The sequence below is a fragment of the Botryllus schlosseri genome, chromosome 4 (genome assembly GCF_051294905.1).
Source record: "Botryllus schlosseri isolate E-star chromosome 4, Bs_hap1, whole genome shotgun sequence".
Taxonomy (NCBI): domain Eukaryota; kingdom Metazoa; phylum Chordata; class Ascidiacea; order Stolidobranchia; family Styelidae; genus Botryllus; species Botryllus schlosseri.
In genome coordinates, this window is record NC_137239.1 from 29,628,055 (window position 1) to 29,772,233 (window position 144,179).

General features: G+C 40.6%; 7 protein-coding genes and 2 long non-coding RNA genes across 11 annotated transcripts in view; 5 read left to right on the forward strand and 4 right to left on the reverse strand.

Moving 5' to 3' along the window:
* Nucleotides 1–20,373: 20,373 nt before the first annotated feature.
* LOC145437773 (uncharacterized) lies at nucleotides 20,374–22,214 on the forward strand. 2 transcript variants are annotated; one of them, XM_080315070.1, is made up of 5 exons: nucleotides 20,374–20,895; nucleotides 21,179–21,250; nucleotides 21,418–21,494; nucleotides 21,578–21,666; nucleotides 21,897–22,214. In XM_080315070.1, exons 1-5 carry the CDS (start codon nucleotides 20,523–20,525, stop codon nucleotides 21,961–21,963), a joined length of 678 nt encoding a protein of 225 aa, XP_080171196.1. In that variant the 5' UTR covers nucleotides 20,374–20,522; the 3' UTR covers nucleotides 21,964–22,214. The 2 variants fall into 2 exon arrangements, with proteins under 2 accessions (XP_080171196.1, XP_080171197.1); XM_080315071.1 differs by lacking the exon at nucleotides 21,179–21,250.
* Nucleotides 22,215–24,605: 2,391 nt separating this feature from the next.
* Nucleotides 24,606–25,644, forward strand: LOC145437774 (uncharacterized). The gene is made up of 2 exons (XR_013914734.1): nucleotides 24,606–25,172; nucleotides 25,237–25,644. It is a non-coding gene; the product is annotated as an uncharacterized LOC145437774 (long non-coding RNA).
* Nucleotides 25,645–43,733: 18,089 nt separating this feature from the next.
* LOC145437775 (protein disulfide-isomerase A3-like) lies at nucleotides 43,734–57,420 on the forward strand. Its single transcript, XM_080315072.1, has 11 exons — nucleotides 43,734–43,925; nucleotides 45,206–45,287; nucleotides 47,534–47,651; nucleotides 48,176–48,280; nucleotides 49,070–49,196; nucleotides 50,593–50,703; nucleotides 50,763–50,885; nucleotides 52,117–52,287; nucleotides 52,769–52,997; nucleotides 53,703–53,840; nucleotides 56,838–57,420. Exons 1-11 carry the CDS (start codon nucleotides 43,795–43,797, stop codon nucleotides 56,913–56,915), a joined length of 1,413 nt encoding a protein of 470 aa, XP_080171198.1. The 5' UTR covers nucleotides 43,734–43,794; the 3' UTR covers nucleotides 56,916–57,420.
* A 4,760-nt stretch (nucleotides 57,421–62,180) lies between these two features.
* On the forward strand, nucleotides 62,181–116,010 carry LOC145437780 (ficolin-2-like). Its single transcript, XM_080315076.1, has 6 exons — nucleotides 62,181–62,314; nucleotides 98,020–98,078; nucleotides 99,309–99,395; nucleotides 99,559–99,655; nucleotides 109,832–109,931; nucleotides 114,794–116,010. The coding sequence occupies exons 1-6, from the start codon at nucleotides 62,254–62,256 to the stop codon at nucleotides 115,170–115,172; spliced, it is 783 nt and encodes a 260-aa protein (XP_080171202.1). The 5' UTR covers nucleotides 62,181–62,253; the 3' UTR covers nucleotides 115,173–116,010.
* On the reverse strand, nucleotides 66,889–73,145 carry LOC145437776 (uncharacterized). Of its 2 annotated transcripts, none has more exons than XM_080315074.1 (8): nucleotides 72,831–73,145; nucleotides 71,491–71,696; nucleotides 70,735–70,903; nucleotides 69,941–70,097; nucleotides 69,223–69,322; nucleotides 68,816–69,163; nucleotides 67,268–67,358; nucleotides 66,889–67,203 (listed from the first exon to the last, which is right to left on the reverse strand). In XM_080315074.1, the coding sequence occupies exons 1-8, from the start codon at nucleotides 72,976–72,978 to the stop codon at nucleotides 67,127–67,129; spliced, it is 1,296 nt and encodes a 431-aa protein (XP_080171200.1). In that variant the 5' UTR covers nucleotides 72,979–73,145; the 3' UTR covers nucleotides 66,889–67,126. The 2 variants fall into 2 exon arrangements, with proteins under 2 accessions (XP_080171200.1, XP_080171199.1); XM_080315073.1 differs by having other exon boundaries at nucleotides 68,702–69,163.
* On the forward strand, nucleotides 69,983–70,904 carry LOC145437777 (uncharacterized). Its single transcript, XR_013914735.1, has 2 exons — nucleotides 69,983–70,122; nucleotides 70,444–70,904. It is a non-coding gene; the product is annotated as an uncharacterized LOC145437777 (long non-coding RNA).
* LOC145437779 (uncharacterized) lies at nucleotides 79,449–90,542 on the reverse strand. Its single transcript, XM_080315075.1, has 8 exons — nucleotides 90,359–90,542; nucleotides 88,411–88,616; nucleotides 87,138–87,291; nucleotides 86,161–86,302; nucleotides 85,630–85,750; nucleotides 82,460–82,591; nucleotides 79,657–79,759; nucleotides 79,449–79,584 (listed from the first exon to the last, which is right to left on the reverse strand). Exons 1-8 carry the CDS (start codon nucleotides 90,402–90,404, stop codon nucleotides 79,505–79,507), a joined length of 984 nt encoding a protein of 327 aa, XP_080171201.1. The 5' UTR covers nucleotides 90,405–90,542; the 3' UTR covers nucleotides 79,449–79,504.
* Nucleotides 116,011–132,292: 16,282 nt separating the features above from the next.
* On the reverse strand, nucleotides 132,293–139,805 carry LOC145437781 (uncharacterized). The gene is made up of 5 exons (XM_080315077.1): nucleotides 138,867–139,805; nucleotides 138,655–138,809; nucleotides 135,306–135,392; nucleotides 134,454–134,676; nucleotides 132,293–132,454 (listed from the first exon to the last, which is right to left on the reverse strand). The coding sequence occupies exons 1-5, from the start codon at nucleotides 138,913–138,915 to the stop codon at nucleotides 132,381–132,383; spliced, it is 588 nt and encodes a 195-aa protein (XP_080171203.1). The 5' UTR covers nucleotides 138,916–139,805; the 3' UTR covers nucleotides 132,293–132,380.
* Nucleotides 139,806–143,673: 3,868 nt separating this feature from the next.
* The window catches only part of LOC145437783 (uncharacterized), a 2,964-nt gene continuing 2,458 nt past the window's right edge, over nucleotides 143,674–144,179 (reverse strand). Inside the window, exons 4-5 of the mRNA XM_080315080.1 lie at nucleotides 144,164–144,179; nucleotides 143,674–143,839 (exon numbers count right to left, since the gene is read on the reverse strand). The exon at nucleotides 144,164–144,179 is cut by the window's right edge and continues 219 nt beyond it. Coding sequence (XP_080171206.1) covers nucleotides 143,766–143,839; nucleotides 144,164–144,179 — 90 coding nt within the window. The 3' untranslated portion in view covers nucleotides 143,674–143,765. The remainder of the gene's footprint in view (nucleotides 143,840–144,163) is intronic.

A 144,179-nucleotide genomic window follows, 5' to 3' on the forward strand; every position in this document is an offset into this window, starting at 1 on the left:
TATGCTTTGGGACAAGCCTCGACTCCTGTACGTGGTTAAAAGTGGAGCACTTGTCTATAATAGAAATATCGGCGTCTTTAATCTGAGAGCTATACGTGTAATTTTGCGAAAGACGTTGGCCAGGTGATGATACTCGCGCAATTTCTCTGAAAAGTAGAGATGAAATTCGACTCGAACTAGACAGTAAAATTGGCTAAAACTCGGTTCGATTATGCTTTGGGACAAGCCTCGACTCCTGAACGTGGTTAAAAGTGGAGCACTTGTCTATGATAGAAATATCGGCGTCTTTAATCCGAGAGCTATACGTGTAATTTTGCGAAAGACGTTGGCCAGGTGATGATACTCGCGCAATTTATCTGAAAAGTAGAGATGAAATTCGACTCGAACTAGACGGTAAAATTGGCTAAAACTCGGTTCGATTATGCTTTGGGACAAGCCTCGACTCCTGAACGTGGTTAAAAGTGGAGCACTTTTCTATGATAGAAATATCGGCGTCTTTAATCCGAGAGCTATACGTGTAATTTTGCGAAAGACGTTGGCCAGGTGATTATACTCGCGCAATTTCTCTGAAAAGTAGAGATGAAATTCGACTCGAACTAGACGGTAGAATTGGCTAAAACTCGGTTCGATTATGCTTTGGGACAAGCCTCGACTCCTGAACGTGGTTAAAAGTGGAGCACTTGTCTATGATAGAAATATCGGCGTCTTTAATCCGAGAGCTATACGTGTAATTTTGCGAAAGACGTTGGTCAGGTGATGATACTCGCGCAATTTCTCTGAACAGTAGAGATGAAATTCGACTCGAACTAGACGGTAGAATTGGCTAAAACTCGGTTCGATTATGCTTTGGGACAAGCCTCGACTCCTGAACGTGGTTAAAAGTGGAGCACTTGTCTATGATAGAAATATCGGCGTCTTTAATCCGAGAGCTATACGTGTAATTTTGCGAAAGACGTTGGTCAGGTGATGATACTCGCGCAATTTCTCTGAAAAGTAGAGATGAAATTCGACTCGAACTAGACGGTAGAATTGGCTAAAACTAGGTTCGATTATGCTTTCGGACAAGATTCGACTCCTGTACGTGGTTAAAAGTGGAGCACTTTTATATAATAGAAATATCGGCGTCTCTAATCCGAGAGCTATACGTGTAATTTTGCGAAAGACGTTGGCCAGGTGATGATACTCGCGCTATTTCTCTGAAAAGTAGAGATGAAATTCGACTCGAACTAGACGGTAGAATTGGCGAAAACTCGGTTCGATTATGCTTTGGGACAAGCCTCGACTCCTGCACGTGGTTGAAAGTGGAGCACTTGTCTATAATAGAAATATCGGCGTCTTTAATCCGAGAGCTATATGTGTACTTTTGCGAAAGACGTTGGCCAGGTAATGATACTCGCGCAATTTCTCTGAAAAGTAGAGATGAAATTCGACTCGAACTAGACGGTCGAATTGGCTAAAACTAGGTTCGATTATGCTTTGGGACAAGACTCGACTCCTGTACGTGGTTAAAAGTGGAGCACTTGTCTATAATAAAAATATCGGCGTCTTTAATCCAAGAGCTATACGTGTAATTTTGCGAAAGACATGGGCCAGGTGATAATCGCACGGATTCTTTTGAAACTACACTCTAATTTCAACCGGAACAAGACGGTAGAATTCGATGAAACTTAGTTCGAACATGATTCAGGACAAGCTTCGACTCGTGTACGTGTCTACGTTTTGATGCCGTATCGATAATTTAAATGGTGACATCTTAAATCAGACGGCCATGTGCTAATTTTCGACAAACATTGGCGGAGTGATGATACTCGCGCAATTTCTCTGAAAAGTAGAGATGAAATTCGACTCGAACTAGAAGGTAGAATTGGCTAAAACTCGGTTCGATTATGCTTTGGGACAAGACTCGACTCCTGTACGTGGTTAAAAATGGAGCACTTGTCTATAATAGAAATATCGGCGTCTTTAATCCGAGAGCTATACGTGTAATTTTGCGAAAGACGTTGGCCAGGTGATAATCACACGGATTCTTTTGAAACTACACTCTAATTTCAACCGGAACAAGACGGTAGAATTCTATGAAACTTAGTTCGAACATGATTCAGGACAAGCTTCGACTCGTGTACGTGTCTACGTTTTGATGCCGAATCGATAATTTAAATGGTGACATCTTAAATCAGACGGCCATGTGCTAATTTTCGACAAACATTGGCGGAGTGATGATACTCGCGCAATTTCTCTGAAAAGTAGAGATGAAATTCGACTCGAACTAGACGGTAGAATTGGCTAAAACTCGGTTCGATTATGCTTTGAGACAAGCTTCGACTCCTGAACGTGGTTAAAAGTGGAGCACTTGTCTATGATAGAAATATCGGCGTCTTTAATCCGAGAGCTATACGTGTAACTTTGCGAAAGACGTTGGCCAGGTGATGATACTCGCGCAATTTCTCTGAAAAGTAGAGATGAAATTCGACTCGAACTAGACGTTAGAATTGGCTAAAACTCGGTTCGGTTATGCTTTGGGACAAGCCTCGACTCCTGAACGTGGTTAAAAGTGGAGCACTTGTCTATGATAGAAATATCGGCGTCTTTAATCCGAGAGCTATACGTGTAATTTTGCGAAAGACGTTGGCCAGGTGATGATACTCGCGCAATTTATCTGAAAAGTAGAGATGAAATTCGACTCGAACTAGACGGTAAAATTAGCTAAAACTCGGTTCGATCATGCTTTGGGACAAGCCTCGATTCCTGAACGTGGTTAAAAGTGGAGCACTTGTCTATGATAGAAATATCGGCGTCTTTAATCCGAGAGCTATACGTGTAATTTTGCGAAAGACGTTGGCCAGGTGATGATACTCGCGCAATTTCTCTGAAAAGTAGAGATGAAATTCGACTCGAACTAGACGGTAGAATTGGCTAAAACTCGGTTCGATTATGCTTTGGGACAAGCCTCGACTCCTGAACGTGGTTAAAAGTGGAGCACTTGTCTATGATAGAAATATCGGCGTCATTAATCCGAGAGCTATACGTGTAATTTTGCGAAAGACGTTGGTCAGGTGATTATACTCGCGCAATTTCTCTGAACAGTAGAGATGAAATTCGACTCGAACTAGACGGTAGAATTGGCTAAAACTCGGTTCGATTATGCTTTGGGACAAGCCTCGACTCCTGAACGTGGTTAAAAGTGGAGCACTTGTCTATGATAGAAATATCGGCGTCTTTAATCCGAGAGCTATACGTGTAATTTTGCGAAAGACGTTGGTCAGGTGATGATACTCGCGCAATTTCTCTGAAAAGTAGAGATGAAATTCGACTCGAACTAGACGGTAGAATTGGCTAAAACTAGGTTCGATTATGCTTTCGGACAAGATTCGACTCCTGTACGTGGTTAAAAGTGGAGCACTTTTATATAATAGAAATATCGGCGTCTCTAATCCGAGAGCTATACGTGTAATTTTGCGAAAGACGTTGGCCAGGTGATGATACTCGCGCTATTTCTCTGAAAAGTAGAGATGAAATTCGACTCGAACTAGACAGTAGAATTGGCGAAAACTCGGTTCGATTATGCTTTGGGACAAGCCTCGACTCCTGCACGTGGTTGAAAGTGGAGCACTTGTCTATAATAGAAATATCGGCGTCTTTAATCCGAGAGCTATACGTGTACTTTTGCGAAAGACGTTGGCCAGGTAATGATACTCGCGCAATTTCTCTGAAAAGTAGAGATGAAATTCGACTCGAACTAGACGGTCGAATTGGCTAAAACTAGGTTCGATTATGCTTTGGGACAAGACTCGACTCCTGTACGTGGTTAAAAGTGGAGCACTTGTCTATAATAAAAATATCGGCGTCTTTAATCCAAGAGCTATACGTGTAATTTTGCGAAAGACATGGGCCAGGTGATAATCGCACGGATTCTTTTGAAACTACACTCTAATTTCAACCGGAACAAGACGATAGAATTCGATGAAACTTAGTTCGAACATGATTCAGGACAAGCTTCGACTCGTGTACGTGTCTACGTTTTGATGCCGTATCGATAATTTAAATGGTGACATCTTAAATCAGACGGCCATGTGCTAATTTTCGACAAACATTGGCGGAGTGATGATACTCGCGCAATTTCTCTGAAAAGTAGAGATGAAATTCGACTCGAACTAGAAGGTAGAATTGGCTAAAACTCGGTTCGATTATGCTTTGGGACAAGACTCGACTCCTGTACGTGGTTAAAAATGGAGCACTTGTCTATAATAAAAATATCGGCGTCTTTAATCCAAGAGCTATACGTGTAATTTTGCGAAAGACATGGGCCAGGTGATAATCGCACGGATTCTTTTGAAACTACACTCTAATTTCAACCGGAACAAGACGATAGAATTCGATGAAACTTAGTTCGAACATGATTCAGGACAAGCTTCGACTCGTGTACGTGTCTACGTTTTGATGCCGTATCGATAATTTAAATGGTGACATCTTAAATCAGACGGCCATGTGCTAATTTTCGACAAACATTGGCGGAGTGATGATACTCGCGCAATTTCTCTGAAAAGTAGAGATGAAATTCGACTCGAACTAGACGGTAGAATTGGCTAAAACTCGGTTCGATTATGCTTTGGGACAAGACTCGACTCCTGAACGTGGTTGAAAGTGGAGCACTTGTCTATGATAGAAATATCGGCGTCTTTAATCCGAGAGCTATACGTGTAACTTTGCGAAAGACGTTGGCCAGGTGATGATACTCGCGCAATTTCTCTGAAAAGTAGATATGAAATTCGACTTGAACTAGACGTTAGAATTGGCTAAAACTAGGTTCGATTATGCTTTGGGACAAGACTCGACTCCTGTACGTGGTTAAAAGTGGAGCACTTGTATATAATAGAAATATAGGCGTCTTTAATCCGAGAGCTATACGTGTGATTTTGCGAAAGACGTTGGCCAGGTGTTGATACTCGCGCAATTTCTCTGAAAAGTAGAGATCAAATTCGACTCGAACTAGACAGTAGAATTGGCTAAAACTCGGTTCGATTATGCTTTGGGACAAGCCTCGACTCCTGTACGTGGTTAAAAGTGGAGCACTTGTCTATAATAGAAATATCGGCGTCTTTAATCCGAGAGGTATACGTGTAATTTTGCGAAAGACGTTGGCCAGGTAATGATACTCGCGCAATCTCTCTGAAAAGTAGAGATGAAATTCGACTCGCACTAGACGGTAGAATTGGCTAAAACTCGGTTAGATTATGCTTTGGGACAAGCCTCGAATCCTGTACGTGGTTAAAAGTGGAGCACTTGTCTATAATAGAAATATCGGCGTCTTTAATCCGAGAGCTATACGTGTAATTTTGCGAAAGACGTTGGCCAGGTGATGATACTTGCGCAATTTCTCTGAAAAGTAGAGATGAAATTCGACTCGAACTAGACGGTAGAATTGGCTAAAACTCGGTTCGATTATGCTTTAGGACAAGCCTCGACTCCTGAACGTGGTTAAAAGTGGAGCACTTGTCTATGATAGAAATATCGGCGTCTTTAATCCGAGAGCTATACGTGTAATTTTGCGAAAGACGTTGGTCAGGTGATGATACTCGCGCAATTTCTCTGAAAAGTAGAGATGAAATTCGACTCGAACTAGACGGTAGAATTGGCTAAAACTAGGCTCGATTATGCTTTCGGACACGACTCGACTCCTGTACGTGGTTAAAAGTGGAGCACTTGTATATAATAGAAATATCGGCGTCTTTAATCCGAGAGCTATACGTGTAATTTTGCGAAAGACGTTGGCCAGGTGATGATACTCGCGCTATTTCTCTGAAAAGTAGAGATGAAATTCGACTCGAACTAGACGGTAGAATTGGCGAAAATTCGGTTCGATTATGCTTTTGGACAAGCCTCGACTCCTGCACGTGGTTAAAAGTGGAGCACTTGTCTATAATAGAAATATCGGCGTCTTTAATACGAGAGCTATACGTGTAATTTTGCGAAAGACGTTGGCCAGGTGATGATACTCGCGCAATTTCTCAGAAAAGTAGAGATGAAATTCGTCTCGAACTAGACGGTAAAATTGGCTAAAACTCGGTTCGATTATGCTTTGGGACAAGCCTCGACTCCTGAACGTGGTTAAAAGTGGAGCACTTGTCTATGATAGAAATATCGGCGTCTTTAATCCGAGAGCTATACGTGTAATTTTGCGAAAGACGTTGGCCAGGTGATGATACTCGCGCAATTTATCTGAAAAGTAGAGATGAAATTCGACTCGAACTAGACGGTAAAATTGGCTAAAACTCGGTTCGATTATGCTTTAGGACAAGCCTCGACTCCTGAACGTGGTTAAAAGTGGAGCACTTGTCTATGATAGAAATATCGGCGTCTTTAATCCGAGAGCTATACGTGTAATTTTGCGAAAGACGTTGGCCAGGTGATGATACTCGCGCAATTTCTCTGAAAAGTAGAGATGAAATTCGACGCGAACTAGACGGTAGAATTGGCCAAAACTCGGTTGGATTATGCTTTGGGACAAGCCTCGACTCCTGAACGTGGTTAAAAGTGGAGCACTTGTCTATGATAGAAATATCGGCGTCTTTAATCCGAGAGCTATACGTGTAATTTTGCGAAAGACGTTGGTCAGGTGATGATACTCGCGCAATTTCTCTGAACAGTAGAGATGAAATTCGACTCGAACTAGACGGTAGAATTGGCTAAAACTCGGTTCGATTATGCTTTGGGACAAGCCTCGACTCCTGAACGTGGTTAAAAGTGGAGCACTTGTCTATGATAGAAATATCGGCGTCTTTAATCCGAGAGCTATACGTGTAATTTTGCGAAAGACGTTGGTCAGGTGATGATACTCGCGCAATTTCTCTGAAAAGTAGAGATGAAATTCGACTCGAACTAGACGGTAGAATTGGCTAAAACTAGGTTCGATTATGCTTTGGGACAAGCCTCGACTCCTGCACGTGGTTAAAAGTGGAGCACTTTTATATAATAGAAATATTGGCGTCTCTAATCCGAGAGCTATACGTGTAATTTTGCGAAAGACGTTGGCCAGGTGATGATACTCGCGCTATTTCTCTGAAAAGTAGAGATGAAATTCGACTCGAACTAGACGGTAGAATTGGCGAAAACTCGGTTCGATTATGCTTTGGGACAAGCCTCGACTCCTGCACGTGGTTGAAAGTGGAGCACTTGTCTATAATAGAAATATCGGCGTCTTTAATCCGAGAGCTATATGTGTACTTTTGCGAAAGACGTTGGCCAGGTAATGATACTCGCGCAATTTCTTTGAAAAGTAGAGATGAAATTCGACTCGAACTATACGGTCGAATTGGCTAAAACTAGGTTCGATTATGCTTTGGGACAAGACTCGACTCCTGTACGTGGTTAAAAGTGGAGCACTTGTCTATAATAAAAATATCGGCGTCTTTAATCCAAGAGCTATACGTGTAATTTTGCGAAAGACATGGGCCAGGTGATAATCACACGGATTCTTTTGAAACTACACTCTAATTTCAACCGGAACAAGACGGTAGAATTCTATGAAACTTAGTTCGAACATGATTCAGGACAAGCTTCGACTCGTGTACGTGTCTACGTTTTGATGCCGAATCGATAATTTAAATGGTGACATCTTAAATCAGACGGCCATGTGCTAATTTTCGACAAACATTGGCGGAGTGATGATACTCGCGCAATTTCTCTGAAAAGTAGAGATGAAATTCGACTCGAACTAGACGGTAGAATTGGCTAAAACTCGGTTCGATTATGCTTTGAGACAAGCTTCGACTCCTGAACGTGGTTAAAAGTGGAGCACTTGTCTATGATAGAAATATCGGCGTCTTTAATCCGAGAGCTATACGTGTAACTTTGCGAAAGACGTTGGCCAGGTGATGATACTCGCGCAATTTCTCTGAAAAGTAGAGATGAAATTCGACTCGAACTAGACGTTAGAATTGGCTAAAACTCGGTTCGGTTATGCTTTGGGACAAGCCTCGACTCCTGAACGTGGTTAAAAGTGGAGCACTTATATATGATAGAAATATCGGCGTCTTTAATCCGAGAGCTATACGTGTAATTTTGCGAAAGACGTTGGCCAGGTGATGATACTCGCGCAATTTCTCTGAAAAGTAGAGATGAAATTCGACTCGAACTAGACGGTAGAATTGGCTAAAACTCGGTTCGATTATGCTTTGGGACAAGCCTCGACTCATGTACGTGGTTAAAAGTGGAGCACTTGTCTATAATAGAAATATCGGCGTCTTTAATCCGAGAGCTATACGTGTAATTTTGCGAAAGACGTTGGCCAGGTGATGATACTCGCGCAATTTCTCTGATAAGTAGAGATGAAATTCGACTCGAACTAGACGGTAGAATTGGCTAAAACTAGGTTCGATTATGCTTTGCGACAAGACTCGACTCCTGTACGTGGTTAAAAGTGGAGCACTTGTCTATAATAGAAATATCGGCGTCTTTAATCCGAGAGCTATACGTGTAATTTTGCTAAAGACGTTTGCCAGGTGATGATACTCGCGCAATTTCTCTGAAAAGTAGAGATGAAATTCGACTCGAACTAGACGGTAGAATTGGCTAAAACTCGGTTCGATTATGCTTTGGGACAAGCCTCGACTCCTGTACGTGGTTAAAAGTGGAGCACTTGTCTATGATAGAAATATCGGCGTCTTTAATCCGAGAGCTATACGTGTAATTTTGCGAAAGACGTTGGCCAGGTGATGATACTCGCGCAATTTATCTGAAAAGTAGAGATGAAATTCGACTCGAACTAGACGGTAAAATATGCTAAAACTCGGTTCGATTATGCTTTGGGACAAGCCTCGATTCCTGAACGTGGTTAAAAGTGGAGCACTTGTCTATGATAGAAATATCGGCGTCTTTAATCAGAGAGCTATACGTGTAATTTTGCGAAAGACGTTGGCCAGGTGATGATACTCGCGCAATTTCTCTGAAAAGTAGAGATGAAATTCGACTCGAACTAGACGGTAGAATTGGCTAAAACTCGGTTCGATTATGCTTTGGGACAAGCCTCGACTCCTGAACGTGGTTAAAAGTGGAGCACTTGTCTATGATAGAAATATCGGCGTCTTTAATCCGAGAGCTATACGTGTAATTTTGCGAAAGACGTTGGTCAGGTGATGATACTCGCGCAATTTCTCTGAACAGTAGAGATGAAATTCGACTCGAACTAGACGGTAGAATTGGCTAAAACTCGGTTCGATTATGCTTTGGGACAAGCCTCGACTCCTGAACGCGGTTAAAAGTGGAGCACTTGTCTATGATAGAAATATCGGCGTCTTTAATCCGAGAGATATACGTGTAATTTTGCGAAAGACGTTGGTCAGGTGATGATACTCGCGCAATTTCTCTGAAAAGTAGAGATGAAATTCGACTCGAACTAGACGGTAGAATTGGCTAAAACTAGGTTCGATTATGCTTTCGGACAAGATTCGACTCCTGTACGTGGTTAAAAGTGGAGCACTTTTATATAATAGAAATATCGGCGTCTCTAATCCGAGAGCTATACGTGTACTTTTGCGAAAGACGTTGGCCAGGTAATGATACTCGCGCAATTTCTCTGAAAAGTAGAGATGAAATTCGACTCGAACTAGACGGTCGAATTGGCTAAAACTAGGTTCGATTATGCTTTGGGACAAGACTCGACTCCTGTACGTGGTTAAAAGTGGAGCACTTGTCTATAATAAAAATATCGGCGTCTTTAATCCAAGAGCTATACGTGTAATTTTGCGAAAGACATGGGCCAGGTGATAATCGCACGGATTCTTTTGAAACTACACTCTAATTTCAACCGGAACAAGACGATAGAATTCGATGAAACTTAGTTCGAACATGATTCAGGACAAGCTTCGACTCGTGTACGTGTCTACGTTTTGATGCTGTATCGATAATTTAAATGGTGACATCTTAAATCAGACGGCCATGTGCTAATTTTCGACAAACATTGGCGGAGTGATGATACTCGCGCAATTTCTCTGAAAAGTAGAGATGAAATTCGACTCGAACTAGAAGGTAGAATTGGCTAAAACTCGGTTCGATTATGCTTTGGGACAAGACTCGACTCCTGTACGTGGTTAAAAATGGAGCACTTGTCTATAATAGAAATATCGGCGTCTTTAATCCGAGAGCTATACGTGTAATTTTGCGAAAGACGTTGGCCAGGTGATAATCGCACGGATTCTTTTGAAACTACACTCTAATTTCAACCGGAACAAGACGGTAGAATTCTATGAAACTTAGTTCGAACATGATTCAGGACAAGCTTCGACTCGTGTACGTGTCTACGTTTTGATGCCGAATCGATAATTTAAATGGTGACACCTTAAATCAGACGGCCATGTGCTAATTTTCGACAAACATTGGCGGAGTGATGATACTCGCGCAATTTCTCTGAAAAGTAGAGATGAAATTCGACTCGAACTAGACGGTAGAATTGGCTAAAACTCGGTTCGATTATGCTTTGGGACAAGACTCGACTCCTGAACGTGGTTGAAAGTGGAGCACTTGTCTATGATAGAAATATCGGCGTCTTTAATCCGAGAGCTATACGTGTAATTTTGCGAAAGACGTTGGTCAGGTGATGATACTCGCGCAATTTCTCTGAAAAGTAGAGATGAAATTCGACTCGAACTAGACGGTAGAATTGGCTAAAACTAGGTTCGATTATGCTTTCGGACAAGATTCGACTCCTGTACGTGGTTAAAAGTGGAGCACTTTTATATAATAGAAATATCGGCGTCTCTAATCCGAGAGCTATACGTGTAATTTTGCGAAAGACGTTGGCCAGGTGATGATACTCGCGCTATTTCTCTGAAAAGTAGAGATGAAATTCGACTCGAACTAGACGGTAGAATTGGCTAAAACTCGGTTCGATTATGCTTTGGGACAAGCCTCGACTCATGTACGTGGTTAAAAGTGGAGCACTTGTCTATAATAGAAATATCGGCGTCTTTAATCCGAGAGCTATACGTGTAATTTTGCGAAAGACGTTGGCCAGGTGATGATACTCGCGCAATTTCTCTGATAAGTAGAGATGAAATTCGACTCGAACTAGACGGTAGAATTGGCTAAAACTAGGTTCGATTATGCTTTGCGACAAGACTCGACTCCTGTACGTGGTTAAAAGTGGAGCACTTGTCTATAATAGAAATATCGGCGTCTTTAATCCGAGAGCTATACGTGTAATTTTGCTAAAGACGTTTGCCAGGTGATGATACTCGCGCAATTTCTCTGAAAAGTAGAGATGAAATTCGACTCGAACTAGACGGTAGAATTGGCTAAAACTCGGTTCGATTATGCTTTGGGACAAGCCTCGACTCCTGTACGTGGTTAAAAGTGGAGCACTTGTCTATGATAGAAATATCGGCGTCTTTAATCCGAGAGCTATACGTGTAATTTTGCGAAAGACGTTGGCCAGGTGATGATACTCGCGCAATTTATCTGAAAAGTAGAGATGAAATTCGACTCGAACTAGACGGTAAAATATGCTAAAACTCGGTTCGATTATGCTTTGGGACAAGCCTCGATTCCTGAACGTGGTTAAAAGTGGAGCACTTGTCTATGATAGAAATATCGGCGTCTTTAATCCGAGAGCTATACGTGTAATTTTGCGAAAGACGTTGGCCAGGTGATGATACTCGCGCAATTTCTCTGAAAAGTAGAGATGAAATTCGACTCGAACTAGACGGTAGAATTGGCTAAAACTCGGTTCGATTATGCTTTGGGACAAGCCTCGACTCCTGAACGTGGTTAAAAGTGGAGCACTTGTCTATGATAGAAATATCGGCGTCTTTAATCCGAGAGCTATACGTGTAATTTTGCGAAAGACGTTGGTCAGGTGATGATACTCGCGCAATTTCTCTGAACAGTAGAGATGAAATTCGACTCGAACTAGACGGTAGAATTGGCTAAAACTCGGTTCGATTATGCTTTGGGACAAGCCTCGACTCCTGAACGTGGTTAAAAGTGGAGCACTTGTCTATGATAGAAATATCGGCGTCTTTAATCCGAGAGCTATACGTGTAATTTTGCGAAAGACGATGGTCAGGTGATGATACTCGCGCAATTTCTCTGAAAAGTAGAGATGAAATTCGACTCGAACTAGACGGTAGAATTGGCTAAAACTAGGCTCGATTATGCTTTCGGACAAGACTCGACTCCTGTACGTGGTTAAAAGTGGAGCACTTGTATATAATAGAAATATCGGCGTCTTTAATCCGAGAGCTATACGTGTAATTTTGCGAAAGACGTTGGCCAGGTGATGATACTCGCGCTATTTCTCTGAAAAGTAGAGATGAAATTCGACTCGAACTAGACGGTAGAATTGGCGAAAACTCGGTTCGATTATGCTTTTGGACAAGCCTCGACTCCTGCACGTGGTTAAAAGTGGAGCACTTGTCTATAATAGAAATATCGGCGTCTTTAATACGAGAGCTATACGTGTAATTTTGCGAAAGACGTTGGCCAGGTGATGATACTCGCGCAATTTCTCTGAAAAGTAGAGATGAAATTCGACTCGAACTAGACGGTAGAATTGGCTAAAACTCGATTCGATTATGCTTTGGGACAAGACTCGGCTCCTGTACGTGGTTAAAAGTTGAGCACTTGTCTATAATAGAAATATCGGCGTCTTTAATCCGAGAGCTATACGTGTAATTTTGCGAAAGACGTTGGCCAGGTGATAATCGCACGGATTCTTTCGAAACTACACTCTAATTTTAACCGGAACAAGACGGTAGAATTCGATGAAACTTAGTTCGAACATGATTCAGGACAAGCTTCGACTCGTGTACGTGTCTACGTTTTGATGCCGTATCGATAATTTAAATGGTGACATCTCAAATCAGATGGCCATGTGCTAATTTTCGACAAACATTGGCGGAGTGATGATACTCGCGCAATTTCTCTGAAAAGTAGAGATGAAATTCGACTCGAACTAGACGGTAGAATTGGCTAAAACTCGGTTCGATTATGCTTTGGGACAAGACTCGACTCCTGTACGTGGTTAAAAGTGGAGCACTTGTCTATAATAGAAATATCGGCGTCTTTAATCCGAGAGCTATACGTGTAATTTTGCGAAAGACGTTGGCCAGGTGATAATCGCACGGATTCTTTTGAAACTACACTCTAATTTCAACCGGAACAAGACGGTAGAATTCGATGAAACTTAGTTCGAACATGATTCAGGACAAGCTTCGACTCGTGTACGTGTCTACGTTTTGATGCCGTATCGATAATTTAAATGGTGACATCTTAAATCAGACGGCCATGTGCTAATTTTCGACAAACATTGGCGGAGTGATGATACTCGCGCAATTTCTCTGAAAAGTAGAGATGAAATTCGACTCGAACTAGAAGGTAGAATTGGCTAAAACTCGGTTCGATTATGCTTTGGGACAAAACTCGACTCCTGTACGTGGTTAAAAATGGAGCACTTGTCTATAATAGAAATATCGGCGTCTTTAATCCGAGAGCTATACGTGTAATTTTGCGAAAGACGTTGGCCAGGTGATAATCGCACGGATTCTTTTGAAACTACACTCTAATTTCAACCGGAACAAGACGGTAGAATTCTATGAAACTTAGTTCGAACATGATTCAGGACAAGCTTCGACTCGTGTACGTGTCTACGTTTTGATGCCGAATCGATAATTTAAATGGTGACATCTTAAATCAGACGGCCATGTGCTAATTTTCGACAAACATTGGCGGAGTGATGATACTCGCGCAATTTCTCTGAAAAGTAGAGATGAAATTCGACTCGAACTAGACGGTAGAATTGGCTAAAACTCGGTTCGATTATGCTTTGGGACAAGACTCGACTCCTGAACGTGGTTGAAAGTGGAGCACTTGTCTATGATAGAAATATCGGCGTCTTTAATCCGAGAGCTATACGTGTAACTTTGCGAAAGACGTTGGCCAGGTGATGATACTCGCGCAATTTCTCTGAAAAGTAGAGATGAAATTCGACTCGAACTAGACGTTAGAATTGGCTAAAACTAGGTTCGATTATGCTTTGGGACAAGACTCGACTCCTGTACGTGGTTGAAAGTGGAGCACTTGTATATAATAGAAATATAGGCGTCTTTAATCCGAGAGCTATACGTGTGATTTTGCGAAAGACGTTGGCCAGGTGTTGATACTCGCGCAATTTCTCTGAAAAGTAGAGATCAAATTCGACTCGAACTAGACGGTAGAATTGGCTAAAACTCGGTTCGATTATGCTTTGGGACAAGCCTCGACTCCTGTACGTGGTTAAAAGTGGAGCACTTGTCTATAATAGAAATATCGGCGTCTTTAATCCGAGAGGTATACGTGTAATTTTGCGAAAGACGTTGGCCAGGTGATGATACTCGCGCAATCTCTCTGAAAAGTAGAGATGAAATTCAACTCGAACTAGACGGTAAAATTGGCTAAAACTCGGTTCGATTATGCTTTGGGACAAGCCTCGAATCCTGTATGTGGTTAAAAATGGAGCACTTGTCTATAATAGAAATATCGGCGTCTTTAATCCGAGAGCTATACGTGTAATTTTGCGAAAGACGTTGGCCAGGTGATGATACTTGCGCAATTTCTCTGAAAAGTAGAGATGAAATTCGACTCGAACTAGACGGTAGAATTGGCTAAAACTCGATTCGAATATGCTTTGGGACAAGACTCGACTCCTGTACGTGGTTAAAGGTTGAGCACTTGTCTATAATAGAAATATCGGCGTCTTTAATCCGAGAGCTATACGTGTAATTTTGCGAAAGACGTTGGCCAGGTGATAATCGCACGGATTCTTTCGAAACTACACTCTAATTTCAACCGGAACAAGACGGTAGAATTCGATGAAACTTAGTTCGAACATGATTCAGGACAAGCTTCGACTCGTGTACGTGTCTACGTTTTGATGCCGTATCGATAATTTAAATGGTGACATCTCAAATCAGATGGCCATGTGCTAATTTTCGACAAACATTGGCGGAGTGATGATACTCGCGCAATTTCTCTGAAAAGTAGAGATGAAATTCGACTCGAACTAGACGGTAGAATTGGCTAAAACTCGGTTCGATTATGCTTTGGGACAAGACTCGACTCCTGTACGTGGTTAAAAGTGGAGCACTTGTCTATAATAGAAATATCGGCGTCTTTAATCCGAGAGCTATACGTGTAATTTTGCGAAAGACGTTGGCCAGGTGATAATCGCACGGATTCTTTTGAAACTACACTCTAATTTCAACCGGAACAAGACGGTAAATTCGATGAAACTTAGTTCGAACATGATTCAGGACAAGCTTCGACTCGTGTACGTGTCTACGTTTTGATGCCGTATCGATAATTTAAATGGTGACATCTTAAATCAGACGGCCATGTGCTAATTTTCGACAAACATTGGCGGAGTGATGATACTCGCGCAATTTCTCTGAAAAGTAGAGATGAAATTCGACTCGAACTAGACGTTAGAATTATCTAAAACTCGGTTCGATTATGCTTTGGGACAAGCCTCGACTCCTGTACGAGGTTAAAAGTGGAGCACTTGTCTATAATAGAAATATCGGCGTCTTTAATCCGAGAGCTATACGTGTAATTTTGCGAAAGACATTGGCCAGGTGATGATACTCGCGCAATTTCTCTGAAAAGTAGAGATGAAATTCGACTCGAACTAGACGGTAGAATTGGCTAAAACTCGGTTCGATTATACTTTGGGACAAGCATCGACTCCTGTACGTGGTTAAAAGTGGAGCACTTGTCTATAATAGAAATATCGGCGTCTTTAATCCGAGAGCTATACGTGTAATTTTGCGAAAGACGTTGGCCAGGTGATGATACTCGCGCAATTTCTCTGAAAAGTAGAGATGAAATTCGACTCGAACTAGACGGTAGAATTGGCTAAAACTAGGTTCGATTATGCTTTGGGACAAGAATCGACTCCTGTATGTGGTTAAAAGTGGAGCACTTGTATATAATAAAAATATCGGCGTCTTTAATCCGAGAGCTATACGTGTAATTTTGCGAAAGACGTTGGCCAGGTGATGATACTCTCGCAATTTCTCTGAAAAGTAGTGATGAAATTTGACTCGAACTAGACGGTAGAATTGGCTAAAATTCGGTTCGATTATGCTTTGGGACAAGCCTCTACTCCAGTACGTGGTTAGAAGTGGAGCACTTGTCTATAATAGAAATATCGGCGTCTTTAATCCGAGAGCTATACGTTTAATTTTGCGAAAGACGTTGGCCAGGTGATGATACTCGCGCAATTTCTCTGAAAAGTAGAGATGAAATTCGACTCGAACTAGACGGTAGAATTGGCTAAAACTAGGTTCGAATATGCTTTGGGACAAGACTCGACTCCTGTACGTGGTTAAAAGTGGAGCACTTGTCTATAATAGAAATATCGGCGTCTTTAATCCGAGAGCTATACGTGTAATTTTGCGAAAGACGTTGGCCAGGTGATGATACTCTCGCTATTTCTCTGAAAAGTAGAGATGAAATTCGACTCGAACTAGACGGTAGAATTGGCTAAAACTAGGTTCGATTATGGTTTGGGATAAGACTCGACTCCTGTACGTGGTTAAAAGTGGAGCACTTGTCTATAATAGAAATATCGGCGTCTTTAATCCGAGAGCTATAAGTGTAATTTTGCGAAAGACGTTGGCCAGGTGATGATACTCGCGCAATTTCTCTGAAAAGTAGAGATGAAATTCGACTCGAACTAGACGGTAGAATTGGCTAAAACTAGGTTCGATTATGCTTTGGGACAAGAATCGACTCCTGTATGTGGTTAAAAGTGGAGCACTTGTATATAATAGAAATATCGGCGTCTTTAATCCGAGAGCTATACGTGTAATTTTGCGAAAGACGTTGGCCAGGTGATGATACTCGCGCAATTTCTCTGAAAAGTAGAGATGAAATTCGACTCGAACTAGACGGTAAAATTGGCTAAAACTCGGTTCGGTTATGCTTTGGGACAAGCCACGACTCCTGAACGTGGTTAAAAGTGGAGCACTTGTATATGATAGAAATATCGGCGTCTTTAATCCGAGAGCTATACGTGTAATTTTGCGAAAGACGTTGGCAAGGTGATGATACTCGCGCAATTTCTCTGAACAGTAGAGATGAAATTCGACTCGAACTAGACGGTAGAATTGGCTAAAACTCGGTTCGATTATGCTTTGGGACAAGCCTCGACTCCTGAACGTGGTTAAAAGTGGAGCACTTTTATATAATAGAAATATCGGCGTCTTTAATCCGAGAGCTATACGTGTAATTTTGCGAAAGACGTTGGTCAGGTGATGATACTCGCGCAATTTCTCTGAAAAGTAGAGATTAAATTCGACTCGAACTAGACGGTAGAATTGGCTAAAACTAGGTTCGATTATGCTTTGGGACAAGACTCGACTCCTGTACGTGGTTAAAAGTGGAGCACTTTTATATAATAGAAATATCGGCGTCTTTAATCCGAGAGCTATACGTGTAATTTTGCATAGGAATGTATTCAGGCCACGAATTGTCAGGTGCTTCGTGTTTATTCTGCTGTAACACCCTAGAATGGATAGGGTACGTATCAGCTATACTCCTTGAAGGTTCACACTTTCATTACTTTCGTTTTTTTGTGTGTAATTACCTATACTTTAATTTGCGCTCTTTACTCCTGAACTATCTTATGATTTTATTCTCCTCTTCGTAATATAGTATTAAGAAATGACTCCAAAACAAAAAAAGTCGCAACTACTCCTTCGGGTCGTAAGCATTACCGGTATTTGCTACAGAAAAGGAGAGGCTAATACGCCCTACCTACATCTTTACCACCCCTGACGACGTGAGATGCTATGGTAGAGTTGCTTTGGACTGGTTGTAGAAGTCATCAGAGATTTACCTATGCTAGATGTCAATCCTGTACAAAGCACATAGAATGATATCGTCAGAATTACGCAGAAATCCGTTGTTAACGTAGCCATATTTCGGATACAGTATATTATCGTTTTCGGGCTGTAAACGTTCGCAAGTGTCATGGAGATGCGCAAGGATTCAAATATGTTGGGTGTCTTTGATTCATGAACTATGTAAACTCCTTGCGTCAAAATGATCGACATTGTAGCCGTTATTTGGTAGTCAACTATGATTTTATGACACAAAATTCGACATTGCAGGATATTGACTGCGTGATATTTATTGCAGCATTAAGTTAGGTGTGGATAGTATACTATAGTTGTATTGTAGCGGTAGTTGGTAATCATTGCAGCATTTTGATGATTGATATCGATTGCAATATATATAGGATACTGCTATTTTTAAGCCTAAGAGACAGTGACTGCCAGTGCCAGTACGTTGATGTGTTATGAATTCATGCAATGAGCTACATACCATATATATATTAAATATCCTAAGCTATTGTATGACTTCTCAGTTAAACAATTCAAAATATTTAAACCTCTACACCTATATTACAAGTTATTGATCATTCTGTCATGCTGCCAAGTGCCACTACCCGAAGGAAAATGATCATCAGCTCCAATTGAGGGTGAAACAAACTGTCCCGGGGCCTGGATTACTTGATTGATTGCCTGGATTGGATTACTTCACTCTATGGCACAGTGCAAATATCTTGAGTTTCAAGACATATGGCTATACCACATGCATACGGATTGATGATCTGATGGATTATCCCAAGAGAGCCGAACATAGGCAACTAAGAAATTGATGATGCCTTCGTCAAGAATTCAGCCTGGATCCAATTATTATCACCACATAAAATTTGGTCATGCGGTGGGAGGCAGCGTGGTTTCATGCCAACAGAAAATGTCAGCAGATGATCTGACCACTGACTAAATGTCCTGAACTTCTTTCCCGATGTTGATGTCTGCTTAGAAAATGATATTTCATTTGTGTACAGCAAGACAAGCGCTTTTCCGTGGATGCTATGAATATGCCTTGACAAGTGGCTATGGAGGTAGAGGAAAATACATTGGCATAACAGTCTCGGCAGTTATTGAACTTGATAAGGTTAACATCCATTTTTCTTCAACTATTTCTTATGCTCTGGGTATCGAATGCACAAAAATTAATAAATCGATCTTCTTTGCAAGTTTATTTGTAAATTCAATGAATCAAAGAATATCATATGTTCATAATATTACGGAGTCAATGCGAAAGAAACAATGTTAGTCGTCTTTAGAGGAGTTTTCTGAGTTGGTTGAGCCAATACACAGAGGGGGTCAGCAACGAAGTACTATTTTACCTGAGTACTAGCGTCATTATGAGTTTAGGCTACTTCCACTTCTACTTGACACTTTTTAGGTAGTACTTTTTTGTCAGGTTTGGGATTTTGTCAACTAGAAAGTAGCTTTGGCGCATGATTGCATCCCCTTCAAGCGTGAGGTTGTCATAACAACTGGGCAAAATAGCCCCAGTACCACGGTAACTAAATTAATTTTTGAAAATTGCACTTATTTGTGGTGTCATCACCCTTTTGCGTTGATCAAGAAGATGCAACATGCAATGTTTACAGTTGTCACATGGCATCAATTTCTAAAACTAAGTGACCCTCAACCAAATCTAATTCATGTAACGAATTTCTTGACCGCTTTTCAGAAATTCATTTCTACTTCCACTTGAAGTACTTTGGACATGTCCTGGAAGTAATTAGTGCTACTTGTACTGGAGTATAAATTAAGGCATTACTTTCACTCGGTTCCCAACAATGACCACGTCTGGGTATAGGATGACCGATCTTGTCACTGCGTTTGAGCTGCTCTAAGAGTTATATGATAGTTACTTCCCTTAGTTCGCTAAATATCGCACATATGTGACATCAACTATTTATCAAAATAGAGTGTGATTTGCCAAATCCACTTCAATCGCAGTTGCGAAGTAGTGGTAATAAAATTGGCATTGTATAAGGCAACAATAAAGTGCAGTGATTTGCTTAGTCTTGACGGCAGGTTCTCCCAAAAGATACTTCCGATGTGTTCAGCGACATTTGTTTTATAGCAGCACGCCAGCACCCAAACCAGCAGACAGTATATCCTGATCCTTGTGGGTCCCGGCTGCTTCAGCCATATCTTCCATCCAAAATCAGGCTCCACAGCAGACAAATAGTACTGCTTGAACTAACAAATACTCTTACAAGAATATATGCCAATTGCTTTACTTCAAATGCATAAATTTAAGTACATATGATCAGAGTTGAGTACCGTAATACGACTACGGCTGCGTTCATCGTTTGTTTTGATACCTATTGTGAAACCAGTCGTCAAAACCAACCCGTTCACATAGCATGAAGTTCTCGAACCAGTACGAAATTTTGGCGTTCACACTCGAGTGATTTTGATATCTTGGCCTCAGAACATGAGCGTTCATACTTGAGCGTGGTTACGAAGACTGGCCGTTTTGCGGGCTCGTTATCGCGCTATTTAACGCGACGTTACATCTGCGGTGGACGGTATTTTGGCGTTGGTGCGAGATCCGTCAAACCTGCTCTCCAACCTGGTTTGGGCGTGCGCTGACTATCCAGTATCTTTACAGAGTAGATGGAGGGTAATGTAATGCGTAGCCGTGGCATTTTGTGGAGACCGCAGGAAGTTGTAAAACTGGTGCAGGAGTGGAAGACTGAGAGAATTCAGGCCATGACACTCGTCGGAAAACCGAATAAAGAAATATTCACCATAATTTCGAATAGTTTGAACAAGCTGGGAATGGAGAGATCTCCAGATTGCTGCCTAAAAAAGTTACAGGCCCTTAAGCGGGAATTCAGAAAGTATAAAGACAAAGTTAACAGCAGCGGTGAAGCAGGCGACCTTTATCCTCCCGCGTCTATTGCTGATGTATATGAAGATTTGAATGAAACCATTGGGAAAGACCCACTGACTATACCATCGCTGATAACCTCGGATAATCTAGATGGTAAGTTTTTTTTACAAGTGATGCAGTTGAACAAAGATGGATCAGATATGTTATTGCAATGGCAGAAGTGTAAGGAGTTTGCTCTAAAAACAACACCGCTCTCATTTTTACAACTGTGACAAAGATGTGGTAAAAAGTGTGTAACACACACATAGTATGTCAAGTCACACAGTATGTCACAGATATGACATTTTCCTTATAGAAGCCTTTAGATTGAGACAAACCAGCAAGCAGTCATATTATTTTATATTCCTTCAATTTCAAACCTAATATGTTGTTTCAGATTCTTATGCGAGTACTAGTTCGAGCAGCAGTGAAGTGAAGACAAGAAGAAAGAGGAAGTTAGATGCTTCAAGTAAATATAGACCGTCTGATTGATACATAGTGACACTCTTATCTATAGGCAGCGGTATATAGTTATATGCAGTCATGGTTTTATGTGAAGCTTGTGTTATCATGATGTAATCACTAATCAGCTAACTTTCTTGCCATTAGTCTTGTGAACAGTGTCATTTTATGCAGGTGAATCAATACAGACAATGATCGAGAATGCTGAAGACAGACAAGACAAGAGGTTTAAACAGTGGATGCAGTTTCAGGTGAGTCATTCATCAAAAGACTTGTCATGAGCTGCCACGATACTTCCCATGATGAGTATGTAACAAACTTTGAAAATTTTCAGGCAGAAGAAAATGAGAAAGAGAGGAAGCACGATGTTGAGATGTTACGAAGCTTACTTGGCATTGAAAGTCGAGCTGAAAGCTATTCAATGTAAGTTGTCAGTGACTATAAACACTAACTTCCTCCGATACCCTATGCAGCTTTTGAACTATTCGTATGTAAATGATAGTGACAGGCAATCAAAGTTGTAGAAAATTTCACCTCAATGCTAGCAGTCACAAAGGGTTATTATTATTTCCAGTAATTGCGTTACCAGCTCTCCGAACAGATGAATGTTTTCTTTGCTGTGGATTTGCCAAATCTATAATTGTTTGTTGCAGCAGCAGACAAGAAAATGAAGAAGAGGCTTCAACTCCTGCCGTGCATGTAGTGATCGAAAGTGAATAAGCATCTCATCTCTGAAGTCTTCGTTACCGTATATGGCATGGGCATAGGCTTAAATTGACTCGTGACGTTACTGGACTCACCTACAATAACTGTTTTGAATCAGTCTTTCTAGGTCAATGAGCTCAAATGTGTAGAGACATCTGCTTGTGATTATGGCTATTTGACTAGCCCTATTGCAATCTCTGGTCTTGCTTATGTCTGGTATGATAAAGTCCTATTCAGCCATTGACGAAAGTGTTTCATCGTTCATTTATTAGGATAAACTGCTTTTAGCAGGAAGCTGTATGCGCGTCAGCCGTGTCAAGTCCAATCAAAACAAGGCATCTTTGAGCGTGTCACGTACACGAATGCCAGACTCCAGATCACTTTCAATGCTGGTAGCTTCGATATCGTCATCCACTACGTCTGTAGGTGGCAACTCTGCGTAGTCCATGTTCTCTTCACAGAAGTTGTGCAATGTGATGCATGATGCTATCTGCAACCGAGCATTCTCGGGCAAAGCATCACACCTCTTCAACAAACAGCGCCAACGGTGCTTCAACCGTCCAAATGCCTGCTCCACTACTCGTCTTGCAGAACATAACTTCTAAAAATATACTTGAGCTTATAGCCTAGTGTTACATAACAACATATCAGGCTTGTATTTACCTTGTTGAAATATTCCTCAGAGGGGCTACTGGGGTTGCTGTAAACTTTCATCACCCATGGGCGCAAAGGATAGGCGCTGTCAGCAACTATATAGTAGGGGATATTAACATCATTCAGAAAGAGGTCACTCTGTTTCAAAAAAAGATGATCAGTCCTGCGCAGTGCGCAGGGCTCTTGGTAGCTCAAGGTTAAAGGACCTACTGGTGGAAATAAATTGCCGTGATCTCCTTTGATGCAAATGGGCGAGTTCAAGAACATTCTAGCGTCATGCACCTTACCTGGATGTGTGATAAAATCAAATTGTATGATAAAATTGAAGAGTCAAATTGTATGATAAAATTGATGAGTCAAATTATATAGCTAAATGTTCCTTTTGCACAGGCTAGGCTTCAGAAATAATTACTAGGACTTACCGGGCCATCCTATGACAACATCCAAGAATCTGAAAGTTAGGACTTGGCATAAACGGACAAGTGAACAAACTAAACATTATCAAGTTATTTTTCACCTCCCCTTGGAGTCTGTTACAGCTTGAATGTTGATTGAATATCTACCCTTGCGATTGAAATAGTCAGGTCCATTGACTGTCGGTTTGGGGATGCTTATGTGGCAGCCGTCTACGGCACCAACGCAATTTGGAATGCCCTTGTCAATACAGAATGCCATGGAGGTAGCTCTAGGGTGGGCAGGTATCCTCACAAAATCTTTCATCATATGATTTACAATGGTAACACACACATCCATGGTTATCTGTTGTAAACAAAACATAGTTGAACTATTGACTACCGTACTCCCGATGCAAAGATTAAATCATATTTACGTTGAAAACTGTGGACTTTCCAAGACCGAAGTATTCACCAACACTGCGGTAACTCATGTCACTACCGAGACGACATAGGGCGATGGCAACACGACAAGACACTGACACCGGTTTCTTGAAATTGGTTTGCTTTTTTGACAAGCTTTCGCGTAGGTGCTCAACTAGTACGTTGAATGTGTCTCTGAAATGTGAAGTTATGTAGGCACAGAACAAGTCCCTTGGAATATTACTGTTGACTAATTCATCTTTATTGGATACCTTATCGTACACCATAGGTATATATGTGCTTTTTGATGATAAAATATATTCACTTTCTCAGACGCAAATGGCGTTTGTAATCAGCCTCTTCCCATAAATCGAGAGCTCTCTCCCAATAGCCACAGTTGGGCTTCGGTCGTTCTCGGCGAAGCGACATATTATTTTTCATTGCAGCTAGGCAAGTTCCATTGTTCATGACCATATCTTCGCTGCGAACAATTGATCGCATCCTTCTTCGTGATTTTTTACGAAAAATTGAATACAAGTATATTTTCTTACGACGACTCATAATCATAAACACTGTAACCTGTAAGTACATTATGCTCTGATTCATTGCTTCGTAGCAATCATGAAGAGGTTCCTTACGCATACATTGATCAACAAACAAACGTGAGCAGACCACTTATCAGGTTCGCACAACTGCGCTGGGCTATACCATATAGGCACTTTCCTTCATTAATAGAATTCATTCTTCCAATACTGTGATATGAACGGGGAAGCTTCACGCCAAACGGCGTCAAACTTTTCTCCTCAAAACCAGTGCGTTCATTTACCCGCCAATTGTGACGTCGATGTCCAAACCAATGCGTTCACCGTCACGTTGCGAAGTTGGCTTGCGTTCACATTGCTGGTTTTCGTACCAGGTTTTCACAATCACTCGTGGCGAAACCACACCATGAACGCAGCCGTTACCGATGGATTTCTGCGTAATTCTGACGATATCATTCTAAATGCTTTGTACAGGATTGACATCTAGCATAGGTGAATCTCTGATGACTTCTACAACAAATTTCCGAAACGTTTACAACCAGAAATCAACAGTACACTATGCGAGATTTAGCACTGAAGCAGGTGCGCGAGAAAGTAGCTTGCTAACCAATTTGTTGTTGCTATGCGTATCTAGTCACGTGATCGAAGTCCTGCAAAAGGCCTTGCGAATACAGTTAGACTCAATCAGGTAAATTAGGCGTTTATTTCATTTTCAGTAGGGGCCAGGGGGTACGCTACCAAGCAAGATATCGTGTGACAATTAAACACGCGAAGCGTGAAGAAAAATTTCGCTACTATTTTAGTTTATTGTAATATACGACGATTTACTGAAAATGTGACCCGACCCTGGATCTGCCAATGCGTCGGAACTGATATTTTAGTCATCAACATCCCAAGTGTCGCAACCAGAATTGTAATTTTTGGTTGGCATTGCATTGCAAGTCCACAATCTGAGCAATTCATTTTCGATAATATTATAGGAAATTACCTCGCGGGTCACGCAAAACCCTCTCGCGGGCCACATTTGCCCCGCGGGTTGGCCACCCCTGATATAGACCACTGAGCTATATAAACACTGGAGTGCGCAACTTACCGTGACGGCGGAGAAAATTGAAAAACAACTCTGGCTACCTACTTGCGCACTGGTGCTTATGGTGAACTACTGGGATTTTCCGTGTTTTTACGCTTTTCGAGGGGTTTTCGTCAGGAATAAGTATGTTTTATCACAAAACTAGCACAGACCATATTAATTAACTATAGTATACTCTTTCTAATAGGTATGTCAGCCTTAATGACGCCATGGATTGCATTTGCGACTTCCGTATCCATTGATGGATCTAAAACGGCGAAGACTCGTGTGTAACTTCAACGGATACTGCATTGGAACGACATTCCGACGCGAATATTGCAACGATTAGCTTCTGACTACATCAAACTCAACGTGAAGCAGTCTTGAGTAGCAGTGATGCTAATCGCCTTCGGTGATGTTTGCTTGCGAGTGCCGGAACACATCAAGTTTGCTCTCGATGTCTCAAAGAAGTTATCTAAACCTAAACTGCTTCTGCCCTGTCCATGATTTTGCCATGGTTATTAAACTGTAATTGCACTATGACTATACGGTTCTATGCACCAGAAATATATATACGGTTCTATGCACCAGAAATATATCAACGAGATCATTGTGATATACGGTATTTTTATTTTAGCGATGCACATAGAAAGAGTATGGTTCAACTGGGCAATTCATAAATAGTTTTCAACGTTGCCGGAAATATGCCAGTCTTTTGTGACACCGAAATAAAGAAGGATAATTAGTTTCTTGCAGATTGAGATGACCAAATAGGCTTGTCATTGAATACGGTACACTGTAAAACCAAAATATCAGAAACAGAACAACAAAACTAATCCATGTAATTGCTTGAGTGTCAGGAATGCTGAACACTTGCATGTAAAACAGAACTAGCCAAGAAAGAAACATGTTGACATTGATGCTACTGAAATAATTCCTGGTGGAGTTGATATAGTTGCCGATTGTCAACATTGAAATCTTTTGGGTGAAATCTGGCTTTAGGGTTGTATCGGAAGACACACTGGGTATACGAGGTTTTAAGATTTTTATGGTAGAACTATTAAAATATATGGAACTAGTTCTGTACAATAGCATTTTCTTTTAGCGATTTTTAGCTAGATGTATGTATGTATAATTAATAGGGCTGACCAAATTGAAACTTGACCAAATTTCGACCTAACGTATGCAAATTAGGTGTTTTCCCACATAATGTTAAAATTGTACCACTCAATCTTCATTTCCGGCTGGAACTGACTGTCCTAACGACGCAGTTTGGCCTGAAAAAAACGTTTTTGGCTTAGAAACAGGCAACTTTTTACATGAAAAAAACAATATTTTAACGAAATCTGGCCCTATGAAGAATTCCAGAGGTTACAATACGTATTATGGTAGAAATAATTAAAAGATGTTGTAGTACAACGAGAGATACTTCCCTACATTCTTGGGTAGAAAGTGCATGTCCTTACTAAGAAGCTTGCCAAAGACGTTTAACAGCAGCAGTTGTTGGCTGACAACACTCAAGTTGTGCGTACACTGCTGGTGACTCACCGTGTTGCTTTATTCTGACAATGTTGTCTACATCAGTGGTTCTCAACCTTTTTTGCCTCGCGGACCGGTCAAATTTCAAAAAATGTCTGGCGGACCGGTGAACTGTCAAAATTGAAATGAAGCCAAAATGTAAAGTATGCAACCGTTTCTGGCAATTATATGATGCTAGGGAGTGACATTTGGAGGGTTTTGATTGTATTTAATAATATTCATGATGGCATCCATGTGATTTTATGGTAGTGAGTCTGCCAAGTCGAGGTAAAATTGCCTTGTCCAGATAAATGTGCTACCGCTGAGAGTCGTTTACAGTCTTTCATGCCAAAGGCCGTGGGTTTAAACGGCCACGCCAACTCAATACCGACCGACAATATCAAGAGAAGAAGCGTATCGGAGTCGACCCAAGCACCTTTTCATGCTACCTTGCTCATTGCCCACTGCCACTAGACGCAGGCTACTACGGGAACTGCGAATACAGTGCGTGCCGCAAGAAAACACATTACAGCAGCTGCACCGGCCATCCGCATATCCGGATCGAAAATGCACTTCGTAAGCCCACCCCAAAAAACGTTGATCTAGGGGCCCTCTCGCAGGGCGATAAGCCAAACTTCCGGGGGGTTCGCCCCAAGACCCTACACTTGGGCGGATGTTTTCAACTTTACTTGTGATCACATCCATTCTACTCAGCGTAAGCAGAGAGTTTACCTAGCTTATCGCGACAATGGCGACAATTTTCGATCATTCAAGACTGAAGCGCTCTTCTCGCGGTCGAATTTTAGGCCCGAATTTCGGAGTCCGATATGTTAACCTAAACTTCATTATGTGTGGATATGTCGTGGTGCGGCAATGGCTGACGCCAAAATGCCTATAAATCATGCGTATTTCTCGGAGAAAGGCACCTAAAAAGCAAGACATTTAGGGACACTAAATCGTGCCAAGCGCGAAAAGACATTTAAAAATGTTGGAAAAAGTTTCAAATAAAACGCTATGATTTATATTCATTTCCGAAATAATTTTGCCGAACGACCAGTTGCAGTTTCTCAAACTGGCATCCACCTTTCGGTGTTAGTCTCTATTCCGCGGCTCTTTCTTGCTCATTCCATTGTTTCAGAGCTCTTTCCATTCTTTGGACTTTGGAGCAGATCCTTTAATATTTTGAGGGCTTCCAATTTTCTCTCTTGATGTCTCTAATCCATTCGTTCTTTAGAGCATCATTGCTTCCAAGGGAAACTGAACACATACCATAGTAATAATCAGGTGTTCTTAAGCATTCCTTCAGCTGCAAACTAATGCATAATACAATCGTCTGTTCATGTATCTGTAAATAGAAAATTTTTCAAAGTGTCAAGCTGGCCGACAAGATAGCGTAATGGTTAAGCGTCCGGCTTCTTGATCGGTAGGTCGTGGGTTCGATTCCCGGCCGGGTCAGACCAAAGACCTGATTAGTAACACTGGTATCCATGGCTTCCCTGCTTGGCGGTCATGCATTACTGGGATAGCATGGAGGGGTGGTGCATGACTTAGAAAGCCGTAAAGGCTATATCTGCACTTCCTTGTCCAGCGGCATATGCACATCATGCACTCATGGTATGCATATGCGCAGATCGTGTGTATGTGTATCATGAGTCGGTGTATATGCCGCAAAAAACATCAAGGACAAAAATAAACTACGTCCTTTCCTTCCTTCAAGCAAAGTGTTAGATGAAAAATTTTCTCCCTTATAAATGCTAAAATTTCACAGATATAAAGTAAGTAGATATCGCCGCTTACACTGCATTTCCTCATCCTCGCTATAACTCCTCACAAACTCGATACTGCCTTCAAACGTTTTGTACAGCCATAAGCTTATACCTTATAAGTTACAAGCACAGCACACCTGACCGACTGATTCCCCCCCTAGACATTATCTTGGAATCACCTGTACATGGATGTGAAATGCATATGGATGAAAAATTTAAAAGGATCACCCAGTGATCAGTGATATTAGTTCAGAGTTGTGGATCTTACTTCTATAGCTAACTCCTGTTCTGCCATCTGAGTTATCTCCTGTTTCTATCGTACTTCTTATTCTATTCCCAGAATTCCCGATGTTATAATCTGTAAGTTATAGGAATAAATGGTTTAGTATAAACGCAATATCAAAAGATGGACGGCTGATAACTAACAGTACCTGATTATTAGTCCGTTTTATGAAGGTACAATGCGTAAACCCGTAAGCGCCAAGGTAAAATTTCCGACGACTAAGTAGCCAAGGAGACAAAATGGCTACGCTTCAATTGTCTCCGCTGGAGACAACATTGGGAATACGAGATGCGCACCGCTTGATATAGACAGACCCATTCGATAATTTCAGAGCCGGAGCTGGAGCCGGAGCAGTGGTAATAATGCGGCTCCGGAGCTGGAGCCGGAGCCACTGTATGATTGAATAACGCTCCGGAGCCGGAGCTTGAGCAGTTTAAATTTACGGCTGCTCCAAAGCCCTGATGACAACATTTCTGTTCAAGCCGATAACAAATCTTTTTCAATCGCTTTCGCGCGCCGAAGCGTCATCAAAATAAGATAAGCGAAGACGCGACGTAAAGAGAATCGCACAAGGTGTACGAGACGAAACGCGTAAAATATTATGGAAAACACCGATCGAGTCTTCGTATTGAACCACAAACAGCGGGCAATCAGGTCCAAGTTTTACATGCCCCGATATTTTCTCTCGTAACTAGACTGAATCGCCTTCAGACGAAGAACTATATCCCGACTATTGCTCTGATAGAAATTCACCATCATCACTCCATAAATAATTTGATCTTTTCAAAAACACCACAACATTGCGATACAATGACGAGATATAGGAGTCGACGCGGCTTGGGGTAGGCCAAGTATAGCCGGTTTGCCATAGGGCCGAGTGTTTTCAGGTTGGCGACGCGCGGCAAAGTTGCGGCAGTTATGTCGCCCACGTTAAAGTATAGGCGAGCTCGAAAATTTTCAAAGTCCAAACTCCCCTTTGAAATGCATGAGCCACGTTAAAAGTGTTAGAAGTGTTTAGGAATATTGATTGTGTTGTGTCGTCATAATGCCGCTGTTGATAATCCCAAATATGAAGTCGTTTTTGATTCGGATGGTATTCGCATTTTTGATAGAGATGCAGGGCTCAATGTTGTTACTGGCAGTGTCGTGGACAATTTGTATATGCTGGATTTTCGCCCTTGTAACGAAAAAGAAATACGCGAGCCTCTGTCACGCCCCATCGAGAAGGAGCATTATTCTCCTAAGAGTGATAATAATGCCAACAAAGTTAACTGTTTTCGTGGTTCTGGAAACGGAATTGATAAACCATGTGTTGTGGCCAGTAAAGTCGGTGATGTAGGGTCTGTCAATGACTCTCAAATCCCGCGTGGCTCAGAAGGAGTGCCTTCCAAATTATCCACGGCTGGCATGGATTGTAATACTTGTGATATAGCGGATGATTTGCCGCTGGATACTGTTGAGGAATTTGTGAAAGACAATGTTACTGAAAATTGTCTGGCTGGAGCCGTTTCAGCTGAGTTGTGGCATCGTCGTCTTGGCCACATTGGACATGATAATTTACAAAAGATGGCGAATAACAAAATGGTCAACGGTATGGAGTATAATGGTCCGTTGAAGCTTGATTTTTGTGAACCTTGTATAATGGGGAAGTCTACGAAGTTGCCCTTTCCCAAACGTTCAGAGCGACGGGCAACGCGTGTGTTGTAGTTGATCCACTCTGATGTCTGTCGACCAATTGCTCCCGAGTCCCTTGGTGGCTCGAAATATTTCCTTACATTCACGGATGATTACAGTCGCGTGAGTTGGGTGATTCCCCTTGAGAGAAAAGCCGACGTGTTTGCAGCAAAGTCACTCAACTATGACAAGTCGTCCGAACGTATTTTCATGGAGCGAGAAATGTTGCACAACTTGATGTTTTGTAGTATGGCGCCTTGCGGCGAACGTCGTTGTAGGTTGGATTATTTGGAGTTCGCGGCGCAAATATGGCTGGATGTGCTGTTAAAGGTCAATAAAATGACGCATGACGGAAGGATAGCTCAAGAAAGAAGCCAAATAGTGTCTGACAGAGACTGTCCTGTTCTATTTCGCTTCCCAAGAAATCCAATCCTCAACGTCGCCACTTCAGAAGAAGTGTGATCAAAGGTACAGTACCGTAGTATTAGTAGTAAGTCTACTGTAGTACATGTAGTGTTCGTAAAACGTCAAATATAGATACCTTTAGCTTTCACATACGGTACACAATGAGATGTGGACTGTTAATTTCTCAAAACTAATATGGTGTGAAGTTAAATTGATACAGTCCATTATTGTTATGAGTATATACCAATTGAGTAATAAAAATACTGAAATACAAATTTGAAGTGTCTCAGGTGACCATCAGCTTTGATCATTGCCTAGTGATATGACACGTTCATGGTTCATCCTCAGTGTCTTTATATTATCATAATCATGGGTTATATTTTATGCAGCATATGATTTCACTGGAAGAATTCCACCAATGGAGAGAAGACTTTAGAGTCTTGAAATTATTTTTCGCTTGCTAACAAACCGGTCAAGGTGGTTCATGTTGTTTCGGATGACTCTTCGTGCGGATGTGGAAAGCGGCTGGCTGGTAAGATTCCATTGTATACTGCTGAAGAGTACCATTGCTTAGCATTGTATAATACCGTTTACAGATAGGAATGAAATACCATCTGCTGATAATCTAAGATCAGCCTTGAGTTACCCGTCAAGCATATTCAACCATCCGTCACTAATCACGATACCATATGATGTTGCGAGAACAGCTGCACAGTGCACAGGTAAGACATTGTTTGATGCTGCACAACCTTTTACTCATTGGAAACCTTATCCCTCGGTCATGGAACAGTGTCGGGGGTTCTCACAAACCCTGAATTTCTTAAAGTGGCAATATCATTTTCATCGTATTGTTGTGCTTTGTCATTATCAGTGACCTTGAGCATTTTTCAAATGATTACATCTGTCAATAAATGAAATTTCCAATAATAGCCTACATGGAAACCAGTTGAAGCCGGCATTTGACTATCGAGCATGCTTTGTAATGTAGCCATAAGCAGTTGCTGTTGTCTGCAAAACGCATCCTTGATTTTCTCTTGTTTGGGCAGTCCACAAAGGGTGCGCTCGCAAATTTATTTAGTTTGGTACGAGATCAATTTTAGTGTATTTATTCATTTAGTATGTTATATTTTTATTCAGGTCTGCATGCGGGAAATTATGCAACATCAACGGAATTCGTCGCTTCTTGTGAAAATGATGACGGTACCTCAATTCCATATTCCATGCGAACCCCAAATTGATGACTCGGAATATGAATGCATGGAATCGCTCTCAGAAGTATCTTATACTATCTGGCCCTGGTGGGTTGGACAATTCACCAATCGTTCATTTTTTTCGTGGTGCACTGGTTGATGTTCGTGCAGCCAGCCCACTATGAACCGGTCCTATACCAATACCGAGAAAACCATTGCCGAGAATGCTATTACCGAGAATGGACATTACCGGCAGTCGTCAAGCATGTCCAAGTCTACATGTAAGCTGTTTCTACTGAATGAATACAATTCAGCCTGCAGGACTGCGATATGATATGTCGACATTTTTATTGCTAGTCCTTTTTATGTTATCTTTCCCTGGATTGTATATGCCTCTTATTTACATGCTCTTGGTCAAGGTGCGGGACCAAGAGCATGTAAAATCATTTAGACACTGTTCAATTGTTTTCCTTATATTGCCATCTTGAGGTGTTTTGATCTGATGGAAATTTCAATAAATGGCTGGGACTACCTATATTTCGTGTCATCCAAATACATGGATCAATCACAGAAAGCACCCGTAAATTTGTTGTCAGATTTAGAGTTGTTAAAGAGAAACGAAGAATCGTACGAGGGAGAAACAAGTATGCTTGGAAATGTGCTGCAAGGTCAGGTATAAGACGAAAAATAATAAAATACTTATTTTTACATCTGAGGACTTTTGAGGATAAGGTTTCTACATGTTAGTTCTCATCTATTGCATAAAAGTTGCTGCAGACATGTGTTTAGAAGCGGAGGCTAGTCAGAAATCCCGGTGTGAAGGGTGGTAGTTGTCTGCTTGCAGGTTGGTTGTCTAGTCAGTGAGTACTCCAGTTCCATTGGGCAATGATACCAGGTCATGGAATTCTTGCGGCTATGGTGGACTGTAAAACTCGACGGTCATGACCAGCAATAATCCTGCATCCCGACTAGTAATATTTTCGGTCTACGCCAAGATTGATATTGCAGCATATATACGGTATATTTCGTTTGAAGGTCATCCATTTATAAATATTTCGTTTTAATGTCGTTGAAATACATACTGCAATCCTTGAAATCACAGACAGCCAAATAATTCTCGAGAAATAACCGTTAAAAGTCGAAATATAAGGTCGGCAAGCACGGATTCCCATTACCGCAGGTTAGCGCCGACGGACTTTTGTGCAACATTTTGCGCTCCAGTACTCTCATAACATTGCGCTTATTAGTCGGACGACTTGTCATAGTTGAGTGACTTTGGTTTGCAGAGTTGCGAGCGTTCGTGCTACATCAAGAAAATTTTTGGAAACAACGTGTTGGATGTATTCGTACTGACAATGGTGGCGAATATATCAGTAATGAATGTGAATCCTGGCTTAAAGAGAGAGGAATACGGCATGAGAAAACTGTGAGGGCTTGTCCTCCGCAAAATGGCGTTGCTGAACGTCTGAATAGAGTACTCTGTGAAAGAGCTGCTGCTATGATTCATGGATCGCAGGTACCACCGCATCTGTGGCCTGAAGCGATTATGACCGCTAATTATTTGAGGAACAGAAGTAGTACTGTTGCTTTAGATTGTAAAACACCGTTTGAAGTCTATCACGGCACCAAACCTAGCGTGAAGCATCTGCGGGTGTTTGGGTGCAAAGCTTATGCGTTTTTGCCGAAGAGTGAGAGAAGAGGCAAGCTTGCTGCTAAAGCTGAAATATGTACATTTCTGGGATATGGCCTGTTAACGAAAGGTTATCGTTTATGGAGTGATGAAAGGCAAGAAGTAATAATACGACGTCATGTTCGTTTCGACGAAACACGATTTGGTCAAGAAGGAGAAGTGGCTGAATCTCAGCCTGAAATCCCTGCATCGCGTTTCATCTATCCTGTAATGGATGACGATCAGGAAATACGTGATGATGGGAGAAGTGGTAACGAAGAAGAAATTGTAGAATTGAGGAGATCTACACGTTTGAATGCTGGTAAACCACACCCGAGACTTACATACGATGAAAGTTTCCAACAGACTGAAGAACAAGTTGAAGATGATCCTTCAGTCTCATTATTGTCGCGCGCGATACCAGCTACTGATGTGCTCTTGGCAGAGCCAAGAGGCCTGAAAGATGCTTTGAACTCTGAGCATTCTGATTTATGGATGGAAGCGGCACGAGAAGAAATGAAATCAATGCATGATTTGAAAGTGTGGGAGTTGGTCAAAGCTCCTGCTGATGCAAAGATACTTGGATGTAAGTGGGTACTGAAATATAAGTATGATGAGAATGGGCAAGTGAACCGTGCAAAAGCACGTCTTGTTGCACTTGGAAACAGTCAAAAATATGGAAGAGATTATGAACAAAAGTTCGCACCTGTGGTGCATGCAAGCTCATTTTGTGCTTTCATTGCTTTAGCGAATGAGAAGAGTTTGCAAATTCATCAGATGGATGTTAAAACTGCTTTTCTCCATGGGAAACTAAACGAAACAGTGTATATGAAACAGCCTGAAGGATTTGTAGTAAAAGGGAAGGAGAGCATGGTGTGTTTGCTGAAGAAATCAATTTATGGGTTAAAGCAATCACCGCGTTGTTGGAACCAAGTTCTTCATGAAAAATTGACTGGAATGAGATTTGAACAAACTGTATCCGACCCATGTATATATATTGGAACACGATATGGGGAAAATATTTATTTGGCGGTGTACGTCGATGATATTTTAATTGCTGGAAAATCTGAGAATGCGATAGCTCAAACAAAATCCTTGTTTCAAAAAGAATTCAGTTTGAAAGATATGGGAAAGCTGCATTTTTTTTTGGGAATGCGTGTGAAACAAGGAGATGATTACATATGGATTGGGCAAGATAGTTACGCTCAGTCGGTGCTTGAAAGATTCAGAATGTCTGACTGTCGACCGGCATCTACTCCAATGGATCCTGGTGCAAAACTAGAAAAGTCGAAGTCAACTGATACAAAGTTTGATGGATCTACTTATCAAGCAGCAGTTGGAAGTCTGCTTTATCTAGCACTTTATACCAGACCCGACATTGCGTTTGTTGTGGCGAAACTGGGTCAATATAGCAGTGATCCGACTGTGTACCATTGGCAGATGATGAAGCACTTGTTACGATACATTCGTGGAACTGTTGATTATGGGATACTTTACAATCGTGAGCCGAATACAATTATGGCTTACGCAGATGCTGATTTTGGTGGAGATCGAGATGACAGAAAGTCAATGTCTGGATATGTAATAATGAAAAACAATGGTCCTATTGCATGGAGATCGAAAAAACAAACTGTAACGGCACAGTCTACTGCTGAAGCCGAATTCATTGCGTTGAATCTTGTCGCTCGAGAAACTGCATGGTTTCGTCAGTTGCATGACGAAATGGGGAGAAAAATTGATGGACCAATCACAATATATGAAGATAATCAAAGTGCTATTGCTATGTGCAAGAATCCTGTCAATCACCAAGCTAACAAGCACATTGCAATAAAATTTGGTTACATCAAAGAAGAACTTGATGGTGATAGAATTGAAATTCGTTATGTACCAAGTGATGATCAATTGGCCGATATTTTGACAAAGCCTTTACGTCGACAACCTTTCTGTTACTTGAGAGATAATATTGGTGTTACTCAAATGCCAGCGTGATGAACAGTTAAAAATGTCCCAAGAGAAGGAGTGTTGAAAATGATAATTTTATAATGCTTGAGACATTGTTAGACTGTTGTAAATAATGTTCACTGTACTAGTGTTTGAAGTGTTTAGGAATATTGATTGTGTTGTGTCGTCATAATGCCGCGTATAATATCGGGCCAGTGTGCTTACCTCGTGGGACAAGTTTTAAGAAAGTTCGAGACGTCGCTCGCTGTTTGAACAGGTACGCTGTAAAATACTCTGCTGTGTGTTGGACTGGTGTGTGAATAAGAATCTCAAGCCGCAGGTAGATCGGAGAAGGTTCCTAGTTTTTTCATCAAAAAGGTCTGCTCCCGCCAGGCGGGTCGAAAGGCCGCCGTGCTCCAGCATAGTTATTAGCGTCATTAGCTTATAGCTTCATTAGCTTTTCATTATCTTTTCATTAGCTTACTTTTTCATTAGCTTTCCATTAGCTTTTCATTAGCTTAGTTTTTCATTAGCTAAATTAGCTTTTCATTAGCTTACTTTTCAATAGCTTACTTTTTCATTAGCTTAATTAGCTTTTCATTAGCTTTTCATTAGCTCAATTAGCTTTTCATTAGCTTAATTAGCTTTTCATTAGCTTAATTAGCTGCATTAGCTTTTCATTAGCTTGCATGTACAATGTACATTCAGCACCGTAACTGCCGCACCCCTAACCCCCCAATTGGGGGGGCCCGAGCTCGAAGAGGGCCCAAAATTATTTCGTGAATTAGCATAAATCATAGAGTCTTTTTTGAAAATTTATGCAATTTTTTCAAATTTTTTTCGCGCTGCGCGCGAATTCAAGTATCCATTTATCTTTATTATTGGGTATTAGGCCATTACCACGCCACGACCCACCAAGACATACAATCAAGTTTTAGGCCATATAGCATTCGACTCCAAGAAGTGTTCCAGAACGATCGGCAGCGAGAAAACCTTGGCCGAAAAGGTCTATGCCCTTATGCTGACCGAAGACTTCGTTATATATAAAAAATACATATAAGTTTAATCTTTGTAATCTGAACCTCACAAGACAAATACCATCCCGCTGGGAAAAATTTTAAGCCAGTGAAGAAACACCAATTTGAAATCGTGTGCGTCTCTTAGATTAGAAGCCTACGTTTGGGCGATTCTATATTTTTTGATATAGCAGACTGGAAGTCACGAAATAACATCATGCAACGAAGTCATATCAACGGGTCCGCCCGCCCGAAGATGTTTAATTATTATTTACGGGCCCTCCCGTTTTCTAGACACTTCACTCAGCTCTACCGTTAAATCTAATTACGTGAGTAGAGAGGACAATAAATTGATAGCATAATATATATGCAATCGCCGATCTGATTGACCGATTTTATCATAAATTATCGAAAATTTTCGCGCTTCGCGCTGGCTCACGATACAGTACAGATGATTTCGTGACAAACGCGAACACCGTGATGGAGGGGTCGTTTCATCACCCTATGGGAGCCCAAGACCCACGTTTTTGGGGGCCTGACGAGGTGCTGTTTCGTTCCTGCCAACGGGTATATGCCCGAAGATGTTTAATTATTATTGAGTGGTCCTACCTTTTCAAACACACCTCACTCAGCTCTACCGGCAAATCTGATTACGCGAGCAGAGATAAGAAAAAAATTGATAACAATACATATGCAATTCCCGATCATACTGACCGATTCAATCATGAATTTTAGAAATTTTCCGCGCTTCGCGCGCATAGCCGACAAAGGCTGATTCACTAAACAAACTCCCAACCAAAATGATAAATAGCAGTAAGGCGGATATAGCCGGAGGGGGGTCTGGGGGGCGAAGCCCCCCAGAAGTTCGGTCTATAACCCTATGGGGGGCCCAAGACCAAAGTTTTGGGGGGGGCCTGACGAAGTGCTGTTACGGCCCTGTGTACATTGTACAAAATAAAGGCACCCCCGCTGAGTCGGTTGAGAACGACTGGAGCAGTACCCGTAGGCTACTTGAAATCGAATCCAGACTAGCGTTATATACCTACATTTCATGTTTATATTTCAGGAAACCGGCACGTATTTAAACTAGGTGAAAATGAAAGCTCTATCAGTAGGCTACATAATACTGCTTTTCTAATGTGCACGTGGTCTTACTTGTTCAGCGTCACAACTTATGAAGCGAGGAATGCTCACAATTTAACTTGCCCAGCTCACTATCAAAACGATTACATATATACAAGGTGTATTGGGTCATTCTAGAATTGCATGAAAGTATTTCTGGATATTTCAACTGTCGTAGCCTATTCGCGGGCTGAATCCCACAGTGTTGTGTATCACTTGAGCTGCGACAAACATGATCAATTGGCCATGTAAACTCGAAAGGATTAACAGCACTTCGGCTAGCCGTCCCACGACGTCACTCCAAGATGACTTTACCTTGTAAATGGGCTTATTGTTCGATCATTGATCAACATTCATTTTTCAGCAACTTCAGCATCGGTCCCCGGCTCCGACAATTACAGACTGCATGTATCCGGATACTCCGGGAACGCGACCGACGACGGTCTCGCACATCACAACAACCATCACAACAGCCCATTCTCAACGAATGACGCGGATCACGACGACATGTCATACGATTACGCTTCTGACCGCGAAGGAGGCTGGTGGTATTACCATAGCCTTTATAAGGGCTATGGTATTACAGCGTCGGCTGCGGCCGCAGCAATCTGGACGGGAAGTTCCACAAATCAGGCTGGAAGGGATTTTGGTGGCATCGCTACCCCAACCTCCTGCGCTTCTCGGAGATGAAGTTTCGAAAAAGATTGTGAAAAGAAGCATAAAACATACGAGAAAAACTCAATGGAATGAAATTTTGCAGATATTCAGAACTTTGGTCATCTCAACCGTGTCAAACAACCATCTCAACCGTCAAAAGATATCTTTTAGACCAGTGGTTCCCAAACGGTGGGGAATTCAATGGTTTCTGGTGGGGAATAGACGCATTTGTTCAAAACTATATACAGGACGGTCTACATATTCACGGAGACACATACGCAATTACCTTTACCAGTTAACTGCTCTGGAATGTATATATCGAAAATTACATTGCGTTTGTTGTTTTCAAAACCTCATTTTTAACTATGGATGGCCGATGATGGCGTCACAAACGCATTCAGCACGACTAGTTTGACGTGAAATAACGCTTTCGCGATGGGAAGCGAGTGGCGCAGTTGGTTAAGCGCCAGCGTCACGACACCAATGGCTGTGGTTCGAATCCCGGTTCGAACTATCTTCTATGTGTCGGAGGTTTATCTGGGCTCCTCATCGCTAACCTCACTGCAATAGCAGTGTCTCGAAAAGCCCAGTATGATGGTGAGCCGCGCCAGTAAGAAGTCGGCAGTAAAGAACAAGTCCGGGCGCATGAAAGAGAGAGAGACCGAAGTTGAGAGCGCGCGAGTGTGGAAGTCGTCCGAAAAGAATATCAAAAAGCAAAGAACCTGAACATTACTGATATCATTGTCGTGGTGTACATGACCTTAATAGGCGATAAACACCACTGTTGTATGTGCCAAATAAACCAAACCAAACGCTTTCGCGATATTTTGAGCTTTACTGGTATCGGTTCAAAATACGTTTTATGTTGCAGTTATAGGCGATTGTCTTGCGTACTGGTGTGGTTGTGTGTCTTGTGTAGTCAAACCAGCAAATAGGTGCCCTGGGATGACAAAAGTGAAGGGTAGTGGGGAACAAGACCGTAACTGCCGCACCCCAAACCCACCGATTGGGGGGGGGGCGAGCCCAAAAGAGCCAAAATCATTTCGTGAATTAACATAAATTAAAGTAATTTTTTAAAGTTGTGCCACGTTTTCAAATTTTTTTCACGCTGGGTGCGCTATTTAATATTATCGAATATATGATTATTAGGTACCCTTCACCCACGAAAATACGTAGAATTTATAGAAATGGAGACTTCGACGTCAGTCATTACTGCGCCACGACGCACCAAGGCATATGAAGTTATAGGCCATGAAACATGCAACTCCGAAAAGTGTGCCAGAACGATCAGCAGCGAGAAGACCTTGGCCGAGAAGGAATGCCCTTGTGGTAACCCAAAACTTCGATATATATACAATATACATATATGTTTATTTGGCTAAATGGCTGGCTCCGAATGTTCCTGTCCTGGCGATCTGAACCCCACAGGACAAATGTCATCCCGTAGGGAAAACTTATTTTCCAGTAAAGCAATACCAATTTTATATCGTGTGTGCCTTTTAGTTTTGTCGATTTCTATATCTTTTGACATAGCAGATATAGGAGGTCACGAAATAGCATAATGTATCGAAGTAAGTATACCAACGGGTCCTCCCGAAGATGTTCAATTCTTATTTAGGGGTCCTAACTTTTCCAACACACCTCACTCAGCTCTACCGGTAAGTCTGATTACGTGAGCAGAGAGGGGATAAAAATTGATAGCAAAATATATGCAATTTCCGATCATATTGGCCGGTTCAAACACGAATTATATAAATTTTTCGCGCTTCGCGCGTTTTGTCGAACTAATGCGACGCACTAAACATTAGACCTAGTGTACCTGATAAGTTGCAGGAAAAATCGTACAGGCTCAACGGGGTTCTGGGCGCCCTAGACCTATACGTTTTTTTGCTGGGTTTGACAAAGTGCTGTTACGGTCATGATGGGGTTTGAAGGCTCGGAATAAATAAGAAGTGGGGAATGAAGACAAAAAGGTTGGTAACCACTGTTTTAGACTCATCTCGCGACATGACCAGATCTTTTCAATATATCGGCGGAATTCGTTACATTTGAATGTCATTAAAATATTTTACACGACCGACCATAATTTGTGTCGATGTATTTACTTGATCGTGAATCCAAACCAGACGAAAATCATTAAATCGGATTTGTTTTCAAATCTAAATGTATTGTCAAATTGCCCGTCTCTGTCTTCCATACTTCAAATTGACATCCAAATCCATACTGTCCAAATGAAAACCCGGACCAAATCCCGTTTTTCCAAAGCGAAATGCAGTTCTTATCACTACATATAGGAGGCTTATTCCTTTGCCCGAATATTTGAGCAGGACGATCCGTAATAAAATCAAATTAAAACGCCGGGCAGACGTTACTCTTCCAAGCGAACTGAATGACCTCAAAATTTATCCGCCTCGGATATATGATTAATCCGTGAAATCGGGTTATGACTGGTGTGATATCGAGATGAGTTCATACGACGGAATTAAAGTGGTAAACCGGTCACATTACAGCATGGGAAAGTGCATAAGCTCCCGTCACCAATTGAGCAAATTGACATCGACCGAGTAACGGACATTTTGAAGATTGCTTGCCACAATAGTCATTCTATTTCCAAGTGCGGACCACGGTTTGGGGAATTGGATTTAAATGTTGCAGTGTTGGGATCAACCGACTCTTTGTTTATTTATTATAGTTGTGCTCACCGTAAATACTATTTTATTCAAATCCAAATTTTTCGACGGCAATAACTCCGCTTCCACTGGTTGGAATTGAACCAAATTTGGTGAGCATCGTTTCTATAGACAGCCTAACACTTTCATGGAGTGAACAGAAAATTTTCAAATTTTTTATTATTTATTTTTATATCATAAATAGAAACTTACTTCTCCTGTAGCAAAGCGGTTACTGGCTGGAATTGAACCAAATTTTGTGTGTAGGCTTAAATTAGGTAACCTAACAATTTTATTAAGTAGCCAGTACGATTTGAGAAAAAAAGTCATTTTTGAAGAGCCCTAATGTACGTACATAGGGTTTCGGTAATCTCACCATCGGGATTCAAACATTCAAGTCGAAATACAAGCAAATTCTGCTGAATGAATACTAGTCAGCTCTCACAATTTACCGGACCACGACCTGAGATATCGATCTCGCTTTCCGTCACTTGCCACCTGATTTTATCGCTTGTCATTTTATATTATCTTCTTTTACTTTCATTCAGTTCCACTGCGGTCGTCGCTCCGAAAATTTCAGTGACTTTTTTTAAATATCGGAATCAAAAGTGCACAAGTAGCCTACAACACACGCGCATTCACGTCGCCCAAATATCATATGATCGACCGAAAAGATCATCGCTACGTCAAATATGCCGGACCTGATGTCTGGAACTGTACAATATCTCGCCGGCTATCCAACAGTCGACGAGCATGTCCACATTCAAATCGAAATACAAGCAATTACACCTAAATGAAAACTAGTCCATCCTCAAGATAACCGGACCACGACTGCGTGACCTATCGATCTCGCCTTCCATGACATGCCACCCCATTTCGTCGCTTGCTTTTTTCTATAGCCTGCTATCTTCGTTTACTTTTCATTCAGTGTGCATGCCTCCTCTTTACATCGCCTTAAGGCTAACTGATTCCATAGACTACTCCAAGTCACTTCGACACCTTCCTATCTTTCATTGTATCGCATTTTTGTGGTGTATTGAACTGATAAAATTGCTTATAAACCAATGATGATGCCTCCTCTTTACATCGCCTAGGCCCTTGTGGGTGTTTGATCTCAAAGACTACTCCTAGTCGTTTCGACATCTTCCTATCTTTCATTGTATTGTAGTCTTTTGATGTTTAGAAGTGATGAAATTTTATGAATAAACTTGAAATTGAACTGAACCTTTCGACGGCTTTACAGTTGTCCTTATAGCCTACGTGAGGCCGCAGGTTGACCCCCCCTGGCCTAGGGTGCTTCCAGCTCCTTTGGGAGGATTTGTCCTCTTATGTTAAATTTGTCAAATTTCCAGTAATAATGAATGATACTTCATCCTTTGTGACTTGAACAGCTTTTCGTAGGTACAGAGCTATATACAATTGAATAGTATTGAATAGTATATTCATATTGAAATGAACCCGAATATTTTCGGCTGACACTCGTCAGGGGTAATCGATTACCCGACGATTACCCCTGACGAGTGTCAGCCGAAAATATTCGGGCTCATTTCAATATGAATATACTATTCAATTGTATATTGAAGTTATGTACCTCCAAGAAGCTCTTCAAATTGAATAGTATATTCATATTGAAATGAACCCGAATATTTTCGGCTAACACTGACACTGATTACCCCTGACGAGTGTCAGCCGAAAATATTCGGAATCATTTCAATACGAACATACTATTCTTTTGTGACTTGTAAAATATGTCTTCTTTTTAGGATCTAAAAACATGGTTGCCGAACGCTTGTTTCTAGCAAGATTTGATCGGAACCATTATCAGCTTTCTTACCATCTTATCACAGTAATTAATTGCTAAATCAATAAAATCTTATCTCCATCTCCACATGATTACTTCCAAGGGCTAATCGGAGGAGGAAACACATCAACAATTCAAACTTCCCATCTTACGGATGACCGCCTTCCGTATCTCAACCAATGAGATCGCAGAACGACTGCTGACGAGTCCTAAATCACACGTTGCGTTGCTGTGATTGCTCGGATCGCCGCTTGCTGCAAATTCAGTAGCGCTTTGTAAGCTGCGTTAGTGGGGTCTTTGCTTCGATCTGACTGAGCTGCCAACTGAAATTAGGGTTATGGGATGGGTGTCCCGATATTTTAAAATTCAGGTCTGGTATGAACTTGGGAAATTCTGCAATCCTTCTGCATTGGTTTTAATGGTACCATAACTATAATCACAATGCGATGTAATGAACACAGGACCATTATCCACCTCAAAGGGCAGACTTGGACAGCTTCGTAATTATTTAGTTATATGATTAGTATAAAATGCCGGTAATCTAATTACAATCCTATTTGTGAAATCTTCCTTGCTCCTGATTTCATTTGAATTTTGATCCAATTTCTGTTTTTGTTTTCTTCTGTAAAAGCTAGAAGAACGGAGAACCCTATTATGGCAAATGAGCCAATCTCGGTGTACAGACATTTGCTTTTCTCGTGCTTATGAGTATGAATTCTGATTTGATATGAACTGTACTTGGTGTTTCTTGCCTATTTGTCAGAGTATAGAATTAGTGTTTTGACAGCGTTTTACGTGCAATTTTCAATTACGTATTTTATGCTAGAAGGCCTTCTGTGACGCCAGTTTAATGTGGAAAACGACTATACTCTTTGCAATCTTTCCAAGTCGGAATTGGAATCGGATTTACTATTTTTAGGTACCATTCTGAATTCTAATCTCATCTGCAAAAGCTTGACATTAGTTAGTCGCTTAGTCCAAGTGTGAGTGTTGCCCAAAAATTTATTCCCATGTCGTTTTCAGATTTAATAAATTAATTACATTAGGTATAAATCATGAAGTTGTTTGTTGTTTGTTTCTTATTTGCCGTTGCAAGCGCGAGTGATGTTGTTGAACTGACCGACTCTGATTTTGAAACTAGAATCGGCGAATTCAGCACTGCTTTGGTCGAATTTTTTGCTCCATGGTAAGTGCTAGTGTGTCTTATCGGGTTATCGTTATAATGCTACTCGCACATTTGAACATCTTTACAGCGTTTATAATCATTGCTTGCAAGGAATTGATTTGTTTTGACACGAGATATAATTATGTCGAAATGCCAGTATACCCGGTAGGCCTATGTAATTTTGAGAAGCCTCTTGGAGGTACAGAACCTCATTATACATTTGAATAATATTTTCATATTGAAATAAATCCGAATATTTTCGGCTGACACTTGTCAGATGTAATCCTAATCATAAGCAACTAATAGAAAATTGGAAAGAACGTATCAACAGTCGTAGATCACCCATGACGTCGAAGGCATGAAATTTCGAACAATCAAAGCGAAGAAATATAAAGCTCGATGTGGTCTTGTAAAGTAAACATTCTTCCATCACAATCACTCGGCAGGAACTGATTTAGGTCCATATTATTATACTTTATTATCCTCAGTTATCCCCATGAACATGTCAAAGTTTATGGCATTCATAATTGGTATGGTATGGTTAGGGTATTGTGGGAGGTGGGAGCATTCATTAGTCCTCTGATACTCCAACAATGAACCTGAACCAATTATGAATACCATACATTTTGACATGTCCATGGGGAACCCTGATTAATGGCGGTGATGCCTTTGTGGATGAAAAGTAGACTAGACCCTAAATTAGTTTTGATACTTGATAACCTATTTGGGCGGAATACAGCATATTAATTTATCATGACACTAGAACTGCAGTAACTGCTCAACTACACTACAAAAAAAAATCAGACAAATTTGGTCTCAATGTCTCAAATCGATTTTTTACAAAAAAAAAGTCTTAAAGACCAATTAGACTTAAAGACCAATTAGTCTTACCAAGAACTGTATGTCTCAAAAGTAAGCCAGAAATTGATCGAAAATAGTAGCAGTGCCTTGAGGGCATCCTTTTCAGTGTTAGGGGTCTGAGCGGAGGAGGGGAAGGATGAGAGAGACCAGAAATTGCAGTGTTGAGTTGATCCTGTACTAAGTTTACAAGGTATTCACTAGATATAGTTATCAAGGTACATGCCACTTACTACTCACATGTACTATTCAGATCAATATATATATGGTTGTCTGAGTCGAAAATAGCATTTATGGTGAGTGGGTAAAATGAGACCATCAGTGAGACTGAAATTGTTGAAAATGAGACCAAATCATCCTCATTTCTTAAATTTGAGACCAAATTTGTCTAATTTTTTTTTGTAGTGTAGGTCTATTGTGTGAAAATCTATTTCCATGTTCAGGTGCGGCCATTGCAAGCGTCTTGCTCCAGAATATGAGAAAGCAGCCACGCAATTAAGAGATTCTGAAATTACTCTTGTAAAGGTATGTGTCAAAGCATTTTAATAGTGAAAGTAGCAACTGTTTACTGTATTCTGGGATTGAATAATGTATTAATGTTGAAATGAACCTGAATATTTTCGGTTAACACTTGTCGGGGGTAATTGTCAGTGACTATATAGCAGAGAATTGGAAAGAACATTGTAAATCAACAATTGTGTCACCAAATATGGCATGAAATGTCAAATAATCGTACTGGAACATAACTGCCAGGGCTGTATTGATTTGAGTCATGAAACACTTCAAGTCGTGATTATTTAGTGACTCAACTCGAGTAATTTCCAGAAATACGAGAAATGACGTGACTCTACTCAAGTCAATCTGTGTGTTGAATCGACTTCTACTTGAGTCATTGCCGATGACTCAACCATGGCATATGACTCGAAACTGGGATGGGCATTTCATTGTTACTTCGAAAAATAGTTGAGTTACCACGTTATTGGTATTTCGTAGATAATAATTGAAAAATAGAGCCTGAAACTACTCTAAGTGAGAAAAATTATTTTTATGAATGCAAGGCATTTGATATCAGCCCAGCCAACTCGATCCTTTGCACCCTGACTTAGGTTTGACTCTGTGATGATTTTAAAATGACTCGACTTGACTTAAGCAAATCTATAAAGCAATGATAGCTTGTGACTCAGACCCTTGTGACTTGGTTACAACCCTGGTATACTTCAAACTTTGGTGAATTATAAGCTAAAACGGCCGGACGCCACTGCTCATTTTACGATTATATCGCCCCGTATTTGACCTGTTGTAAAATAGGTGAATTGTGTGAAGCACCGTAACATCTGTAACAAGTTTGGTGTTCACGCGTTCCCCACTCTGAAAATATACCGATTTGGAGACAATGCCACTCCTTATAAAGGCCGGAGAAATGAAGGTGGGGCTTATCATGTCGGGTGGGGTTCAGGATTAGTGGAAGGGGGTACCTTTTTGATTAGGTCAACTTGTGATAAGGGCTGGGCAGAATCGAGTACCTGAGTGAGTTGAGTATCACTCGTTATGACGCCATAGGAGTTGAGAAGATGTGGAAAGTTTTACGCTACCACAAAGAATATAATGCCATTTCTACATCACATTCAAGTTTATTTGCTATTTTTTAAACCATGCATTATATATTGTATTTGTTTACAATGCTGTCGGTTGATTGCGACTTCTCAAATATATCATTTCCACTTAAGTATGTAGTAGTAAGGCTGTTCAAAAAATAACTTTTCCTTCTAATTTCACTGGCTACTTGATAAAATTGTTAGGTTGGTTAAGAAAAATAACGCTGCACACCAACTTTGGCTCCATTCCAACCAGTAGAAGCGAGATTCTTGCAGTTGAAAGTTTTTAATTTATTGAATAATTTGAAAAAATAAAATTAAAATAAAATCAATTTTTCTGTCGACCCCATGAAATTGTTAGGCTGTAAGTAGAGATGATGCATACCCATTTTGGCTCAATTCCAACCACTAGAAGCGAAGTTATTGCAGTAGAAAAATTTCCAATTCCATGATTTTCAAATAGATAATTGAAGAGTTGTCACCGTAAACTATTTTATTCAAATCCCGATTTTTCTACTGCAATAACTTCGCTTCTACTGGTTGGATTGGAATTGAGCCGAATTTGGTGTGCATCATCTCTACTGACAGCATAACAATGTTATGGATCGACAGAAAAATTTTTAAATTCAATTTTTTAATTTATGATAAATTAAGGACTTTCTACTGCACGAATCTCGCTTCTACTGGTTGGAATGGAGCCAAAGTTGGTGTGCAGCGGTTTTTTTTAACCAACCCAACAGTCTTATCAAGTAGCCAGTGAAATCTGAAGGAAATTTTTTTTTGAACACCCCTAGTATACCGTATCGCTTTGCTACATACGCTGCGATACGAACAATCGAAGTTTCAAGGATTTCACAGTGAAAATATTATTGAAACTATAATTTTCGTTGATAAATAACTCTCACTGGCAAGAAACGTGTGATTTTAGCACTAGAATAATGATCTCTCGCTACTCTACTCATCAGCATTAGATTTGATACTCGATTCAGGTTAAAGTACTCGAACCATTGTGCCCAACCCTACTCATGAGGATTAGTGCATCTACAATTTAGCATCTTTTCTACCGTGTTTGCACTGGTTGGTATAGATTTGTTGCGGTAATGCGAGCTTGACTATTTTGTAGTTGCATGCAGTAGAATAGCAGATAGCGTTTGAAATGTTCTTGCATGGGTGCAGGTCGATTGCATTGCCAACACGGAAGTGTGCTCCAAGTTTGGAGTGTCGGGCTATCCTACGTTGAAAATTTTCCGGGGTGGTGAGAATGATGCCGATTACAACGGTCCCAGGGAAGCAGGTGATGTTTTCATCGGTCTAATTGTTTCAGTAATCTTGTTCAGTTGATCTGACACAAACAAGTCAATACAGACTCCAAGAAGCTGAATCAAACTAAATCGTATAATAATCAAATAACACATTCCTGCGTATAACGTGTAGAATAGGGGTATTCAAAAATGACTTCATTTTCTCAAATTGTTTTGGCTACTTGATAAAATTGTTAGGTTAGCTAATTCAAGCCTACACACCAAATTTGTCTCAATTCCAGCCAGTAGCCGCATTGCTACGGGAGAAGAAAGTTTCCATTTATTATGTAAAACTGAATAAACGAAATTTTTAAAATTTGCCGAATTTGCCGAATGCTACGATACGGCAAATCAAGGTCTCAACAGTGAAAATTAGTATCGAAACTATAATTCTCGTTGATGAATTAACTTTCAGCGGCGAGGAGCGTATAATTTCAGTACTCGAAAAATCGTATTTTAATACTCGACTCGAATCATTGTGCCCAGCTCTACTCGTAATCTCCACTTTTTCCGTCAGATGGGATTGTCAAGCACATGAGGAAACAAGTGGAACCGGCTTCTCTCCTCCTCACCAGCGAAAATTACGAAAAATTCCTCGCCAGGGAAGAAGCGGTTGTAGTCGGTAAGTTGTTTGGTGTTCGATCCACTCTTGAGAACTGTCGACAGTCTCTTGAATAATATATTGGGATTGAAATAAACTGGAATATTTTTGGCTGACACTCGTCAGGGCTAATTCTAAGCAACTTATGGTGAATTAGAAAGAACAGTGCATGAAACGCTAGTCTAAGATATTGATTAGGTTGTTAGTGGGGAGATTTTTTTTTGACCTAAAAACTGAAAAAAATTTACTTGAAAAATCAAAATTTTGACATTTTTGGACCTTCAAAAACTTAATTTTGACCTAATGTTTGCAAATTAGTTGTTTTCCCACATAATGTTAGAATTGTACTGCTGATCTTCATTTTTTGTTGGAACTGTCTGTCCTTGCGAAGTAGTTTGACCTGGAAAAACTTTTGTGTCTTAAAAACTGACAATTTTATCTGAAAAAACTTTATTTTTGCGAAATCTGGCCCTATCTAAAATTCCAGTAGTTAGATCACGTACTTTGGTAGAAATTGATAAAATTTGTTGTAGTACAACAACGAAAGATACTTTCCTACATTCTCGGGTAGAAAGTGTCTGTCCTTACTAAGTTGGTTGCCGAGAATGGAGAAAGAACGCTCAACAGCAGCAGTTGTTGGCTGACAACACTGAAGTTGTGCGTACACTGCTGGTGACAAACCGTGTTGCTTCATTCTGACAATGTTGTCACATCACAATTTTTCATCACGTGCTTCTTGATATAAGATCCATGCAATTGCTTCCGTTAGGATATGGCGGTGAAGACCATGTCAAATGTGTCCGTACGCAGGTTACTTCGCCGACGCCGAAGACAGCGACGCAAAAGCTTTCCAGACGTTGACATCCAGCCTCCGCGACGATTACGTTTTCGGCCACACCTACGATTCGGATATCATCGAAAAAGCTGGATTGCAGGGGTACGAAATCGCGCCGATTTGGGACAGATAGTTGTAGTTGTCAAATGAGACTCCGGAATTCCAGAATTCTATTGTAATCTATTGTAATTTGAGGATAGTTTCTACTAGGGATGGTGTGAACGTGAGGTTCACGTTCGCGTTCTGTGTGTGAACCTCGGAAATTTAGAGGTTCGCGTTCACAACAGAACCTTGGTAGGTTCTGCACTGTGAACCTTTTTCATATATTACAATTTTCCCTTTATTATAACATCTTTGGTTCAAATTTATTGCATTTCAACTGCGAGCCACTCTATGCACGGCGCTGGCAGCATAAAAAAATCAACAATAAACGAGCATGCACCTTGGCAATCTCAAAAATTTTACTTGCTTTGTTACAAAAGTTTGCTCGAAATTTCTAGCTTTCCATTTGTGATTACAAACGGAAAGCTAGATATGACCATCTTCTGTGAGCTTGACCCGCAATCCCACAACGTCACGAGCGAAATACACTACATGTAGACAGCAAATGATGCTTATTCAACCAATCAATGAGATTGATATCGTTTTGTGATGTAAAAAATCAAGCATGCGTACGGGGTCAATCTTGACTTCATATGTTATTGTATCATTAAAACCAAATCCGTGCGATTAAGGTGTTGGCTACTGCCGTATAACTTGTTAATGGGGTAATACCGGGGGCAAGTATAGAAACCTGTTTTACACTCTGTTCAATATCAATGTAACAATACTCAGACGCCTACTACATTGCCCGGTCTGGCCTACACCGTTAAGGCGGAAACTTATATTCCCTGGCAAGTCCTCGTCGCAATTGTCGGCAAAGCGACGGAAGATATTGATTTTATGGAATTATTATATCATTTGATTGCCTCAGTTTATACATTTGGCGACATTGAAAACACCAATATGTACTACAGCATTGTGGCATTATGTGGCCCGAGTCGTCGCTAGGCATCGCGTACAATTGAACATTAATATAGGGTTGGAATTAGCAATATGACGTCACGTGACGTCATGAGGTTCACGTTCGCGTTCACACAGAACCTTTCGAAAAGGTTCGCGTTCACACGAACCTGAACCTTTCAGAGGTTCACACCATCCCTAGTTTCTACACTCTCACTTCAATCTGTTTTGTGATTTCCCTGCAAATGCTACAGGAGAATTGCATAGTGCGACAAGAGCCAAGCACGATGTGCAGACATTTGCCATTGTCATGCTTATGAGGATGAACTGTGAATTTATATGAACCGGACTTTATTTTCGCTGTATTTCATTCTAATTCGGAATAACTTTGAAAAAAACTTTCTAGTCGTGAACCAATTTTGAAAAGTTGGAAATTTTCTAGTTGTCTGACTCTGGTTTGAAAGATTGTAAAATGCAATTATTACTTTCATTCCAGAGTTGTCCTGCACCGTCCGTTGCGCCTGAAGAGCAAATTTGAAGAGCAAACCGTTTCCATGACAGGAAAAGTCACGCAGAGCGCCGTGAAGAGCTTTTTGAAAGAAAACTTGTACGTTTTTCCTCACTTGATTTTGTGCTGTTTATTCACGGGTCTGATCTGTTTACTAGCCACGGCCTGTGCGGCGTGATGACCCAGGGCAACGTAGGCGACTTTGAGAAGCCGGTAGTGACTGCGTTCTACAACGTGGACTATGTCAAGAACCCGAAAGGAACGAATTACTGGAGGAACAGGTTCGTAACGGGCTGTGTGTATGTAGGCCTACTAAACATCGATCGTATTTGTCATTGGTACTCGAGCAAAATTGAAGTAGCCCGTAAATTTGTACTCCGAGTCAAGCAGAAGTAGATTTCCAAGAAATTTTGAAACTACATCGAGTAGAAGTAGATAGTGGGGAGCTGTGAAAGTACTGAAGTAGTTTGACAAGGTAAGTCAATTGAAGAAGGCTGCATTCAAAATTTTTCAAATGTTACTCTCATCCCCATGAAATTGTTGAGTTGTCTACAAGAACGATGCAAAACAAATTTCATGAAATTCTAAGCCCTAGAAGCAAAAGTTATTCTAGTTTCATCAATAATAAACTGGTATTTCCCACCATCAACGCTATTTTTGCATATCCACAAGTTCCAACTGCAATAACTTCAATCTTCTACTGATTGAAAGTGAGCGGAAATTGGTATGCATCGTTCTTTTTGGCAACTCTACAATTTCACGGGGCCGACAGTAAAATTTGTCACAATTTTATTTTTTATAAATTCGAAAATTTCAATTGGCTCTGTCTCTGTCTGCTCTGCTGGTTAGAAATAAGCTTCAAGAAAAATGATTTAATCAGTGAATCCCCGGGATCGGGAAAACGAGTAATTTTTAACAACCCTAGTGGGTAGTTTTGTAATTGCAAGATGCATCTTAGTGACTAACGCATAATCGTTAATGATGCTACGAATTGGTGCTATTTTTTAAAATAAGATCAGTTCCTGTGGACTGTAATATAGTGGCTATTTCACCACGCTGTCTAAATTCCACATCCACATGTATAACTGAACAGCTTCTTGGTGGTACAGAACTTGATATACATTTGTATAGTATATTCATATTGAAATGAACCCGGATATTTTCGGCTGGCAATCGTCAGCAACTATTAGAAAATTGGAAAGAACATTGTATGTCAACAGTCGTATCACAAAATATGACGTCACCAGCATGAAATATCGAATACGAGACCGGTCAATGTACTATTTTTAGATATATATCTGTAAAAATGGTAGAAGCCTATGTCAAAATTGCTATTTTGCGCAAAATCCAGAGACCTAATTGCTTGAAAAACTGTCAATTAAAAGTGGAAGTAGTCACTTTGGGTAAGTAGCAGTGGACAAAAGCTACTCGAGTACACGGATGAAGTAGAATCTTATCGCTGAGCACCTCTTGGTAAGAATGCTCTGTTCTCAATTTCTTTTTTTCTCTTAGAGTGATGAAAGTCGGAAAAGATTTGGCGGACGAATACAGATTCGCGATTGCAAACACGGCCGATTTCAGCCAACTCCTGGCCGACGTGGGCATGAGCGGGTCCAGCGAGACCCCCGTCGTTGTTGTGAGAGACGCAGACGACAGGAAATACGTCATGGATGAAGAATTCAAGTAAGGACCGGTGGTTTTGTGTACTTAGGGAAGCGTTCACTGCAGGGTTGTAATGACTCAAGTCATGACTCGACTCAAGTCGCGATTTTCTGATGACTCGACTTTAACTCGAGTCATTTTCTCAAACTACGGACATGACTCAACTCGTCACTCTGTGTATTGACTCGACTTGGACTCGAGTCATTGCGCACGACTCGAACCAAGTCGTATGACTGGAGTTGTTTACCGCGAATTTTACCACAGAAAACCGCTAATGAATATTTTCGCGCTTAAAAACAGTACCTAACGTTAAGCCCGGTATAATTGAAACTTTGCAAATTTTACTCGTTCTGCTGGTGAGATAATTCCATGACGCAAGAACAGGGGTGCCATGTTATTGTTTCCAAGCAGAAAAAATGAATTGAAAATATGGATGCTTTTTTCAAATTTTGTAAGTGTTAGCCTAGCCTTTTACTATTTCTGAACATTTGTCATCTTCCAGCATGGACACGTTCAAAGCTTTCCTGGCCAAATACAAAAATGGCGATATAAAGCCGAAAATAAAGTCGGAGCCTGTCCCAGATCAGGACGGTCCGGTCACGGTGGTTGTCGGGGAGAACTTTGACGAAATCGTCATGGACGAGAGCAAGGACGTCCTGATCGAGTTCTACGCGCCCTGGTGCGGACATTGCAAGAGCCTGGCCCCAAAATGGGACGAGCTTGGAGAGAAGGTGAAATTTTTTGTGGAATGACAGATTTTTATGTACCATGAAGTCGACATTTTCTGAAAATCCACAATCTTTATTTTATATTGATTTTTAATTTCATTTTATTCTTTGTTTCAGTTTCTTTACAATCTTATCTGTTTTCAATTGTGCTTTTTAATTTTATCCAGTTTTTATCAACTGGTCTGTTAACACTATAGTGATGTATAGCAGATATAGTAGAATATTGAATTTTATGCGATCCGGAGTCTACTATTATATATTTTATATTCAAATTCAGTTTTTTTCTCTCAATTCTTTTGATTTTTAATTTTATCATTTTAATTTACAATTATTTATATATCAACTTGAATATGGTATAACTGAGATCCATGAGAGAATTTAAACTGTTGTTGGATCAAAGATTTTCTTTGTGCCGTGGAGAGTAGACTTTGGTATAGTTATGTAATTGAATTTATTTCTAATTTTAGTTTTCAATCATTTTTTCAGTCAATTTTTCAGTCCAATTCAATGTAATGTATATTAATTGATATATTATCATACTAAAAAAATATGGGATGAACTCGGAATAGAAAGGGAGAACTGGTCGTTTTATGTGATTTGGAGTCTACTTCTATATTTTCAATTGAACTTATTTTTGTACAATTGACTGATTGCATATACTATTACACTGTACATTTTGAACTAAAAGAACGATTGCTTTCGTGTCAGATGAAAGAAAACGAAGACCTGGTGATTGCCAAGATTGACGCGACGGCCAACGACTCCCCGGCCCAGTTTGCGGTGTCAGGCTTCCCGACCATCTACTGGGCACCCAAGGACAACAAGAAGAACCCCACCAAGTACAACGTGAGTCACCCACCCTTTGGACATGGTTAAAGCAGTCAGTCTTAGTTTGCACTTGAGTAGAAGTAGCTTCATGAATTCCTACTTGGGTACAAGCAAAAGTAGCAATTTCCAAGTACTAAAGCAAATATGGAGAACCAGCGAAGTTTCAACAAGGGCAATAATCTTAATTATAACTCGATTTTAAATGTCAAGATCGCGTCGTACGCTCGTACCATCCATACACTGATGCTCGATTTCGACTGATACCGAACCTTGCGCAAATCAGAGGATGTTGTTGAATGAATTGTAACTGGTGAATGCGTGAACTGTGCCATTCGTTTTTAAGTTGACTTATGGTGAGGTACGCTTGAGCTAGTCTGAAGTGGGTTAATGAAAGGGATCTACGTGCTATTGCATATGATCATGTTTAGCAAAATATTCAACTTTTTCATGCCCGCCTCTAGCAAATAATTATTGGTCTGTGTATATTCTGAATTTCATATTTTAGAAGTATCTTGACAGCCATAACATCGTCCGTACTTCAAATAATATGTTGGGATTGCAAGAATTCTGGTTGGCCTTGTAATTACTTTTTGATATGACGATAAGGGGCGTGAAATTTTTCACTATATTCAAGGGGCGTGTTGAAAAAAGTTCAAGAACTAATGTCCTAAGCCAGTGCTTTTCAACCTGTGTGACGGTTCGCACTAGTGCGAATGAAAATCCTGGGTCAAGTGCGAATGACAAAGGTGGTGCGAATAGTGCGAATGAAAATCGTTAATTTTTCTGACATGGAATAATTCAAATAAACCTAATAAGGAATAATTCCAATAAACCTAATAAGAAATTTAGGGCCAGTGTAACTTTTTCAGCGGCGACTCCATTGTAAAAACTTGATACGACGCACCATTAATCGTAGCTCTCGCAAGCGGTAGTGAATTATTATTCTCGAACTATAATTATTACGTAACGAAAAGCCTGGTTTGGAAGCTGGTGTAGTGGCAGACATACAGTATATAAGCCTGTCTGAGCCTGCGACGGGCTGGAAAATGACGTCAAATTGACTTTCTGCTTTCTTTCGCTAAACAATCATCATATTTTCGTAGAAACTGTTCGATTAGCGCGAGGCACAAGGATAGTAGTAAATACCATCATTACAGACTCACAATTGCAAGTTACGGTAATGCAAATTGTCACCCCTTCAACCGCAACCTTCAACCGCAAAGGGTATAATTTTGGGTAAACATGATGCCAGAGCTATCTGTTAATATGTATGTAATGTCTATTGAATTTATTGCAAAAAATCCTGCGTTAGTTTTTACACATCCACGTTCACTGTGTTGGGCACTGTAGCCAATAAGCGAGACACGCTGAAAATGTGACTTTATCATGCGAATTCATGATGAGATTTAGGGAGAGATAGGGATGTGCAACGAGCGACTTCAGGCCTGTGAGACTCATTCATTTCGAGGCCAACTCCTTCTGCGTGGGGGCACATGAAGACGTAAAGTTTGGGCGAACAAACCGCTGATAAAATGCGGTGCCAAAAACAGGCGACAAAACCTCGGCCTAAAAATGACCGATGCTGGATGTCCAACCCTTTCGAGATGGATTGGATATGCGCCGTTGTCATCACGCAATAGTCCCGGTATTGCAATCTGAGTAGACAGTAGTACAACTGCGATATACGCAGAAGACTTTAATTCGCCCTAATTTGAAATCGCATGTGTCAGACATTTTTTGCAGAGCTGTGTTGGGTAGAATTGTGATGTGCGCGTTCAGTATGTCATACATGCCCGTAAAATCGTAACATACAACTATGTAATATTAAAAATAAATTCATTTTCATGGGTGAGGTTCGGGTCGCGAGATTCCACAAAAACTTAGATTTTGGTTATAGTCTAGAAGCTGCATTACCGGTATTAAACTGTTATGAATTCTCAAGTTAGATTGAGCTAAAGAGTAGAGTGAGTTTATTTGCTCTTCTCATAAACTCGCGAGACAGAAGTTGGAGCTCTAATGTGCCTACTCTCCTTGATCGTTTTGAACCTTATGTTCCAAGACATAAGGCAAAAGCATCAACACAAACATGTGGGTTTTTCATCCTTTCGACAAACTGGAGCCTCCAGTTCCTTTGTGTCAGCTCTCAAAAATGATTTCTGCCAGCAAGCATTTTTCACCCGCGAAAAATACGCTGTATTTTGGGTAGGAGTGCAGAACTTATTTTAAAACCTGGCCATCCAAGCACTAGTAGACGTTATTGTTGAAATTCCCAACATTCTTTGGTGGCCTAGAAGGGTTTTAGTGAAATAATTAGAAGCAAAACGAGCGAAAAAGTTGCCTTTTTAATGAGACAATTAATAGCTAAGCTGCGTAGTGGCCAATTTCTTGCACGTCTGAACAAAATGTTGTTGAGTAGCTTCATCTTCTTTCGTATAACAATTTCGATTAGTTCGTGCGAATGAAATACGAAATTTTTTTTTTTTTCAAGTGCGAATGGCGCGCAAAAAGGTTGAAAAGCATTGGCCTAAACTGTTTCGTCGCGGAAGAAGTCTAAAAATGCGACCGCAAAGAATATAATCGACCATACCTATTTCATTGCACTTTGTGACAATGCTGTGTGTTGATCACGACTTCACAGATATCTCATTTCCAGTAACATGCGTAACTTTGTATTACGTGTTTGGTATGCTGTGGTACGACCAATCGAGGTTTACAGTCATCCAGAGTGGAAAATAGTATCGGAACTATAATTGTCGTTGCTAAATTTACTCTTTAGTGGCGAGGAGAGTATATTATAAGTACTCGAAAAATCATTTGCCCAGTCCTTCTACAAACATAACCACTGAGTAAATATCAAAGCCACATTGTTCAAAATTGCAAGTGTAAATCAACTGGAAACTGTACAAGTAGAAGTAGAAATGTAAGCATGCGAAACCTACTTGAATGCACGGAAAAAAAATAGTACCTAGTTACTGACCGTCTTTACAACCCGCTTACTTTTCTTATCTATTCCAGGGGGGACGCGAGGTATCGGACTTCATCTCGTTCTTGGAGAAAAATTCCTCCACGAAATTGAAGAAGACGGAATTGTAAATGCAGATCCGGAGATTGAAAACGGCTCTGCTACTTTCAAACCCTGTAACGTCGGTAGCACGTTGCAACCAAATGTTACGAATGATTTTGCCGTAGCGAATACTAGAAAATATGTTTATGTGCAGTTTTAGTTACGGAATACCCTTTTTAGTACTATGTGCCGTATTTGGTTGTATGTTTGAAAATCTCGAGGTTGAATTGTCAGATGTTCTATGTCCTATGCATCTCGAGTTTCATGGATATTATCGCATTGTCGGAAATAGTCACATCGAGCAGATCATACTCATCAAGTGCACAACTGCACATACAAAGTGTTGTTATCCTGAATCTCGTTTCGTTGAATTGTTGTAATCTATCGAATGCACCCCGCGGTCAATGGCGTCAAAACAACGCCTTCAGCAATATGTATTTTGTAGCGGCGTTTTCGCAAAGAATAAACATGAAGCTTGAGTTGAAACAGTAGAAAATCTGCTCTCTGGCGTTCAATAAATTACGAACGACTATACGCGATGTGGTGATTGCTCTGTGGGGTTGGGAAAGGGGTACCGTTTCAAAGATGGGCATTGGGCGGGGCACGCTATCTGGGTGTTAAATTGTAGCAGATTTTTAAACAAATACGTAAAAAGATATATTGGACTTGAAAATTTATGTATTGTTGACACGGATGTGTGTTCATGCCGATCAAATGGTATGATACGCGTGTTATACGTACGTGCTTTTGATTCCGAGGTAAAGAAGTTAAAATATTGTAGGCTGCGACCAGATTGGAACTGATTCTGAATCGAGCAAGGAATATAGAATTGATTATGATTGAGAAGGGCATTGTTTCGCTGACACATACATAGAGCTGCTAAATCAGTTGTTCTCAACCGGGGGTCCGGAAAATCACGAGGCAGTTTCGCTTCATTACTGCTAAGAATGCAGGACTCGCATCAAACAGACCGGCCGTCTGAGATGAAATATCCTACTTCTTAAACTCATTTTAGTTGATAAATTGCTTTAGCCCAGTGGTTCTCAACCGCCGGTCCGTGACGACTTTTCTGCCGGTCCGCGAGGTATATTATTATTTTATACCTTAATTTCAAGATGCAAGATTTTGAAGGCTTGCCCATTGGTAAAATAAATAAAACGTCAAATTTTAAATTGATGCGGAACTTCGTGAGGTAACATTAGGCCTGGAAACATGTTCGATTTGACTTGAAGTTCAAGCTGTATCCGGTGACAACATGTGGGCGACTCGCTAAGTACGAGCTGACTCGCTAAACCGCGCAATCCGTACGATCATTCATTTTGTGGCTGGCGACTGGCGAGGTATCGCTGTAATCAGCTGTTTTCGTCCGGCGCATTGTACTCGAAGTAGGCTACGCCTGGGAGTATAGTAGGAAATGAACAAAGATAGCCCGACAAGGTGCTTGGTCTTACCCAAAAACGCTTCATCTATGGATATTATCGACGAGAAGAATATAATTACAGTTCGCGCGGTCGGTTAATCCACAGCCTTCGGCGCGAAATTAGCCTATATATGCTTATCTGGGCAAGTCAATTTTACCTCGACTCAGCACTCAGCAGACACTAGGCTACCGTAAAATCAAATGAATACCATCATAAACATATTTAATTACGGAAAAACTCTAAATTACCACTTTCTAGTACAGGAGTGGGCAACCTGCGTCCGTAGCAGGAAATTTGCGCGGCATTGGACACGTAATTCAATTATTATGTGTTGGCGCCCGTCGACATCAAAATGGAATTTACGAATTGACTCCCAGATTTTTGAGATATTTTATTTATTCTTGAAATTTTCTTCGCGCTGTGCACGATCCAATGCGGCTTCATCTTTCGATTTTATTATAGTCGTAGCGCGCTTTGCATTCTGAGCCCCACAGTATACAGATGCGAACAGCGGAGGAAAATGATGCACATCATATAGAAATAACAATTCGGAATCGTGCACTCCTCACGACAGAATTTTGTTTCTAGTACGTTTGGGAGATTCCAATATATTTCCACTATACCGACAATCCTGATGGGAGGTCAAGAAGTAACAACACGGCCAAAGTGACTATACTAACTAACAATTGGCCCAGCCGAAGATGCACAAACTGCTGTAAATTTTCGAAAAAACTTCCTCCATCAACCTTGCCGATTAATCTGATCACTTTCGTCGAGAAAGGATAAATATTTAATAGTAATATGTGAAACTACGAATATTAATGACGAAATTCATTCGTGAATTCATTCGTCCCAGTCATTAGTCACTGCATGACCACTATCTACCGATTTCGATGCGTATGGTAAGACGATATGAAAAAGTAGACAGTTTAACATTGGTATTTGATGTCCAATTAGTTCATTGCGACTATGTCCAGGAATGCGGCCATAGGCCGTATACGTAACCGAAATGCGGCCTTGAATAGAAAAAAGGTCGGCCACCCCTGCTCTAGTACCATACTTGCTGAAAAACGGCTGCATGCATTACATTGGTGGCTGATTTAAATTTTCAAGGTCCACCGGTCCGCCAAATATCTTTTGAAATTTTACCGGTCTGCGAGGTGAAAAAGGTTGAGAACCACTGCTTTAGCCTACGCCTACCGATACAAACATATTGCTGTTTAGAGATGTTTTGTTTAGGATTGTGGAAAAATTAGAAGTAGAAAGGTTAATCACGATGACTTCATTATGTTTACAGAGATCCATTTACTCCTGTGATATAGGCAACCACTATTCCATAATAAATTCAAGATGAGCTGCTAAATAAAAATGACCAGGCTGGACGTTAGCTAGGCTATATGTTCAATAAAAAATCTGTTTCTCAATTTTGGTGCCATATTTGTTGCTATCATACTCAAATGTGTCATCAGAAGCGTTACGCGTTATTATCACATTCACCACCCCCTGTATACTTGAGGAAATGGATTCAAGGAACTCGTTCATATCAAATCGAAGGCGCGGATGTTCAAGACACGACCACGCAGTGGCGAGATAGCGTATAGTGGTATAATCCACAGCTAACGCATATCGGTTTTGGGTTCGAGTCCGACCGAGGTCGACTCCAGAATTCCTACCGAAGTGTTGGAGGTTTATCTAGGCTACTTCTCGCCATTTCATCCACGTAAGCGATGTCGTACAAATACCTAAAAGTGGCCGTGCTATAAGTCCGCAGTTACGGAATCAAAGATGAGGAATATCGACCTGGTGTAAATGTAGTCGACAAAAACCATGAATACCTCAAACAACAACAACAACAACAATACGACCGGACGATCGCGTATTTGAAGAAATGCAGTTTCGGGATTCATTTTGAAATATAAAAAGTCTACACAACTTCTATGTTATTTTCAAGAAAAGCCTGCAGTTAAATTTCCACAAGACAAATGACGATTCCACGATAATTGAGGTAAATTTGAACTAAGATGTGAAGGGTCCGCGGGGTCCGTGACCGTCCAAAAGGGGTCCGCGAAGACAAAAAGGTTGAGAACCACTGTGCTAAACTATACGTAGGTAGCTGTATGTACTCGAATGACTATGAATGCATGTTGGAGAGCCTGGATCCTATCTCATATCTTAATGTCATATCCAGAGGTGGTCAGTAACGTCGAACTTCTACTTTTTCGAAGTACTCACGTAGTTTTCCTCTAATTCTGGTATTTACTCAAGTATATCTGCTTTTCTGTACTTGTACTTCGTAATTTTTGTGATCTACTTACTTATTTTTCGCTATTTTCAATTTGTCAAGTAGAAGTAGTTTAATCCTCCGAAAAGAAAGATAGCCTGGAGAATTTCAGGACTGTTTTCACGGAGTACTAACATTTAATATTCATAAAAGGCAGGTAAAGCCCAGAAATTTTGTTGCGCTTCGAGCACAGTTGTTATGGAGTGGGCCCCTCGTGGGCGATTTTGTTGGACGGGGAAGAAATATGCGTTGACGTAGAAGTATTGGGCATGGAAATTAAGCTACTTGAGTAAGTGGACACAACGTGCTTGAATATACTATGTAAATATTGAAGGATATAACCTTACCGGTGACCTCAAGTCTTTATAGGGGGCATAGATATGTTGAGCTTGCTAAAAGTGGAGTCAACAAAGTTTGGAACCACTGAATTAGACTAACAAAAGCAATAATACCAGTAATGTTTTTCTATATTATTCATGACTAGATCTTTTACATATATGCAGATAAATTACGTTCGATTTGAATATGATTTGGATACTTAATACTGAACTAATTCGTGTCGATGTATTAGCTCGTGCTATCGGATGTGACGTCACCTGTCTACGTCGAATCTCGCTGCAGCTGAGTAACAGTTTAGGCCTTTTAAACGACTACGGTTAGGGTTAACTAATATATATTAGCTTCAACCCTTGACTGACACAAAATTGCAGAATGATGCTCACTGGTATCTACCTCAGACTCTAAGAGTTATGTTGCCAAGCACCCCACATAGCAAATGCGCCTGTAGATGCCAAATCTTCTTATAATGTGAAGAAGTAGGTAGGGAGTAGGCCTATCTAGATGTCTCCGGAAGATTACATTGTAGTGGCCTTGTAAGCCAAACGCCCATTTTTATAAAATTGGATTCCATGAAACGAGATTGTGTGATACATGTAACCGACTACGAGACACCCCGGGTGCATTTGGCTCAGTTCCAATTCGCTTGTAGCTACTATGGGTTCTAATTTGCTTATCTTTCTACTTGAACGTTCGTATGTACCCGGTTTAAGACTTTATTACGTTGTCCAATAGGGCGGCATAATTTCATCAATTAATATTGATAATGTAAAAGGCCCAAGTTGACGAAAAGCACCCTCTCCGCCACTATGCAATATGCATATAGGCCTATACATACTCATTCCCCAACTGAGATATATTTTTTCACGGAACCTCGAAAAATCGGTTTGATGATAATACCAAATGAGTAGGCTAAGATAGCAACCGCGCATCACTAAGAAAATAGCTGGCATTCAAAGTTTTGTTTCTCAATGTTTTACTCATTGTTCATACCTTGTCACCTAATTTCAATATTCTTAATTTAATCAAATCAGCATTATTATTTCCTAGTTATATAGCACTATGCTTTTGAAAAATGTAAATATTTTCCATGTATGACATAAACAGTCGATAATATACCTACTCAATGAGCAAACATCACTTGAGATCCGTACCAAATCAGAGACCACGGAGGTACTCACAAAAACATTTGCATGCGGGACTCAGCTATGAAGTTAGTCTCATAAATTGTGACCCTATAAATCCATCTGCAACCATATCAATCTTATTAAGTTCAGTTGGATACGCTTCGTTACGACAACTGATATTGAATATCGAATTGCTTCTGAAATGTCGCTAAAGACTTGGATTCTTATGCTGTTCGGATTCGCGATCTACCTTCGTTCGGAAGGTACGAAGAATTTCTGTTCCAATTTGAATCGGATACTATTTTCTCTTTTGCAGCGAAATTCTGCGTGAGAAGATACGTCAACGGCAAATGGATCTCGAAGGGGGAGTGTGGGGTTAGTAGCCTATACGAATACATTGACGTCACCGGTGTAGGTTCTATTCTGTGCATACTTTTCATGGAGGGTCCGGGAAGGATGTCGGAGATGCAGAAGGAACTTCAACCTAAAATGAAAGATGGGAGGAATAAATGCAATGCGAGCGAGGAATGGACCGTAAGTAGTATTTAAAATTATTCCTTTGTAACGCCATGAGCCTACTTGCTTTATGGTGAACAGAACTTGAAAAGAAGGTTTTAACCACAATATTAGAAGCCTTGGCCTTTCTGAACCACTGGCTATATTTGATGAATTCTGATGCAGGTTTTCCAGCGGAGAATAAATGGCGACGTGGATTTTTACCGAGGTTGGGATGATTACAAAAATGGATTCGGGGATTGTGATGGAGATTTGTGGCTCGGTATGAAGATTTTGATTTTGATCCCTTTAAGCCAAACCTGGGTAAAGGGCGGCCCGCGGAGCTATTATGAGCGGCCCGCGAAAGGTTGCTTGGAATACAAAACATAAAACATACTTAAGAATGTTTCTGCATTGACTAAAACCAAAGGCTGTATAAACTGAACCGGAAGTTCGTTTGCCTTGAAACCTCTGTTCATTCCGACTTGGACAACTAGAAAATTTCCAGCTTTTTCAAATTAGATTAGAATTAGAATTAGAGCTACACAGCTTTTTCCAAATTAGATTAGAATTAGAATTACTGAATTCGCAAAAACGTGAAAATTGAATGAAATTGTGAATGAGAAATAATACAGCGAAAATAAAGTTTAGTTCATATCATATCACAGTGCGTTCCCATAAGAATGATAATGGTTAACGTCTGTAGTCCAAGCTTGGCTCGTTTTGCACTCACCAGGTTTCACCAAGACGCGGGCCATATGCGGCCGGCGGTCTGATTTGTGATTTTGGAAGAACGCGAAGTGAAGCATTTTGGAATGCTGAAATTGGTTTCAGTTTCTATTCGCCTGTGCCCAACAATACTATGCCGCACTAGCAGAAGCGGCTTCGGCGTTGTACTAAAGCATGGTTACTATTTGTCACAATTACTATACTATGACATGATCGTACGTACGGTGTACTGTAAGTAATACGATGGCGGCTTGACAGTTGACACTTGATTTCCCTGTGCGAGAGGGACATTCTTGTTAACTCGCTGCAAAATGCCGCGAACAACGAGGCAATTTCAGGAAAACAGTAAATTAGATTAGAATTAGAGCAGAGGACCATTTCACAAATTAGATTAGAATTACAATTAGAGCAGAGGACCATTTCACAAATTAGATTAGAATTAGAATTAGAGCACAGACACATTTCACAAACTAGATTAGAATTAGAATCCCGCGAGACGATCTTCGAGAATTAGAAGGCCGCCTCAACGATTTATAGAGCAATGTTGATCGTACACAGGTTTCAAGGGGGTAATTGCATCCTGTCATTTTCTTCTTGGGGGTAATGATATGAAAAAGGTTAAGAACCACTGATCTACCTAGTACAAAGCATGTTACTGGCTGGAATGACATATCTGTGAGGTCGTATTCAACCAACATCATTGTCACAAAGTGCAATGAAATAGGTATATGGTCGAAAAAAATCCCAAATTATCTTTAATATGATAGAATTGGCACCACTCGAGCGCGGGAGTTTGCCCACCCATGCTCTATATCAGACCAGGGCAAAATGCGCCCCGCGAAGACATTCTGTGCGGCCCGCGAGAGGTTGCTTCGAATTCATAACATTAAACCTGCTTTTTGAATGTTGATGCGAGGACTAAAACCATAGGCTGTATCAACCAGAGGTGGTCAAAGTTGTCAATAAAGCTACTCAAGTAGAAGTAGAAGTAGCGACGAAAAATCTACTCAAGTACGAGTAGAAGAACTTCTTACATTAGAAACCTAAAACTACTTGAAGTAGAAGTAGAATTGCCCGGCTTCAAATCTACTCAAGGAAAGGACGTAGTTTATTTTTGTCCTTGATGTTTTTTGCGGCATATACACCGACTCATGATACACATACACACGATCTGCGCATATGCATACCATGCAAGTAAGTAAGTAGTTTCGAAAACGATCGTAATTCGTTCGCATGGACTGTCAAAAGCTGCAAATGGAGCTATCCGGAAGGTGTAGAGAGCTTGATTCATATTGATGCATCCCAGGAGGTGTCAATTTTTGATAGAATAAGCAGTCGGCCACATTATGGGGTGTAAATGATAGTATTGATATGGAAATGCGATACTAATCCTTTGTTTACTCGAACACCCCGTTTTTACATAATATCATAGCATGGCGTGGCAATAGTCCACTTTTGCAGATTAGGACACGTCATGGGCTGCTAGGTATAATTGATAATTTCTAGATTGTGAAACGGTAGTTTCAAACGTTATGGGCGCCATACTTACTGTGATGAAATATCTGATATAGGCGACAATGCGGTGTGAACGGAACCATGCAGCCCGGTATCTAAATTATATTCCGCGATACTTTCATTAAAACGTAATTGTCACCCTATATCTACTCTGCGTGAAGCGCAACGAAAATTCTGGGTATTTCATGACTTTTATGAAAATTAAATGTTGGTATTTACGTGAAAACAGCCCCTGAATTCCTTAGGGTAACAGCCCCGAAATTCCTTAGGCTATCTTTCTTATTGGAGGATCAAACTACTTCTACTTGAGGAACTGAAAATAGCGAAAAGTAAGTAAGTAGTTCACAAAATATTACGAAGTAGAAGTGGAAGTAGCGAAAAAAAGATATAGTACCAGAAGCAGAGGAAAACTACTTGAGTACTTCGAAAAAGTACAAGTACTTCGTTACTGACCACCTCTGGTATGAACTAAACAGGAAATTCGTTTACTTTGAAGCCTGTTCATTAATATGCCACGATTACGCTGGCTACGTATACCTCGCATGCGTAATCCAGATTCAAAATAAAGGCTTGCAACCCTAGCAACCGCGCTCAACGGAGTATAGTCTGATTTCAACTTCATTTGAGCAAATTTTTGAAATTCTTTGGAGATATAGAGAGCAATTCCCACGTGTAAGTCATTCATTGCTTCATAGCTTTGACAGTAGCCTAAAGCTTGTCGCGCTGGGCAGCTGTTGTTAGTAGCTTGCGAACTGCACTGCCTACGACATACTTAGATGCAACATAGGTTGCCCGGTTTCGCCCTCAATTAGGCTATAAATCAACACAATTTAATTAATTTCCAAAACTGATCAAATTTAGCCTGGCAGGACAGAACGACGCCTTGCTCTCTGTATACTCACTACCAGGATCAGGATGAGTCTCAGGGTGACCTACCTTGAAATTAATTAATGGATGTCTTGTTCAATGTTTTTTTGTTATTTTCAAACAAGTTTGGAGAAATTTGTCAGCGATTCCTCTTCATCCGGACGATCAAGAGAAGGCTGCTTTTATTTGTCCCGAAGGACTATTTCAACCAACGACGATGATGTTCGGCTTGACCAACGCTTGTAGTACTTTTAGCCGTTTTCTATCCAAAGTAACCGAAGGACTGGGCAATATTTTTGTCTTTTTAGACGACATTTTAATTGCGACTCGGACTGAAGAAGAGCACATGGCAACATTGACGGAATAGTTTTCAAGGTTTCGTAAGTTCGGACTGGTCATAAATGTCGATAAGTGCAGGTTCGGCAAGGAAGAAATCGAATTTTTAGGTCACCTTGTCAATGCAAGAGGAATTATAGTCCCTTACCATGAAAGGTTGACAGTGCTTGGCGACATGCCCAAAGCGATTGCATTGGAAGCATCTCGTTGGCGGTGGATTGTAGGCTATTGTCTGGTTTTAAAACGGAGATAGTGGAACATAACGTGCGGTGGAATCGTGACCGTGCTGCAAGACAGTAGAGCTGCAGTTGTACTAACAGTGCCATCTTTAGTTTTATGGTGAGCCTTTTAACATGAATTACATTCATGCTGCGAAAACTTTCTAAGAGCTCCTGTTCAAATATTTCGACAGGTACTCCGGGGATAACTGCGCGATTTGCGTACGGTCTGGGTCGAAAGATTGATGTCTTAATTTTAATGGTTGTCGATGCTGACTTCAAAGTGGTGCAATCAAGGAGCTGCTTTGCTTGCTTTTCGTTCGTGCTCGTGGTTCGGTCTATTGACTATAGTCAAACTTTGACGTGCTGTATTCTAATAGGTATCATTTTTTCATTGTAATCTGCATTTTTGTCATGTAGCTCTAATATTCTATATTTTCCTACACTTGAATGCAATTCTATATATCATTGCAGTGACATATTATCCATTCAGTTATGTTCCTTAATCCTCATTTTAATATATTGTTAGTTGTATTACCTATTTTAGAATGTCAAGTCTGGTCTGTTCCTTGTTTGCTGGGTATCTTTTCACCTTGTCCGAATGTTGTTGTGTTTTGAGACTATCAAAAGAGTAACAAAACTCACCAGAGACAGCAAGCATATCACAAAACGAAATCGAAATGAAACCGCAAGTTTCCATAAATCTTTATTGAAATCACACGGAACGAAAGAAGAATCAAAAGTCTAGAGTTGGCCGCTTCGCCATCCTCTTGACAGAATCGAGTTTGCTGACTTAGACACGTGTCTTTTCTCAGCATGACAGCCGGATGTAACGTAGAGCGACCGATCCGCTTATTCGTATATCCACCGCAGTCCGGGTGATTGTGGAATTTCGACGTCGAATTTTCGCGATTTCTACGAAAAACTGCTAACCGACAAGCAAGGTTGCGATCTGTCGTAGCGGCAGTACCTGCAGAGATCCCTGAGGTTTCCTGAATGAGAAAGATAGAGAGTTAGAAAAAGGACCCATCTGCGAGGAACTGGGTATTCTCTTACTCGAAAACGATCCGCACTTGGTCGGGTACCATTGAGTCGCGGCGTCCCGGTGGCAGAAATACCGCCTGCACAGTTTCAGCGGATTTCCTCCCTGGAAGCATAAGAAACTGTTGAAGCAACCGATTTGATCGCTCAGGTGATATGTTGACAGCTCGATCCAATAATCATAGGGCATTTGTCTGTATTTAAGATGAATCGGCATCATTTGATGACGTCGAGATGTTGTGCCGTTTGAAATGAGGGAAAGCAGAGAACGATCAAGTTTTCCAGCTTTTATTCCTAAAATGGACTTTATGTAGGCCTAAATGCCGGTTTCTTTTATTGTCACCCAGAACCCACGACGCGCAACACGACGCGATATCTCACGCATCTTCAATCATGAAATGAGAACATGCAACCAGGGTTGCCAACTTCGGGGCGACAGATAAAAGCGGAGACAGCACATCAAATGACCTGCGACCTGGTATTTCGATGTACGGTAACGCAAGATAACGATTCATAAGACGCATGACACCTATATGCCTACTGTAGTTTCATACTTCTTTAATTCTAACATCAAATACCTCCTTAGGTGCACGAATAAACAGTAATTGATACTGATCTGATGTGCTGTTAACAAATTTTCATTGTGATAGTTGCAGGACGACGAAAGTGCCAAACTCAGATTTCCGGTGCTGACCAACAAGAAAATGAGCCAAAATTCCGAAATTTGACTTCCAAATGCGCCAATTGGCAACACCGCATGCAACCATCACTGTTCAGTGTTCATGCATTTTCGCGTGTTCATGGGAAACACCGATTGACGTTGCAACAATGAGTATTCCCCATGAGCACGTGGAAATGTAGGAGCCCAACAAACAGGATGCCGAACAGAGATGAGCGGATTTGAAATTTCTAATGTCCTAATCCAATCCAAATTCGACGCTTGAAATCCAAATCCTAGTTTATAACTTTTGTATATTCAAACTCTAATCCTAATCCGATTCAAACTTGAAATTCAACTTGGAAAGCTATCACCTACATCTTATGCCGATATATAATTCTGTAAAAGGATATAAAACGCTGAATGAGTGTCATAAATATAATTATTACTTTGCATGTGGACGTTAAATGAGGTGTGAAAGCAAGCAAGATCTTATCAAAGTACATGAAGCAATAACTTCGCAAACTTTGTAAAATCGTGGTAGGACGGAAAACTTTGTCGTCATTCGCTACAGGACATCAATCTCCCCGAAAATCGGTAAATTCAATCCTAATCCGAACCCGTCTGAAAAAAATTCAAATCCTAATCCAATCCGAACCAAATCCGTCAAAATTTCACAAATCCTAATCCTAATCCAAGCTCATCTCTGATGCCGAATGAATTGTGGATGAGTGATGTCGTCACGCTCCCATGCTCATTTTTCATGCTCGCCATTATGTGTTGGCCAATACCTGTTCGGTGGCGCCATGGTCCGTGTGTGGAGTAGAGGTGGCTGCGATCTGAGCCGTCGGTTTCGGGATGAAGATGGCGCCGAATCCGGAGTCGATTCGGTGCCACTCACTCACCGATAACGTGGGCCTCCGGACCCGGTTCCTGCGTGTAGTCACTCGCCTGCTGGTATGCGTCTGTGTCGTCGTTGTTGCACTTGTTGTTGTTGTCTGCGTAATGGCGCTCGAGATATCGGTCGTTGATGATTTGCTCGTCGTGATTGTTGTTGTTGATGATTTGCTCGTTGCGATTGTTGTTGTGTGCGGAAATGGCGGCGTGGGTTCAGTGGTCACCTTACGGGTTGGGAGGGGAAAGGTCGTCTCCACACTGGTAGTTGCTCGCTGAGTTATCGTCGATGTTCGTTGGGACGGCACAAAATTAACGGTGCTTTGCGGTTTGCTTGTTTGTTTTGTTTCCTCGCACAGCTGTTGACGGACAATTCGTTTCGTGGGCTTGCGGGTTTTGAACGAGACGCGAGACTTACCTGGAATTTTGTTTTGCATTGTTTCTTCTTTTTGTTTCCTTTGCCGCACACTTGAGAGTTCAACGACGCTTTCCAAACGCCTTTCTTGCCGGTCACCTTCCTGCGAACACATACACGTTGAGGCACAGAGCACGATTGCGTCTCGCGATGCCGCTTCGTAACTATAGTGCGATAAGTCAACTTCTACAGCGACAGTTCTTCACGAAAACCACTCACTGACTATTTTAAGCCCAATGGATTTGCGAAGGGAAAGCAACTTTACCTAACTCTGCATCACTTTTACCTCTTTGACGAGAGAAATGATCAGCAGAAATGCGCTGGATACCACATCTGGTACACGGTAACAGAACATTCAAAGATGGCTGCTATTTTTAATGTGATTTGAGCATTTTGCGTGATTGCCAACGATACCTTGCAATTTCGAAAGTTTGTGATTAACTACTAAAAGTACGCGATCTCTCGCCACATCCAAATCTTCAATCTTCTCACTTGAGTGACTATCAGACTTAATTTTATACTTCCTATTGAAGCAGTTTTGAGGTTTCTCGGAAATCGCTACTACCTGAGTATAAGAAACAATGACTGCTTTGACTACACCTCTGAGTATGTATACATAATAACTGCAGGTATTAGGCACCATGGCATTTCGCTTGCATAATTCTATTATATACTATATATAGAGTTATAGACCGTCTCTATAATTCAAAATGAAACTAACCTGCAAGTGGCTGTGAATTTATTTCCCTTGTTTATCTTCAGTTTCTGGCTCGGGACAAACCCGTTTTTGCATCTCAGCGCGCATTTCGAGCCGACCTCTGTTCCCTTTGAACATTTCACGACGTTCACGGGCTTGTCGAATGATGGACACATCACAACTGAATCGAAAAGGATGATGTAAAGGTCGTAAATGCGTTCATTGATTCGATCAAATCATGTTTGATTGTCCATTGTTTTGATTTGCGTAGGTTTTGATTTTATCTTGCATTGTCTATTGTATTGTAAGCTATATATAAGACTGCGAGCTACAACATCAATATTCACCTTCAAGAGATTCTCGTCAATTTAAATTTAGATTTGACAAAACTGGAGTTGATGATTTTGACCTGATTTGAATCGAACGTAGGATTATATAGAAGCTAGATTTGGTTTTGGACTTTGTCATGAATTTTATTCTAAAATTTCATGTCCACGATAGGGCCTACTTCGATTTCAACCTTACAGGATTTCTTCTTGGATATGGATGCAATACATATATAATTCTGGATTTGGATATGAATCTATCATCATGAATGGGATTTGGATTTCAAAATAATAAATACTATACATATATTACAAAATATTAAATATATATCGTTGATACGAATATGAATATACACTGTTCTTTCAAAATTTCTACTAGTTTAGTTGCTGACGATTACCCCCGACGAGTGTCAGCCTTCGGAATTATTTCAATATGAATATACTAGTCACATTTATATCTTTGAATATATTAAATATGTATATAGTATTTACCTGGAGGGGAACTGATGCCGTATTCCATCTCAAAAGTGGCAGATTTTTCATCGATCGTGATTCTGACGAACTCGAACCCTTTCATGTTTACGATTTTCTGCTTCGTTTTGTCGGTGATTTTTTTGAAAGTTTTCCATTTCGACTTGGGATTCGATTTAATCGCCTGGACCTGCAAAGACATGAACGCACCGTTACGACATCGAAATAACTTTTGATCACGAAAAGTTCCTGAGGAGAAACGGCGATTTGAGTTGAAAATTCGACTCATTAAAACTTGATTCATAGTTTGCCGCCGGGGTTCCGAACATCTTCAAGATGCACATCGATATTTTCTTTAAATATTATCCATCTTTTGAGTAGTAAAAGTCTGTTGCAATGTGAAACCACAGTTGGACAACCAGAAAATTTTCAACTTTTCAGAATTGGATCACATTACGAATGATGGCTATACCGTTTCCGTCCAAATTGCACGACAATGGGAATCACTGAATGAGTCGATAAAACTTGGAAAATGAACTGAATTCCGAAATAGAAACAAACACAAGACCAATCAAGTTCATTTCACCGAGTTAATTCTCATAAGCACGACATATGTCAGTACAGCAGTCTTGGCTCATTTTGTACTATACGGTACTCCTGCAAGGATTTTCAGGACAACCAGAAATTAAATTAGAATTAGAATACTGACATGTTGCTCTAATTAGAGAACTAGAATTATCTAATTGAGCGAATCAGCTTGAAACACCTTGATCTCACCAGAAAAGTTCCGCCTTTTAAGTCGGCCTTTTTCAATTTGATGGAGAGCTTTTTCTTGCCGATTCTTTTGAAAAACACGCATCTTTTCGATAGATCTTTTTCGTCTTTGAGGGCGAAGGTCGGCAAATTCGACGCGGGCCTCGAAATCGGAAATATAATTTTTCCGCTTTCGCCGTCGAGTTTGTGAACGCATCTCTGGGCGCAGGCTGATAATAATATACGCTGTTATGATTGGGCGCAATGGTTCGAGAACTCGAATGAAAGGAGTATTAATTATAATGTATAGTAATTCGAGTCGAAACATGATTTTTTAGTAGAAATTATTGACTACGATAACCATTAGTTAACCAACAGTTAGTTCTGTAGTTAAACTGTAGTTTCGATACTATTTTGTTCTACGGAAGCACTTAGACCTCAATTGGTTTGTTTGTTTGTTTTGGGGTATTCATGGTGTTTGTCGACTACTATGGTCATTTACACCAGGCCGATATTCTTCTTATTTTCCGTAACTGCCGACTTATAGCACGGCCCACCTCTAGGCTTTTGTAAGACACCGCCGACGCGGATGAGGTGGCGAGGAGGAGCCTAGGTAAACCTCCAGCACTTAGGTATCTAACCTCGATTGGTTGTATTGGAGCATGCGTAACTTGTAGGTTGGTACACAGCTATGCACGTTAGTGGAACAAGGTCATATGACTCGATACTAGGCCGGCTAAGACCGACATTCACTGTAATTCCGAAAAGTCAACACATTATTGGTATTTCGTCCATCAGTCCTGGTATTTGGAAAATAGGGCCAGAAATTGTTAGGACTTCAGAAAATGACGAGATTATGAATACGAGCCATTCTATATCACTCGAACAGCTAGAGTTGAAAGAGTGGGCTGAACCGTATTGAACTCAAAACTGAACAGCGCATACAATGACTTGGATTCGGACTCGAGTCACAACACTATGACTCGGGCTCGACCCTCTACTCGATGACTCGGACTCGGACTTGACTCGATGTTGAATTGAAAATGACTCGACTTGACTAGAGTCAAACCTCTATACAAGTGAGATTGACTTTGGACTCGGAACCGTATGACTTGGTTACAACCCTGACTGGTAATGACATATCTGTCAAGTAGTCAACAACCCACAGCATTGTCTTTTTTCATTATATTCACACAAAAAAGAAAACTGTCAATACAAATTAATCTTTCTTAAGTCGCGACAGATGTCTCCATAGGTTATACGTCATCTCGACATAGAAACAGTTTGTATAATAGTGCCAATGATTCCAAGGAATCAGAAGGCCAAAAAATAGGATTCCGATTAAACTCAAAGCCAAAACTCACCCACTGATGCGATCCCGACTAAAACACAAACGATTCTCATTACTTGCGAACACATTGAGATTAGAACAACCAACAATAACAGTCTATAAAAGCATAAGAGACACTTTGTGACATTCCAAATAGACAGTAGACGGATGGCTTCGCACATTTCAACGCAAATTCTAACCACAAATCTCAAACCAACATCCACGGTGCGGATGAATCTTATGGCGATAAACGAACTCGATAAAACCAAACTCAAGAATTTACGACGTGTCTCAGAACGACTGGTCGGTAAAAAATACCATTTGAATAGTATTTTGAAGTTCTGCACCTTCAAGAAGCTCTTCAAAGAATAACGAATAGATAACATATTTTGTCCGTGGTGCACAAGGCCGGAAACGGCGACACGCGCCACTTAAAACTCATCAGTAATAATAATAATAATAATAGAGCTATTTCACAGAATTGGCGTGGAGTTACTCCTATGCTGACTCAATAGATAGATTAAAGTCGGATATAATTGTTTTCGATTGTGCCATACCCGACATCTAATCGGGAGATGATCGAAAGAGATATGCTTTCCATAATCACATTCGCAATTTCTACCAGCTCGTGTAAACTTTAAGGATAATCGACCGCTTCGTGCACACAACTGATAACAAAACTCAACTTCGTCATAATAAACTTTGAAAACTTGGTACATGTCCAAATAATAAAGCAGTACATTGTTGGATACACGCAGTCATGTGCGTGGAGTTTAGTTGGGGTTGGCATATTCTGAGATTCGACGCTTTTTGCAAATCACAAAATTTAGTATATCGGACGAGAAAATGGGTAATTTTGAAATCCTTACAGGAGAAACTGTTGTGCTGACTTGAAAAAAACGTTATTTATAGAACTTGACTCCCGAAATACACGCTAAAACGTCAAGATTCCACATTTCGGGTCAATTGTGGCTTTTTTAGTTGCGCATGGCTGTAAAAGCTATAAAGGCCCACGAATACCCTCGGAGTACATTTGGACGTACTCGGAGGACATTTTCGATTTCCTGAAAAAGGAGGACAAATCCTCCTGAACGGGGGCGTATGGTAACCCTAGTTTAGTAGGTCCTAAATGTAAGCTATTTACAACGATTCAAAAAAAACATCACAACTAACCCTTTACAAAAACAGCTGATATTGGATTTTTTAGTTGATACCGATAAAACCGACAACCATCATCTTCAACGATAACCCCGATCTATTCCGTAGATATTCAATAGATATGGCGTCTATAGCTTAAGGCGCATTTCCGAAACTTCAGAATATTCCTTTTAACAGCTTTACATACATTGCTTGGATATGACATAAACTAGAAAGTCTACATCCGGGCATCTGTAAACTGTAAGAAATAGATCGATGTTCCCAGTCGAACAATCACAGACTATCATTTCATGACTCCATGCTACCATATGTTGTGTCATGAAAATTAGCGATATCTTTTCAACCTCTAATTTCCTCTGCCAATATCGATATTATATCATTATCAATAACACTGCTGACGTGGAGTCGCTAACATAAATTTAAAAAAAAATCCAAAACTATCCGTTCGTGAAACCAACGAATCGGAATTGCTGTGGTGCGCAAAACGATTTAGACAAACTCCAAATTTTGCGTATATGATATCTGCATTCGAATTCAATTGATTTTGCCTCGCGATCTAATATTAAAAGTGTCCTATCTGGATTTTTTATAACGCGTAAAACGATGCCAAACTATCTCCTGTCCTGGCTAACAAGCATTTATTGTTCAATGATCGGTTTCCGTAGTTTTATTGCCACCTTCAACTACGGTATTTTAATCACAAGCCGCACCACACGTCAACCTTCTTGCGGAGAAATGTCAACCGACTTGTACCTTCGCACATTTGCGTCAAGTCGGCTATTTTTACATATTGCGTGAAACACCTTCAAGGAATTGAAGCTGAGATCTGCTCGCTCTCTCGTTTGATTGTTGTTAGTATTGGCATGGAATGGATGCTCGGGGATATCGCATCAAATTTTTGCACGAAGCATATGATAAACATCGCAAAAATCTGAGAATCTTTTCGATTTCTTTTATAGGAGGCAGTTCGCCTCGTACAAAATCGATTAGGAGCTTTTTGGAGGTACAGAACTTCAATATACAATTATCGTATATTGATATTGATATGATTCTGAACATTTTCAGCTGACAATCGTCAGGGATAATCGTCAGCAACTGTTAGAGAATTGGAAACAACATTGTATATCAACAACAATCGTTTAAGTGAAGTCATAAACATCATCTGTAGACTATCACGATTTGCAAGCAAATTGGGACATCTGTCTATAGCAGTGGTCGGGAACCTTTTTTGTTCGAAGAGCCATATTGGCCCTATTTTTTCAATCTCCACTTCCAAAGAGCCATACATGCCAATCAACTGCTATGTCACAATTGAAAATTCGTGATGTCATGGTGGCACTAATTCGAACTCACTACACGGGATTCCTCGTGCGCGCCATATTTTTTCTGTAAAAACTGGTATTTATTGTTCGAAACTCGGAACGAGAGGTAAGGCCAAACCGGGCCAAACCACACCATTGATAACGCAATTCATCGTAAGTTGCTTAGAATTTATTATAACTGATATTAATCGAATGTGGCTTTCACACTGAGCCAGAAAATCTGAATACTTATCGACTTCTCAATTCTCAAAGTATTCGGCGGTAACTAACGCTGCGCTACATGCTTACATTTTATCGCCGGTACTACGCAGAGCTATATACTTACCAATCGAGAACCTGGATAGCTATGGCGTAGTTTGTAATTGTGAATGTTACATTCACAGCAGTTCATTTCGCGCCGGAGATCAGGAAGACAATTACTTTGTTTTTTTGTTTTGTGGTTTTCATGGTGTTCGTGGACTACTATGGTCATTTACACCAGGCCGATATTCTTCAATATTTTCCGTAACTGCCGACTTACAGCACGGTCCACCTCTAGGCTTTTTGTAAGACACCGCTTACGCGGATGAGATGGCGAGGGAAGCAATGAGTATTTGAAAACTGCGTTTTTAAATGGGCGTCGCCATGTCTCTATGCTCTTTGATTAATCAACGTATCGCACAATTAAAGATTTCGAGTCGGGTCCATAGAATTTGCGAGTGATATTAGCCGCCGGAGTGACAGTCACTTAAATTTGATGACTTTGAAAAGAGGGGTCCGCGCCCCTAAACCTGAAGACCGCATTGTCTTTACCTCTCAAAAACACGTTTATACTGCCACGAGAATAATTATTCGGGCCGTGTTGAAAATTTACAAGTCGCTGGAATATTGATCAATTCAGTACAAAAATAAATATTTGGCTTTGAGCCATATCTTATACCCTAAAGAGCCATATATGGCTCGCGAGTCATAGGTTCCCGACCACTGGTCTATAGAAAAATTTCCAGCTCTTCCATATTAGATCACAATTATAATTATTTTAGCTACACATTGAAATGAATGACTTCGTTAAAACTTTGGAATCAAATTACATTCCGGATTGGAAAGAAATGCAACGGAAATCATGTTCCTTTCATATCGAATGAGAGTTGATTTTCGTAAGCACAAGAATGGAAAATGTCTTTACAGCAAGCTTGGCTCGTTTCGCACGATACAGTTCACCTGTAGCATTTTCAGGAGAACCCGAATTCAGAGTAGAATCAAATTGAGACCGTAGAAACAATTGACAAATTAGATCAGAATAGATTACCAGCATTTAGCTATGATTATAGTATAATTAGACTAGAATTATCCAGTCTGCAGCGATGGCTATTTCACGCCGTTCCGATGATAGTTTCACTCATAAGATTGATGCAAACTGATCATATTTTCAAAATCCAAAATGCAAAACCTACTGTAAGACGATTTATTTTGGTTGTCCAAGTCAGCTTGCAAGGAGCGTTAATATCAGAAAACTTTGAAAATATTCATTACATCCTTAAAGCAGACTAGTTTATTATGCCTTCATATTGTTAAAAATCATGTTATCACATATTTAATCAAACATGACTTGAGGAAAATGCGTCTTTGAACCGCAAGGCCCGAAATCGTGCATCAGCGGATGGCACGCGTCACGCGGAACGAGTCACGCGGCGCGCGTCCTTACCAAGGACAGAGGGTTTACATAAAATGTGATGGAAATCGTATTTTGGTAGCAAAGGTTTAGCGATAGCCCGGGGCGATAAATGGCAGTTATAGGAAATAAACGACAACGCTATACTAATGTCTAGGATTACCGAAATTGAGAAATAAAAACACGAAATGAGATTCGAATCTAAATTCTTCGTACATACGCACGAACGTACGAAATTACACGGTGATAATGTCGGTTAATACGAGACACTTCGACTGTGTATTTAAAGTTTAGAAGTTTCTTTCTATTATAGTGCCAATCACATAACATAAAATTACAGCGCTGGGTTCACAGCTTATTTACGCGATTAAGAATTTCGAGGTTTTAGGATTTCGAATTTTGATTCAGAATATTTCTTCTGGACAGACCGTTGTACTCAAAACAAGATGAAAGAATAATTTAAAGCTAGGTCAATTTGGCGTGGCATCGCAATCATCGATGGTGACTCGGCTCAATTCAATTGAATTTTCGGAACGTTTGAATTTTAAATCACAAGTGAAATTTTGTCCTGAATTCCAAGGTCATAGTACAGGGGTGGCCAAATTCTTTTCTCAAATAGCCAAATAAGGTTTTCCAATCCTTTGCGCGGGCCGCTTGAGTATTGATGCTTTTGTTTACAGATAGATTTGCAACGGTGAACGCAAGACTTATCATGTAACGCACCAAAATCGCAGACATTTATGTCAGGAAGAATCGGTGTTCATTCATGTTCTAACCGCGCTACACTCGCGAAAATATTTCAAAATTAACGTATGAATTTAGTCAACAATATCGGTTCTTGTAATGTATAAATTAGGCTACATATATTGCGGGTTAAACGTGGGACTCATACTGCAATGACAGGTAAGTAGGTAGGTAGATATCTGGCGATGATGACTCCTGTACTATTTCAATGGTTTACAATTCTTTTTATAGCCTTTCCGCTTGATATCGTGAATTCGATGACTGGCCAAATAGTTTGCATCTGTGAGTAGGGACTCTGCCGTTAGTGATAGGCTACTTTATTCCGCTCGCCGGTCCGAATTAGAATCATCCTGGCACGGTAGCTTAGCAATGACAGGAGTATTCGGCGCCTGGACAGGTTTCGGCCCACATGCGTCGATCATTATGGGCCTAAATTTCATCACAGACGCTTGCGGATTCGCAAGTTTGCTGAGATTTTGTATATTTTGTGTCCTATGGCTCGGATATATCTGGCGCCAAAATGCCGGTCCCGCGGTCTGCACACTGTACACCACCAGATATTCCCGATATTCGGAATCCGAATCTATCCGGATACGGTTGGCAATTGAAAATTCAGTGTCCGAAGAAATCTGACTGTTGAATTTCTAATTGGAGTTTGAAAGATACCTGTCATAATTATGTTAATTTTTCATATTTCTGCGAAACAATCCGGCTGAAATCCGACCCTCAATGTAAACTCAAAACCGGATCCAGTCCGGCTACGTTAAAAATCGATGAAATCTTGTTGCGAGTCCAGATTCCGGTGGCCATCTACGCACACCACTGGACTGAAGCATCCCAACGGTTTTCACTGATACCAGGAATATTTGGTTCTCTCATAATTACGTACACAGCTAGACTTGATTCGGTGTATTAGGCGTATCTTTTAATTTTTAGGGAGGGTAACTAAATGCAAGAAATCTAGATAAAGATAATCTCGAAAAAATCAAATTAAATCAATCTATTGCCAAATACTCTACTTTATGGTAATTTACAAAAATATACAAAAAATTTAGGAGATGGCCCCTTTCGCCGCCACTGGCTACGTCAATGCGTCGAAACTGTTACATTTTTGTGTCATCAACATCCCGAAATTTTGCGGTTAGTCCATATCAATTTTAAATTGGTTTCGCCTATACACTTCCACTTCTGCTTAGCAGTGTTCAAGCAAGACTAGGCCTACAATACTTACTTGCAAATCATTACTTTTTCTTGTACTTGAGTAGAAATTGACGACGTTTTACTTGGCAATCTCCCCTTCTACTTTGGTACCAACTGTGACTACTTGGACCAGCTCTGCCTGTAGCTATTTAGTGGTCGGCAACCAGTACTCACAAGCCATACATGTATCTTTTGATATAATAGTTTTCGCAATCCTAAAATTTACGTGAAATATTGAGTGCTGATCATAGTTTATTTATCTGTCCATTATAGTATTAGAGGGCAAATAGCATAGAGGGCAAATACTCTACCTGCGTTGTATAACCACATCAATTTCCACACATATGGGGGATCTCATGAAGTGAACTTCGATATCATGCCGTCACACTGCCACAAATCGTCAAGTGACACAACAACAGTTCATCCACTGCGTTACATTATGGAGATTGTATTTGCATGGCTCTTTTGGCGAAAGAGACTTCCGACCTCTATAGATCAATATTTCCTGTCTTGCAATATACAGTTCATTGAGTCCAATCCTAACGTCAATTGACTTCTTACACAAGAATTAGAAACATTTTCACAAGTAATGCATTGAATCTTGTATTGAAACAAAGTCTCATCATTTTCTCTTCATTCGAACACGTTGGCTGACTTGCAAGGCGCCGGATCGTAGTATCGGCAGAACATGCATCTTTTTTTGCGTCTTTCCTCTAAAACATCAGCAAAACATGATTTTCAAGTTTGACAAATACAACTAATGAAAGCTGTTTCTTATTTCTTACTTCCCATTCCACCGCAGGTCGGTGAGTATTTCCCGCTTGTCTTAGCGAGGCCACAGAAATTTTTCAAACAACGCTCCATCACGGCAGGACCATGAGGTGAAATCTGAGAAATAAGGGATTCTGAGTGCGGCCTTGAGCAACTGTGAAAGATTTTCATCATTTCAAAATTAGAGTAGTACTAAAATTATAGCCTAACAGGTTTTCATTTTATCTGAATTAGATTAAAATCAGAATGACTGAATCACAAAGATGTGGAAATAGAATTGAAATTCTGAATTAAACAGAAATACAGCGAAAAGCAAGCTCACTTCATATCAAATCTGAGTTGATTGTCATTAGCATGAGAAAATCAAATGTATCTAAAGCAATTTTCGAGAGTTTCGTACTACTCAGTTCTCTTGTAGCATTTTCAGGAAAACAAGGATTTAGATTAGAATAAAAATGGAGGCGTATAGCAACATTCAACAATTTAGATATGAATTAGATTACCGGCATTTCATTCTAGTAAGTACAATTAGACAACTAGAACTATCTAGCTCTCCAAGTCTGTATGAGGGAAACCGATGATTTACAATTGAATAACATATTCATATTGGAATAAGCCGAAAATAAAATCGTCAGCAACTACAACATTCCAATTCTCTACTATATAGTTATACTGATTACCCCCGTATCATATCGGCAAAAATGTTCCGGTTTATTTCAATATGAAAATATTATTTAGTTGTATATTGAAGTTCTGTACCTTCCAGAGTCATTTCAATCAATGATTTGTATCAATGTCAGTGGCGGCTCGTGACAATATCGGATGGTGGGGCAAGGGCCGCAAGCGACTTGTTATCAATATGACGTCACAGTAGCGTTTTTCAACGTTCATGATGGTCACATGAATTTCCCGTAAACAATGATTTTTGGATTTTTGGTGCGCTTTCACACGCTCTGACAAATGCTTCAGATCGCGATAACCAATTTTGTTCCAACAAGAGCCACTGCTTCCGGTACCGGCACAGTCGAATAAAAGACAGTAAAAGCAAAACAAGGCGTTTTTATCCTCGCTATAAGTAAGCCATTCATTTTTATCGAAATGCGCTGAAGAAAAGGCACGAGTGCGTTTTCCTCCGGCGTACGATTGGACCAATGGGCAATTTCTAGGCTGATACGGACCTAGTCGCTTTACCTCTAATTTTTGCTCTAAAGGCAGCTGGCTAAACGGCCTACGGAGCAAAGATTCAACACGATTCATGTTCGCACTTGACCTGACTACTTATCTGCAGAAATGGAAATGACTATAAATCGAGAGATTGCGTATGCCTTACTGGAAAGGTCAACGAGTTCGGACACATACGCAATTGTTATCTCATAGATTGGACAAGGAAATGTCATATTGAATCCAAAACATCATTCTGAAGAACTACGGATAGCAGCCTCGGAAATTCGGTCCTGGTACAGCTTGGGAGATTTTGACCTTGAGGCTGGAGATTGTCACACGACACATACGGCTTACGGTCTATAGTGTCTACTGTCTATATGTCTGCTGCAAAATCGCCTTCGGAAAATATATTACCGAATAAATACGTGGATGAAAGCCGAAAACTTGGTACACTGTTACATGAAATCATCGAGAAGTAGCCTCATGACCGTTTTCGGTATGGTACACTGTCAAAATTAATACGAATTGATCAACGCCGAATTTTGCGTAAAATTTACTGAGGAATAGGCTGATCAAGCGATAAGCTGTTAGCCGCCATCGAAAACGAAACAGCTATCGCGCTTGACAGGGGTTGTAATTGTGAGCAAATGGCCCGAAGGCCACCATTCCACGGTGAAATTGACATTGGAGAATATAAAATAAAACTAAATATTTGAATGCAAACCGAGGATGTTAGTAAACTGTTTCATGATATCATCATCTCATCACCTATCTCAGTATGGAACACAGATACACCGGCTTTTGCGTGAAATCCGCAATGCGTTAGGTAGGCTAAGTGTCAGATCAGCGCACATCTCTACCATACTCGAACTTGATAATGAAATTGCTGCCCTAATCATTGAGTGCCAACCTTGAGACTTGGCACAGCGTTCGATACTAAAATCAAGACATACCATGTAAAAGCTCATGACGGATCTAGCTAAGGAGCATCGTTAAAATTAATGGAGACCAATACCGGCTTTGCGTGAAATATGTTTGCGATACAAGACGGATCAGCACACACTCGACTTTGGAAACGGAATTACTACCCTAAACTTTGAGTAGAAACCCTGAAACTTAGGACAGTGTTAAATACCACCATCACGACATGACATACCAAGTTTCAAGAATTATCATGGTGTGAAACACCATCAAAATCGACCTATACCAGCAAAGGTCGACTCAACGCATATCACGGTATCCGAGTTCAGATATAGATACGATTGTTACATCACACCTTAGGGGCGACAGGCATATATGCCCCGGTTGCTCGGCCATTTTACGAATAGGAGAGAGTATATCACCGTTTCTTAATTGTGCGCGGCTTTGAGAGAATAGATAGTGAAAGCTTGTTATGAGCGCTACCGGGGCAAGCCCCGGCTAGGCATTCACAAAGCGAAAACACAGAAGAGAATTCGATTTTCGCAGAGACTTCTCTATGTATGGGCATTTGCAAGCGAAAGCACAAGAAGAACGCGGGTTTCGCTGTGATCTCGGTATATATTGAGCGCTGTGCGTCTATAAATGGTTAAATTGTTATTGAACAGAATTTTAGGTGGGGCAATGCCCCAGTTGCCCTATAGGACGAGCCGCCACTGATCAATGTAAACTCACTGGTGCGAACAAGCCTCTTGATCCTGCGACTGCTCCAGATGCGAACGTCAGTATCGGCCGCTCTTTCCTCTCCGGTATATCATATCGTTCTCCCATTAAGGTGAGCAGGTCGTTCAACTTGAATGGGCAAGTCTGAATACAGCGAAATTTAGGAATGCCTATAGCTCCGCGTCATTTCCCAATGGAGTTAAGCCTCCCTATTCGCTAGACCTGCAGATTGCATTAATTGTTTTGTCCGTGACATTTGAGGGAGATGCACTTGAGTTTGTTGTCTAAAGTGAAGGGCAATGTCGTGTTGGATTTTGGGTATCCCTTGAAAACGCAAACAGCGGTCTTTCGGGATATCTGTACATTGGTGCGTGCTGCGCAATGAAAAACGACACTGGAAGATGAGATAATATTAAAACATGTGAACTTATAACAACCAAACTATAAACTAAGCGTAATCACACCAATAACTTAGCGTTAAATCTATCCCGAAATAACCGTAAATCTAACCTGAGGCTTAACCGAAATTGAAGACTAACGTAACCGTATATCTAGCCGGAACCTAACCCTAATCTAGCCCGAACCAAACCCTAACCCTAAATTTATTCCGAAAATAACCCTAAACTAAACCCTAGTCAGAACCTTAATCTAAGTCGAACCTAACCGTAAATCTAATCCGAGTCTAACACTAAAAATAATTTGAGTATAACTATAAATGTATCCCGAACTTAACTCTAAATCGAACCCGAACATAACTTATTTAAGCCGAGTCTAAAACTATATCTAACTCCAGTATAACTTCAAGGTCAACCCGAAAAAAAACTCTAAATCCTACCCTAATTTAACCGTAAATGTTACCTGAACCAAAACTAAAATCTAACCTCAACCTAACCCAAACCCTCACCGTAAATCTAATCAAATACAACCCTAAATCCAAGCCCAAGAAGCTCTAAGTCTAGTTAGAATTTAGCCCTGAATGTAACCTGATCCTGTGCTTGAATCTAGCCCGAACCTAACCCAAACCAACTCTGAATCTAGTCCTAACCTAACCCAAAATTTAATCCGAAACAATTCCTCCTAACCTAACCCTAACTTTACCGATGTGGCATGTCTGCTATATTTTCAGGAGGCGAATGGAGTTACGTGTCCATTTTCTTTAGTCTGGATGATCTGTGATGTACGTTGTCGCGTTATGACGTACCAGTGTTGGGATCAAGTCACTACCTTCGAGTCACGAGTCATTTCGAGTCATTGCACATCTTGACTCGAGTCAAGTCAAGTCAATCGATTTTCGAAGGTGAGTCGAGTCAAGTCAAGTCATTCGATTTTTAGAGGTGACTCGAGTCAAGTCGAGTCAAGTCAAGTCAGGTCACGAGTCAAGTCACAATTCAAGTCAAGTTGCCTTTTCGGTGTATGAGGCAGGATTACGTCATTGTAATTTGCTAGCTGTCTGAAATACAGATCGAGGGGTCCTTGATTCTGAACCGATGAACTAATATAGATTTGAATATACACTCAAGAATGCGTTATACTGCTCACATATACGTAGAACTGTTAATTAACAGTAACGTAATTGATTAATCTGGTAATTAACGTTATTTAAATTACGTAAGTAATTGCATAGTCTTAGTTTATAGTTACCAGCCAAAATAGAGAATAGAGAAATGAATTGATGAGATGCAATCAGTGTTAGGATCAAGTCACTATACCTTCGAGTCACGAGTCATTTCGAGTCATGACACATTTTGACTCGAGTCAAGTCAAGTCAATCGATTTTCGAAGGTGACTCGAGTCAAGTCAATTCATTCGATTTTTGGAGGTGACTCGAGTCAAGTCGAGTCAAGTCAAGTCAAGTCAAGAGTCAAGTCACAATTCAAGTCAAGTTGCCTTTTCGAAGTATGAGGCATGATTACGTCATTGCATTTTGCTAGCTGTCTGAAATTCAGATTGAGTGGTCATTGATTATGAATCGATGAACGAATATAGAGTAAAATATTCACGCAAGAAGGCGCTGTATCGCTTACATATACGTAGAACTGCTACGTAACTATACGTAAGTAATGGCATACCCCCTGTTTATAGTTACCGGCAAAAATAGAGAATAGAGAAACGAATTGATAAGATGCAATACATTACCAATATACATATTGATATGATACAATTCGAGCCTGCGCCAATGGTTGAGGATCGACTATATATAAACTATATTCGAATTCAATTTCAATAAAACAAGAGGTTTTGTTAAGGTAAGAGCATGGAACAGAAATTGACATTTTGCTATAAAATTACTTTACTATACTAGGTTACGACAGCGTAATAAGCTGTAAGCTTCGATCACATCGTTTTCGGTCAATTTATTCGTGAGAGAACAATCGAGGCTCAGTAGAACCCACGATCAGTGAATGATTGGTCGCTCTCACGGGTGACATCAGCGTTTCGCGACCAATCCGAACGTATGCAAGATAAAGTGATTTTTATCGACACCGATTACTTGATGACTTGAAATTGACTCGTCAATTTTGCTCCGAGTCACGAGTCAATTCACATTTCTGATACGCCGAGTCAAGTCAAGACAAGTCATTTTAACGAACTGAATCTAGTCAAGTCAAGTCATGTAAAAAAGGTGACTCGAGTCTGACTCGAGTCAAGTCATGACTCGAGTCATCCCAACACTGGATGCAATATATAATCCATTTACATATTGATATGATATGATGGTTGAGGAGTATATAAACTATATTATAATTCAATTTCAATAAAACAAGAGGTTCGGTTAAGGTGGGAACAGAGAACAGAAATAGATATATTGCTATTATATTACTTTACTGCTAGTTCACGACAAGGTAAGCTGTAAGCTTCGACTACTTCGTTTGTGGTCAATTAATTTGTGAGAGAACATTGGAGGCTTATTAAAACGCACGATCATTGAACGCTTAATCGCTCTCACGGGTTACATCAGCGTTTCGCGAACAATCCGAACATAAGCAAGATACAGTGATTTTTATCGACACTGATTACTTGATGACTTGAAATTGACTCGCGAATTTTGCTCCGAGTCACGAGTCAATCCACGTTTCTGATACGCCGAGTCAAATCAAGTCGAGTCATTTGAGCAAAGTGACTCGAGTCAAGTCAAGTCATACGAAAAAGGTGACTCGAGTCATCCCAACACTGTAACGTACGTCATCAACTTCCTCCGAGAAACACCGTTTTTCAACGTCCGATTTCCAAACGCAAATTCCGTTCCTTCCGGGTGGAGAGAATTTCCAGTCGTAAGTCACCTTGCCGCCAGCTGTCTTTTTCCTGGAAATAAAGCGATACTTGGACAACTAGATAATCCTAGTTGACTAATTACACTAAATACAACGAACGGCTGGTATAATCTAATTCTAATCTAATTTGTGAAACGTATCCACGGTGTGCAGACATTTGCCATTTTCATGCTTATGAGATTGAACTCCGGATTGATATGAACTGTAGCCTACTTGATTTGTGTAGTAGCCTATTTCTTTCCAGTGCAGAATTTCATTCAGTTTCCAAGTTTTCGCGAATGTAGTAGTTCGAATTATCATATGATTTGGAAATAAACTGTGTGTATCTGTCATTCTTATTATAGTATAATTTGTAAAAATTGAACATCTTCTAGTTAGCAAACCGTATACATCGTATCTGTGCACCGTACGCCAAGTCCCTGCGAATATTTGATAACTCACCCGCATCGGGCGTGATAATTCTGCTGCTTCGGGTTCAACGAATAAGAATTCTCCCCGCATTTAAAAATGCATTGAGACCCGATATAGTTTTCTCTCGTGCAAGCCACCGCCTCCATACCGATTGGTAACCGACACGTGATCACTGAAAATTGACAGTATTGTGATTTTTTTAATTTTTTTATTGTATTTTGGTATTGTTAGCATCAACCTGAAGTCTCAAATCGCCGATAACATCGAGACGATATCACCATTTTAAATAAATATCGGTACATATCATTAGAGGTAAAGATACCGGCAATTTTCGTGACTTCACAGTATGGTAATAGGGAGTCAGAGAGCTATAATCTGCGACTGGAAATATTGATATGTTTCTTATATTGCAGGCAGGGGGGGTCTAAGAAGTAGTCGTTGGTACCCAAGTAGAAGGGAAAATTACCAAGTAAAAATTGAAAATTGTTGAATAGATGTACAAGTAGTCTGAAATCATAGTGAACGGGCTTCTTGGGGGCACAGAAACTCTATATACAACTGAATTGAATATTCATATTGAAATAAACCCTGACAATCGTCAAATATGTATTTGGGTGATAAGATTGTTGATCTACAATGCTCTTTCCGATTCCCTACTAGTTTCTGACGATTACCCCTGATGAGTAAGCCGAAAATATTCGGGTTTATTTCAGTAGAATAAACAATTCAAAATCATAATTAGCGCAAGTAAGCTAAACCTACTTGATTAATTTGAAAGATAAGTATTTCGTTACTGACGGGTGTCCTGGTGCAGCCTTTCTAGTTTATTTAATGGTAAGATGGCACTGCTTTGGCTGTAAACTTGTTCGAATATCTGCTCTGAAAGTTTGCAAATGTGTCACAAGATGCCATATCTTTTGAATATCGATTGAATATATCGAGGGTACAGAAATCGACTCAAAAACCAGATGTAAGTCGTACTTTACTGAAAATCAACCGCATATTACGTTCATAATCCACGAAAAATGATCCTGATGATTTCGGAACCACGATTTTCAAGTGCGCCACGTCGTACACTTCCAGATCGATCCATTCGGGGATAACCCCTGAAATGTTCTTAAACCCTTCCCATTTTCGGCCGGATTTTGGCAGAGTCTTTACCTATGATGAGCACAAGTGCTATGAAAAATTATACAATGTGATAGCATCAAAATCGACTTCCTGCTGTAAGTTCTAATAGCCTACTTAAAATAATTGTACAGCAGTTGCTATATTCCGAAGAGGAAGTAGCATCGAAGATTTTTCCTCAAGTACAAGTAGATGAAATGATTTCAAAGACATGTCAAAACTACTTTAACCGGAAGCAGACGAATCTAGTAGGTATTTTGAAAAAACAGATTTTGTATAGAAGACGTAGACTCTAAGCTGTGAATTTCTTCTCAATTTGCAACCATTTCCAAACAGGTCAAAACCACTTCAAATGGAAGTATACAATAAACGCTTGAAAAGTAGGCCTACTTTCAAAAGTAGGTTAGGTTGAAAATGCTAGATAAATCTTTGATACTACTGTAAATTGAAAATAACACCACAAATAGCTGCGATTTTCCGTAACTGCCGAGTTATAGCACGGCCCACCTAAAGGCTTTTTGTAAGACACCGCTGAATCGGATGAGATGGCGTGGAGGAGCCTAGGTAAACCTCTAACACTTAGGTATCGGAATTCGGAAGTCGACCTCGGTCTCGCACCCATTGGTGTTGCAGCCGCGGATTATACCACTGCGCTATCTCGCCACTCTACTCATAAAGGTAATGCAGACATAATTCGAGACCACTTTATACTTTAAAATATCAGAAGTCTAAAAAGCGAGTAGTTTTGACTTGAAAAAGTAAAAGTGGAAGTAGTCTGAAAACATAATTACTTGAGTAGGTGGTGTAAGTAGTGAAAACCTACTTGAGTACTCGGAAAGAGTAGTAGAAATTAAATTGAAGAATTTCCCAACGTAAATACTATTTTTTAAAATCCTTAATTTTGTACTCCAATAACATTGCTTCCACTGGTTGGAATTGAGTCAAATTTGATATGTATCATTGTTATAGCCAACGTAACAATTTTAGCGAAAAGCTAGTAAAATCTGACGAAAACTTTTTTTTGAACAACCCTTGTTGCTATTCATCTGACCTGATCGATATGAATGATATGTAAAAAGCCGCAAATCTCAAAATAGTTTATGGCTAATCATCATTATTTCCACTAGAATATAAAATTTTGAGTGAACTCACTTGAATCTTGGCGTCGCCAATCTTCATCATGCCGAATGTCAATTTGACTGAGACTGCGAGTTTTGTGTTCATGTAGAAGATACAATCGTCTTTCTTACTTTCGTTCTTCGTGTAGAAAGGTCTGTCGGCGTGGTTTTCTCGCATTTGCGGGAAATAAAACGAACCTTTCCAACCGTTCAGCTCACTCACGCAATGTTGCGCGTGGCCTGTGGAGAGAAATAGGGCTAATTCTCAGACTATGTAGATCTTACAACTGCTGCAAGTCTGTATTATTATGGATCCAGAATGGAGTCCAATAATATCAAGTCGATATTGCACTTTGAAAGTAATATGGGAGATGACATAACACGAAGTCAGAGAACTATATAAAGTTACTTCTATAGACTATGCGAATATTCATTTATTTCTTATATAGCTTAAAGGTGCTATGATGCAGCGTTTCTGGTGTATTTCATCTCAAATCATTGTAAATCTGTTCAAATAAATGCTCCCAAGTTTGGGAAATGCTATATCTGTTGAATGTCGGCCGAATAAATAAGCGTTATCATTGAAGTTGCTAGTTATCAGTTTTATCAGCTCAAAATGAAATATCCGCTGTGCTCTATGGATAACCACTGCATATTTGTACAAACTACCAATCCAGATGGTCGCATTTTGAAAATTTAGTGCTTTAGGGTAACCAAGTTTTTGTGGCTCAAACTCCGGACACTCATTAGCGTTCACTAGTGGATTTTAAAACGACGAATGAACACATTGTCTGTCAATATGACGTCACGCTATCAAAGCTTTGCCTGTCGACTGTATACTGTATTCAAGAGTGCAACATAGGTGCAACTATTGGGTGAGCTCTAATGCGAGCTATGCGATGATGCTGTATGCTGTATCCTCATTTGGTTTGCAACAAATTTCCTCACGGTCCGGATGAAATCATCTGTTGGCCCACTGGTTGTGAATTCCGAAAATGCATGGATCGTTAAATCATGTTCCCGCCCTACAAATACCACTATTTATGAGCTGAAATGACGGTTCGCACCAGCAGGTTGCACATCCGGCGGGTTCCAGACTTATGGTTTTGACTCCATTTTCAATTTGAAAATGTTCCGTTGCCTAGCTCAAAATTTTATAAGCTGATCACTAAAAAAGGGTCAGCGCCTTATCACAGCAGACTTACTCGTGGCCTATTTTGGAAGCTGATTACGTTCAACATATTCCCGTTCCTTAGAATAAAAGCCAACGATCCCCATGTTTAGAACCACTGTCGTTGACTAAAGTATCCATGCGGCCATAACCGACTCTAGGAATATACCGTTATGGTATAATGGCGATACAATTAGACTTGCATTTTTTGCGAGGGCGGTGGACTCCATATTAGATTCACTATATGTGACACCAAATCGCACCCAGCGCGAAGACAAATTTCAAGTCACATCATACATTTGCTTAAAAATAATAGTGATTATGTTGATTTACGATATAGGATTTACGATGATATACGACATGTCCGGTAAATTCTGGACGTATGACAACTCTAGAGTAGTTCTAGTTCTATAGTTGCGCATTTTGAAAAGCGAGTATTCTAATAGATATAGTTGAGAGGGTTGTATGAGGAGTTCTAGTTCTAAAGTTGCTAATTTTGAAAAGTAAGTAGTTCTAGCTATAGTTCTAGCTTTAAAAGTATAGTAGTTCTAGTTCAAGTTGCGCATTTTGAAAATTCAGTAGTTCTAGTTTTGGTCCCATAGTTGCAAGTTCTGATAAGTGAGTATAGTTCTAGTTCTAGTTCCAGATGAGCATTTTGGAAAGGAAGTAGTTGTAACTCTAGTTATACTTGCTAGTTTCAAAAGTTAAGTAGTTCTAGTGCTCTTTCTGGTTGCGCATTATTAAAATCCATTAAATTGTACCACTCTGTACCACTGCTATACACCGTATAAAGGCGAAACTAACAACTCACCAGTATGCATGAAACAGGCGAAGAGCAGCAGCGCAATCCCTTTCATTGTGGAAATTATAGAAACTTTTTAGCAGCCTTATCAACAATACGCTATGCGCTACCGCGACTCTTCAATATTCGACATAATACTTAAACTCTGTAAATATTCCTGATATAATTTGTAGTCTGTGATCAAACCAAGATTGCCGCTCTGTCCAATCAGAACGAAGCGTATTTCTGCCTTGGGCAGCTTGTGTGAAGAACCGATACTTAATCTTCAATAACGCCGAAACGAAATCCGATTAAGATAGCGATTACGGACAGTTTTGAACACCGCAAGTAAAATTCGTGTATTCATATCATATATCATTTATACGCAGCCTTGATCGAGTTTCTCATCTATTACGGGGCTGCATAACTGGCTGACCGAAAGCGGACGTTCTTAGTGCGAAAATACCTTATCTGTGGCTCATTACATTGTGGGTTTTAATAGCAAAACAAAATCCGTCCTCGTTAATTTGCAGAAAAAGTGTCATAAACTACCAATTCTCCCGCATCAGTTATAATGACTTGCCAATAAATACATTTCGCTTATTGATTTTGCTAACATCACTTAACGAGATATTGTATGTAGTTTTATCGTATATTTGTATGACTGTATATTATTCCATGACAGTTCTAAGGGACTTAGGGCAATTTAAACTTTTGTAACTAGACCTCTGCTTTAATATAGTTGGGTCGTAATGAATTATTGCGTTCGGATACTGCATGTCGGATATGGACTATTCTATTTCGATAATCCGATCACTGAATCACTTAATGTCCTCATTCTGAATTTACTCATGCGGCAGTCAAATAATGACTTAATGAGTACCCACAACTTTGGTTTCACCTATAATTTTCTCTGGCATCGTTCCACATCGATTTCGTAGACCATCGGCCAAAATTCCTCTCGTGGTTTTCTAGGTTCATGTCATATTTAGGTGAAGTCATATTTAAGGCTGAAAAAAAATCGAGAATCAGAGTCATTTGATTCTTTGACGAGTATTGTACTACGAGTCAATTCGAGTATCACTGATAATCACGCTATAAGAATAAGATTTGGAAAACACATGTACCCTTTATACGACCACAAAGAATAGAATGCCAGGTCTACATCACATTAAACGTAATTTCGTGTTTTGTCGATGCCTCCTTAATTTCTCTTTGTGAAAATGATGTTAGTTGATCACGACTTCGCAGATATGTCAATTTCACGAACACTGGTGGCTTTGTACTGCATGTTTTGTATGCTGCAATACGACCGATTGGGGTTTGAAGGCCTCCACATTGGAAAATAGTCAAGAAAATATAGTTTTCGTTGGTATATTAAGTCTCAGTGACAATGATTTTATAATTTCAATATTCGAAAATATCATCTCTCCCAACACGACTCGTATCATTACAAATAAAACTCGAATCATCGTGCACTGTAAAATATAAAGGTGGATCTTGGGGTGGATATGAGGTGGAACAGATGCTTCCACCGTTTTATAAAGGCGGAAAAGTCATTCCACCTATTTCACCGCGAAAATCCACCGTTAAAGGTGGGTGTGCTATCCACCCCTATGTTATCACACTCACCACAAATGCTAGTATTAACTCAGACACGGGTATATGTCTAACTGTGATATACAAGTTGGGTAGTAAGTGGCGATTATACCTTGCTGATAGCGTAATTACTCGAACATATGCACAATATCGCTACCATACCGCATCTGTTGCAGAATGCGAGCATGGCGTTTCCCAGTGCGCGCACGACATCCGCCGCGCCGATGCGCACGCCCATGGTCCACCCGGATAAGCCGGGCTGCATCCCACTTGCTATCAAGGTGGAAATTGTCAAGTATTCCACTTTTAAGGTTGGAAATGCCATCCACTTAATTAGGGTGATTTTGTATCCTCCTTTAAAGGTGGAATACCATCCACCTTTTTAGTGTGACTTTTGTATCCACCTTTAAAGATGGGTCCAGTTTTTACAGTGTGCCCCACGCCAATCGCATTTGAACTTAGCTTAGGTAGCTTAGGTAACTTAGCCTAATCTCCGACATTTTACAATTCCCACGAAATCCCTACAAATGTCTCTTGCACGCAAATTTGAAAAAATAGCATACAATGCATTGGACTTTATAGTGAAACGATGACTTCAATAATTGAACACGCGGAACGAATAACAAGGCGACCATTTGGAGTTGTGACTGATCATGCATGGACTTTTTGCGCTGTTTCTGACAAACCACAGTAAAATTACGTTTGCATGATATTTTGCTTAGATTAAGGGTTCTGAACCTAAGATCCACGGGTGTTCCCGGACTAGTTTTAAGCAGAGGTGGACACTGGACATACTAGTCACCGTTAGAAATCAAGTGGAGGTGGAAGTAACACGTCAATTTCTGCTCAAATACAACTAGATGTAGCAATCACCAAAGTAAGTATTCTAGTCCTGTATAACTTTTCCTATAAAACCAAAAACACAACCACCTGAGAAAAGCGCAAGTAGGCGAAATGTACTTGAAGTGGCAGTAAATGTAGAGGTACTTCGTTGTACAGAATTGCAGGTGGGGCTATGCCATAGTTGACCTATGGGACTGGCCGCCACTGCATAATAATGAAGTAAACATGAGCAAAGGTATGATTATTGAAATTAATTACATGAATACATGCTGTTGCTAATATGTGAACCGTTGTGCATGGGAAGTTACAATTAGTTGTGGTCGGTTTTGTGATGCTCGTTAAAATGCCATGTCGCGAAATTTTAGTTTGTTCAAAAGTCACGTTTCCTTATTGTGTTAAAACATCAGATCTGATGCTTCATAGAAAGACCTTCCTAGCAAACACGATTCAACGTATTTCAGTCATGCTGTGGATGAACTGGCTTCCTCGATATCACAGTCATTGGAACACAGCATATCGTCATCCCACACATATTGCAATTGATGGAATATTTCATGCCTGTGGAAAATTCAATTCCTAATAACTTGTTGCGCTGCACGGATCGAAGAAAGACATTTGTGTCATTGCCCTCATATTGCAATTGCTGGAGACTGGAGACTTGAGTGTGCCGGTGGTGGCTCCTCACAAGCTCGGGTTCGAATGTGAACTGTTAAATTGAGTACACTGTTTCATGGTATCATCAAGTTATACTGTGCGAAATTTCGTCACCCATCTCAATATGGAGCACCGTGAAAATCTACAGAGACCAATACCGGATTTTACGTAAGATGTATTAGGCCGTGAGCGCACGTCTATACAAGCATACACACTCGATTTTCATACCGAAACTACGTTCCCAATCATTGGGTGTCAGCCATGAAATTTGCCACAGTCTTAGACGCAACCGTTAAGACATACCGTGTCAACTGCAATGAACGATCTCGGTATAGAACAGTGGTTTTCAAACTGGGGAGCGTGCCCCCGTTGGGGGGGGGGGGCTTGAAAGCATTTGAAGAGGGGACGAAGTCATCTGTAAGAAATGAAGATTGGAATTCGTTCAATTTCTTCCGAAACCTTGAAGTTTTAACAATGACATCAATCTTAATTATATTACGATTTCAAATGTCATAGTTACATCGTACCGTCCAGATACCGATGATAGATCATGACTGATACCAGACATTGCCTCGATCAGAAGATGTTTCCGAATTCGGACTAACTATATGGTGGATGCGTGAGTGTAGGTGTTAACTGGTGCTTTTATGGTCTGTCTGAAGAGGCGGTCAAAGTAGTCAAGAAACCTACTCAAGTAGAAGTAGAAGTAGCGACGAAAAAATCTACTCAAGTACGAGTAGAATTACTTCTTCCATAAGCAACCTAAAACTGCTTGAAGTAGAAGTAGAATTGACTGACTTTAAATCTACTCAAGTAAGTAAGTAGTTGTGAAAACGATCGTAATTCGTTCACATGGAATGTCAAAAGTTGCAAATTAAGCTATGCGAAAGGTGCAGAGCTTGATTCATATTGATGCATACCAGGAGGTATCCAATTTTCGACAGCGTAAGCATTCGTCCACATGATGAGATGAAAATGATAGTATTGATATGGAAACATGACACTAGCCCTCGGTTTACTTGAACTGCCCGTTTTAGAAAATATCATGGTATAGTGCCCTCCCCCATATTCTAAGGCCTGTAGTTTAGGCGAAGAGCAATACGGAGAAGTTGCATCAGATGCTGTGTAAACAATTTGCGTGATTAGTAAACGTCATTATAAAATATGATGGATCGTAAAAATGTAATATTGTTTTGCATCGTATTTGAAGACAGCTGAACAATTTCATGGGGTTGGCAGAAATATTTGAATTTTTTTTTTAATTTTTCCTAATAAATTAAACATTTTAATTGGATCTGCGGAGTCCTATACACGTTAGAATTGAACCAAATTTGGTGTGCAGCGTTTTTTAGGGTAACCTGACAATTTAATCACTGAATGGCTGGAATCCAGGAAAAAAGTTTATTTTTGAACAGCCCTATTGTACAGTTATGGAATATGCCTGGTGGATATATTGCGCTGACGTGTTGCTGTATAAATAAACGCGCGCTTCTGATTTGTGAACAATCATGTTTACCATATATATGCATTAGGCCATTTGTACTGATGAGTAATGCCAGTACAGGTGCAAGATTAGGTATGAGAAAGAGAGAGAGTTACAAGCTTGTGCCTGTAGTGAGCTTACAGGCTTATGGTTGTAAGGTTGCAATGAGTTTGCAAGCTTATGGTTGTAATGAGTTTGCAAGCTTATGGTTGTAAGGCTGTATTGGAAGCAGGGCTGTGGAGTCGGTAAATTCTACCACCGACTCCGGCTCCGACTCCGACTCCACACATTTTCAATATACCGACTCCGACTCCGACTCCGACTCCTGAGTTCTTAAACGTACCGACTCCGACTCCGACTCCGACTCCTGGGTCTTTAAACGTACCGACTCCGACCCCGACTCCCGACTCCGACTCCAGCATTATTACCAATTTACTTCGAAAATTATATGCCACATTGTCGGTTGAATGACTATCATACAACCATTAAACATATGCAAACATATGACTAACGGTGGCATGCTAAATTGTTTCATTGTGGTACAGCTCGAATTAGCCACTATGCAATTAACATGAAATAAAGATTTGCTAAATATCCTTCCTTATTCAAGTTTTTATAACATGGACTCCCTAATATCCTGAAATGTATGAATCATCCAAATATGGCAGATATCCAATCCTGTTTAATAAAAATGTAGATAAAAAATCAAAGTGTAGCTCATACGTATGACTCAGCAACTAATAAAGAAATTGAACTTACTAATTTTGTCATTGCACACTATCCTGATTACAAGCACAAACACTCTTACTACTAACAATAGACATTGGTCAGAAATGGAATTTAGTTAAGTAGTCAAAGACCATAGCCTTTGTCTAGTATGCATGTACTTAATCAAGTATTCAAGGATTGGGACTTGCAGTCTTTCTTAATCATTTGTTCGACCCAAACAGCTAAGCTACACTACAAATATTTTTAATTTTGTCAAGTGGGGAGCATCGTTTGGTCATATCTACATCATTTTTACAATTTTACAAAACCAGCCGATGCATTTTCTCTGTCACAGTATCATGGTATAATTCCAAAAATTGCATCAATTTTGACGGCATCGCGAAAACGCATATTGCGATTTTCTTACCCTCTGCAACTGAGTTGTAATTTGCAAGTAATGTCTAATTTAATCTATATCAGGGGTGGGCAACTTTTTCGACGAAAGGGACACCTGAGATTTACGAACCATTGCGCGGGCAACTGGAATGTTGATAACCTTTTTTTAGTCGTCGATAGGAGCGAACCGAATTAGGTAACATTGCAAACAAGACTTATATTAATACGCTCTAAAATTGATAACAATATGTCATGCAACTGTGCAGTGCGCAATCAGGCCCTGGTCGCGGGAAGCACGACATTTTTTTGCGAGATAACGACTGAATTAGGCTATAGCTATATCAATAAACATGTCGCTAACATACATTGGGGGTCGCATCTGTATATCACTGGGCTCATTTGGCAAGGACAGGATTATTCGACGTTTAGACATAGCAAAATCGATGGTATCAGTGAACATGCCTCTATCATTTTGTGCAAATGTTTTGTCGACGATCTCGCTGCGAGTGCACAAGCGAAGCCGTATCTCCTAATTGCGAATACAGTTAGACTCAATTCTGTGAATAATATGTATTTATAATTTTCAGAAGGGGGCTCAAATACTGAATGCAAGAAATCTAGTGACAATGAATCATGCGAAGTACCGAGAAAAATTTCAAGTCCAATAAATCTGCTATGAAATATTCTACTTCATGGTCATATACGAAGATCTGGGATAAATGTGGCTGGCCGCTGGATACGTCAATGCGTCACAACTGCTGTTTTAGTCATCATCAAATTTCGCGGTCATGCTAATCAAATTTTGGTTGGCCTTGCAATTGTACCTGATGTCATAAATAATTTCGAGAATTACCTCGCAGGCCACACCTAACCTTCTTGAGTGCCAAATTGGGCATTCGTGCCACGGGCTGGCCGCACCTGATCTGTATGGTTAATAGTAACAGTGGTTGGTGGTACATAAAAATTCTATTGAAAATACTTTGAAAGCAAATGTTTTCATGATAGAGAAGTTGGAGTCGGAGTCGGAGTCGAAGTCATAGTCATTCTCACAAACTCCGACTCCGACTCCAGTCAGTATTTTCCCACCGACTCCGACTCCAGCTATTATAGTTTTCACGACTCCGACTCCGACTCCATCAAGCGAAAATTACCCCGACTCCGACTCCGACTCCACCGACTCCGACTCCGACTCCACAGCCCTGATTGGAAGTCACCGGGCTTTTTGTTGTAAATTTACAACAATAATTTTTACAGTGTGTTGCTCGATGTCGTCACCGGAGACGACTTGAACTTCAAGTGAAATCAAACATGTTTTCAGACTCTAACCTCACGAAGTTTTGAAAAAGTTTGAAATTTGATATTTTATTATTTTATCAATGGACAAGACTGCAACATATTGCATATTGCAATCAAGTTATAAAATTTTAATATACCTGGCGGACCGGCAGAAAAGACTTCGCGGACCGGCGGCTGAGAATCATCCGTTATGATCATTATTATTATTAGTAGTAGTAAAAAGTAGTAGTGGCTCTTATCTCCCGTAAGGGTCTGTATAATTGCCTTCCGATAATTTACTTTGAAATGCAATTCATCGTCGGCTATATACGGATCAAAGATTAAAGGATTGTACAAGATGACATCACGAATTCAGCCTCAGGGGTTAATGGCTCGGGCTGGACCAAGAGGTTATAAGTCGTGAATGGGATGTCATGATTACGGCAGGACTCAATTCGACGTACTTCATGCACGATGTCGATGATATGACTTCCCGTGAATCACAGTCAGATGGAACACAGCATATCGTCATTGCACGCGCATTGCAATTGATGGGAAGTTACCCACCACCGCTTATCTCATTCAATTTAGTAGTATACGTAAGGTCACTACAGCTGATATTGAATATGTCGCAGAAGACTTGGATTCTTTTGATGTTTGGATTCGCGATCAGCCTTGATGGTTCGTCAGGTACGAAGATTTCAATCGATTCTATTTTTTTTTTCTTTTTCAGCGAAATTATGCGTGAGAAGATACGTCAACGGCAAATGGATCTCGAAGGGGGATTGTGGGGTCGGTAGGGATGGTGTGAACCTCTAAAAGGTTCGGGTTCGTGTGAACGCGAACCTTTTTGAAAGGTTCTGTGTGAACACGAACGTGAACCTCATGACGTCACGGGACGTCATATTGCTAATTTCAATCTATCCTTCAATGAAATGATAGCCTATATTAATGTACACGATACCTAGCGACGACTCGGGCAACATGACTTCACAATGCTGAAATACATATTGACGTTTTAAACGTCAGCCAAATGTATCAACTGGGGCAATCAAATGATATAATAATCTCATAAAATCAATATCTTCCGTCGCTTTGCCAACAATTTTGACGAGGACTTACCAGGGAATATAAGGAAAGGAAGGGACGTAGTTTATTTTTGTCCTTGATGTCCTTGCGGCATATACACCGACTCATGATATACATACACACGATTTGCGTAAATGCATACCATGAGTAGGCCTACATGATGTGCATATGCCGTCGGGCAAGGAAGATGCAGATATAGCCTTGTAGCAGTGTTGGGATGACTCGAGTTATGACTTGACTCAAGTTAGACTCGAGTCACCTTTTTCGTATGACAGATCGGAAAATGTATTCGGCGTATGAGTACATTGATATTGTGCAGAGTGTGAAACGGGTTTCTATACTTGTTACCTATTGTAGGCCTACCCCATTACCAAGATATACAGCAGTAGCCAACACCTCAATCGCACCGATTTGGTTTTAATGATCCAGTAAACATATGAAGTCAAGATTGACCCCATACGCCAGCTAGATTGATTAGTTGAATAAACATCATTTGCTGACTACGTAGCTTATTTCGCTCGTGATATTTTGTGATCGTGGGTCAAGCTGGCAGCAGAAAGTCAATAGATATTTACAAACTGAAAGTGGGATATTTCGAGGAAACTTTTGCAACAAAGCAAGTAAAACTTTTGAGATTGTCAAGGTACATGCTCGTTTAGTGTTGATTTTTTTTATGCCTATAGCGCTATGCATAGAGTGGCCTGCAGTTGAAATGCAATAAATTTGAACCAGCGTTGAAGTGAAAATTGTAATATATGAAAAAGGTTCACAGTGCAGAACCTACCAAGGTTCTGTTGTGAACGCGAACCTCTAAATATCCGAGGTTCACACACAGAACGCGAACGTGAACCTCACGTTCACACCATCCCTAGTCGGTATACATGTAGTTTGATGTCAGTGCTAAATGTTCTGTCATCTGTACTGTTCATGAAGGGCCCGGTAAGGATGTCGGAGATGCAGAAGGAAGTTCAACGCAAAATTGAAGATGAGAACAAATGCATTGCAGGCAAGGGATGGACTGTGAGTAATATTTGACATCTTTCTTCTGCAACGCCGAAAGCTAACTTGCTCTATGCTGAACAAGACATCAAAATATAAGGTTTCGACCACAATCTTGAAGGCACTCAGAGATGTAATTAGTGGCAGTTCGGAAAGTTTGACTATTTTTTGAATTCCGTTGCAGGTTTTCCAGCGAAGAGTGAACGGAGACGTGGATTTCTACCGAGATTGGAATGATTACAAGAAAGGATTCGGGGATTGTGATGGAGATATGTGGCTGGGTAGCAAAATTTTGAGTTAATTCCTCCAAGTTGTAGTATTAAGTCGATCTTATCATGGTTATGACCTTTGTAATAAAGCTTATTATCGCAAAGTAACTTGATTCTCTCTAAAATTTCACAACGTTTGTCTCCAGGGCTCGAGGAATTGCATGAAGTGACAAAGGAAGGAGATATGGAATTGGAAATCAACATGATCACAAAACATACAGGAATTCATTGGGTGGCAAAATACAGGCAAGTTTGTAGCAACGGTTCTACCGAACCAATATCTATTTCTAAAACCTGCTTTAAACCTTGGTTCTCAAACTTAAGTTTCCGCCAGGAAACAATCAAATTTTGTTAAAATTCATACATATAGCTACGTGCAAGTAAAAGGTTTATTAATAAAACAGGGATAAACACGAACTAATCTCAGTAACAGGGATATGACCAGTCACCATAAATTGTAGATCAGGGGTCTCAACCTCAAATGTGCCCGTGGGCCAATTTCCTAGTGTTTGATGGCGCCGCAGGCCGCAGCATTAATAAGGGTATTCATTCTATTTCCAAGTATGCCTTATTTGACGGGACCTTGCAGACTGGCATTCAGCACATACATCGTGAAAATGTAATTTACTAATGTGACTTCACGCCTGGGAAGAAACATCACATTTCTAATTATCTGAATAAAATTGAGTTGTACCTTTTCTTCAAATACTTGAATATGTGGCTGGCGGTACTGAACTTGAGTATTGCTTTCAGAACCACTTTCATTGCAGTAAAGACTTCATTAACTCATTAAGTCTTTTCGTGTGCCCTTTATTAAGAGTTAACGGCACAGTCCGTGACAGTCATTACAATGTCGATGTCGGTATGTTGATTTTGATTGCTAAATGTAGATCGCATCTGCCTTCCATCTGTCAGTGTTGGAGTCAAGTATCACAAAATTGACGAACCTGATTTATGCCGGTAGGGGGAGTTTCTATACAATCTTAAAATTTTCCATTAATATATTGCGACCAGGATACACCACGATGTACCTATAACATCATGGAACGCGGTAGTGTTCCTTGGCTCGAGACCTCGTCTCCATGCGATCGCAACCTGCTCGCACTCGTTAAACGCAATGCACACAAGTCCATGCGGTTATAATAAGATTATATTCCATGGCACAATATTCAAAATGGTGATTCACACTAAACTCGTATTCTCGCAATAACGATATATACAAACTGATAACGGAAACAGAAGACCTGCAAATACGAGACACGCCGGCCTATACACACAGCAACCGAACTTCACACAAACCGTATTCCGACAGCTAGGCCTAAACCTACACCAGCAGCAGCCCTGCCATCTACAGGCGAGTACGGACTACCTACAAAGCTGCATCACTTCCTAGGGCCTATATGCTCGTAGAGTATCGAGTCAGTTTCCGCATGGCACTTCGAGTCCCCTATTTTATATTATAGCCGTGTGGAAATCGCTTGTTGAAGGGCGACAAGTCCCGATAGTGCGAGGCGCAATTTCTCGCTAAAAGCCTCTAGCCCAGTGGTTCCCAACGTGGGCGATATCGCCCCCCCCCCCCCCCCCCCCCATTGGGCGATTTCGCGGGCAGAGGGGGCGAATTTAACGAAGGGGCGATAGAGGGGGCGATGGTGCGTTAAAACGGCTATATTGGAGTCGGGGGCGTAACTACCGTACCCCAAACCCAACCCCAATTGGGGGTGGGGGGCCCGAAATCGAAGGAAGCCCAGAATTATTTCGTGAATTAACATGAATGATAAAGTAATTTTTTAGAAATTCATGCGATTCAAAAAATTTTCGCGCTGGGCGCGATTTAATATTTTCATGTATCTTGACGTTGTGGTCCCCGTCACCCAACAAAAATACGCATGACTTATGGAAATGGGAGACTTCGGCGACGGTCATTACTGCGCCACGACGCACCAAGACATATGAAGTTAGAGACCATGTAACATGCGCCTCCGAGAAGTGTGCCAGAACGATCAGCAGCGAGAAGACCTTGGCCGAAAAGAAATGTCCTTGTGCTGACTGAAAACTTCGATATATATACAATATTTAATTGTCCATAGGCGCCTCGATGGCTGGCGTCGAATGTTCCTCTCCTGGCGACATTAACCCTACAGGACAAATGCCATCCTTCAAGGAAAAAATTATTTGCCACTAAAGAAATACCAATATGAAATCATGTGCGTCTTTTAGTTTGGTACGTTTTGACGATTTCTATATCTTCCAGAGGTGGCCAAAGTAATCAAGAAAGCTACTCAAGTAGAAGTAGAAGTAGCGACGAAAAAATCTACTCAAGTACGAGTAGAAGTACTTCTTCTATTAGCAACCTAAAACTACTTGAAGTAGAAGTAGAATTGACTGATTTTAAATCTACTCAAGTAAGTAAGTAGTTGTGAAAACGATCCTAATTCGTTCACATGGATTGTCAAAAGGTGCAAATTGAGCTATGCGAAAGGTGCCCATCTCGATTCATATTGATGGCGGAGATAGCGCAGTGGTGACGATAAGCGCCTACAAATCGGGTGGCGCCGATTCGATTCCCGTCGGAGGTTTATCTAGGCTCCTCTTCCCTCGCCGTAAAAAAGGCGCAGAAAAAGACGACGATAGAAAGCACTCACAAGGAATGGAAAGATCTAGAAAGGGCCGCGGCTTCGAAAAGATCATAATCGAAAAAATTTTTGACAGCACAAGCATTCGTCCGCATCATGGCATGAAAATGATAGTATTGATATGGAAATATGATACTAATCGTCTGTTTTCTCGAACAGCACGTTTTAGAAAATATCATGGTACGACGCCCTCCCCTATATTATAAGGCCCGTAGTTTAGTCGAAGACCAATACGTTGCGCGAATAATAAACGTTAATAAAAAATATGGGGGGGGCGTAAAAATGCCATGTTGTGTAGCTTTATTTCCGGAAATTAAAGCCATTACTACACTTGCTTTTATACTTCAACATGTATGTTATCCAGACTAAAACAAATGATATTAATTAGAACTCAAAGTATATGATACTGGGAATTGAAAGTGAAATATAAATACTACTTCATCATCATCATCATCATCATTGGTTTATTAGCAATTTTATCAGTTCAATACACCCCAAAAATGCGATACAATGGAAAGGCAGGAAGATATCGAAACGACTTGGAGTAGTCTATGGAATCAGACACCCACTAAAACCAGAACATGTATTTCATGTCTTTAGTCCAGAAAGTTTCAAAGGTGGTATGCTAAAATAGCTCTAAAACTATTTAAAAAAGTCGGAGTCCACTTACCAGATTAGGACACGCCATGGAAAATGGACATGGTAGAAACATCTGTTTCAACCGTTGTGATGAGCCATATACACGGTGATGAAATATTTCATATGGGCGAAAGGCGAAAATGTGGTGTGAACGTAACCACGCCAACCCGCTACCTAAATTATATTCACCGATACTTTCGTGAAATCATACTCCGTATCTACTGCGCGCGAAGTGTGACTAAAATACTGGGCTTTACTCAACTTTTATGAAAATTAAATGTTAATACTCCGTGAAAACAGCCCCGAAATTCCTCAGGCTATCTTCCTGATTGGAGGATTGAACTACTTCTACTTGTCAAACTGAAAATAGCGAAAAGTAAGTCAGTAGATCACAAAATATTACGGAGTAGAAGAAGAAGTAGCGAAAATCAGATCTACTCGAGTAAGTACCAGAAGTAGAGGAACACTACTTGAGTACTTCGAAAAAGTAGAAGTACTTCGCTACTGACCACCTCTGATATCTTCTGACATAGCAGATATAGGAGGTCACGAAATAGCATCATGTAAATAGGTCAATATAACAACGATTCCGCCGGAAGATGTTAAATTATTATTTAGGGGTCCTACCTTTTCCAACATACCACATCGACCATATTGATGGATTCAAACATGAATTATATGAATTTGTCGCGCTTCGCGCGTTTAGGCGAAATACACGGTGACTCACCAAACAGTACATGAAATAGGGTATAGCTGATATGTAGCGACAAAAAGCCCACTGGTTGAGGGGGTTCTGGGGCTTGGTTTCTCACCCTATGGGGCCAAAGACCAACGTTTTTTTCGGGGGGGCTGACGAAGTGCTGGTTCCCAATATTTGGGGGCGATGATCGGTGTGGAGCTTCAAAAGGGGGCGATGAGTCGAAAAAGGTTGGGAACCACTTCTCTAGCCCTTCTACCCTGCTGAGCAGATGTAAGTGGTTGGTCGTCAGCCTATCTTTTCTATAATAATATATTTCCCTACTTCTTCCCTAGTTTCGTTATTTTAGTGTTATGTCAATTGTTTATTCATTTTATGCCAATGATGTATTCAACTTTTGTTCTCTCGTTCGTTCATTCCACTGTTGGGTCCGTTGTTGTGCCAAGTCACTGGGTTCCGAGTTATAAGTGGTGTAAAATCGAAGTATTAATCAGATAGCGAGGGGTGCCAATCATGTGAACGGGAATTTCATGTACCAATGGTGAAAGAGCCCAACACACAAATCGATTTCTCAGTGTTCCAGCGATTCCTGGCAGGCAATTCGTTCATAAACGTTCATAACCGCTAGTGGTCGCTTATGAATATCCGTATATTTCCGGCGACGGAAAATCAGTCACATTCACATCTTCTCTTTTCAGCAACTTCCGCATCGGACCGCACGACTACAGACTGAACGTATCCGGATACTCCGGAAATTCAACCGGAGATGCTCTCTCATACAGCAACCATGTACGATTCTCAACGAAAGACGCGGAGCGCGCTGATTGGCCGCCAAGGAATTGCGCTTCTCGCCTCGAAGGAGGCTGGTGGTATCGCCAATGCGCCCACACCAATCTGAACGGAAACTACAACAAAACAGGGGAGAAAGGATTTTGGTGGCGGGGCTCCTCCAACCTCCTGCGCTTCTCGGAGATGAAGTTTAGAAAAAGACCAGACCTACGTGACTAACTCAATGGAATGAAATGAAAGATTTTTATTCGCAGTGCCGACAATGAAAACAGAAGAAAATTATGACTTCGAATGAAATTTGACAGAAAATTAGTCGCCTGGAATTTAGTTTTCTCAATTTTTTGCGATGGAAATATATGATCGTCATGAACACTGATTTGCTTTATTGTTTTGTTGTTTTAGTCTGCGTCAGGATTGCATATAAAAGTTTTTCATTCTAAACGAAGTCGGAAAAATTAATTGCGAGCAAACTTCATTTGTTGCTAAACCTGTCGTTATGTGATCTGGAATCGACTTTTATATTTTTGATTTGATTCATTTTTCAATTTTTAATTTTATTGCATATATTATTCAATTTGAGAGAAGGTATAATCCGTCGTGAAATGCACGAATTTTATGTGACCTGGACTTACATGATCTCCTATCTACTACATTCTTACAATACATCTGTAAATAGCAATTGTCGTCTATTGCAGTTGTAGTGTTCTTCCACTGATCTGAGCAAAGTTGGCCGCAAAAGTTTCCATCCATAATTCGAAATTTACCGATTTTATAGTGCATATAGAAGGTATGTATCACAGAGTTATGCCCTGAACAGAAATACATATTTTATATATCATATTATTGATAATCACAAAATATGTACCGACATTAGAACTTTAACCATAACAAATTTTATCAACATTCCTATGGGGGGAACTGGGTCAAAATACCCCTGGTTCCCCAGAAATGAAATCGTCAGATTCCATACATTCTGCCGGATTCACATCAGATAACCGGTAAACATTTTTTGACCCAGCTCCCCCATCATTTCCGTTGTAAACGATAGCCTTTGCGGAACATGACACTTAAGATTTTTTATGGCTGGGAAAATTATGGCCAGCTTTCCTTTGGTCTCTGTACCGTACATGCGATACGGCAAGGGCTCTTAAACAGAGTTCCTTAGTGTGCAACTTTGCAATTATTCATAGTAATAGATGATCATGATAAAACTGAAATAAAAAAGAACAGTTGAAATGACTAGCCTAATCTCGGTCACTCCAACAACTCACACGATGTGCTGGGTGCTATTTACACGCACGCACAATGACAACTACAAGAAGAATAAGACGAGAATATCATGCGTTGAAGAGAATTATTAGGGAGATAGAGTCGTGATATTAAGAGAAAATCCCACACTTGGCTGTCAGCGAACTAGGCAATACGTCAATAAGAATAAAACAAAGTTAAAATGCCATGCCGCCAAATTCCTAGTTTGTACGAAAGTCAACGTTTCCTTATTGCGTCAAAATATCGAAACTGATGCTTCATAGAAAGAGCTTCCTGGCAAACACGATTCGACGTATTTCAGACACGACGTCGATGAGCTGACTTCCTGGGAATCACAGTCAGTGGAACATATCATATCTCCATTGCACTCGTATTGCAATTGATCGAAAGTTTACGATCACCACTTATCTCATTTAGTTAAGTGGGATACGTAAGGTCGGGGCAGCTGATATTGAACAAGGAACAACAAATCAATAATCAAACAATGACAAACAAGTAACAAAAACACGAAACGAACAAACAAAATGAAACAAACCATCATCCAAACAAAACTAATAAGGAACAACACAACACACAAACAAACAGTTATACAGACAAAAACACAAGCAACAGAAAGCAAACAACCAAGTAATCAAAAAAAAAAAAACATTTGCATTCGTGTCTTTGCGGTGAGATTTTCCGTCGCATCTCAAATTCATTCCAACGACTCCGCCATCGCTACACACAAACCTGTGTGTGCGCGCCTGCTTGTCGATCTCGCAGTCCTGCTCGTCGGAATTGTCGCCGCGAGAAATTTTGTTAAACAAAGGTCGGCATACAACAATAATTAAGGAACCAAATTTCTGAATAAGGCATATTCGATGGTTTTATTATTTTTACACGTGCTCAAAATACAATGCGCTGCAATGAACAGATAGCAGTATGTCGAAAGTAACAAGTGCGGTCTATCAATCTGGCGTACCCTCAGCCTCAGCTTGTGATAGCTTTCTTTTTAGGCTTCCTCGCTCTTTCCTTTCTCTCGGATTGGTCATTGATCGGGTATTTCTCTGGGCTTTTTATTGTAAAGACGATATGAGCACAGCAACGTAGGAGAGGAGAATCTCAGATAAATTTTCGACGCTACGGAACGTGCTTTACTGCTAAGAATCAAACCGGGACCACCACCGTCAATGGCGGTGCGTGTGACTGATACTGATGGACATTGCCTCGATCAGAAGATGTTTCGTAATTAGGAGTAACTATATATGGTGGATGTGTGACTGTGGGTGTTAACTGATGCTTTTATGGTCTGTCTGTCAGAGTGCGTAGGAAGACACAAAGATATGGACAAATATGATATTTCCCCATATAGGGCCATTTCATATGTCATATATAAATGCCTTTTGAATCTACAACACAAGGATTTAAATCGAAGTAGCTTACAGCGTCGAAGTAGCCACTTCGGGTATACTCAATTATGACACAATTTGTAGAATGCCACACTGAAGTAGCGAATTTTATGGCAGCACAAATCATTCAATTAAATTAGTGTTTTGCCGAGCACATGCTATACCGGCTGAGATAATTCGCTTGTCTTGTGAAGAAGTGCTGAGTTTGAATGGCGTGCGACCCAGCGCCATTTGGTTTTTGATGTAGCTTATTGTCAGGTACGTTTGTGCCAAGCCTAAGTAGAAAATAGGAAAGTAGGAAATAGAAGGGATTAGAGACCAAAATTGCTAAAAGATATATATGCTATGTGCTACCATTGCACATGATTATTTTCGACAAAGTATTCAACAATCTGCTCAAAATTACTGCTCTGTGTATAGTCCTATACTTTCATATTTTAGAGGTCTCTCAACAGTCATAACCTTCCATGCCATTGTACTTGGCGTTGGGGTTGCAAATATTCTGGTTTCTCTTTTCCATATTTTTGATATGAAGATGAGGCGGCGCGAAATTTTTCACTATCATCAAGGGGGGCATGTCTAAAATAGTTTGAGAACCACTGGTATAGAACAATATTGGTAAATTCGGTAGGCCTACATGCCGACACCAGCCTTTGAGTAATTTCTGTATTCGGTGTGAGACAGATCAGCACACATTCGACTTCGGAAACGAATCTGGCACAGTTTATCAGACATTGCAGATGAAATTTTAAGATTAATATCAAGGGGGAGCACCATATGGCAAATAGCATGGGTGTTTCATGATAGGAGCATAGCAAATCGAAAATTACCAGATTTTTCACTAATGTCACCGAGTAAGATAATATTGAAACTAAATCTAGTTACGAGCGCTAAAGCTAGTTACGATGGCAAGAAAATGTATTCTCCGGCTTGAGCATTTACAAGGGAAAACATAGAAAATACTACGATTTTGGCCGCAATTTCGTTATATGACGCACATTCTGTAAATATTAAGTTATTGCTATTATTGTTATTGCACAAAATTACAGGCGGGGCTTTTTGCTAGTTGACCTATGGGACGGGCTGCCACTGCATAATCATCGAATTAAACATGAGCAAAGAACTATTGTTAATGCATTGAATTACGTGAATACATGATTTCTGGGACCGTTGCAACCGCTGTTGTTAAAATGTGACCTGTTATACATGGATAGTTGAAAACCCCTGCCCTATTATAACGATTAGTTTGTTAGTCACGATCATAGTTCGAAAGTCAACTCCTGCTTCATCGAAAGAGCTTCCTGGCGAACACGATTCGACATATTTCATGCACGATGTCGATGATTTGACTTCCCGTGAATCACAGCCATAGTGGAGCACAGCAGCATATCGTCATTGCACGGTGCACGCGTATTGCAATTGATGGAAAGTTGCCCATCAGTTTCTATATCTTATTCGGTTCAGTACTCACGGCCATACGGCAGCTGATATTGAATATGTCGCTCAATATTTGGATGCTTTTGATGTCCGGATTCGTGATCTACCTTCAGTCGTCAGGTGCGAAGAATTTGTGTTCCTATGTGAATTGGATTACATTTTTCTTTTCCAGCCAAATTTTGCGTCAGAAGATACGTAAACGGCACATGGATCTCGAAGGGGGACTGTGGGGTTGGTATATTCGAGTAGTTTGACGTCACCGGTGAGAGTTCTATAGTGCGCACTTTTCATGAAGGGTCCGGGAAGGATGTCGGAGATGCAGAAGAAACTTCAACTCAAAAAGAAAGATGAGAAGAAGAAATGCATTGCTGGCAACGGATGGACTGTGAGTAGAATCTCAAATCTTTCTTTTGTAACGCCAGGAGTCAACTTGTTTTATGATGAACAAAACTTCAAAATAAGGTTTGAAACACAAGCTTTTAAGCACACTCAAGGATAGGATTCACATCCTTTCTGAAAGTACAGTTCCGTTGCAGGTTTTCCAGTGCAGAATAAACGGAGACGTGGATTTTGACCGAGGATGGGATGATTACAAAAATGGATTCGGGGACATTGAAGGAGATTTGTGGCTCGGTAGGGATTTTTTGAATTTGATACCTTCAAGTTGTAGGATTTCGTCAGGGTTGTAACCAAGTCACAAGGCTCCGAGTCACAAGTCAATCTCACTTTTATATTTTTGACTCGAGTCAAGTCGAGTCATTTTCAATTCCCACCGAGTCAAGTCCGAGTCCAAGTCAGCGAACAGAGGATCGAGTCCGAGTCATGGTATTATGACTCGAGTCCGAGTCCAAGTCATTGTGTTGACTGCTCAGTTTCCAGTTAAAGTCTTCCTAAACCCACTTTTTAACTCTGTTTGGTGATATTGAATGGTTCGCATTTATAATATATCAATTTTCCTCACTTTTAGCAGTTTTTGGTCGCATTTTCAAGCACCAGTACCAACAAACGAAATCCCAATAGTGTGTTGGCTTCGAAATTACAATGAAATGCCGGTCTTGGCCGTCTGAATCTCGAGTCAATGACTTGCTTCGAGTCATGCGCAATGACTCGAGTCCAAGTCGAGTCAATACACAGATTGACTCGAGTCGAGTCATTTCCGTATTTTTAGAAAAAGACTCGAGTCGAGTCGAGTCATCCGAAAATCGTGACTCGAGTCATTACAACCCTGGATTTCGTCGATCTTATCTTGGTTATGACCTTTGTAATAAATCGGATTCTGGCAAGTAGCTTCATTCAAAGCCGATGCCTTTCATAATTTCGTAAGGTTTGTCTCCAGGGCTCGAGGAGTTGCATGAAAGGACGAAGGAGGGAAATATGGAAATGGAAATCAACATGATCACGAAAAATAGAGGAATTCGTTGGGTGGCAAAATACAGGCAAGTTTGAAGCCACACGGTTCTCGTGACATGTATCTGTTTTGAAAACATGTTTTATATCTGTGGTTCTCGAACTCTCTGTCCGCCAAGGACCCTTCATACTTTAGTTCAATAATCTACGCAAATATGGACAGCATGATTTTAACCTTTTTAGGCCTTTTGCAATGTGCATCACGACATTAATATTGCACAGATGAATTTCAATGACTCAATTGTATCCTTCAGTATCTTGGTCTTTCGCATCCCTCTTCGTTCGCTTTCAAACGCTTCGATCGTCTTCCGTCACAGTCTCTCTCGCATGCATCCAATGTCGGGTCTCAGGTGCCGACTTTATGCAGCTTAGCTTACTGTGCTTATGGGCTTTTCAAGACACTGTTAGTGCAGCGGGGTCGGCGATGAGGAGCCCAGATAAATCTCCGTCACATAGAAATTTACCCTAACTAGGGTTTGTTCCATCCACCATTGGTGTCTTAGCGCAGATATACTCACTGCGCGCCTCCCCTTTTTTTTCTAAGATTATAAACACTTCATGGGATTTCTTTAGCTGCTTGGCAAAAGAAAATAATAAAATGCATGGTCCTTTCGATTTGATATAATCTCTAGCTAACCATCGTATTTTTGGCGATATGATAAAGGCTCATGACATATAGTTAGTGGTGGTCAGGAACGAAGTGTTTCTACTTTTTCAAAGTCTTCAAGTAGGTTTTGCCTATTTGCACTATTTCTTCAGGTGGCTATGTCTTGGAATACTCCCAGTTCTACATGAAATAGTTTTTGGGCAAAAGTGCTTTTCACAATCTGGATTTCGAAAAGTAGAAAATTGATTAGGGGAAAGTTTGCATCACATTTACAAGTGTCATTTTCATAAGAACCGCGTGATATGGCCCCCGTATCAAGGTAACTGAATAGATTTTCGAAGAATCTACCTGTTACATTATTCAATCGATGAAATAGATATACCAGTATAGCAATTAAAAAAACGCAATATTTTCAGCAGACACATGTCGGAGTAATCGTCTGTAGTCGAGTAGATATTTACAGCGTTACTTCTATTTCTACTTGAGTAGCAGGGCGGACTACTTTGACCAACTCTGCATACAGTACTTTTAGTGTTGTGGTAACCGTATCTTGCATTTGCTCTATTGATTTCTCGTTGAATTCCACTTCTTTGGATGTCAGAATTTGGCGAGAACTTTGCCAACATCATCTGTTTAAACATGAAGCAGGGGTGGCAAACCTTCGTGTTATTCACGGCTGCATTTGGATTAGCCTACTTATGTAGCCTACATTCGCATTCCAGGGCATCCATAATCAGGGTTGTAATGACTCGAGTCAGACTCGAGTCACGATTTTCGGATGACTCGACTCGACTCGAGTCATTTTCTCAAAATACGGAAATGACTCGACTCGACTCGAGTCAATCTGTGTATTGACTCGACTTGGACTCGAGTCATTGCGCATGACTCGAAGCAAGTCATTGACTCGAGATTCAGACGGCCAAGACCGACATTTCATTGAAATTTCGAAGCCAACACATTATTGGGATTTCGTTTGTTGGTACTGGTGCTTGAAAATGCGACCAGAAACTGCTAAAAGTGAGGAAAATTGATATATTATAAACGCGAACCATTCAATATCACCAAACAGAGTTATAAAAGTGGGTGTAGTAAGACTTTAACTGGAAACTGGGCAGTCAACACAATGACTTGGACTCGGACTCGAGTCATAATACCATGACTCGGACTCGATCCTCTGTTCGCTGACTTGGACTCGGACTTGACTCGGTGGGAATTGAAAATGACTCGACTTGACTCGAGTCAAAAATATACAAGTGAGATTGAATTGTGACTCAGAGCCTTGTGACTTGGTTACAACCCTGTACATAATGGACGCCAAATACCCATGTTAACGGCCGCCAAATCAGTTCAAATTGAATTACGGGTCGACGGCCGCACAAATTTCCCGCTATGGCCGCAGTTTGGACACCCCTGGTTTGAAGCTTCCAACATACCCTGAGGAAACGTACACAGCCTCACAAAATCCATCTCCCGAAGAATCCTCTCGCGCAAAAAGACGTAGTTTCTGATGGGGAATATAGGCACCTTCGAGGCTGACGGAAGTGATATATGCATCTGTCGAATTTATCCACTTCCGCACATAAGTGATTAATTTCATAGAATATATAAGGCCGAATTCTTGTAAGTGACCCACATATTCCGCCGCAGTAGCTCCTCAACAAATTGCTCCAACTATGCGATCCTTTTCTCTCTCACTGTACGGATAGGATTCTTAGTACCATCCAGTGGCGGCTCGTGACAATATCGGGTGGTGGGGCAAGGGCTGCAAGCGACTTTTTATCAAGATGACGTCACAATGGCGTTTTCCAACGTAAACAAGTAACTTAATGATGGTACGGTAACATGAATTTCCCGGCAACAGTGATTTTAACGTATGTGCCACGAGAGGTCCGCTGGTGAGCTGTGACTTGAAGTGTGGTAACTGCGTAAACGGCGTACGGAACAAAGATTCAACACGGTTCATGTTCGCATTAGACGTGACTAATTATCTGCAGAAATGGAGATGACTATAACTCGAGAGATAGCGTAAGCCTAATTGGAAAGGTCAACGAATTCGGACAGATACGCAATTGTTATCTCATAGATTGGGCCTGTCCTATTGAATCCAAAACATCATTGTAAAGGACTAAGAATAGCAGCCTCGGAAATTTGGTCTCGGTACAGCATAAGAGATTTTGGCCTTGAAACTGGAGACTGTAACACGACACATACGTTTTTATTACTGTCTTATAGGTCTGCTGCGAAATCGCCTTTGAAAAATATATTACCGAATAAATACGTGGATGAAAGCCCTAAACTTGGTACACTGTTACATGACATTATCGAGAAGTGGCCTCATGGCCCTTTTCGGTATGGTACACTGTCAAAATTAATGCGAACAGACCAACACCGAATTTTGCGTAAAATTTACTGAGGAATAGGCTGATCAAGTGACGGGGGGGTTGTACGCAAATGGCTTGAAGGCCACAATTTCACGGTGAAATTGACATTGGAGAATATACGATCAAAGTAAATATTTGAATGCAAACTGAGAATGATATCATCATCTCACTTAACGCTACCGCAGATACACCGGCTTTTGCGTGAAATCCGCAATGTGTTGTAGGCTAAAGTGTCAGATCGGAGCACATCTTTACCATACTCGACCTTGATAACGAAATTACTGCCCTAATCATTGAGTGTCAACCTTGAGACTTGGCACAGCGTTCGATACTAAAATCAAGACATACCGTGCAAAAGCTTATGACGGATCTAGGTAAGGAGCATCGTTAAAATCAATAGAGACCAATACCGGCTTTGCGTATAATCTGTTAGCGATAAATGACGAGTCAGCTCTCACTCGAATTAGGAAACGAAATTACCACTAACACAGTTCAGTGACAAACTTAAAACTTGGTACAGCGTTCGATACTAACATTAAGACTTACCGTGCCAAATGTCATAACCGATCTCAGTATTGAACACCGTCAAAACCAATGGATACCAATACCGGCTTTTGAGTAAAATCTGTTTGCGATACATGACGGATCAGCACACACTCAACTTCGGAAACGGAATTACTACCCTAAACTTTAAGTAGAAACCCTGAAACTTGGGGCAGTGTTAAATACCACCATCACGACATGACATAACAAGTTTCAAGAGTTTTCATGGTGTGAAACCCCATTAAAATCGACCTATACCAGCAAAGGTCGACTAAGGTCGAGCGAGATAGTGTAATGGTTATGCGTCCGGCTTCTCGAGCGGTAGGTCGTGGGTTCGATCCCCGGCCGGGTCATACCAAAGACTCGAAAAATGGTATCCGCAGCTATCCTGCTAGGCGCTCAGCAATCACGGATAGCATGGAGGAGAAAAAAAAACGGGGGCGCAGACTAGATGACCTCATGGGGCCGTATCGCAACTCCGTCGCCAAAGCATCTCGATGGTGCAGGCGAGAAAGAATATCATATTTCTCTCTCTCTAAACGCATATGACGGTAACAGAGTTCAGCTATAGATACGATTGTTACATCACACCTTAAGGGCACAGAGCTATCGTGCCCCGGTTGCTCGGTAATTTTATGAATAGGAGAGAGTAAATCACCGTTTCTTTATTGTGCGCGGTTTTGAGAGAATAGACAGTGAAAGCTTGTTATGAGCGCTACCGGGGCAAGCCCCGGCTAGGCATTCGCAAAGCGAAAACACAGAAGAGAATTCGATTTTCGCATAGACTTCGCTATATATGGGCATTTACAAGCGAAAGGACAAGAAGTATACGATTTTCGCTGTGATTTCGGTTTATATAGATAGGTGTGCGTCTATAAATGGTAAAGAATTGTTATTGAACAGAATTTTAGGTGGGGCAATGCCCCAGTTGCCCTATAGGACGAGCCGCCACTGGTACCATCCCATATTTTGAAAAATTATAGAATCGTCCGGTTTAGTACTTGCCTAATATAATACAAAAGACATGTTTGGCGTAGCCTGCTTAGCATTATAACATTGGAAGCTATGACAGCCGTAACAGGTTACTCCAGTTGTAATGTAACACGATAACATGCCACTACCACTGCCGGTAGCAAAATTTGATATCTTAATTTATAAATTGATATCTCATCATCAATAAAGTTTTTAATAATACATAAAATGTTAACAACGTGAATAAATTTGCAATATTTCCCATGGGAATTTCGCGCCAAAAGGGTCAATCTGGCAACCCTGTGCAACTTGTCCCTGCTCAAGCAACGCTGTCATACCGGTAGCGGTCGCAAAAGAGTATCACAATATCACAGAATTTTTTTCCCAGCAACTTCCGCATCGGGCCCGGATCCGACAACTACAGACTGCACGTATCCGGATATTCCGGGAATGCAACCGAATATGATCTCTCCTACAGTAACAACAATCGCCAATTCTCAACGAAAGACGCGGACAACGATCATTCGGTAATGAATTGCGTTTCTCTCTTCGGAGGAGGCTGGTGGTACGGTGCGGGATGCGCCCATTACATCGTTGATCGTTCGTCATTGAATTGCGTATCGGGCCGAATTCAATATTGGTATGGCTACTGCGGCAACACCAATCTGAATGGAAACTTCAACGAAACAGGCAACAAGGGTATTTGGTGGCGGAGTTCCTCCGACCTCATGCGCTTCTCCGAGATGAAGTTTCGAAAAATAGCGTGAAAAGAAGGATCGATTTCATACATACGACGTGACTCAAAAACGCAATGGCATATATATCAGAATAGTCCTTCTGAAACGAACTTGGGGAAGTTCTTGGTCTGACCCACCTCTAAACATTAATCAACATGAATAAAATATTAAACTCGGTGCTTTTGAACCAAAAGGAACATTTTTTCAGGGTCAGGCCAACAACTTTTCAAAAATCGTTTTTTAAGGACCACACTAATGTAATATACATATATACATATGCATAATAATGCAGATAGATTTCGTTCTGATTTCTGTCGATTTGTTTACTTTTTCCGGATACTTACTCGAGCAGTTATCATTTAACATTACTTCTACTTCTCCTTAGCAGTTGTCACTATTTTAAGTGAAAGTATGCTTACAATACATACATGTAAATCGTTACTTGTACTTGAGTAAAAAGCTGTAGCGGTACTTCTATCTACTTCTACTAGTACTTTTACTTCTTTTTCATTGTAAATCGCTACTTCTACTTGTACCGGAGTAAAACTTTACGTCGATTCTTCTACTCCTACTTGACAGTTTTCAGTTTTTCGTAAAAATTTCAGTTTTCAATTTTTCAGTCGAACTTAGTCCGATAACGCTTACTTTAAAGATAGTTACTTGTATTTTTACTTGAGTGGAAATTTGTGGCGCTACTTACTACTACAATTTTCTTGTTTAGGCAAAATTAGGCCTAGAACACTTACATGGAGTGGAGATCGCTACTTATAATTGAGTACTTACTTATACTTAGAATAAATTGTGTGTAATGTTAGGTTTATGGTATGGTGTTAGTTCAAGTGCAAGGGTGTAATGCTAGATATTCCTGTTTAAATCACACTAACATGTAACTTACAAATGATAATACACATATATAAACACTTGAAATGATGATATCAAATATCCTCAATTACAATTAGTAATATACCAACACAAGATATCGAAGACTGAGGATACGGTGCAGTCGGTGCACTGCCTATACATGCGACATGACGGAATGCCATCGACTGTCTTCTTGAAATGACGGGGGGTCCGTTATGGTAGCTCGATGTCCAGGACAATTCCAAAATAGCAAACAACATTATGCTATTTGGTAGCAAGTAGTCGTGAAGCACTAGAACATTTTCAATATCTGTATCTTTTGACACAGATTGATTCTGTGACACTAAACACTCATCGCACCTTAATATCATGTTTCTGACTTTCTGTAATAGTAGCTGCTGTCCGGTATAACGAAATCGATTGAGCCTGGATGCCGAACAGGTGGAGATTAAAACTGTAACACTGCAAAATGACCTCCACCTCAAAGCCCGTCGGGCTGCAGGTTCAACTTATCGTTGTAAATAAGCCTTTTTGGACATGAACTTCATCAAAAACAAACACAGAACACGCCTCAATGATGCCCATCTTAAAGACTCACTCAGAGTTGCAGTGTCAAGTTACATACCAGAGTATAACGCACTTGATAGAAAACAATGCTAGGCTTCCCACACTGTAAAAACTGGACTAATATATTTAAAAATTTGAGTAGACTGTTGTTGCATAATTTATACCAACATGGTGGGAAGTAATTCATGATTTCTTAAAAGAATTTAATGACTAGCCAGTTGAAATCGCTCTTCAATGTAAGTGGTTTCTGGAGAATGGATAGCTAAATCTAGTTACGAGCGCTACCGGAGCAAGAAAATGTATGCCCCGGCTTGAGCGTTTACAAGAGAAAGCACAGAAATACCGCAATACTTGCCGCAATTTCGCTATAAACTGAATTACGCTCAGTCTGTATAGATCAGGGCCGGCCAACCCGTGTGTCACATGTGGCCAGCGAGGCTCTCTTTGAAATTAGTAATATTATCAAAAATGGATTGCCAGATTGCGAACTTGCAAGGCAAACCAAAACTTTGATTAGTCTGGCTGCAACACTTAGGATGTGACGAGTAGAATATCAGTTCCGACGCATTGGCAGACCCATGGGCCAGTCACATTTTTGGTAGATCTTCGTTCATTACAATAAAGCAGAATATTCTGCGGCAGATATATCTAAAGCAATTTTTTCCACGCTTTCCGCAATATGTTGTCACCTGATTTCTTGCTTTTAATATTGTTACCCCTCCTGAAAATGAAAGAACGCCTAATGTACCAGATTGAGTATATCTATTTTCGCAATTACGAGAGAAAGCGTCGTCCAACATGCGACCTTGCGTTTGCGCTCGCAGAAGGGCCGTCGACTATGAAACGTAGACACAAAATGATTGAAGCATGCAGCCCGAAGCTTCCGATATCGATATGTCCAGGCGCCGAATAGTCCAGTCCTTGCGAACTGAGTCCAGCGATATACAGCAAGCCCGCAATATACTCAAGTAAAAATATTATTGACCTATTATTGACCTATGAACTTTAAAGAATTTTCGCGCCTCGCGCGGATAGCGCCCGCGTAATGAATCGTCGTTTGCATGTGGCCCTTCGGCCGAAAAGGCGGGCCACCCCTGTTATAGATAATAAGTTATTGTTATTATTGTTTTAGCACAGAATTAGAGGCGGGGCTATGCCAGTTGACCTATCGGACGGGCTGCCACGACATAAAGAATTAAACTTCATCAAAGAACTGGTCAAAGGGGCACTGCGCTCTAAAAATAATGTAGTCTCAAATTGAAGAACAAAACGAAAAAAAAATTGGCCGCAGCCATTTTCTTCAGAACGCCACCGTAATGGAGCTGCAATTTATTGAAATTGCCAAGTGACCATCACGCTCCAGCAGTCACGCAAAGATCGAACTTTATATAGTTGTCAGCCGATGTTATGAAGGAAATGTGTCGTACACGCCAAGGTGGTTTAGATACCGCGTTCAACGGAAGATGTTCTGTTCAGTCAGGAGATTTATGTCAAAATCGGGAATAGTGTATTCTATAGAAATAGATTATGTGCTATTCTTATGTATAAACATTGTTTATTTATAAAACATTGTTAGACATGATCTATTTCTATCCTAAAGAAATAGAATACATTAGGGCCGATTTTGACATAAATCTCCTGACTGAACATCTTCCGCTTCACAAGTAGAGGCGGAAGTGGAATCAGTCGAGTAATTAGCGCATGCGCACTCATCGTTTTTCATAGTCGAGTAGAATTCGTGAACATCCGGCTTTTTATCCGACTTTATCGTTGCGATTTGTGGGCGCGATCGGACTTCAGACCGTGAAGCGATCCTCACGTATAGTTTGCCGCGAATCCCGAGTATTCGAAGAGTTCGTTGCTCTCGGGTAGGATCGACACGCGGTTCGTCTCGGACCGGAAACTGAAAGGAGTTTTCCTAACGGCATCGTAACTCAATTTCTGTTTCCTGTTCTGATCCTCCGTCCAAGATCTGACTGCCATCAGTATCCGAACGACTCCGGAAAGAAAAACTGCGACAAAACCGGATGAAATCGGACTTGTGCCTTCGAACGAGGTTCCCAGTCTGAACGTCGTGAAACCTATCTCGACGAAATATCCGGGCGGGCTCCGGATTTGATATTCGCGATGGTAGTTGGCAGGATAGCGCTCGGATAGTGAGGGCTGTGGAATTGGCCGGATCTTGCGGTCATTTTGTGGAGGCAATTCCTTTGCTGAGCCAGAGTCTCGCCTTTCAAACAGAATTTCATCACGTTGAAATATAGTGTTGGCGAGATGGAAGCAAGTTTTAAAAATTTCAGTAATACAGTACATTCGATTTCCTTTTAAACCGATCTGCTTTGTATACGGGCTAAGCTAACCTGAACATACATGGAAAATTTTTTGCAACGTGTTAGTTGTTATTTCAAACAAGTTTGGGGAAATTTGTCAGAAATTTTAAAGACTTAACAACTGGAATGCGAATTCAAACTTGGCGTAAGGCATACCATATGTATACAGTATTGGATCAGGGATGGACATTGGACAACCCGCGGCTGTAGAAGGGAATTTGTGCGGCCGTCGACATGCAAATTGAAATTACGAATTCGCTCCAAAATTTTTGAAATATTTTATCTTATCCAACAAAGATTTCCATTATTTGCACTACCGATACAATCGACCATCCTGATGGGGGGTCAAGAAATAACAGCATGCAACAAAGTGACTAATAACAATTGGCCCACCCGAAGATGCATTATAATTTATAACTAGCCCTAAATTTTTGAAAGCACTCCCTCAATGAGCCCTATACCGGTGAATCTGATCACACTGGCTGGAAAAGGATAAATATTTGCAAGTAATATGTGATACTGCTACCATTAATTACGGAATTCATTCTTGAATCTGAAAAATTTTCGCGCTATGCGCGACAATATGCAGTAGCATCTATTCATAACATTGACACTCGCGATTTCGGTGCGTACAATAGGCCGTTGTGAAAAGTAGAATAGTCCGGAGTTCACCGGGAATGTATATGGACTGGACAGATTAACATATAGGTCTTTTGCGTCCAGTTAGTTCATTACGGCTATGCCCTGGAATGAGGCTTTAGGCTACCGATATACGGCCGTACGGCCGCCATGGTTTCTTCCACCATTGCTACGCGGATGATACACAGGTCTACGTTCTTATGAAAAACAGCAATGATTGGGAGAGCGTGTCATCCAAGTTGAAGCGATGTCTTATTGATATTGAGCTCTGCATGACACAAAATCGTCTCAAGTTAAACAAAGAGAAAACTGAACTCATCATTTTTACGCCAACCAGACGCCCCATCGACCACAATCAATTCACCATCAGATTCGGACCAGACACCATCCAAGCCAAGACCTGTGTACGTAACCTAGGTATTCACTTTGACGGCATGCTCTCAATGGAAAAACATATCGACTATACATCAAAGATCTGTTTCATGTATATCCACAAGATCAGTCGAATCAGGAACTACCTATCTGAGGATGCATGCAAAGCCATAATACTGTCGCTGGTGATATCACGGCTTGACTATGGAAATGCTCTGCTTTACGGGGTAAACCAAAATTGCATCGACAAGCTACAAAAGATCCAAAACATCGCTGCTCGTTTGGTAACTAGGTCAAGGAAGCGTGATCACGTAACACCGATTCTAAGATCCCTTCATTGGTTACCCGTGAAATTTAGATCTGAATACAAGCTTCTTCAGTACGTCTTCAAATGCATGGAGGGAAGTGCACCAGCGTATCTTCGTGAGCTAGTGACAATGTATAATCCCGGAAGAGCGCTACGTTCTCAGTCGCAAAAGCTCTTGTCCGTTCCAAGAGTCAGAACATCGACCTACGTTCTCTACCTTTTCTTCCTCGGCCGCCATTCTGTGGAACAATCTTCCAATTTCTATTAGTCTATGTGACTCGCTATATGTTTTCAAACGCAAAATCAATACCGTTTTATTCGCACGAGCGTTCGAACTAGAGTAGTGTTCATTCCGCCCTACAACTATGCACTTCGTCTTTTATACATATCCTTTACTTTTATATTTTATTGCCTTTTATGTACAGCGCCCTAGTGTAGGGGCGTACGGAGACGCCTACGGGCTTTGGACCGAGGTCCGACCCGTTGCTAGGCGTCTCGGTGCTCGCTGGTTCGTGACCGAAGACGGGCTCTACCAGTTGGCTCTAGGCGCCGACTGCTGTCAGGATTTGGGTCGTCTAACCAAATTCCTTCACCTGAAGGTGAACCAACGTTGGAGGACACGGTGGATGGAGCTTCCCGACCAGGGCAAAACTGTGGAGTGCCACAGCCGGTACGGGAGCTCCAATCGCTTCCTCCGGTCCTCCAACGTCCTGACGGCAGTCGAGCGTAGCTGGATGCTTAAAGCTCGACTGAATCTTCTGCCACTCCGGTCGATCCGGGGTCGGTTTAGAAAACGTGTGGAGCCAAGTGTGGTCTGCTGCAAGTGGGGACAGCATACTGAGACCCTGCCCCACGTACTGAACCACTGCCTGCCAGTGATGGATAGCATCACGAACAGGCACAATTCGGTACTTGGGGTGCTCCTGGACTGTATACCAAGCTCTTCCTCCTTTTCCAGATACGATGTGGACCGCGTTTGCAGGGAGCACGCCACATTGGCCAACAGGCGGCTGAGACCCGACCTCATCTTAGCGGATCGTCGCCGGGTCTTGGTCATCGATGTGGTGTGCCCCTTCGAGAATGGAGTAACCAGTATGGACGCTGCCGTTGCACTGAAACACTCGAAGTACAAGGACCTCTGTGAGTCTCTCCGCGTTGCCACGGCCAAGGTGGTGGAGATGCATACGTTCGCGGTCGGGTCCCTGGGGAGTTACCACCCCGGGAACCTGACCAGTGACCACCTTACGTGCGATGGGTGTTTCGGTCTTCGAGTCCAGACTGGTCTCCGAGCGAGCCGTGGTCGCTTCTCAGCGCGGCTCTCATCATGTCTGGAAGGCCTGGTGTAGTGTACGGGACCACGAGAGGACTTGACACCCCCCCCCCCCCCCCTTCACGTGTTCTTTATTTGTTTTGTGTTTTGTGTTACCGGTTATTAGCTCAACCCGCTAGCCATCACGGGGTTCGACTGCAGGCAACTGGACACTGGATTGCTTCACGGAACTCCTCCCCAGATTAACATAAATGGACCCCTGTGTGGTTTTAGTTTTGATTGTAGTCCTCGTGCGGTTCTAAATGCTAAGGGGAGGAGTTCCCCCACTTCATGACGAATAATTTTATTTTTCGATTTTCACCACCACAACTATTATGATAATGCCTGCAGTCGGACCTCGCCAGTTCGCCCCTGTATTTTTTGTGTTGTATGTCGGCCTCCACCACATATATTGTGCGTTTTTGGTGGAGGCCTTTGTCTGTGTTAGTGTCCCTTGTCCCCGGGCGAACTGGCCATGTCTTCTCTGGCCCATGTTATATATTAATATCGCATTTTTTGCATGTGATTTTCAATATTTATTTTTCGCAAAATAAAATTTATTTCCCCGCCACCGTAAATGGCGGGTATTGTTCTGCTTATATGTTCTGCATGTACAGCAAGGTGACCGAAGTCGTGATTATATTTATTTCTATGTGCATTCTCAATTATGTTGAAATTTTGCCGAAATAAAATATTACAAACAAAAAATGATATATCGTTATATTCGGCGCTCTATAAATTATTATATTCTTTATTCACAGTAAGAAACTGGTCAATACACACATAATCCGGGGAGCAACCTGCACCCAAAGGAAAATGGCGAGATTGGAGTAAATTTTTTAAAATTTCAGTAATGCAGTCAAATTGTTATTCCTATGCAATACATGGAGAAGTCAGATTACAGAATTGCAGTAGATGAAGAATAGGCAAGGGTTACAGAGCAGAGGTAGAGATGATTGAAAATGAAGAATCGAAATTACAGAAATGATGCTGTGATTCACTAGTATAATTTTAGTCCAGTGGTGCATTCAACGCCTTCCGAAGAATATGCACAGTGCCCAATAACGAGATCTTTTGGATCATGTCGAATCGAACGTTACCCGGAATCTGTCGGATATGTCTCATGAGTTTTTTGCTTACGACCCCTGTGGCGCCAATGACTATCGGTACAATGTTTATTTTGCATCGCCACATTTTCTCACATTCCATTCTGAGGTCTGCGTATTTGGACTGCTTTTCTGATTCTTTTTGTTGTATATTGTGATCAGCTGGGACAGCCAGTTCAATGAACAAGCATTCTCTTTTCTTTTTTAGTTTGATGATCATATCCGGGCGGTTGCTCCTGATTTCGCGGTCAGTTATAACTGGTACATCCCACAGAATTTTTGGCGCTTCTTCGTTATACGATCAGAGAGAGTGAGTGCTCCCCATGGTACCTATAAACAATGTTCCCATTGAACATGATACAATGTGACGTGTTTCACATGATATCAAGCTGTGCTGCCCCTGAACTCGATATTTTTTTCTACGCAGGCGACCTGGATTCGATTCTCGCCAGTACCCTCTTTCTGTGAGTCGCTGCTTGGAGATCCGGTGATGGGCATGGAGATTTAAACAAATGGTCCTGGTCGTTTTCTGTCACTGGTGCTGGGCTGTAATCGTACCAATTTTTTGTCGAAGTGGTGATGTTAAAATGTTTGCATAATTCAAGATGAATGTAGTGACCAATCCTATTGTGTCTCCATTTGTATTCGGTAGCTGCAAGTTCACCACAGCCGGACATGAGATGTGCCACAGTTTCATTTTGGTTGTGGCACATTCTGCATTTGCCGTCCGTGTTTTGCTTCAGAATTCTTTTGCGATAGTATTTTGTAGGAAGCGATTGGTCTTGTGCTGCGAAAATGAATCCTTCGCTTGCCGGTTTCAGACCAGAGCTGGATAGCCAGGTCCATGAAAGCTCGTCTACATGGGGCTGTGAAGTTAACTTCTTGTGCTGTCCATGAAGAGGCATTGACTCCCATATCGTTTCTCTCATTTTGAGCGTTGCATTTTTGTATCGAACTCGTGCTGCTTTTGCTATTGTTGTGGGTTTGGCAACAGTGTTTTCAGCAGTGTACAGGTTAGCTGTTTCTATGTTGACTTCTCTGACGTACTTGTCGTGACGATAGCTCAGAGATTTTGTTTTGCGCTGTTTGTCTTCCTGTGCAATGAGTTTGCAGTAAATGTTATCGCTGTTGTTGATGTACTGTGACAAGCCAATGATTTCTGTTTTGAAAGTTTGTTCAATTTCTTGTAGTCCTCGACCACCTTTTTTTCTTGGGATGTACAGTCTTTGTGTATGAGATTTTGGGTGATGCATGTGGTGCATTGTCATTAGTTTTCTCGTCTTTGTGTCCAATTTTTTAATTTCATCTTTGCGCCAGTTCACCGCACCAAAGCTATATCTCAAGACAGGCACTGCAAGACTGTTTATGGCATTGATTTTGTTTTTGGAATTGAGTTCAGTTTTGAGAATTGATTTGAGCCTGCTAATGTATTCTTTTTTTAGACTTGATTTCATTGCAGCATGTTTAATGTTGTCGCTTTCACAGATCCCTAGATATTTATAGTGATCTTCAGCATTCAATTCTGTCATGGTTTCGTCCATTTTGAAGTTCATGTCGCCAGTGCTGGTGGCTCTTCCACGTCGTATGGTAAGTTTTGAGCATTTATCCAAGCCAAATTTCATTTTTATATCTTCCGAAAACTCATGAACAATTTTCATTTGGTTATTCAGATCCGTATCGGATTTCGCATACAGTTTCAGATCATCCATGAACAAAAGGTGATGAATCTTTTGACCTTCAGAATTTGCTGCTTTTTTCATCACGTATCCTGTTTCATTTTTTCTCAGCAACTCACTGAGTGGAGCTAAGCTGAGGCAGAATAGAAGTGGTGAGAATGAGTCGCCTTGGAAGATACCATTGCATATCTGAATTGTACAGGTTTCTGTTTCACCTTGGTCATGTTTGATCAACAGTTTTGTATGCCAATTTTTCATTGAATTTTCAATAAATCTGATGATGATCGGATTCATTTTGTACATACGCATTGTTTTCAGTATCCACGTGTGAGGGACTGAATCGAAAGCTTTTTTGTAGTCTATCCATGCCATGCTGAGGTTAGTGTGTCTCCTCTTGCAGTTTTCCAGAATGGTTTTGTCAAGGAGCAGGTGGTCCTTACAGCCAAGGGCGCCTTCCTTGCAGCCTTTCTGCTCAGGCGGTAGAAGATTTTCTAGGTGTTTGTAGCTTCGTTTTGCCAGGATTTTGGTCAGTGTTTTGTACATGGTTGTCAGGCATGTTATTGGCCTGTAGTTCTTGGGGTCCCTGGTGTTTTCATTTTTTGGAATAAGATAGGTGATCCCTTGGATTACCAGTGAACTCGGCACTTGGTGAATTCGGCCGGACAAACTCGGCACTTGGTGAACTCGGTACTTGGTGAATTCGTCCATTGGTTAACTCGGCCCCCGGGAAATTTTGTAATAAAAATGCATTAAATATATATATCACATAAAGAAGAATCACGTGCCGTGGTAGATCGCGTAGCGGTACCGGTCACCATGATTGGTTACTGGAATGTTTGCCGGTGAACTCGGCACTAATCTTGAGATACCCCAACCCACCTCCAATCCCCCTTTCTCTAACCCTAATCTCCTAACCCCGCCTCTCCCAACCCTAATCTTGGGATACCCTAACCCACCTCCAATCCCCCTTTCCCCCAACCTAATATCCCCACTTCCCTAATCTTGGGATACCCTAACCAACCTCCAATCTCCCTTCCCCAAACCGTAATATCCCCCTTTCCCTTAATTCCCCCAAAACTAACACCCCCTTCCCAACCCTAATATCCCCCTTTCCCCAACCCTAATACCCCCGCCCCAACCCTATCATCCAATCCCCCGTTCTCTAACCCTAATCTTGGGATACCCTAACCCACCTCCTTTCCCCCAACCTAATATCCCCCTTCCCTAATCTTGGGATACCCTAACCCACCGCCAATCTCCCTTCCCCCAACCCTAATATCCCCCTTTCCCCCAACCCTAATATCCTAGGCTTACCATATTTTGGAAATCTTAAAAGAGGACACTTAAAAACCGGTGAATTTTACCCACTTTGCGATCGGTTGACTAAAAAAAAAAAAAAAAGTCATCTTTTCGCTCAGAGCTAAAATCACCGTTTTTCACTCCGAAATACCCGCCGGAGCGTCACTTCTGCGCTAATTTGCGGCATATCACTCGCAATTTGCTGTAAATCTGACCTAAATTTTCAAAAAAGAGGACAAAATCTCAAAAATGAGGACAAAAGGGCGTCCTCCGAGGACACTTTCAAAAAAGTCAAAAAAGAGGACAAATCCTCTTAAAAGAGGACGTATGGTAAGCCTATAATATCCCCCTTTCCCCAACCCTAATACCCCCACCCTAACCCTAATATCCGTCTCTCCAAAGGCACAAAAAAACAACAATATATTTTGACGTTTATAAATTTTTGTTCGTGTTCGTGGGAATAAACATTTATTGGCGATAACTTCGTTATTACATAAAACACAGAGATCCATCTTCTCAAAAGTCGTACGTCCGTCCCTCGCCAAGTCAAATCAACACGCGTGGTCGATATGTGAAGGTCGCGTTATCTCCCGCGCTTGCGCAATCCGTGATCACGTGATCTAATCATGCCGTGACTGCGTGATCTACCCATGCCCTGACCTCCTTACAAGATTGACGAATCACTTGATAATACTATTATTAGTTTAATAATTCATATTAATAGCTGTTAATACACTTTAAATTCATAATCATAGTTGTTAAAAATTTCCCGATAGCCGAATTCACCAATGACCGAATTCACCAATGGCCGAATTCACCAAGTGCCGAGTTCACCAAGTGCCGAGTTTGTCCGGCCGAATTCACCAAGTGCCGAGTTCACTGGCAACCATCCCTTGTGTGAACCAGGCTGGGATCTCGTGCGAGCTGGTTGAGGATAAAAGCTCATTGTAGGTCACCGCTAGGTAATTATGTGTTGCAGTTAGTTTTTTTAGCCAAAAGTTTTTGATCTGGTCAGGACCAGCTGCTTTCCAGTTCAGTGAACTTTTTAGGGCCTCCTTGATTTCTTGTTTTGTGATTTCTCACCATTGTTGTTCTGGTGTTTGTAGATGGTCAGTGTGGAGGTCTTGTATCCAATTTGCATTTGAGTTGTGCAATTTTTTGGTTTCCCATATTTTCTTCCAAAATGATTCCACATCTGCAGTGGCTGGTATTTTGCTGCTGGTAATTTTTTGATTTGACTTTTGTTTCATCATTCGAAAAAATTGTCCAGGTTTGCGAGCAAATAACAAATTTTGGCGATATTGTGTTTCTTGTTTTTTATATCGTTTCAATCGTTGTGCTTTGGCGCATATTCTCATTTTTAATTCTTCTTGCAACATTGTCAGTTTTTCTGTTGACTGCAGTTTGGTTTGGTGCTCCAGTTCTATTCTTTTTACTTTATTTTTTACTTTGCGGGAAACATTTCCTTTTTTTAGTTCTGAGAGTATCGAAACGTCACACCTTAGTTTTGCGATTTTGTTTTCAATTCTGCGTTGCCAAGCTGGCGTATGCCTTCCCCTTTTTTTTTTGACAGTTCTTGGTATTTTGCAGTGCCTTTCTGAGATAACTGCCGCAGTGCTGTAAATGAGTTTGTTGATTGTTGTCAAGGGACATTGTGGTCTTTCTCCTTGTTTGTCACTTAGAGTTGCAGGTAGTATGGTTTCTGTCAAAATTTTGTTCGCTACTGCAATATCAGTTTTCAGTTTCTTTGTAATTTGTAAGTCAGGTAACTGCACTCTGTCATTTACATTCAATGTGGATTTCATTCGGTCGATGATTTGATTTTTGATCTCCAATTCTAATTCCGTGTCTATGTCGCCATCATTAGGTGTTGTTGATTCATTCAGGTGCCCGGTGGTATTTTGTAATTCTACTTCTGCGATGTTCGGGTCATCAAGTGATTGTTGTGGGTTCAGGTCATCTTGGCCGAATTGCAGTTCCATTGCCTCAGAGTTTTCTATGTTTTTGTTACACATTTCTCCCTCGATTTCTGCGAGTTCTTGTTCAGATTATTTTTTATTTTTTATTACACAACGTCTCATTGTTGCCAGGGTATTGGCAGTCATGGTTGGAGAGTTGTTCGTTCTCTCTTTCCATTTTTGAAAAGTTCCTTCGGTTACTCCTGCCGAGTTTTCAAATTTGGCTAAGAAGTAACATCTCATTATTTCTTTATACTCTTCTTTACTCCATCTGTGTCTCTTCTTTTTTTCTTTTGCAGCAGAGCTGTTTTGTGAGCCACAGTTCGGTGTTGCACAGGCGCCATGTTGAGAAATATCTTCTCTTTGGTGTTCCTGTGTGGTCGGAGTTGACGAGTCCTCTGGGGTCATCCGCTTGTTCCCACGGCGGGTACGTCCAGGTGCGATATATCCAGATCGTTTCGCAGGCATCCACAGCAGTGATGCGTCAGTTCAGAAGTTAGGTTAATTTAAAGTAATTAATTAATTATTAATTAATTATTAATTAATTCTTAATACAACCAAATACTCCAATTATTAATATATTATTATTATTATTATTATTATATTCTTTATTCACAGTAAAACTGGTAGATACACACATAATCCGGGGAGCAACCTGCCCCCAAAGGAAAATGGCGAGATTGGAGTAAATTTTTAAAATTTCAGTAATACATTCAAATTGTTATTCCTATGCAATACACGGAGAAGTCAGATTACAGAATTGCAGCAGATGAAGAATTGGCAAGGGTTACAGAGCAGAGGTAGAGATGATTGAAGATGAAGAATCGAAATTACAGAAATGATGCTGTGATTCACAAGTGTAATTTTAGTCCAGTGGTGCATTCAAGGCCTTCCGAAGAATGTGCCCAGTGCCCAATAACGTGATCTTTTGGATCATGTCGAATCGAACGTTACCCGGAATTTGTTGGATATGTCTCATGAGTTTTTTGCTCACGACCCCTGTAGCGCCAATGACTATCGGTACAATGTTTATTTTGCATCGCCACATTTTCTCACATTCCATTTTGAGCTCTGCGTATTTGGAGTGTTTTTCTGATTCTTTTTGCAGTAGGTTGTGATCAGCTGGGATATGAATAAGCATTCTCTTTTCTTTTTTTGTTTGACGATTATATCCGGGCGGTTGCTTCTGATTTCGCGGTCAGTTATTACTGGTACATCCCACAGAATTTTTACTTGTTCGTTTTCTGTCACTGGTGCTGGGCTGTAATCGTACCAATTTTTTGTCGAAGTGGTGATGTTAAAATGTTTGCATAAGTCAAGATGAATGTAGTGACCAATCCTATTGTGTCTCCATGTGTATTCGGTAGCTGCAAGTGCACCACAGCCGGACATGAGATGTGCCACAGTTTCATTTTGGTTGTGGCACATTCTGCATTTGCCGTCCGTGTTTTGCTTCAGAATTCTATTGCGATAGTATTTCGTAGGAAGCGATTGGTCTTGTGCTGCGAAAATGAATCCTTCGCTTGCCGGTTTCAGGCCAGAGCTGGATAGCCAGGTCCATGAAAGCTCGTCTACATGGGGCTGTGAAGTTAACTTCTTGTGCTGTCCATGAAGAGGCATCGACTCCCATATCGTTTCTCTCATTTTGAGCGTTGCATTTTTGTATCGGACTCGTGCTGCTTTTGCTATTGTTGTGGGTTTAGCAACAGTGTTTTCTGCAGTGTACAGGTTAGCTGTTTCCATGTTGACTTCTCTGACGTACTTGTCGTGACGATAGCTCAGAGATTTTGTTTTGCGCTGTTTGTCTTCCTGTGCAATGAGTTTGCAGTAAATGTTATCGCTGTTGTTGATGTACTGTGACAAGCCAATGATTTCTGTTTTGAAAGTTTGTTCAATTTCTTGTAGTCCTCGACCACCTTTTTTTCTGGGGATGTACAGTCTTTGTGTATGAGATTTTGGGTGATGCATGTGGTGCATTGTCATTAGTTTTCTCGTCTTTGTGTCCAATTTTTTAATTTCATCTTTGCGCCAGTTCACCGCACCAAAGCTATATCTCAAGACAGGCACTGCAAGACTGTTTATGGCATTGATTTTGTTTTTGGAATTGAGTTCAGTTTTGAGAATTGATTTGAGCCTGCTAATGTATTCTTTTTTTAGACTTGATTTCATTGCAGCATGTTTAATGTTGTCGCTTTCACAGATCCCTAGATATTTATAGTGATCTTCAGCATTCAATTCTGTCATGGTTTCGTCCATTTTGAAGTTCATGTCGCCAGTGCTGGTGGCTCTTCCACGTCGTATGGTAAGTTTTGAGCATTTATCCAAGCCAAATTTCATTTTTATATCTTCCGAAAACTCATGAACAATTTTCATTTGGTTATTCAGATCCGTATCGGATTTCGCATACAGTTTCAGATCATCCATGAACAAAAGGTGATGAATCTTTTGACCTTCAGAATTTGCTGCTTTTTTCATCACGTATCCTGTTTCATTTTTTCTCAGCAACTCACTGAGTGGAGCTAAGCTGAGGCAGAATATTATTATTATTATTAGCAAAAAGGTTGCATACCTCTGTATTAGATGAGGTGCTCTTTCTGACATGACGATAAGTGCAAGGGGGTGAGGGGGTCCAATTCTTTTGGCCATCGCCAAGGCGGCGCATGTCCAAAAAGGTTGAGAACCGCTGCTGTAAACAGACTCATATTTCTCAAACTGGCTCCATTCTCTCGTCGATAATCGTTTTGTAACACAGTATTGGCTCGATATGGTGCCTGTTTTATCAAATCAATCAAATCTTCCTAGAAATTCGAGTCAATGAAACGTTTCCTGTGTCAACGATTAATCGCATTGGCAGACTCTAATCTTTCATGACTCTCTCGCGATGCATGCCTTCGGATCATATTCTATGATTTTATCAATTAGAACAGCCTGAAGCTGGGAATTTCAAAATGATTCAACCCGACATTCTACTTTCGGTAATTTCAACATCAAATCTTCGATTTGGTTGCTTACTGATGACATCATTTCAGCAGGAATATAGACATGCTAAGAATGTGGTTGAACAATATAGTATCCGTTAAAATTTCGATGCTTAGGGGAGACCGGGGACAAATGTAACTAGGGGCAAATGTAACAATCGACCTCACCGCTAGTAGGATGGAGAAATCAGCTTGATATTTTAAGTGCGCATGCAGTAGTTATCTCTCCTAATATACCTGGAGTTACGTTGAGCTACGATGCGAAACCTAGGAATAATTTGCAAAAAACGAAATTTTTGACCCTTGAGTAAAGTTTTTCTGGTCTGGAATAATTTGTCTGGACGAATAGTACCTCAAGTAGTTACAACGTAATATGTGTAGCTGGAACAATGTTACTATAGTCTACCGTGGTGGTGGAAAGAATAGGACTTGCATCGCCGGGAAGGTACCATACTGAGACAAAAATCATGGTCGAGCGTGTCAGGGGCAATCGTAACACTCTGTTACTTCTGCCCCGTTACAATATGTTATCAATTCTGAATGTCTTTGTTCATATGTTGGTATTACCATTCATCTACTGTAGAATAATCTTGCAACAGCCAGAAGTTCACCAGAACAGATACTGCCTTGCGATACCAATTCTAACATGATCATCTGTCGAAACGGCCATACAATAGTGGTGATGTGAATCTGACGGTTCGGTTATTTTCGTGATTCAACCACCCTTTCTCATGTTGATCGACTTTGGTGTGTCGAACTTCAATAGTCATGTCTTAATTCTCGTCCTCTGACTTTGATCATGACCCACTTACATTTTGATATTTGATGTGAACAATTTATGTTAATTTTCTACAGCACAGATAAATGTCATTATAGCTTTGACGCCACACAATGTTGCGTTCTCGTTTTACTATACTATCATCGGCCCATTCAACCAAGATATGTTAGCCAGGTCGGTTTCGCACCTTCGCAGGTGACCGAATGACCAACCCATTATGCCCGCTGAACAACAGAACCTTGGTAGAAGATGCCGAATATGTGTAGGGAGATGATGGAATGAATGTCTCTCTTGTACACTTTAAGCATGAACAAGACACGAAGGGTGATATTGCATTCAGATGCCATAAATGCGATCGGGCGTAGCCTGGAAGCGTTCAAACGTTTCTTCCTTTAGTTTCATGCAATATTGCAATTTGTGCTTCCGTTTTCGTTGTTCATTCAGTTTGTGTTTAGTCATAAATACCACTGTTACAATTGCCCCGCAAGGGTGGTACAATTGCCCCTGGGTACGGGGCGATTGTAACATTTGAGCAGCGATTTTTGCGACCCAAAATTTCCATGATTGATTGTTGATTGAGTTCCAATTTAGTTTTCATATCAACTATCGAGTTGTTGGCTTCTTTATATAAAACTTTGGAAGTGAAATTTCCACGAGAAGAACACGTAATGTTTGAAAATACGAAAAGTGTTACAATTGTCCCCGGTCTCCCCTACTCACGAAATCGGCTGATTCAGCCTACGGTCAATTACAGAATCAAGGTGACGTGATTATCAGTACAGATTTGATTGCGAGAAAGAATTTCTGGAAATACTCAGCCCGAGGAATCTTATAAATTATCTACTCTGCCTATTAGGCGCCTATCACACTTATAGTCTCTGTTTTAGATACTAATTTAGCCTCCAATTATCTAGCCAGCGATACCTTACACTCTTACAGGCTCGTATGATGTTTTAATTAAGAGAATAAATCACATCATAAAAGAGAATTTTCATTTCGACACTAATGCTTCAAGTATACAAAAAATCAACAGTAATTTAAATAAACTTTTGTCTGGTTCATAGATACGTCACTTCCCCTCCTAGTTCGCAAAGGTATCGGCATTTGAAGCAGGCCACCATCGCGTTTCGCCCTGGAAAATAGTAGAGTGATTCGTTAGAATGAGACTTTTTGGGTTTAAGGACATTAGTAAATATTTCAATAAGATATCCATTGCGTAAATGTAAAAGTGGAGCTTTTCGACCCGGGGTGTTTGTTTGTATTAAGATATAATAGTATTTGAAGATATTTTTGGGAGTATAGAGAGCTTTAAATATACATGTCAATAATCTATCATTATGAAAATATAAAAATTAAAATGTATATCAAATATGTACCTTTTATGCTACTATAAAGAATATAATGCCAGTTCTACACTAAATATAATTGATAATACCATAAAGATAATATCAAAGATAGTTTGGTGTTTTTTCGGCCGTGCCTATTTCATTGCATTTTGTAACAATGCTGTGGAGTTATCTCGACAGATATGCCGTTTCCACTAACGTGCTTTGTACTACATGTTTCGTATGCTGCGACACAACCAATCGATGTTTCAAGTATGCCACAATGGAAAATATAATCGAAACTATAATTTTCCACGCGAATCTTTAAAACAGTGGTTCTCAAAATTTTGTCTTTGCGGACCCCTTTTGAACAGTCACGGACCTCCGCCGACCCCCTGAAGTTTTTGTTCAAATTTAGATCAATTATCGTGCCGCCGTAATCTGCCTGGTGCAAATAATTACTGTAGACTAGACTAAAGAGCAACAAAATTTTTTTCTTGAAAATAATAACATCATACTAATTATGCAGGAATTGGGAAAAATTTTTTATTTCAAAGCAAATTTTATCTGCATTTCATGAAATACGTGATCGCACCTTCGATTTGATATGCCGAGTGCCGAAAATGCATTTCCACAAAGATAGGTGATGGCGAATGTGAAAATAACTGGTAAGGCTTCCGACGACACCATAGGGTATCATCACAACATATATGACACCACAATTGAGGAACATATGACATATTTAATGAACATATAACGTACAGCCTATAGTCATTTCTATCTAGCACAGTTCCTCCCAACCGCGGCTCTCAGAGCCGCATGCGGCTACAAGGTATATAGCCTTCTCGCGGCTCGGACCTCTTGAGCTCTAAATATGCCACAAAATATAGTAGACGACAGTTGTTGTTTGTTTCTATGAAGACCTATCACATAACGACATAATAGTATGTTGTCGTAATGATATGCGTTTTCAGTTTATTTCAATGTATAGCGCTCACCAATCTGCGTCTATCAATGCTAAAATAACCGATGTAGAATCTATAGAAGTCTATGTGCGGCGTGCGTGCTTTTGAATTAGCTGGATGGTGAGATCCAGAGGTAGGTAGCCAAGCTATACCTTTACATTATCGGTATAAGTAGCCTACTTGAGTGTTTTGATGCGACTCCATACTCTGCAGTTTGAAATGCGGCCCCAACATCCAAAAAGGTTGGGAATTACTGATCTAGCAGATCATCTTGAAGTTATTTTAGTTTAGTGGTTATGTATATCACAGGATAAAATGGATTTTTGCAAACATTTTGAAGTCACCCCCCTTGACCTTACTACCCCAACCCCGACAAAACACCTCTAAACATAAATATGGTTGTAGAAGTAGACGGATGGCAATTTGGTAACTGGATATTTCATCCCGGCCATTCTGCAGACCCCTGGTTGAGAACCACTACCATAGAATTTATATTCATTCTGATTGAGTACTCCAATTGGTTAACCATTCTTCAGAGATGGTAAATATGGAAATATTTCTACTTTTTCGGAGTAATCCTACTTGTACTACTCACTCAACTACTCATTCTTTCAGACTACTTCCACTACGACTTGAAAGTTTTGGCAAAACTATCTTTGACTCCGAGGGTTTGGCAGACAGTAGTATATTATAGGCCACAACACCAGAGACCGCATTGCTTGAATCTTAAGCTTTCAATAACGATTGCTTAAGTCTTGGATTTTATTGTATTTAAGTAAGCAATATGCTATTAAAATGTACAATATATCGTGAGAATGATATAAGCCGGTTTGTAACTCACTTCTGGCAAATTTGCGAATGGTTCTGTCCTTCAGATATCCGAGACAGTTGATGATGTAACTTCTGGACCTCCTTGATTTCCTTCCGAACGGGAGACAAACTTTAGGAACGCCGCTGCGTCTTCTCTCGCCCTTAGCCCTCGGGTCTTCTTTACCAGTAGGGGGTTCTTCAGTCAGTTTGTCGCCAACATCGCTCGGATCGACTGGAGGACCAACCGATATGCCCTGGAATGCAAACCGTGTTTGATCATATCCCGAAACTGTGCAGAAAAGGACTATCTACGTCTTCTCGGAGAACCAGTTTTCTTGAGAATGTCCGGAGACTGAAATACTCGTTTCCGTATATTCAGTTTCTGATAACAAGGTTTCCAGTGGAAAATATCCGGATAATGTCCGTCAGGGGAATAATTTTTCGGGTATTGACCAGAAAAAGTCCGAAAACCGTCCCACAGGACAACCAATTTGCTAGATATCACCCGAAAAGTCTCCTGTCGGTTTTCTTGCAACTTCGTATTTGAAACATTCCGCAAAATCTCCTGAAATTGCCTGAAAACTGTCCCGAAGATTACCGGTTTTCGTGGAATATCCTCTCAGTTTCCGGCTATCCCAGGACAGTCTTTGAAAATTGGTTCTCCCACAGGACTGTGGAATAATTCTCCGACAGTCCTGGGACAGTGTCCGGTATTTGTCAATTTTCATGAACTTTTTGAGAACCAGTTTTGCGACAAAACAGTATATGGACCCGGACAGTATCCGGATATTCTACTGGAAGGCCAGTTTCATAAACATTCCGGAGAATATTCGCAGCTGTTCAGAAACTGTCACACAGGAGATTCGGTTTACTGCTTACTGACCTCTCCGCTGAATTCTTGTTCTGTGTCCACGTTTTGCCTTTCCACGATTTTCAACGCCAGTTCGTCCGCTGTCCAAGGGCACTCGCTCTGAGGAAAGGAAATTAATATTCAATAGAACAATTCCTTCATGCAGCGTGGTTTATTTAAGTTTAAGACTTTTCATGTATCAAGAGCAAACGGGGTAATAACAAGCATACAGGCAGATAATCAATGTAATTTTAAATAACAACGCTACTCGAATGGTTTGCAAACTAATATCAACTAGTTTAGCACTTACCAAGGCTTTTTCGCCCACAAATCACCCAAACGTTCTATTCGCACCACATATCTATCAAAATCTCACCCAGGAGCAATATCACCCACTATGGTGGCAGCTATGCCGTCGTCAACTAATTCACCACACGCAAAACTTCGGATATAAGCATAACGGTATCGATTGGCCCTTTTGAAATCAGTCCACCGTACGCCAGAGATGAGCGGATTTTGGAATTTCCCATATGCATGTCCTAATCGAATCCAAATCCGAAGCTTCAAATCCTAATCCTAGTCCAAATACAGAAAATTTGTATATTACAATCCTAATCCTAATCCGATATATAAACTTAGAATTCCTCTTAGAAAGCCTACATCGTATGCCTATAATTCTGTAAAAAGAAATAAAACGCATAATTCGTGCCAAAGTACATAAAGTAACTTTGGTGGGACGAAAAATGTTGTCGCCATTCGCCACAGGACGTCAATCTCCCCGAAATCAGTAAATCCAATCCTAATCCTAAACCAGGGGTGTCAAACTTAAATTACGTCGCGGGCCAGATACAAACCGTCAAATGGCTCGCGGGCCGCACCCGTCAACTGATTCGAAAACGTTATCTCATGCCCCTGCTTTTCAATTTAATACTTTATTATCAAGCAAATATAAAAAATAATATCAAATCGTATCACGGACCATAGCGGTTGTATTTGCGAACAATGGAATTGGTTACAATACGACGATTGGCTGGTTGAATACATTTATCAACCGCTAAAACAGTGGCGGTAACGACGATATAGGTCGGCATATTTCTATGCTGCCTTTGCTTTAGTCGTAATCAGGCGTTAGCCATGTGTGCGTTATGAGGAATACAAGAGATTCAACTGGAAACGCGGACGTTGGAATCTGGTTCATTAGTATTAAATCGCAATTAGGGGACCTTTTGAGTTGGAAGTGACAGGGCGGTGCGACCACAAATATATTTGAATGATATTTTTGTGTAACTAATATTCTCCATGGGAATTTCATAGAACGGTTCCACATCGGCGTTTCTGCTTCTGTGAATAACTACCAGAGGTGGTCAAAGTAGTCAAGAAAGCTACTCAAGTAGAAGTAGAAGTAGCGACGAAGAGATCTACTCAAGTACAAGTAGAAGTACTTCTTTCATAAGCAACCTGAAACTACTTGAAGTAGAAGTAGAAATTTCTGACTTTAAAAGTACTCAAGTAAGTAAGTAGTTGTGAAAACGATCCTGATTGAATGGATTATAAAAAGGTGCAAATTGAGCTATGTGATAGGTGACGAGCTTGATTCATATTGATGCATAGCAGCAGGTATCCAATTTTCGATAGCATAAGCTTTCGCCCACCTCGTGGGATGAAAAGTTAAGTATTGATATGGAAATGCGATGCTAATCCTCTGTTTCATCGAACAGCAAGTTTTGGAAAATAGCATGGTATGGCGCCATCCCCATATTATAAGGCCCGTAGTTTAGTCGAAGAGCAATACGGAGAAGTTGTATAGGATACGTTGTAAACACTTTGCGTGATTACTAAACGTTAATAAAAAATATGGTGGACCGTAAAAATGCCATATTGCGTAGCTTTATTTCCTGAAATACAAGGCATTACTGCACTTGCTTTTATACTTCAACATGTATCTTATCCAGACAAAAGAACTGATATTAATTATAACTCAAAGTATATGATACTGGGAATAGAAAGTGAAATAGTAATACTACTTCTAAAAGCAGAATAAGTATTTCATGTTTTTAGTCTAGAAAGTTTCAAAGGTGGTATGCTAAAACAGCTCTAAAACTAAAAAAGTCAATAGTCCACTCTTCCAGATTAGGACACGCCATGGACAATGGACATGCTAAATTACGATATGACAAGGAAATGCTACATTGCGAAATATCAGTTTCAAACGCTATGATGAGCCATATATACTGTGATGAATTATTTCATATGGGCGAAGGGCGACAATGTGGCGTGAACGGAACCACGCCAACCCTCCACCTCAATTATATTCACCGATACTTTCGTGAAATCATACTGGTCACTCCGTATCCACTGCGCGTGAAGTGCGACGTAAATTCCTCAGGCTATCTTCCTGATTGAAAGGTTGAACTACTTCTACTTGACAAACTGAAAATAGCGACAAGTAAGTAAGTAGTTCACAAAATATTAAGAAGTAGAAGTAGAAGTAGCGAAAATCAGATCTACTTGAGTAAGTACCAGAAGTAGAGGAAAAATACTTGAGTACTTCAAAAAAGTAGAAGTACTTCGTTACTGACCACCTCTGATAACTACTTATTGTTCCATTTACCGTAAAACTCGGAACTCAATGTGCGCTTTTTGTCTTCTCCAATTGGGTGTCAATGTCACCGACTTTTTCCTAGTGGTAACTAGAACCAGAGTGAAACCATAACACCACACACAGTCGGGTGGCTATAATGTGGCCTATGAGTATACTCAACATATACTTTCTTGAGGCATTATTTAAATTGAAGTGTTACCTTAAAAACATCTCAACATTTGTTACAAATGTGCTGGATATGATAAGCATTTTTCAAAGTACTCAGAATTGCTTCGCGGGCCGGATGAAATCCTCTGGTGGGCAGGATGCGGCTCGCGGGCCGTGTTTTTGACATCCCTGTCCTGAACCGTTAAAAAAAACTGAAATCCTAATCTGACAAAATTTCACAAATCCGGTTTTCCCGAATCTCAATCCTAATTCATGCTCATCTATGCCGTACGCCTACGCTGTAGTCGCTGTACTGCTGATCAGACTTGTGATGTTCCGGCAAAAGTTCACACGATATTTCCTACTTGGAAATATCTGGAAATACTTGAAATTGCGGTATACCAATCTGTAGCATGTTAACATCGTTCGAACTAGAAATTGTATGCTCCCACGTATAAATTTGGTACTGTAGAAATCAGAAGATCACTGACTTTTCAGCAAAACTTTTGGAAAAATGGACAGATAAAATGGACCGATATCATCAGTGATACACGATTTCAATCAAGTCAATGTTATAAAAATCATTCTGTTGATAAAGACCTGGATTGTTTAATTTTATTTAATCTAACTGACCATCGACTGGCTACAGATGGCGATCTTGATATCATCAGGGTGTAGAGTTTGCCTAGCTGGCCCTCCCGAAATATCGGTATCGTCCACTCTAGGAATGAAGTCGTCGGTCATTTGCTCGAAGCTCTGTTGAAAGTCTAGCGTGAACGAATCCGAACCTGCGAATGATTCGAACATCGAATTCGTCGAAACGAAGCAAGCTAGAAAATTTATACCTGTAATGAAGCAAATAGCGATCCACGTAACTGTTGTCACAATCTTCATTCTGAAAAGTCTGGTTTGATGAATGCTTCAAAAACTTGAGACGAATAATAATAAATCTCGGCTGAACAATCGGCGCATAAATGGCGGTAGTTTAGCCCGAGGGGTTAGGAAATCCATTCTGTCGTCACACGCCTCGTTTACTGAATGATCAATCATAGCTGACATTCATATTTGACCAAAGGTTTTAATTTTTTGGTTGTCACATTGTGAATACTAGCCTATGCTCCAAGTAGTTTCGATACCTTTACTATATTTTCCTTATATCGGAATGGTGTGGCATTTTTAAATGCTACAATTATTATTATTGAAACCGAAAAACTGATAGATAAACAGAATATGATTGACAAAGAACTAATGACGTAATCTCACTCTATGTAAACCAGGGTCTTATCAATTTTGTCGCCGAGATGGTGAGTAGTCTACTTTTAATTTAAAACTAGGCCTAAAAAACTTGCCTTTGGCTTACCTGGAAATCCCTACTTTTATTTTTCCGAGTACTCAAGTAGGTTTTCCTACTGGAGCGACTTACGCAAGTGGTCATGAGCTTTGACTCCTTCCACTCCTACTTCTACTTCCTTTTTCGAATTGGGGTTCTGTAAAGCAGAAAGTACTTTTTGGTTCGGTTTACATCACGTGTTTTAATCTATTTGTAGTATAAAATTGAAGTTTTCCGACTTCGCAAAGACAGACAAGTCCCACCAGGAATGTCGAATAGTACTACAATTCTAAATTTTTGTGCAATAATGCCTACTTTAAATGCTTGCGGGCAAAATTTTGTCAAAATCAGGGTTTTTAATGTCAAAATTTCCATTTTTAGTGCAAAATATTCCGTTTTAGGTCACAGAGTACTTCAATTCAAACAGTATGTGCCACAATGCCTAATGCCACAATGCCTAATTTAAATACTTGAGAGCAAAAAAATTTGTCAAAATAGTGTTTTTATTGTCAAAAAATGTCACAATTTCTATTTTTTTGTGAAAAATCTTGCGTTATTGAGGTCACAAACTACTACAATTCAAACAGTATGTTCAATTATGCATTTGTGCATCCATGCCTAATTTAAATACTCGAGGGAAAATTTTGTCAAAATCAAGTTTTTAATATCAAAAAATGTCAAAATTTCCATTTTTACTGCAAAATCTTGCGTTAGGTCACAAGCTACTACAATTCTAATATCAAATGCAACAATGCCGAATTTTAATACTTGAGTGCAAAATTTTGTCAAAATTAATTTTTTTAGTGTCAAAAAAAAGGCAAAGTTTCCATTTTAATCCGAAATCTTCCGTTTTTTGGGTTACAAAAGTACTAAAATTCTAACATTATGTTCATCAATGCCAAATTTAAATACTTGGGCGCAAAAATTTTGTCAAAATTAAGTTGGTGTCAGAAAATGTCAAAATTTTCATCTTTTTTATCTTTGTATCTTCTTTTTTTTGGGGTCATTTTGTCGCGAAGATGCGTCTTCAAATTTATATAACCAGCTTCAATTTATTATTAATAGCATCTGGCACCTCGACCAAATCTGCCTTTTACAACCCGAGTACTTTTCACACAATACCTCTATTGGAAGGAGTGTACATGTATTCAATAGATCCCTATTCCTATACTTGTGCTTGAGCATCAGGACTGCCTATACCAGAGGTTCTCAACCTTTTTGGACATGCGCCCCCCTTGGGGATGGTCGAAAATATTGCGCCCCCACTGACCCCCTCTACACTTTTCGTCATGTCAAAAAGAGCACATCATCTACTACAGAGGTAGGCAACCTTTGTGCTAATCACGGCCCATTTCGATTACTTATGTAGCCTAAGGCCGCATTCCAGGGCATAGCCGTAATGAACTAACTGGACGCGAAATATCTATGTTAATCTGTCCATATCCATTGCCGGTGAACTCTGGAGTCCGGACTATTATACTTTTAACAAAAGCCTTTTGTACGTACCGAAATCGCGAGTCGCAATGTTATGAATAGAGCTGGGATTTTTCAGATTCACGAATGAATTCCGTAATTAATAATGCTAATAATGCTACATTTTATCAGTTTTGGAATTGAATAATTGCGTTTTTAGAGTAACTTAACTGAGGGCGAAACCAGGCAACTTATATTGTATCTAAATCTGTCTTAGGCAGCGCAGTTCGCCAATTATTAACAACAGCTACCCAGCGCACCGAACTTTAGGCTACTGCCAAAGCTATGAAGTAATGAATGACTTACACGTGGGAATTGCTCGAAATTTTCAAAGAATATCAAAAATTTGCTCAAATGATGTTGAAATCAGCCTATACTCCGTTGAACGCGACTGCTGGAGTTCGAATTTGGCGAGATTTCTTGAATACGAAATAAGTTTCATCTTGAACAATCTTCTTCTCAGAATGACTGTGAAGCACATTTTTAGTCAGAATTCATACAAACGTGGTCAATTTCTCGCCCCCCCCCCCCCCTGAGAGGTTCCCGCGCCCCCCAGGTTGAGAACCCCTGGCCTATACTTCTACCACGATTTACTAATATAATGAACTGGTCATGATGATTTATCAACTTATTCTGGTACCAATTTCCCATGCAACATGCAGTGTTAAGGTATGGCGTACACAAGACTGCAGTTTCGCAGACTTTTACTGCGAAAAATCTGAACCAACAATTAAGGTTATTAAATGAATTTCCAGGCTTGACCATTCATTTGAGTGGGTGTTAACTCAATAAATGCATAATTTTAAACATTGTATCCCGTTCTTGTGACGTTTTGAACTAATATATATGTCAATATATCATCGAAACTGAAATAATATGGGTAATTGGACACTAATGATTAGAAAATCTCCGATTATCTGTCACACGAGGACCTGATTAGGACACGACAGCCAAATTCGGCGGAAATAGACCTACAAAACGTGATGAAAAGGCTACAACTACGATTTTTTTTTTTGTGGCTTTCGTGTATTGAGTATTGAAAGCGTGTGATTTTCCAAATTTGCAAATATGAATATCCGATTAAGCTATATATTTATATGTTCAAGAGACTTTCAGAGGTAAAGAACTTCGTGGATTGATACGATTGAATATTATATTGATACTGAACTAAACCCGAATATTTTATGAACATGTGTGTTATTAATATATCTTCAACTGTATAGAAATATTCGTGATGGTGTCGCGGCAATAATATCGATGTAAATGAGTTCGAAAACAAGTGATTTTGCTACAAATAATTGACCACTGGCCATCCGGTCCAGGAACATCTTACACAGAAGTCGTTAAACTCAAAAAATGCAGATTTACTAATGAAAACATATAGAAAATATAGAAATACAGGAACTGACTAGTTTTTTGGGTCACAAATACTTGATTTCACCCCATTTCGTATATATATCGACATTCGAAGCATCCGAGCATGGCTCTGTGTCCTGAAAGTCAAATGAATCATAAAATGTGATTTTGTATTGCATTTTGCTACTTCCAGTAGAGTAAGCAACGCAAGTAGTCATAACCAACTCGAGTGATTTAATTTTGCGTGTGACCTGGTGAATCGTTAAATATCATATGCTATATGTCCACGGTCGAAATTAGTCAGCGTCGAAATGCCGATGATGCACACCCCTAAAATTCTAAGATTCGATCGTAGAATATTGTCCCTCTTAACGCTATTGTGTGCCGACTAAAATAGTCCGCGTCGTGTAGCGGTTGATGTGATTTTTTTGTTGAAATCAGCGTTTATCTCCATGGTTCGAAGCAATGCATCGACCGACGTTCAACTGAAGACATCCCGTTGCTAACCAACACGAAGCGGAAAGCCCAAAAAAGACCACTAGGAGGTGAGATGTAGGCGCGCCGTTTAATTGACGAAGTTGAAGGTCATCACTTTAGGCATTTCAGCGAAAATGTCAAATCAAATCTAATCGAACCAGTCCGGGTTTTTTTGACGCGCCAACGCCAAGCGCGGGACATTGCAGTCCTTCATGATGACGGCACAATCTTCGATTCGTGGTCTTATAGATTTTCTCTCCTTTCCAGCGTCCTGTGAACGGCTATCGGCTGGGCACCGCTAGGGGCGATAAAGAGGGTGTGGCTGCTTTATGTCATCGTGCGCGTCATTGTTGACATCATTTCTGTTGCATGCATGAGCCGTAAAAATCAGAAAATCATCGTTTGAACTATTGCTACGGTTAAAAACGGTTCTAGTCGGGGGCAAAAAAACAGTTATGCTGAATTCCGCAATATCGTGTACATTAGGAGCACTCGCTATTTGTTTTTTACTTCAATGGCGGGCGACTGTTTTTATTTCAATGACACAAATAACAAGCGTTAGCAGGCGGCGTATTGAATTATGACAATTTCCCATTTCGTAATAATTTCAAAATGGAGAACTATTTTCAACGCAAGCAATGTTAAAAATAGCCGAGGCCGCTTCTGTAAGCCGGGAACGAGTTCCTGCAGTCTAGCGTCAATACCCGTCATATAACGGGATATCTCTGGCTGGCTCTACTGGTCATGTCGTTTTCAATAACGGAAGTACATGGGTACTTTGTTTTCTATGATGCGATATGACAGATCCGAGATCACAGCCTCCCACAGTGTCGAAGCTATGATTTTCGTTGATAAACTGATTCTTACTGGAAAGAAGCGTGTCATTTCGGTACATGACTCCGATCAGTCAAATGATTGCCTTCATTTCTTTCTGCTTTATCTAAACATCGACACATTACGTTTATCGTGCGGTTAAAAATACAACACGGGCGGCTTGGCGGTAGAGTACTTAAAAATCCGATTGAATGATATGTTCTATTGGAAATACAAATAATGGATTTTCGCGTAAAAAAAACTTTCTTTTTAGAGTATATCTGACATTTCACATTCAAAGGTAGCTGACTTTTGACCCCAGCTCGCAAAGGTAACGACATTTGAAGCATCCCAACATCGCAGAGCGGCCTGCGAAAGAAATTAAAAACAGTCAGATCGATTACCATTACATGGATGCATTCAATAAATATTGTTACACAGTTTTTTTTTTCGAATCAGAATAGGATTAGAATAATACCTACACAGTTTTGTTCAAATTAGATTCGAATTAGAATGATACGTACGGAGTTTCTTCCAAATTAGATTGGATCAGAATTGGAATTACTGAATTCGTCAATACTTGGAGAACTATCTAGTCAAAAAATCCGCTTCTACTTGAAATTGAAGAGAAATTGGCGACGTCACTCCTACTCGATTAGCAACTCTGACTACTCGACGATTTCAATATCTCACGATGTAGATACTCAGG

Excerpts from the sequence above, each read along its gene's own strand:
- LOC145437776 (XM_080315073.1), bottom strand. The coding sequence starts at position 72,978 with ATGTGCGAAGCCATCCGTCTACTGTCTATTTGGAATGTCACAAAGTGT. Across the intron at positions 70,904-71,490 it reads TAAAAGGCGGAACTTTTCTG|GTCCAGGCGATTAAATCGAA; the intron begins GTGAGATCAAGG and ends ATGTCTTTGCAG. Across the intron at positions 69,323-69,940 it reads AAATTCACAGCCACTTGCAG|GAAGGTGACCGGCAAGAAAG; the intron begins GTTAGTTTCATT and ends ATGTGTTCGCAG.
- LOC145437773 (XM_080315070.1), top strand. The coding sequence starts at position 20,523 with ATGGAGGGTAATGTAATGCGTAGCCGTGGCATTTTGTGGAGACCGCAG. Across the intron at positions 20,896-21,178 it reads AACCTCGGATAATCTAGATG|ATTCTTATGCGAGTACTAGT; the intron begins GTAAGTTTTTTT and ends ATGTTGTTTCAG. Across the intron at positions 21,495-21,577 it reads AACAGTGGATGCAGTTTCAG|GCAGAAGAAAATGAGAAAGA; the intron begins GTGAGTCATTCA and ends GAAAATTTTCAG.
- LOC145437780 (XM_080315076.1), top strand. The coding sequence starts at position 62,254 with ATGTCGCTAAAGACTTGGATTCTTATGCTGTTCGGATTCGCGATCTAC. Across the intron at positions 62,315-98,019 it reads GATCTACCTTCGTTCGGAAG|CGAAATTATGCGTGAGAAGA; the intron begins GTACGAAGAATT and ends TTTCTTTTTCAG. Across the intron at positions 98,079-99,308 it reads TCTCGAAGGGGGATTGTGGG|GGCCCGGTAAGGATGTCGGA; the intron begins GTCGGTAGGGAT and ends CTGTTCATGAAG.
- LOC145437779 (XM_080315075.1), bottom strand. The coding sequence starts at position 90,404 with ATGAAAGGGATTGCGCTGCTGCTCTTCGCCTGTTTCATGCATACTG. Across the intron at positions 85,751-86,160 it reads AATTATCACGCCCGATGCGG|GAAAAAGACAGCTGGCGGCA; the intron begins GTGAGTTATCAA and ends CTTTATTTCCAG. Across the intron at positions 82,592-85,629 it reads TCTCGGAGGAAGTTGATGAC|ACTTGCCCATTCAAGTTGAA; the intron begins GTACGTTACAGT and ends CGCTGTATTCAG.
- LOC145437781 (XM_080315077.1), bottom strand. The coding sequence starts at position 138,915 with ATGAAGATTGTGACAACAGTTACGTGGATCGCTATTTGCTTCATTACA. Across the intron at positions 135,393-138,654 it reads CCATCTGTAGCCAGTCGATG|AGCGAGTGCCCTTGGACAGC; the intron begins GTCAGTTAGATT and ends TCCTTTCCTCAG. Across the intron at positions 134,677-135,305 it reads AACAAGAATTCAGCGGAGAG|GGCATATCGGTTGGTCCTCC; the intron begins GTCAGTAAGCAG and ends TTTGCATTCCAG.
- LOC145437775 (XM_080315072.1), top strand. The coding sequence starts at position 43,795 with ATGAAGTTGTTTGTTGTTTGTTTCTTATTTGCCGTTGCAAGCGCGAGT. Across the intron at positions 50,886-52,116 it reads ACGAATTACTGGAGGAACAG|AGTGATGAAAGTCGGAAAAG; the intron begins GTTCGTAACGGG and ends TTTTTCTCTTAG. Across the intron at positions 52,288-52,768 it reads GTCATGGATGAAGAATTCAA|CATGGACACGTTCAAAGCTT; the intron begins GTAAGGACCGGT and ends GTCATCTTCCAG.